General features: G+C 45.7%; 6 protein-coding genes across 10 annotated transcripts; 3 read left to right on the forward strand and 3 right to left on the reverse strand.

The window, feature by feature from the left end:
- Positions 1–14023: 14023 nt before the first annotated feature.
- Gckr (glucokinase regulator) lies at positions 14024–43644 on the reverse strand. The gene is made up of 19 exons (XM_032908614.1): positions 43585–43644; positions 42736–42891; positions 42283–42351; positions 41365–41433; positions 40916–40989; positions 40509–40575; positions 40284–40337; positions 38964–39058; positions 35752–35857; positions 34253–34371; positions 33599–33697; positions 33346–33443; positions 32954–33030; positions 32494–32590; positions 31870–31967; positions 31697–31780; positions 16706–16855; positions 14849–14983; positions 14024–14412 (listed from the first exon to the last, which is right to left on the reverse strand). The coding sequence occupies exons 1-19, from the start codon at positions 43642–43644 to the stop codon at positions 14236–14238; spliced, it is 1884 nt and encodes a 627-aa protein (XP_032764505.1). The 3' UTR covers positions 14024–14235.
- Positions 43645–45317: 1673 nt separating this feature from the next.
- Positions 45318–49006, forward strand: Fndc4 (fibronectin type III domain containing 4). The gene is made up of 7 exons (XM_032908978.1): positions 45318–45698; positions 45875–46020; positions 46110–46225; positions 46386–46590; positions 47017–47106; positions 47397–47521; positions 47741–49006. Exons 2-7 carry the CDS (start codon positions 45888–45890, stop codon positions 47774–47776), a joined length of 705 nt encoding a protein of 234 aa, XP_032764869.1. The 5' UTR covers positions 45318–45698; positions 45875–45887; the 3' UTR covers positions 47777–49006.
- A 1111-nt stretch (positions 49007–50117) lies between these two features.
- Ift172 (intraflagellar transport 172) lies at positions 50118–88275 on the forward strand. 3 transcript variants are annotated; one of them, XM_032908979.1, is made up of 48 exons: positions 50120–50260; positions 54228–54371; positions 54599–54711; positions 55121–55160; positions 55411–55476; positions 55710–55789; positions 55931–56018; positions 57060–57274; positions 58329–58452; positions 58851–58946; positions 59949–60110; positions 60455–60508; positions 60705–60808; positions 60974–61059; positions 64710–64822; positions 65623–65790; positions 69915–70051; positions 70286–70393; positions 73613–73697; positions 73954–74046; positions 74577–74654; positions 74841–75089; positions 75269–75347; positions 75510–75630; positions 75813–75957; positions 77404–77493; positions 77966–78063; positions 78192–78327; positions 78410–78526; positions 78818–78960; positions 80035–80128; positions 80403–80467; positions 80814–80994; positions 81226–81335; positions 81443–81572; positions 84110–84208; positions 84375–84484; positions 84611–84674; positions 84860–84946; positions 85176–85292; positions 85968–86078; positions 86234–86353; positions 86840–86935; positions 87127–87186; positions 87271–87369; positions 87607–87760; positions 87907–87998; positions 88130–88275. In XM_032908979.1, exons 1-48 carry the CDS (start codon positions 50222–50224, stop codon positions 88217–88219), a joined length of 5250 nt encoding a protein of 1749 aa, XP_032764870.1. In that variant the 5' UTR covers positions 50120–50221; the 3' UTR covers positions 88220–88275. The 3 variants fall into 3 exon arrangements, 2 of the variants coding, with proteins under 2 accessions (XP_032764870.1, XP_032764871.1); XM_032908980.1 differs by lacking the exons at positions 50120–50260; positions 54228–54371; positions 54599–54711; positions 55121–55160; positions 55411–55476 and having other exon boundaries at positions 58313–58452; XR_004388581.1 differs by lacking the exons at positions 86234–86353; positions 86840–86935; positions 87127–87186; ... (2 more) ...; positions 87907–87998; positions 88130–88275 and having other exon boundaries at positions 50118–50260; positions 84611–84660; positions 85968–86033.
- Positions 88276–88348: 73 nt separating this feature from the next.
- On the reverse strand, positions 88349–89915 carry Krtcap3 (keratinocyte associated protein 3). 2 transcript variants are annotated; one of them, XM_032908983.1, is made up of 6 exons: positions 89767–89915; positions 89478–89662; positions 89333–89392; positions 89005–89211; positions 88765–88899; positions 88349–88659 (listed from the first exon to the last, which is right to left on the reverse strand). In XM_032908983.1, the coding sequence occupies exons 1-6, from the start codon at positions 89792–89794 to the stop codon at positions 88552–88554; spliced, it is 723 nt and encodes a 240-aa protein (XP_032764874.1). In that variant the 5' UTR covers positions 89795–89915; the 3' UTR covers positions 88349–88551. The 2 variants fall into 2 exon arrangements, with proteins under 2 accessions (XP_032764874.1, XP_032764872.1); XM_032908981.1 differs by lacking the exon at positions 89333–89392 and having other exon boundaries at positions 89767–89869.
- Positions 89916–90050: 135 nt separating this feature from the next.
- On the reverse strand, positions 90051–100499 carry Nrbp1 (nuclear receptor binding protein 1). Of its 2 annotated transcripts, XM_032908984.1 has the most exons (19): positions 100396–100498; positions 97520–97748; positions 97218–97340; positions 96989–97090; positions 96578–96667; positions 96227–96267; positions 95786–95880; positions 95289–95312; positions 94226–94309; positions 93882–93940; positions 93656–93754; positions 91948–92080; positions 91627–91732; positions 91481–91531; positions 91252–91387; positions 91016–91069; positions 90869–90932; positions 90673–90728; positions 90051–90596 (listed from the first exon to the last, which is right to left on the reverse strand). In XM_032908984.1, the coding sequence occupies exons 2-19, from the start codon at positions 97727–97729 to the stop codon at positions 90492–90494; spliced, it is 1632 nt and encodes a 543-aa protein (XP_032764875.1). In that variant the 5' UTR covers positions 97730–97748; positions 100396–100498; the 3' UTR covers positions 90051–90491. The 2 variants fall into 2 exon arrangements, with proteins under 2 accessions (XP_032764875.1, XP_032764876.1); XM_032908985.1 differs by lacking the exon at positions 95289–95312 and having other exon boundaries at positions 100396–100499.
- A 9700-nt stretch (positions 100500–110199) lies between these two features.
- Positions 110200–113239, forward strand: LOC116905975 (ESF1 homolog). The gene is made up of 2 exons (XM_032908986.1): positions 110200–111341; positions 111459–113239. The coding sequence occupies exons 1-2, from the start codon at positions 110264–110266 to the stop codon at positions 112922–112924; spliced, it is 2544 nt and encodes an 847-aa protein (XP_032764877.1). The 5' UTR covers positions 110200–110263; the 3' UTR covers positions 112925–113239.
- Positions 113240–123854: the final 10615 nt, after the last annotated feature.

The following is a 123854-nucleotide window of genomic DNA, read 5'->3' on the forward strand; positions in this document are numbered from 1 at the left end:
CCAAGACCAGACACCATTACTGAGGCTATGGGGCGCTCACAAAAAGGGACCTATCATGACCGCCCCCCAAAAGACCCAGCAAGTGGGCTTTTGTGCACTCCTGACCCTCAAGAGACTGGAGACCCCAGGAAGTTCAGAGGTCTGGTGGGGTGCAGGGGTGGAGGTGGGGACATCCTCGTGGAGATGGGGGTTGGGGGGGGGGGCAGGTATGGGATGTGGAATAGTCAGAGGGTGGACTGGGAGGGGAATAAAATCTGGAGTGTAAAATTTAGAAAAAAAAGAATTCAAATGTGAGGGGGCTGGAGAGATGTTCAACAGTCAAGAACACTGACCCCGCTCTTGCAGAGGACCCAGGTTCGGTTCCGGGCACCCATATGGTGGCTTATAACCGTATCTCCAGCTTCACAGGATCTGATGCTCTTATGACCCCTGGAGTCACCAGACATCATGTGTCGCAATGCCCAAAGGCAGGCAAAAAGCTCATACACGTAAAGTAAAAATAAACCTTAATTTAAAAGGATTTAAATGAGGTCAGTTATGGCACACGCCTTTAATTCCAGCCCTCAGAAAGCAGAGGCATGCAGATCTCTGTGTTCGAGGCCACTCTGGTCTACAAAATGAGCTCCAGGACAGCCAGAGCTTGCACAGAGAAAACCTGCCTCAAAAAAACCAAATGAATAAAGAATTCGGATGTGAAAAATAATGTAAATTTTAAAGAATTCAAATGTGAAAAACTACCACAGACAAAAATATAAAAGAAAAAAATCTTTACCACCTTAGACAATGAACTACCTAAAGAAAACTTTTTTTTTTGAAAACCATAATTGCTAAAGGAATCGATCTTAAATTCCTCACCACAAACGTGAAAAATATCTGAAGTGAAAAACAAGTTAACTAGCTTGATTTAATTATTACACAATGCATAAAGCAAACTGTTATGTTTCATAAGTATGCTTGAGTATCTGTTAATAACATTTTTCCTGTGTGTGAGCATTTGCTTGTTTGTCTGCGTGCCACTCTCATGCTTGGTGCTCTCTGAGTCCAGAAGAGGGTGTTAGATCTCCTGGAACGAGATGTACAAATGGTTGTGAGCCACCATGAGTGCTGGGAATTGAACCTGGGTCCTCAAGGGCAGCAAGCACTCTTAACCACTGAGCCATAATGTTTTCGATCCAGCAGAAGATACTTGGACATTCTCACTTAGAAGCTCCAGATGACAAATTTACCATTTACTTCTAGCCCTTGGGAAATTTTAGGAAATTTGCCTTCACACTGAAAAGTGTAAAAACTAAAGGGGTGTCCCCAGAAACCGCTAACTGCAGGCTGATCGTGTGGTTCACAGCTTCTATTCCTTACTTCTAATGCTCCAAGTCCATGGAGCCATGCGCTCACGGTTAGGGTGGGACTTCCCACCTCAGTGAGCCCAGTCTAGAAGCTCCCCCACCGGCACGCCTGCAAGTTTATCTGGATGGCACTGTCTGGATTGATAGTGCCATCGTTAAAGATAAAGGAAATACTTTGGTAGAACTCTTAGGCTTCAAACCCACTACAAAGCCAGGTTGTGGCGGTGCATGTCTGTAAATGCTCCACTCTGGAAGCTGACATAAAAGGATTACGATGAGTTCAGAGTCAGCTTAGGATACCTAGTAAATTCCCAGCTAGCCTGGGCTGCTGAATGAAATGCACATTTTAAAAAAAAATCTCTCCTATTCAATTTAGAATTTCCATGGGTTGAATGATCTGAAGAACGGTGTGTAGAAAGGAGAGGTAAAACAGAGCCAAGAAACATAGGAGATACAGTAATGAGAACTCCGGGATGAAAGGGGAATGGGGAATGTGGCAAGACATGACTTGCAGATTAACAACATTGAAATATAATGGGAACCAAGCACTTTCTGCTTGATTTTCCATGAGTGTAAAACCTGCTCATTTTTACATTTGTGTGTGCACGTACATGTTAGGATATGTGCGTGTGCAAGGGTGTGCCTGCTTATGGGACATGTGTACACGAAGGTCCAAGTCAACCTCAGGTGTCATTCCTCAGGTGCTGCCCATATTTTTTTTTCTTTTTGAGACAAAGTCACTATTGGTCTGGGAGTTATCAGGGAGTCTAAATTGGCTGGGCAGGGAGCCCCGAGAATGCCTGTCTCTACCCTCTATCCCTGGTGCTGGGATTACAAGCATGTGCAAGCGAACACAGATCTCTTACATAATTTTAGGGAGCAAAGTCAGGTCCTTGTGCTTGCAAAGCAAGCAAGTACTTTACCAACTGACGTATCTCCTCATCCCTATAAACGGCTCTGAAGCAGTCTGTTCTTTGACTTAATAACTAGGAAGTTGTGAGAACTGAGAAACATTGATATGTCAGTGTTATGACAGCAGAAGCCCAGAAAAAAAAAATAGCTGAATTAAGTACATTCAAAACTGCCAAGTATGGAAGAGAGTTCTAAAACCTTCCCCGAATAAGAGAGTTATCATATCCAAATGAGCAGAAGGCAAAGAACTGGTGTGTTATTAGAAATACTGGGCACCAGAAAACAATAAAATCCTTTAACATGCTGAAAGAAAATGACTGCCTATCTAGATTTAGACAGGGAAACTACTCAAAAAATTAATGTCAAATGAAACTTTTCATCAAGCATAAACACAGTACCCCTAATTTGGTCTGGCTAGAACTTACAGAATGACGATGATTATAACTATTTTGGATTTATTCGGTGGATGTGTGGATGTCTGATATGTCAGACACTTGTACATCAGCATTTACTGCAGCTGTTCATAACTACGTTATGGAAGCAACCTAGGTCACAGCAGTGGAGGAACGGATTTTAAGTATGTGTGCATACGCAATGGATTCTTTCTGTCATGAAAAAGAACAACGTTACACAGTTTTCAGGGAAAGGGATGCAACTGGAGCTCATATTAAGCAAAATAAGCCGGCTCAGAAAGACCAACATCAAAGGATTTTTCTCATTTGTTATTCCTAGATTTTTTTTTCTTTTTTTAGGAGCTGAGGACCGAACCCAGGGCCTTGCACTACTGAGCTAAATCCCCAACCCCTGTAATTCCTAGATTTTATAGATCTGTGTAAAAATCACATATGTAAACATGCCATTAAAGTAGAAACGAAATTCCCTGGGAGAGTAAATGAAACCAAGGGGGAGGCAGAGGAGGAACAAAGTGGGGACGAATGGGGCAATGTGCTCAGTGAACAGCTATAGCATCTGAAAATGCTCTCCTGTAACACAGTACCATATACAGTAGATATACACAGTGCAGTTAGAATAACACGTGATTGTCTGAACATAACACAATGACCAACACATTAAACCACAATAACAACAAAGCAGAGAACTGCATGGTCTTATCAATGGTGTGGAAAAAAAAATCCAACATCTATTCATGTTCTTTTTTTTTTTTTTTTTTTAAGAGACTCAACAAATCAGAAATACCAGGCAACTTCCTTCAACATGCCCTGGGCCAATATTATCCCCCGACTTGATATGCTGTATTCCTAACCACAAGGTAACAGTTAGTAGGTGGGGTTACTGGGAGGTAGCTATGGCATGAGATGCAAAACTACAAGACGTTGTAGAAACTAAGTAGTAAATAAGACATCCCTTCTTCGTGAATGGAAGGTTTGATGCTAAAATGGCAACATTATCAGAGCAACTCTCTAGATTCTGTAGGGAGGCTGTATTGTCCCTATCCAAACCCCAGTGGCCTTTCTTGCAGAAATGAGACCCCTGTCCTAAAAGTTTAAAGGAATCACAAAGTTCTGTCAGGAGAAAAAAAATCTTGAAAAATAACATTTAAAAGACTCAGTTTCTGATTTTAAAACTGTACAAAGCTACAGTAATCAAAAACAGTTGTGGGACTGGCATAGGAACCGACCTCTAGGGTTAATGGAATCTAACACTGAAAATCAGCTGATTCTCTACACAGGCACCATGACCATTCAATGCAAAAAAAAAAAAAAAAAAAAACCTTTAAAATGGTTCTGGGACAACTGGAAGACCACATGTAAACCGATGAAGTTGGGCCTTAACCTCATATCATATTTAAAATTATGAAACTCTTTACGAATGGAGGAGGTGGGGAGGAGGAGGAAGAGGAAGAAGAGGAGGAGGAGGAGGAGAGGGATAAGAAGGAGGGGAGGAGAAGAGGGAGAGAAGGAGGAGAAAGGAGAAGAAAGAGGAGGAGAGGAAGAAGAGGAGGAGAAGGAGGAGAGGAGGAAGAGGAGGAGAAGGAGGAAGAGGAGGAGGAGAGGAGGAAAAGAAGAAAGGAGGAGGAGGAAGAGGAGGAGGAGAGGAGGAGGAGGAGAGGAGGAGGAAGAGGAGGAGGAAGAGGAGTCATGGGGAGATAGTTCAGCAGTTAACAGCACATACTGCTTTTGCATAGGACCTGAGTTCAGTTCCTGACATCTATGTCAGATGGCTCCCAATAGCCTGTAGTTCTAGCTCCAAGGAGATCCAAGCATTTCTGGCTTCTGCTGGCACCTGCGCTTGTATTTTTACGTATAGTTACACACATATCCAATTACACAAACACACAATTTTAAAATTAATAAAAATAAACCTTAACAAGAGGAAAGAGTTGTAATGGTTAATCTTATGTCGACTTGGCTAAGCTATGGAACCCAGTTGTTTGGTCATATATTAGCCTAGAACATTTCTCTGACTGTAATTCTTACATATGATTAACATTTAGATTCAGTGCACTTTAAAGCAGATTGCTTCCCATACTGTGAGTGGGCATCACCCAATCAGATGAAGGCTTCAAGAGCAGGGACCAGAACTCCCTGAAGAGAAGAGAATTCTTCCACAGGAGTGAAGCACAAAAGGTATACCCATTTTCCTAGCCCGACCTTTCCTGCAAGTTTTGGACCCAGGATGATGACACTGAGTTTGTCTATGAATTTCAGAGGAGCCGTGAGAGCCAATTTCTTAGCCTCAGTTTCTCTTCCTTTGTGTGTGTGTGTGTGTGTGTGTGTGTGTGTGTGTGTGTGAGAGAGAGAGAGAGAGAGAGAGAGAGAGAGAGAGAGAGAGAGAACAATCTGGTCTTTGTTCCAGATTCTTAGTACAGAACTTCAAAATCCCTTATAACTCCATTAATGTTGAGGGCATCTGTTTCACCAATGAGATGCAAATGTAGATTCACTTCTATTTTTAATTGAGGAAGCTGGAACAATCTTCTTTCTAGAATCTAATTAAGGCCTGACCAGTCAATATATTTCACATACATAGATGCAGAAATCCCAAACAAAATATCAGCAAACTGAATCTAATAAATCTAATAAAAGGATATTGGGAGTAACATTATACATGTGTTTATACATATCCTAGGAATTCACAGTTAACGTTTTATTTTACATTCCCGTGTAACTCAGTACACAGATCGAACAAACAAGAAAATAGCATATGACCATCTAAATAGAGACAGGAATAGACTTAATATTTAGCGCCCAGTATAAAGAGGTTAATTTTAAAAATTTAAAACAAATTTTTAAAAAAACTAACATCAATTCTTGCTAAAAACTCTCTTGATTTAGTAAAACATTTGAAAAACTACAAAAAGAAAAAAACACCCTGGCGAATTATGGAAAACTTTTCTTGACTTAATAAAATGATGACAGATGCCCACAGCTCCTGAATATCAATCATACCCAAAGTTGTAATCATGAAAGCAAGGAGAATAAAAACATAAGGATTGGGGGTTGGAGATTTAGCTCAGTGGTAGAGCGCTTGCCTAGCAAGCGCAAGGCCCTGGGTTCGGTCCCCAGCTCTGAAAAAAAAAATTAAAAAACTGTGTTTAAAAAAAAAAAAACAACATAAGGATTGGGAAAGAAGTAATAAAGAATAAAGGAAAAAAAGGTCAAAGTGACAAACTTAGCAGGGTCCTCTAAGCAGGTCAATATGAAAGGATCTGCTGTATTTTCAGATTTCAGCATCATTTAGCAAACAGCATTTATAATATCCTATCAGGCCTGGGAATGTAGTTCAGTGGTGGACCTGCTTGCCTAGCAAACATGAGAGCCTTGATTTCATCCATGGTGCTAAAGATAGATAGATAGATAGATAGATAGATAGATAGATAGATAGATAGATAGATAGATAGATAGATGATACATAGATAAGTAGATAGATGACAGATAGTAGGTAGAAAATAGATGATAGATAGTAGATAGATAACAGATAGATGATAGATAGTAAATAGATAGTAGGTATGTAGATAGTAGATAATAGATGATAGATATAGATAGATAAATAGCAGATAGATAGATGATAAACGATAGATAGTAGATAGATAGTAGATAATAGGTAGATATAGATATAGTAGGTAGACAGATAGTAGATAGTAAATAGATAGATGATAGAAAGATATAGATAGATAGAGTGAGTAGATAGATAGATAGATAGATAGATAGATAGATAATACATAGATAGTAGATAGATGGTAGATAGATAGAAGTTAGATAGTAGATAGATATAGACAGATAGTAGATAGTAGATAGATAGATGATAGATAGATAGATAGATAGATAGATAGATAAATGCTAGACAGTAGATAGATAGTAGATAGATAATAGGTAGATATAGTAGATAGTAGATAGATAGTAGGTAGTAGGTAGATAGTAGGTAGTAGGTAGATAGTAGGTAGTTGATTATAGATAGATAGTAGATTGATAGATAGCAGATAGTAGTTAGATAGTAGTTAGATAGGTAGATAGATAAAAGTAAAATGCCACACTGAGCCAGGCATTATGTGCCTCCTGGTGATTATCACCATCTATGAAATATGGCCTCCCTCCCCACCAGAAAACAAATTCTGATAAATCTTAGATTCAACTTCCTCCTGATTCATGTTCATGTACTTGTGATTGGCTCATTTATGAAGGAAAGAGGTTTATTTGACCTCGTGGTTCTGGAAGTCTAAGCCTAGTGCTAGCATGTCCTTAGCTTTGGATGGGGTCTCTGCATAGCTTCAGCTCACAGAAGAAGCAGAACAACAAGTGGATGGTGTGTAAGAGAAAGGGATTCCAACTCCTATGGCAACTGACCTAGTCCTCAGAGAGTGAGGAGCCATGCCGCCAAGACTTACCCAGTCTAGAAAGAGCAGAGTTAATCTCTCTTGAAGGTTACACTTCCCTGACAAATGTGTTTCTACCAGAGTTTCAGATAAATCCCAACTCACAGGAAATACAAGAGGCATCAGAATATGTCAAATCATGTGAAGGGGTATTATAATTTTTCCTAATTAAAATTGTGTACATGTATAAAATAAAATATAATCATACTCTCCTCTCCTTCCAGTTTTTTCCACACCCCCCCACAAATGTCCACCCTCCAACTTCATGTTTTATTTGTGTTTAGATAATCCACTAAGTCCAACTAATACTGCCCCAGCACGGGTATTTGATCAACAAAATGTTGGCTGTGAAATCTAGAGAAATGACCCTTTTCTCCAGTACATAAATGGGACAAAAAGGAGAAAAAAAAGAGAGAATCTGTAGACTAGAGGAGAGTCAAAAATCATGGAGTACAATCCCAACATGTGATATCGAGTCTGGATAAGTAGTAATTCATGTCACTGCATTTGGAATTTAAACACTGATGTGTATTTGAGTTATTAAGGAACTGTTCAAATTTTATTGTTAAGTTTTAGGTGTGATGATGATATTATGATTAATCCATTTTTCTTTTCCTTTTTTTCCCTTTGCAGAACGGAGGCAGGATCTTGAACTATATGTACTAAAATATTTATCATGAAATTATCTGTGGTTTGCTTCAAAATAATGTAGCAAGGGTTGAAACAGAATGACAGGTCAGTGACGAGTCATCAGACCATCTTTTCTTCCCTTATATGGGAAGAGGATTCTGGGGGGTGGAGGATGCAATGCACAAACAGATACACACACACACACACACACACACACACACACACACACATACACACGCACACACAAATAAGATTAATATATTCTGAGAGAAATAAATAAATGAAACAAAGATATCTATGAATTGACTCATTTCTTGGTATGTCAATAATCTTTCATCTGAACTGTAAATCCCATGTGAATCTCAATCAAAGCCTTGAAGGAACAATTAGCCTGGCACTTCAGGATGGATGCCATGTACAATGGCAACTAGAATCGGTGAAGCAGCTAGCTGACCCAGAATGGTCACGAATTTGAGGCCGACCCGGGATACATAGTGACTTCAAAGCCAGCTTGTGATGGACCCTGAGACTCCGTCTCTTTATTTTAATTTTTTAAGGGTTTATTTTATGGGTATGAGTATTTTCCCTGCATGTGTGCATGAGTGTGTGTGTGTGTGTGATGTGTGTGTTAAATTTGTATCTAAGTGGTTCACTCATCTTACCCCTCTGCTCTACTAGAGAGACTAAATAGATATCTAGAATTGGAGGAGACTTCAATTCCTACCTCACATCATCCACAGGAAGTAATTTGATTTGAATCTTAGATGTGAATATGAAAGGAAGGATTTCTACGTGCTATGTAATATCTATGCCTAGCAGAGAACTCCTGACTGTAATACTCAATGAAGTCTTTCAAATCACTACATAAAGCAGTAACAACCCAACCATTAGAAATATACTAAGAGAGCCCAAGGAAGGTGGCTCAGCAGGTCAGCACCTTGCCGTGCAAGCCTGGTGACATGAGTTCAGAACCCACATAGAGATAAAGGAAGAGAAGCAAATCCAAAAAAAATTGTCCTCTGACCTCTCTACATGTGAACAGTGCCAAATGCATCCACACATTCACGCATGCATGCAGATACACACATGCGCACATGCACACACACAAATTGAAAAGTGCACAGGTGACTTGAATAGTCAGTTTTTACGAGAATTTCCAAATGGATAGTAAGTGTGAGAAATGGGGAGGGGGGTGCACACAAACCACAACGCGATAACATGCACTCACTAGAATGACTAAAGTAAAAAGGGTGGGTGTGTCAAGTCTGGCAAGATGGCAGGACTATGGGGGAGGCAGACACTCGTGCTCTACTCAGAGGAAACTCAGAGAAGAGGCATGACCTACTAACGTTAACCACGTACACCATGTATGCAAACAATTCCTCTTCTGTTGGAAGTAAAAATTCCCACCCACAAAGCTGTCTCTTGCGATTAATGTCCCAAGACATTCTTTGTCTTGTCATATAAGCATAAATCTTTCTTCACAAAATGAACTCACTCAGCCTTCTGCCTCCCATGTGATGGACAATATCTCTCTCAACTCTTATCACAGTCTTTCCCCCAAATGTTATATGTCTGTCAGTCTGAATGTCTCACTTCAGCTTAGCTCCTAGGCATCATCTCTTGAATATCTCTTCATATGTTCTCCCTCACTATCTTCTTGATAGTATGGTCCTAAAGCTACTACTACTAGTACCACCACCTCCTCTTCCTGTTCTCCCCTTCCTTCCTTCCTTTTTCCTTCTTTCCTCTTCTTTCTTCTTCCTCTTCTTTCTCTTCTTCCCTCTTCCTCTTCTCTTCTTGGCTTTTTTTTTTTCTATTTTTCGGAGCTGTGGACCGAACCCAGGGCCTAGTGCTCTACCGCTGAGCTAAATCCCCAACCCTCTTCTTGGCTTTTTTGAGACAGTAATCCTTGCTGTCCTGGAACTCACTAGGTGGACCAGGATGACTTTGAACCCAAAGAGATCTGCCTCTGCCTCCCAATTGCTGACATCAAAGGTGTGCACCACCATGCCTGGCCTAAAACTTCTGGAAGGGAATTAAGACATCTATGGTCATTGTCTTATTTCCCCCTACCCTCTGCTCATTCCCTCAGATGGCCCAGAGGCTGAGCATTTATACAAACCTATGGGGGTTCAGCAGAGAGAGAAGAGGGTCTTCAGAGAGAGTGGCTTTCACATACCTCTGACTTGGCTACCACCTGTGTCCGGCTCCGATACCTAGAAAACAACACCCAGGTGCCACAAACCAAGAAACTAAGTAGAATAAGACTGAGATGGTCTGGCAGTGGGATATCCAGCCCCCAAATTGGCTCCATTACTCAAGCCCATGCCCCTCTCAACTAAAGAGTCTCTGTCTCTAGAATTCCTCTATATGACATCACAATAGGTACTTCAAAGTAAGGCCAGTCACTGTGCATTCCAGCCACTGCCCTTCCCTGAGGCTGCCCCTGGCTCTGAGAACCCTGATATCCCAGATCTCAGGGAAGAATCCACCTATGAACTTTCTGGGGTCCGGCTTGACAAAGTGTCGTTGAGGAAGAAGTGACAAGGAAACGTTTTGAAGTCTTCCAAAATGGCCTGTTCTGATTCACATCATCTTTGGAGCTGGCCACTGTGCCAAGTTTGAATTAGGTCCCCTGCCATACATTTCAAACTGCAGGTTAGAAAGGAGAGTCAAATGGGATCAAGGAGAGGATAGTCGGAGTGGGAACCCTCACAGACTTTCCTAATCCACAGGTCTCCATATTTCCTAGTTGCTGTGGACCTAAGATGCATGAAATGGAGTAGTAGCCTTAGAGGAACACCTTATCCTAGGACTGCCAAGTTAACTTGTACTTTTTATTTTGGAGTAACCACCAAAGCTGCAAGAAGAGTACAGTAAATCCCATTTACCCTTTCTAACCTTTTTAATATCCTTTTAAAAAACTTATTTGTGTGCAAGTATATTTCACCTGCGTGTACATTTGTGTACCTCATGCATGCCCAAGAGAGTCAGAGGACAGCATCACATCCCCCGGAACTGGACACAGTTGTGAGAGGACATGTGGGTGCTGGGACTCAGCTCGAGTCCTCTGCCAGAGCAGCCGGTGCTCTAACCATTGGGCTGTCTCCCCAGTCCCACCCTTAACATCTCCTATAACTTCATTACACTTGTCAGGACCGTGAGGTCAATTAGGAGGTGTAGGGTCCAGAATCACAGGGCATCCTTGGCTACATTGCAAATTCAAAGCCAGCTTGAGCTACGCAAACACTTTCGCAATAAAATGAAAACATTGGTACATTCACTCTTAACTCCAGCCTTCATTTGCAGCTCGTATTTCCCCACCAGTGTTCAGGATCCAATCTAGAGCGCCATCTTGCTGGAGACCAAACCCAGAGTCCTCTGAGTCCTAAGCAAGTGTTTCATCGCTACACCAAAAAAAAAAAAAAAAAAAAAAAAAAAAAAAAAAGAAAGAAAAAAAAGAAAAGAAAAGAAAAGAAAAGAACCCCTAAATTTGAGTCCGTCATGTTCTCTTTACGTTTAGATTGAGGCTCTGTTTGGGGCGGCGTAGGAATGGAGAACACCCATCAGCGACCCGCCCTACTTATTCCAGCACAGCAAGAGGGGCACACTATCAACTTGTAACACTAGTGTCAGGCCATTTGTAGAGAGTGCATGCCACATCTCTCTACCTGAGGTTACCATTTTCCTGTGTTCATACTTCACTTCCTATAAATCAAGTCCAATCAGAGGTACGGGGCTAGCATGATTAAGTCCCATCTCCTGGAGTAATAACAAAACACACGCTACTTCAAATTCTTGAGTAAGAAAGATTTGCCACCCCCCTCACCACACTTGATTTATTCACATATTTATTGGTATAGATGCGTGTGTATTTATTGTACTTCTTGTTACGGCTCAATACGATCATTCGCTTTCTTGCTCGGTTTTCCCAGCCTAATCAGTGGGGAGCTCTTGTCTGCTTGCTTTTGATAGACCTCATTATTTAAGTATACATTTTTTTGCAGCTTATTTTAATAAGCATTCAACTCCTCCTCTTGCTGACCACACACCAGAGGTAGTGGAAGAGCAAAGTTATTAGGATATGGGGGTGGGGGTGGGCCTGTTTAGCAATAGTTCTTTGGGGGCGAGCTCAGTCTCGTCAGAAGTTCAGTCCCATAGCAAACACCAAATATGAACCAGCAGCTGTAGTTCAATCCTGAAGAAACTGCAAGGCTCACCACTGGCCCAAGGGGAGGCTGCAGAAGCATCGAGAAGCCGCAGGAGCTTCATGAGTTCTTTGGCGAGTTTCTCTCAATGGTCGGTGGGCATTACCACAGCTGAGCTCAATGGTGCTATGTGAGGTGAGTCAATACAAGTGTACTGTTAGCAAACAAGAATAACGAGGCAGAGCAAAACACACCAATGCTCAGCGCTCCTCTCCAACTGTCTGTGAGGACATATTTACACTCCATCGCCGGTCCTTCCACATGTCTGCCTCAAGAAAACATTCATCCACCTGTCTACTTTAGCAAGACATCCTTGCACCTGTGTGCCCCAGGAAAACATCATTTGACATAACTGACTTTCCAAATAAACCAGAGGTTTCCACTTCACATCACTGTGGTCGGGGCACCCTATAAAACAGAGCTCATTTTCTGTGTCTCTCACTCTGTAGCCTTCGGTCACCAGCTAAATGGAGACCCCATTCTTCCCTCTCCCACGAAGGGAGTGTTTTATAATAGATTCTATACGCAAAGTTTGTTCTTGAAATACTGAGATTTAATCCATGTGTACAAATCCTGCCTTGAATTTAGATGGGATACTGTGCTTTTTGCTGTGTTTGTTGAGTCCATGTACGGAGCCAGGTTGGTATTTTCATCCCCTAACTGGTTTAAACGCCCTTCCTTGCCCTTACAGACTTTTAAACATATATATTCGAAACCCATGCTAGCTGGCCTAAGTATGAAAAATAGTTGCTGATTGATCTGGGAGCACGGTCGTTCCATTTTGAACACATTAGACTTCAAATGTGCTCAATATCCAACTGTCTCCTATCCTAAGTCCCCTCTGTTTTGGTCCAGCCACTGGGTACCCCAGAGATCATTTCCTTTTAACTTCTTCGGTCCTACAGTCTTCTGGGTCAGCCGCAAACCCACTGCTCTTGTGTCAGCACCACTGCGGTCTATTCTCCAGTCGTTTTCATCCCCTTGGATGTTTGCTTTCTCCAAATAGTGCTGGAGGCAAACTGTAGCCCATTTGTCTCTGAATAATCCTTTGAGAGGGAGAGCAATCTTGCGATGTAGCCTCCAATGCACGTCCTGCCCCCTAGACTCCGCCTGCGGCATCCTCCCACGTGAAGAGATTGAAGACATGCGCTCCACCCCTTACTCGGGTCTAGCACGATTGTTTCTGAACTTCTTTTTTTTTTTTTTTTTTTGGTTTTTTTTTTTTTTTTCGGAGCTGGGGACCCGAACCTCAGGGCCTTGCGCTGCTTCCTAGGTAAGCCGCTCTACCACTGAGCTAAATCCCCAGCCCCTGTTTCTGAACTTCTTTAGCTCTTCCTAGAGCCCAGAATCCCCGGGCAAAGACCTGATTCTCACTCCGCACAACCACTGTAAGCCAGAAGACATTTCTCGGATTTTATCTGTCGCACTTTAACTTCCTTTGTTCCACAACTCTCCTTGATTCTTGACCTCTCCTTGTCATATCCCAAAATAACTCTAGCCAAACATCCCCCTAATCCCTCCCCCTCCCCTTCTTTATGGGTGTTCCCCAGGGCCTCTTTTTTTTTTTTTTTTTTTTTTGGTTCATTTTTTCAGAGCTGGGGACTGAACCCAGGGCCTTGCCTTCCTAGGCAAGCGCTCTGCCCACTGAGCTAAATACCTAACCCCCCCACCCCAGGGCCTCTTTTAATTGGTTATTTCTGACGCAAGGGGGAGCCAGATCTCAACAGTGAGTGCCTTAGCTGCAAGCACCTGAAGACTGAACCTGGGATGAATCAGGGCCCCTTTGATTTACCAAAACCAGTGACAGCTTCCGGCTAAAGCAGTGCAGACACCTTTCTAGTGTTTGTTGGGTTCTACCACCAAAGGGTGCCCCGCACTCCCAGAGTTCCTTATACTCTTTCTTGCAGACACAGAGAGAGGATGTCTAGTCTCTCTAGTCTCTGAGTAGATGTGGTCCCCAAAGATCTTATCTAATTGACATTGTCTTTCTCTCCTGAAGTACCTGCTTCCCTTGTCTGTGTGTAGTGAGTCTGATTACTGGTTTTTTTTTGTTTTGTTTTGTTTTGTTGTTGTTTTTGTTTTTGTTTGCATGGTTATGTTCCAAAACAAGACATTTCGTTTTATTTCTGAGTTCAGAAGACACCAGTAAAAATGGAAATAATCCGGTTGAGAACAGGGCTCTTCCCCAATTCTGGGCAGTTAGGCCCCACCCACCCGAAACTGAGTTCTTCCCACAGCGTGTACTGCTGGCACATGTCCCCTTGGAAGTGGACGGAGACTCTGCCCCTCCATGGTTCTAGAAATATCAATTCAGGGTCCCACAGGCGGGAGGGTCTTCAAGGGCTTGCGTGCTGCGCTTCTGACCCGGCCCAGAGAGGGCGCTCCTAACAACCTCACAGACTGAAGAAGCTGCAGACAGGCGTGCCTTAGCCTTAGAGATGGAGCACCGGAGTAGGAGGCTCAGCAAGGCTGTGGGGATCACCTGTGGGGAGGAGCAGGGAGAGCTGAAGAAAAGGTACGGCCATTTGAGGAAGAACCCTGGAGGAGCTAGAGAATTGGGCATAGGGGTTAGATTGGAAACAAGTATATAAGGTTGTTATCTGGGCTACAAAGAAGTACGGTCGAGAGCAGAGAAAAACCACCACCAACGCTGGAAAACTCCCATGCAAAGAGTCCTTCTCTTCCTCTTTCTTGATGCCCCTCCAAGGCGAAACAGAAGACCCCTTGTTGGTATCTTTTTTTGCCTCTGTAGCTTCTGTCACAGTCGTACCTCCTCACCCCACCCCTACTCCATCCACCCATCCCTCCAAATGGGATCTCCACGTGGCAGCTTTGTAAACGCAGTTGTCACACAAAGTTCCAAAGACGCTTAAGATCCTCAGAAAGCATTTGTTGAACAGCCAGCCAGGGAAGGGTACCTTTTCCTTCTCGTGGGCAACCTGGACGTGGCAGGAGATGGGAGCGGCGCGGACATCATCCGACAGCGGTTGAGGAAAGTGGATTGCTTGAAGGAGGCTCTCGATGCAGCGAGCCTTGGACTGTCCGGAGAACCTCTGTGGAAGAAGCAATGAAGTCAGTGTCGGGGTGGATGCCAAGGAGAACTGAGAATAGTGTCACGGGAGAAGGAAGTGACATGAGAAAGTGGGGGCTGTAATCCTGAAGACTGGCTGTAGACACCAACAGAGAATGTCCCTTCTGACAGTCCTGTAATCACGATGTATAAAGAAAAATTGGGTTAAAGGAGTTGGTGGTAAACCATCACTTGCCCATAATGAGTAGGAAATTGGTGAGAGTTACAACTGGTGGCCAACAACCCCACAGGTCAATGATCAAGGATAGCAACTCTCAAGACCATCCACCATGCTCTCTGGTCAGCAGCCGTTTTCTCCCTTCTCTGGCATTAGCGTCCCCTTCCCCCCTGAATAACTGTTAGTCTCCATTCTGGGGACTGTAAGAAATAATCAAACCCATCTCCCATCCCACCCCAAAGTCGGCTGGACGACCCACAAAGGAGGCTGGCAGAGTATCCTTTCCCCTGGAGGGCAGTGATTGGTTCAAGGTTGTGCACATGACCCAAGACAAGCCAATAAGAGCCCTCTGCCAGGTACTCCTCAAGTCACCCGGGACAGAGAGACTCCTTTCCACTGAGGTTGCTAATGGCCAGGATGTTAGACTAGCATTTGGCTTAGAGGAATGCACATTGGGTTTCTTTTTGCTTTGTCTTGGTTTGGTTTGGTTTGGTTTGGTTTGGTTTGGTTTGGTTTGAGACATGTTTTCTCCGTGTAGCCCTGGCTGTCCTAGAACTTAAAGATCCACCTGCCTCTGCGTCTCTGCGTCTCTGCATCTCTGCGTCTCTGTGTCTCTGCCTCTCTGCCTCTCTGCCTCTGCCTCTGCCTCTGCCTCTGCCTCTGCCTCTGCCTCTGCCTCTGGAGTTGAGATTAAAGGCGTACACCACCTGTTGCATTCTTGAAACTTAAAGAATGTCACCTGGAGGTTATAGTTTCACACTCAAGAACTGGTCCGGGACACAGAGGTCATGTACTCACCCAAAGCACTAAGAGAAGCAGGAATGTTAATTGACCATATTTATCTCCTCAACGGAGGAGCTAAAGATCAAATACCTGCATCCCATCCAGCAAGCTGAGAGTGGATTTTGTTAACAACCTGGTGACCTTTTGCTGTCTGTGGAGACCGACCTCCCTCACCTTTTGCTATAGAAACAGACCTCACCCAAATCTCCCAGAATGTTTATCCCAGAGTCTTCCCTTCCTAGATCAATACCATCTTTAGGGAAGATGTCATATGTACTTTATGGCCTGCTGATCTCTGTGCTCAGAGACCACACTAGATTCTAGGCCTTTAAGCTATAGAACCCACCCTCATGGTCACATGTACTTTGTAAAAGATTTTCTATGTAGTCACACCTTAAGCTTTATTATGCACCTGGAATTGGACTGATTGTTGCCTGGGAACCTTTTTCCGAAACTGCACTGTGTTCTAAATATGCCCACAATGAACCACTGAAGTCTGATCCAGGGTGACAGTGCCAAGCTACACTGGGTTTTCATTCATAGCTATTCACGTGGCTCGCTTCCCCATATGACACCTGCAGGGACCCCATCAATATAGCTGTGTGTGAACACATGCAGACCAGAGGTTATGACCAAGATATGCCTGTGGAAAAAAAACAGCCCCTGACCCTACACCGCTCCCCAACTTTGCAAAAATACTTTCTGTGGCCATCTAGATTTGGGGTCCTCCCATCACGCTCTGACCTGCAACATGGCCAGCGCCCTCCAGAAGAGCTTGGAGTTGGCGATGCGGAGGTCCAGCATGTGGTTCTGTAGGATCTTCCCCAGCAGTACATGGGCCCCAGTACTCACTGTATTCAACACCCACTTGGTGCTTAACTCACGCTGGAATTTCTAAAATGCAAACACACCGGAACCGGAAGTTAGAGGCTGGGAAAGAAACAGAACCGGAGAGCTGCCTGTGGTAGCGAATCAGACACCAGAACGCAGATCGTTTGTTTGATGAGACCAGACTTTAACAATGTTTTTGACTCTTTGTTCTGTTCTTGTGAGGGCTAAACTTAACCCGTAAGCCCAGTTGCCCAAGGTCAGATAACTTCCTGAAACACTGGGACTGTTTTTGTAAGCTAATAACCGACCAATTTTCTCTTCAGTAAACAGGTGCTTCCAACTGCGTAGGAAGTGCCTGGACTCGAGTAGGTGGCAGGTACATAGGCAGGAAGTACATCAGAATGTGTGCTTGTCCCTGATTGGATGAAGGCAGCATGTACACGGCCGTGTGGGTTTTGCCTTTTTAAGCACCTGATTAACATAACTCGACGTCATCTCTGGGAACCCTAGGAATGGATGGAGCAGGTATCCATCTTCCTGGACAGTATTTAATAAAGCTTGTTTTAATTTGACAAATGTGGGCTTGGTCTTTCTCCTAGAAATTTTCAGGTTTAACATTCTACTTTACTTTTAAAAACAAGGTATTGTGTTTTTAACGTGCCTGTGTGTCTGGATACCACATGAATGTTGTGAACTTGGAGGCCAGAAGAGGGTATCCGATTATTTGGAACTGGGGTTACTGACTGTTGTTATCTGCTTGTGGGTGCTGCCGGTTGAACCTGGGTCTTCTGGAACAGCAAGAAGTACTCTTAACTGCTAGGGCATCTCTCCAGCCCCTAAGTTTTTATTTGACCCTTGGGGGATGCACAGATTATATGATGTGGGAGGAGGAAATTACTGGGCACTTATCTGCTAGTCTCCCTGAAGGCAGAGGTGAGGCTTTATTCTATTTGAGAGTCTCAGTCCTTCTGATGGTATGAAACTGCCATTAAAAACCCTTGGAAGAGTGAATGCTAGAAACTGTTTTGTTCATTTTTTAAAGATTTATTTATTTATTTATTTTATGTATGTGAGTACGTTGTCACTGTCTTCAGACACACCAGAAAGGGGCATTGGATCCCATTATTGGTGGTTGTGAATGCTGGGAATTGAACTCAGGACCTCTGGAAGAACAGTCAGTGCTCTTAACCACTGAGCCATCTCTCCAGCCTTATTTTGTTCATTTGCAAAAGATTTTCTTAGGGCTGGAGAAATGGCTCAGAAGTTAAGAGCACTGATCGCTCTTCCAGAGGTCCTGAATTCAATTCCCAGTAACCACATGTGGTGGCTCACAACCATCTGTAATGGGATCTGATGCCCTCTTCTGGTGTGTCTGAAGACAGTGACAGCGTACTCAACATATATACTAACTTAAATAAATCTTTAAAAGATCTTCTTTTTATTGTGTTTATCTCTGTGCATGCCTGTGTGACACAGAGTACACGTGGAAGTCAGACGACAACCATTGGGAGTTCAGTCTGTCCTTCCACCACTTAGGTCTTAGGGATTGAACTCAGATGATCAGATTTGGTGGCAAGCACCTTTACTCACTGAGCCATTTTACCTCCCCACCCTTTTGTTGTTTTTTGAGACAGAGGCTCACTATGTGGTCCAGTCTGGTCTCAGCCTCCCAAGTGCTAGGATTATAAGTATGCAGCAGCATACCTAGATATAGTAAGTTTCATCATCATCGTCTTCATCGTCATCATCGTCATCATCACCATCACCACCACCACCACCACCACCACCACTACCACCACCACCACACCACCACCATCACCACCACCATCATCATCATCATATGGATAATAGGGATTGAACTCGGATTTCCAGGCTTATGCAGAAAGTGTTTTTTACCCACTGAGCCATCTCATTGGCTCACTGAAACATTTAATAAGTACATGACACAGACGCTGAGTAAGTAAATATCAGATTGGTTGGTTCTTTGTCAACTCGACACAGTGTCATCTAGGAAAAGGGAGTGCGAGTCGAGTAATTGTTCTCATCAGACTGGGCTGTAGGCATGTCTGTGGGGTATTTTCTAGATTAATGATTGACATAAAAGATACCTCCTGTGTCAAGTGCCATCCTTGGGCAAGTAGTTCTTAGGCAAAGCAAACAGCACTCCATGGAGAGCAAGCCAGTGACCTGCCTTCTCTATGGCTTCTGCTTCAGTTTCTACCCTGGCGTCCCTCACCAACGGAGTTTGACCTGTGACTTGTGAGATTCGATAAACACTTCTCTCTGATGCTGCTATGGTTATGGTGTTTTATCACAACACTAGAAACCCTAACTGAGACAGATGCTATATGCCATGTATCACACCGCCTGTAGGAAAGAAGCCAGTTAAATCTGAGTTATATTATTAGCCATTGATCCCATAAGTATCACTAACGAAGTCATTTTAAATTTTGCATGATTGACTTTAAAGTTCAAATAGAAAAATAAATTTGCAGTTATAGCTAGGAAAGTCTTAATATTTAATGGAGGACTGGACCTTCCAAATATTAAACATGCAAAACTCTCTGTAATTAAGCTCATGGCATTAGCGTATCAAAGACCAGTGAAACAAAATAGGAAATCCAGAAAGTGCCGGGTGGCAGTGGCAGATGTCTGCCAGCATTTGGGAGGCAGACGTTGGCAGATCTCTGAGCTCAAGTCCAGCCTGGCTTACAGAGCAAGTTCCAAGACAGCCAAAGCTACAAAGAGAAACCATGTCTTGAAAAGAGAGAGAGAGAGAGAGAGAGAGAGAGAGAGAGAGAGAGAGAGAGAGAGAGAGAGACCAGAATGATGCTTCTCACATTACAAAAATACATGCAAACTCACTGTATTGTTGTGGACCAGTGCACACAGAACTTGAGTATATGGCACATGTAACATCCTAAATCACTCAAGCTAGACTTAAAAATGAAACTAAGACAACTGTTGTAGTTGATCGGAGAGAATGACCCCCATAGGCTCATACACTTGAATGTGGATCTGTTTGGGAAGGATTAAGAGGTGTGGCTTTGTTGGAGATGTGTCACTAGGAGTGGGTTTTGAGGTTTCAAAAGCCCACACCATTCCCAGTTAACTCTCTCTGTTTCTTGGTTGTTTCAACATGTAATCTCTCAACTACTGGTCCAACCACCATCCCAGCCTGTCTGTTGCCACACGCTGTACTATGATGGTCACAGACTCACCCTCTGAAACTGTAAACAGTCCTCCAATTGAATGCTGTCTTTTATGTTACCTTAGTCATAGCAATAGAAAATTAAATAAGGAAATTAAATAGTTGCTTGGGAAAATATAAATGGGTTCATGCCTTACTGCATACACAAAAGAAAACAAAATTCCTAAGAATTTCAAAAGAAACACACAGGTGCCATACCAGCACTGGTGTGGGTGCTTTCTGTGCTTCAAGACCCAAATAGTAACAGAGACTGACAACTTCAACATCAGACAAATTAAATCAGACTTTTTTTTTGCAGATTAATGTCAGAATATATTTACAACATATATGAGATATAGAACACTAACAGCTTTATAAAGAACTCAAAGTCAAGGGTCAGAAAAGACTTAAAGGTCTGTTAGAAAAGGGTGCAAAGGCTGGGAATGGACTTCCGGTTTCTGCCTGCTCCTGGAGCTGAACCACTCCCACAGCTCTCTGTACCTAAATCCTGTGGGGCAGAGAGCTGGACACTCAGAAGTGTGGACAATCCTGATTGCTGAGGGGAGACCTCCACTTCTGCTCACATTCCTGGCCCAAGAGGAACCTGCCTAGTGCCCTCTGGATATGGAAACCTAGTAGCAGTCAGAGGCAGGACCCTTCCTGTGCCTAAGCTAAAAGCCAGTCTCCAGGAACGCTGACACACCTGAGAGCAGAGGTAAGATCAACCCTTCTGTCCTTCTGGAGGCCTTAGGACACACAAACCCAGGAGCAGCTCTTTGTTCCCAGATCCGGCTGAAAGAAAACAGGTCTACAGGAGTGCTGACACACAGGCTTACAGGAAGGTCAAGCCACTGTCAGAGACAGCAAGACAAGCTAACACCAGAGACAACCTGATGGTGAGAGGCAAGTGAAGGAAACTAAGCAACAGAAACCAAGACTACTTGGCATCATCAGAGCCTAGTTCTTCCCCCAAAGCAAATACTGGATATCCAAACACACCAGAAAAATGAGATTTGGATTTAAAATCACATCTCATGATGTTAGAGGACTTTAAGAAGGACATAAATAATTCCCTTAAAGAAATACATGAGGGAACACAAAAATTCCTTAAAGAATTACAGGAAAACACAACCAAACAGGTGAAGGAATTGAACAAAACCATCCAGGATTTTAAAATGGAAATAGAAACAATAAAGAAAGCACAAAGGGAGACAACCCTGGAAATAGAAAACCTAGGGAAGAGATCAGGAATCATAGATGCAAGCATCACCAAGAGAATATAAGAGATTGAAGAGAGAATCTCAGGGGCAGAAGATACCATAGAAAACATCGACACAATCATCAAAGATAATGTAAAATGCAAAAAGCTCCTAACCCAAAACATCCAGGAAACCCAGGATACAAAGAGAAGATCAAACCTAAGGATAATAGGTATAGAAGAGAATGAAGACTCCCAACTTAAAGGGCCAGTAAATATCTTCAACAAAATTATAGAAGAAAACTTCCCTAACCTAAAGAAAGAGATACCCATAAACATACAAGAAGCATACAGAACCCCAAATAGATTGGAACAGGAAAGAAATTCCTCCTGTCACATAACAGTTAAAAAACGAAACACACAAAAACAAAGAAAAAATTAAAAGCAGTAAGGGAAAGAGGTCAAATAACATATAAGAATTACACCAGACTTATCACCAGAGACTATGAAAGCCAAAAGATCCTGGCCAGATGTTACAGACCCTAAGAGAACACAAATGCCAGCTCAGGCTACTATAGCCAGCAAAACTCTCAATTAACATAGATGGAGAAATCAAGATAATCCATGATGAAACCAAATTTACACAATATCTTTCTAAAAATCCAGCCTTACAAAGGATAATAGATGGAAAACTCCAACACAAGGAGGGAAACTACACCCTAGAAAAAGCAAGAACGTAATCTCCTTGCAACATAACCAAATGAAGAGAGACACACAGCATAATTCCACCTCTAACAACAAAAATTACAGGAAACAACAATCACTATTTCTTAATATCTCTTAACATCAATGGACTCAATTCCCCAATAAAAAGACATAGACTAACAGACTGGATATGTAAAGAGGATATGTATGCATTTTGCTGCATACAGGAAACATGTCATAGACAAAGACAGACACTACCTCAGAGTAAAAGGCTGAAAAACAATTTTCCAAGCAAATGATCCCAAGAAACAAGCTGGAGTAGCCATTCTAATATTGAATAAAATCGACTTTCAACCAAAAGTTATCAAAAAAGAGATATTCATCAAAGGAAAAATCCACCAAGATTCTCAATCCTGAATATCTATGCTCCAAATGCAAGAGCACTTACATTCATAAAAGAAACCTTACTAACACTCAAAGGATACATTGTACCTCACACAATAATAGTAGGAGATTTCAACACCCCATTCTCATCAATGGACAGATCAATGGACAGAAACTAAACAGAGACATAGAGAAACTAACAGAAGTTATGAACCAAATGGATTTAACAGACGTTTATAGAACATTTTATCCTAAAACAAAAGATTATACCTTCTTCTCAGCACCTCATGGTACCTTCTCTAAAACTGACCATATAATCAGTCACAAAACAGGCTTAAACAGATATAAGAAAATTGAAATAATCCCATAAATCCTATCAGACCACCACGGACTAAGGCTGGTCTTCAATAACAACAATAACAACAGAAAGTCCACATATACATGTAAGTTGAGCAATATTCTACTCAGTGATAACTTGGTCAAGGAAGAAATAAAGAAAGAAATTAAAGACCTTTTAGAATTTAATGAAAATGAAGGTACAACATACCCAAACTTATAGGACACAATGAAAGCACTGCTAAGAGGAAAACTCATAGCTCTGAGTGCCTGCAGAAAGAAACAAGAGAGAGCATACATCAGCAGCTTGACAACATGCCTAAAAGCTATAGAACAAAAAGAAGCAAATGAGCTCAAGAGGAGTAGAAGGCAGGAAATAATCAAACTCAGGGCTGAAATCAACCAAGTAGAAACAAAAAGAACTATGCAAAGAATCAAGAAAAACAGGGGCTGGTTCTTTGAGAAAATCAACAAGATAGATCAACCCTTAACCAGACTAACCAGAGGGTACAGAGACAGTATCCAAATTAACAAAATCAGAAATGAAAAGGGAGACATAACAACAGAATCTAAGAAAATTCAAAAAATCATCAGATCCTGCCTCAAAAGCCTATATTCAACAAAACTGGAAAATCTGTATGAAATGGACAATTTTCTAGACAGATATCAGAAACCAAAGTTAAATCAGGATCAGATAAACCATCTAAATAGTCCCATAACTCCTAAAGAATAGACGCAGTCATTAAAAGTCTCCCAACCAAAAAAAGCCCAGGTCCAGATGGGTTTAGTGCAGAATTCTATCAGACCTTCATAGAAGACCTCATACCAACACTGTCCAAACTATTCCACAAAAGAGAAACAGACGGAGTGCTACCTAACTCCTTCTATGAAGCCACAATTACGCTTATACCTAAACCACACAAAGACCCAACAAAGAAAGAGAACTTCAGGCCAATTTCCCTAATGAATATTGATGCAAAAGTACCCAATAAATTTCTCACAAACTGAATTCAAGAACACATCAAAACAGTCATCCACCATGATCAAGTAGGCTTCATCCCAGGGATGCAGGGATGGTTCAATATACAGAAATCCATCAACACAATCCACTAGGTAAACAAACTCAAAGGAAAAAAAAAAAACATGATCATCTCATTAGATGCTGAGAAAGCATTTGACAAAAGTTAACACCCCTTCATGTTAAAAGTCTTGAAAAGATCAGGAATTCAAGGCCCAAAACTAAACAATATAAAAAGCAATATACAGCAAACCAGTAGCCAACATCAGACTAAATGGAGACAACCTTGAAGCAATCCCACTAAAATCAGGGACTAGACAAAGCTGCCCATTCTCTCCCTACTTATTCAATATAGTACTCAAAGTTCTAGCCAGAACAATCGGACAACAAAAAGAGGTAAAAGGGATACAAATTGGAAAGCAAAAAATAAAAATATCACTATTTGCAGATGCTATGATAGTGTACTTAAGTGACCCCAAAAGTTCCACCAGAGAACTACTAAGCCTGATAAACAACTTCAGCAAAGTGGCTGGGTATAAAATTAACTCAAATAAATCAGTACCCTTCCTCTCCTCAAAGAATAAACAGGCTGAGAAGGAAATTAGGGAAATGACACCCTTCACAATAGTCCCAAATAATATAAAACACTTCAATATGACTCTCACCAAGCAAGTGAAAGATCTGTATGACAAGAACTTCAAGTCTCTGAAGAAAGAAATTGAAGAAGATCTCAGAAGATAGAAAGATCTCCCATGCTCATGGATTGGCAGGATTAATATAGTAAAATGGTTATTGTGCCAATAACAATCTACAAATTCAATGCAATACCCACCAAAATTCCAACTCAGTTCTTCATAGAGTTAGAAAGAGCAATTTGCGAGTTCATTTGGAATAACAGAAAACCCAGGATAGCAAAAACTATCCTCAACAATAAAGAACTTCTGGAAGAATCACCATCCCTGACCTCAAGCAGTATTACAGAGCAATAGTGATAAAAACTATATTGTATTAGTACAGAGACAGGCAGGTAGATCAATGGAAGAGAATTGAAGACCCATAAATGAACCCACACACCTATGGTCACTTGATCTTTGACAAAAGAGCTAAAACCATCCAAAGGAAGAAAGATAGCATTTTCAACAAATGGTGCTGGTTCAACTGGAAGTCAGCATGTAGAAGAATGCAAATCGACCCATTCTTATTGCCCTGTACAAAGCTCAAGTCCAAGGGGATCAAGGACCTCCACATAAAACCAGATACACTCAACTAATAGAAGAAAAAGTGGGGAAGAGCCTTGAACACATGGGCACTGGGGAAATTTTTCTGAACAAAACACCAATGGCTTATGCTCTAAGATCAAGAATCGACAAATAGGACCTCATAAAACCGCAAAACTTCTGTAAGGCAAAGGACACTGTCATTAGGACAAAATGGCAACCAACAGATTGGGAAAAGATCTTTATCAATTCTACATCTGATAGAGGGCTAATATCCAATATATACAAGGAGCTCAAGAAGTTAGACTCCAGAGAGCCAAATAATCCTACTAAAAATGGGATACAGAGCTAAACAAAGAATTCTCAATTGAGGAATAGTGAATGTCTGAGAAGCACCTAAAGAATTGTTCAACATCCTTAGTCATCAGGGAAATGCAAATCAAAACATCCCTGAGATTGCACCTCACACCAGTCAGAATGGCTAAGATCAAAAACTCAGGTGACAAAAGATGCTGGCAAGGGTGTGGAGAAAGAGCAACACTCTTCCATGCTTGGTGCTTGGTGGGATTGCAGACTGGTACAACCACTCTGGAGGTTCCTTAGAAAATTGGACATTGAACTACCTGAGGACCCAGCTATACCTCTCCTTTTCATACCCAAACAATGCTCCAACAAACAACAAAGACACATGCTCCACTATGTTCATAGCAGTCTTACTTATAATAGCCAGAAGCTGGAAAGAACCCAGATGCCCTTCTATAGAGGAATGGATACAGAAAATGTGGTACATCTACACAATGGAGAACTACTCAGCTATCAAAACAATGACTTCATGAAATTCATAGGCAAATGGATGGAACTGGAAAATATCATCCTGAGTGAGGTAACTCAGTCACAAAAAAAAATACATAGTATGCACTCACTGATAAGTGGATATTAGCACAAAAGCTCAAATTACCCAAGATATAATCCACAGACCACATGAAGCTCAAGATGAAGGATGACCAAAGTGTGGATGCTTCAGTTCTTCTTAAAAGGGGGAACAAAAATATTCATAGGAGGAAATAAGGAGACAAAGTTTGAAGCAGAGACTGAAGGAACAGCCATTGAGAGCCTGCCCCACCTGGGGCATATATATATATATATATATATATATATATACACACACACACACACAGCCCATATATATACAGCCACCAAACCTAGACAATATTGATGAAGCCAAGAAGTGCACACTGACAGGAGCCTGATATAGCTGTCTCCTGAGAGACTCAGCCAGACCATGTCAAATACAGAGGCGAATGCTAGCAGCAAACCATTGACTGAGAATGGAGTCCCCATTGGAGGAGTTAGAGAAAGGATTGAAGGAGCTAAAGGGGTTGCAACTCCATAAGAACAACAATGCCAACCAACCAGAGCTCCCAGGGACTAAATCACCACCCAAAGACTACACATAGACAGACCCATGGCTCCAGCTGCATATGTAACAGAGGATGACCATGTTGGGTACCAATGGGAGGAGAAGCTGTTGGTTCTGCCAAGATTGGATCCCCAGTGAATAGGAATGTCAGGGTGAGGAGGTAGGAAGGGGGGTTGGTTGGGAGCGGGAACACCCTTATAGAGGAGGGAAATGGGATAGGGGGTTTATGGACGGGAAACCGGGAAAGGGAATAACATTTGAAATGTAAATAAGAACTATCCAATAAAAAATACAATAAGTACATAAATAAAAAGCTGGGTATGGTGGCTGACATCCGTAATCCCCACACAGAAATGATCGTTATGGATTTGACACTTGTGGATTTACACAGGGAGTTCCAGGGCAACTGAGAGGAGGGGTAAAGGGGGAGGCAGAAGCAAAAGAGAGCAGGGAGGGAGGTGGAGGAGAACAGAGAGGGGACAGAGAGGAACACAGGGCTCTGCTTCTCACATAATAGAGATGCAGGCTGGGGTGTGGCTCAGTAGCAGAGCTCTTGCGTAGTGTGTGTGGAGGCCTGGGTGCTGTTCCACTGCTTCAAAATGTCAATAAATACTGTAGCACACATGAAAATTACACCGGAATTGAATTTCTCACTGATCAAGGTGACAAAAATCCAGAAGCTAATCAAAAGTCTGTAGGAGGCCACCTGATCAGAGGAGAAGGGGAGAGGGGAGGATTGTAGGAGGGGGTGACTGGGAAGAGAGTAGTGAGGAGATGTAAAGTGAATAAGGTAAAAAAAATTAAATTTTAATAAAAGGAAAAACACTTTACTTTCCTGACATAGTTACAGAGACACACCTTAGAGAAAAATCAATAGATACAGCCTTACATTCTTATCAATATGTCATTCCTTTAGACCTCTGGGACATGTTTAATATAAAGAAACTTTAGGACTTTAGAGTTATTACAAAAATGTGAGAATCATCAATTTTCAGGCAATCTTAATGGCTTTAACAGACATCTTTGTCTGCTAGAGGAGTATTTGTCATTAGGCCCTTAATGTTTACTAAATGCTTGGTCTAAGTAAGTCTTGTTTGCATTGGACTGGCTATGTACAATGTTGCAATTTTTCTACCCTTGAAAGTGAATTAGCACCTGCCAAAAAAAAAAACAGAAGGATAAAGAATGGCTTTGAATTTACAGTGAGAAATAAGTCTTGGACTGGAGAGATGGCTCAGTGGTTAAGAGCACTGACTGCTCTTCCAGAGGTCCTGAGTTCAAATCTCAGCAACCACATGGTGGCTCATGACCATCTGTAATGAGATCTGACACCCTCTTCTGGTGTGTCTGAAGACAGCTACAATGTTCTTACATATAACAAATAAATCCTTAAAAAAAAGAAAAGTAGGGGTTGGGGATTTAGCTCAGTGGTAGAGTGCTTGCCTAGCAAGCGCAAGGCCCTGGTTCGGTCCCCAGCTCCAAAAAAAAAAAAAAAAAAAAAAAAAGAAAAGAAAAGAAAGAAAGAAAAAGAAAAAGTAAGTCTCTGAGTGGCAGCTATGGAAAAGGAAGGTAGTACAGAGTTTACAGAAGAAAACCATACAGCATCTAACATAGGGACACTGGCATTTCCCTTTGACAGGGAACCAACATTTCTAAGTGTTTATTTCAAATTAACACTTGGGCGCGTGCACTCGCATTGATTGCATTGTTATGGGCAATGGAGAAATGTTGAAATAAGCAGATGCCCCAAATAAGAGATAGGCCAGGTAAACTATCTCATAGGTACGTCCACAGTGAGAAAGAGATCCAGGCCCTGTAGTGGAGTGACACTCAGAAGACGGTAAGCAAAGCACAGAGATGAAAAGTGTCTGCCACCCCTGCCCAGAAATAAGAAGCAGTTTTTCTTTGTCCGTTTTTTTTCCCCAAAAAGAAACACTGAAAGTATGTTTAAGTATGGATATGACCAGGCCCAAGGGAGCCAATTTGAACAAGCTCTGATCCTGAGGCTTACAATGAAAATTAAGTATTAAGAGAATGTATTCTACTCTATCCAGTGGGGGTGGGACTATCTCTGACTCCTGCCTGCTCTGGGGGCTTTTTCTCCTACTGAGCTGCCTTGTCCGACTCTAATATGAGGGGATGTGCCTCGTCTTGTTGTAACTTGATGGGCTATGTTCGGTTGATATCCCTGGGAGGCCTGCTTTTTTCTGAAGGGAAACAAAGGAGGAATAGATCTGGGGGAGGGGGAGAGGGACTGGGAGGAGAAAGGGGAGGGGAAACTGAGGTTGCGATGTAATATATGAGAGAAGAATTGTTTTTAAAATGTTAGATGAGAGAGAGAGAGAGAGAGAGAGAGAGAGAGAGAGAGAGAGAGAGAGAGAGAGAGAATATATTAGGGGAAGCTGGGCATGTTGGAACATGCCTTTGGTTCCAGCCTTCGGGAGGCTGTGGCGGGCAGATCTCTGTGAGTTTGAAGCCAGCCTGGTCTACAGTCTACAAAGTGAGCTCCAGGACAGCCAGGATGACACGCGGAAATCCTGTCTCAAAAAAAGTTGTTGTCAGGGGGCGTGGAATAAAGGGTGAGTATTGAGGGGCTGAGGGTGAAGAGTTCTTGCTACTCTGAAGTTCACGATCACCTGTAACTTCAGGAGATCCAATGCCCTCCTGTGGCCCGGAGTACTGCACACGCATGGCGTACACTCAGACAAGCAGGCACACACATGCATACATATAAACATAAAATAAAATGAAATAAAATTTTAAAATATATTAAAATACACCTAAGTCATGCACAGTGATGGATGTCTGAAATCCCAGTATTCTGGAGGCTGAGGTAGGAGAGTTATGAGTTCAAGGCCAGTCTGGGCTTTATAATAGTTCCAGTTCAGCCTTGGCTACAAAAAAAAAAAAAAAAAAAAAAAAAAAAAAAGGAAAGGAAAAAAATCTAAACATTTAACAACAAAAGAAAATTCATGAGTCCATAATGACATTAAACAAATACAGTTGGGGTAGGGAGTGAATCAGAAGCTCCTTAGACAAGAACACTAGTTAATGAATGTATGAGAGGAAGAGAGCTAGAAATAGAAAAATCACCAGTTGCGAGTCACCTGGGGGAAAAACTGAGTCAAGCGGAAATCAGCAGCACATTCGGAAACAGTGGATAAGGACTGCTGGGGGACAGGACGCAGAGAGACAGCACCTATCACCACTACTTAATGCCAACGTAGCCTCGCCAAGAAAGAGACACACGTGCATTCTTTGACTTTCATTTTGATGATTCTCGCTATGCATTATGGGAGTTTCCTTATGCATCTTTCCCAAAGGAAATTCTGTCTGGGCTTTGGGAAAGGATTTAAATGATAAAATAGCAGCCTTGCTAAACAAAGTAAATCTTTGGAAACTAATCTCCGCCACTGTGGAACCGTACAACATGATAACTCTGCCTACTTCTGCCCAAGAATCCCCTTTGTGCTCCTCGGTTTGTACCAAGAACAGAGAAGCTGCAGATTCGCTAACTGAAAGACGGTGCCGGAAACTCTTACGTACACCTGGTCCTATGGATGAAACCATCATACGGTCGGGAGAAACAATGGGCCCAGGCTCACAGGATGAATGGCAAGACCTGGTATGCCCCACAAGAAGCAGATTCTGTCAAGAAGCTAGACTGCCTTGATCCCCGTCTGCCACACACAGGAGCATACATTGAAGGAATCAATCAGGATGCGGTGGCACAATGGAAACAGAGTAAAATGCCAGAACCTTCCCTTTGGGGGTCTTATGAGGAGAACAGGCTCATGTTGTAAGACCAAGGCACACAGGGACACAATTAGGAAATGGCTCGATGCTTCCTGGTACAAGCTCTGCCTCATGCCCCTGGAGGAAGGAAACGTGATCTTATGGGTTTGTTTCGCAGGACTCGATGTCTGGCACCTCCTGACCACAAAGCCTGAGACCTTGCAGGAAGGGATGCAAAAGGACACGTGGTCTCTAAGGTTACTGTTCTTAGAGAACAATGAGGGTTTAGATGCTTGCTGAACTTGTTTTTGCCTCAAAGAAAAACGCTGTAATAAAATTGATGACCTCATTCATTCTGGATGTTCAAAAAAAAAAAATAGGGCTGAAACAGGTTAAAAACGATCTGCGATCAGGTTTAAAATGATCTTGTTATCATTAAGTCTGCTTGCTTTCAAGATTGCTAGTGGCTAAGCTACTTATTGTGCAATAATGAGGTAAAAAAGGTGTTTTTTCCCCCCATAACCACCAAGCTATCGTGAGTCACCTTCAGATAATGTCAGTCTCGTTCCCTCACGGACTCCACACCTCGTCTTTGGGACCTGAACCCCTCTGGAGCCAGACTCCAGCAGAAACCTTCTTTCAGACAATTCCATGTGGAGAGATGTAACCAGTACCAAGTGAAAGCTTAAAAACCACCAAGGGGGAAAAAAAACCTAATAGATTGGAATATAGACCAAAATCTAAATAAAATGTCACTACATTAAAAGCAGAAATAAGGGGCCAAGGAGACAGTGAAACTGAACACACATGCTTTGGAGGTTGCTACGAGAACTGAGATAAAAGATATGGGATATTCCCCAGGGTATATATACTTGTATTAGGGCTCAGTAAGTGTGGAGAAGAATGTAATATGGAGAGCCAAAACAATGAAAACCTAATCAGAGAAGATTTCTCCAAAAACAGGCGATGTCGGCCGGGACTGTGGATGTGGGAAGCATGCCAAGAAGTAGGGACAGAACACCGAAACACTATTTAGAACAAAAGACAAAGGACTGTGGACCTCCCACTGAGGAGAGACATTTCCATAAGAGCTCTAGGTTCCTTGAGGCCCTGTGCTGGCTCCATCTGGTCAAATCTGGAAGCTTCCAGAAGGAAGCAGTTTGAATAATGTTAGAAGAACCCTCCCTGAGACCCCTCCTTCTGGGCCCTGCCTCTGCCCTGTGGAGAGTAGGCAGGTCATGTGTGAGAACAGTAAAGCGCCAAACCAAACCGCAAAGAGCATACAAACTGCTTGGTATTTCTATGATTCCTCTCAATTATAATTTCTCTGTGGAGGGAGAACTCCATCAGGGTAACATCTGGATTATGCTCAGCATAGTGAACTATGCAAAAGAAAGTGCCTTGAAAGCTTTTGGGTAGTGATAATTGACTTCAGTGTCAACAATGAACCTATCCCCCCAAAAAAAAACAAAAACAAAAACAAAACAATCGGTGGCCTGTCTTGCCCTTTCTGTATATTCCTAGAAATCACCGAACCCTGTTGCCTTGGCAACTCTCTTTGGAGATATGAGAAATCAAGTATTTACCCAGCTTGGGGAGGGGCGAAGACTAAACAAATATTCAGGCTTTTCTCCATCCATCTAGCTTTGGGGTTTTTGGACTCCTCTCCTTAGGAAACATTATCTTCTCATCTCCACCTACCTGAACATAGGTCCCTTCGTAATCGAAGAAAAGAAGTGGCCACGTGATACTGATGAGTGAGGGAAAGAGTTTCTTTAGAGGGGCCTGAGGAGAAAGAGATGAACAGGGTGGTTTGTTCCAGAAAGCCTTGGCCGCGCCATGCCTAGGTCTTCTCCCCAGTGCCGGACACTCACCGGCAAGGACTGCCCCACAGTGCTGTGCACCAGGGCCTGGATGTTCCGGCACTTCTCTCTCACTCTTTCTGCCAGGGCCTGTACTTCTGTGAGGTTATCTGGATGGGATAGGAGGCATGGGAGTGAAAAGGCTGGGCTATGAAACAGGTCTTCCTACCACCCCAGGGTCCACCCAGCTCACTCATCCGGTCCCTCTGTGCTGAGTAGTTTTATGTGAACTTGACACAAGCCAGAATCATTTGGCAAAAGGGAACTTCTAGTGTGGGCAAGCCTGTGGTGCATTTTTCTTGATTGATTGATGGGCCTAGCTCACAGGGGGCAGTGCCACCCCTGGGCTATCAGTCTTGAGTGCCTTAAGAAAGCAGACTAGAGAGCCATGGGGAACGACAGTAAGTCGCACTTGCCCATGGCTTCTGCTCAAGTTCCTGCCCTAACTTCCCTCAGTGATAGACTTACACATTATAAGATAAAATAAACCCTTCCTTCCCCAGATTGCTTTTGGTCATGGTGTCTTATCATGACAATAGGATACCCTTCATGCATCCTCCCTCTGACAAGGCACCCTGAGACTCAGAAAAACAGCTCCTGTAAACCAACCCCCACTGTTCCCATCCTCCTGCTCACCATCCAGGGTAAAAATGAAGACCACGGTGTCAATTTCCGTGAGGGATGGCAGGACGGAAGTCAGGAAGTCATCCTGGGAGAAGGTGAACTGGGGACCCTGGGACAGAAGAAGATGGGAGAATTCCTTCCAAAAGGACACTCAAGAGCAGAGACTTGAAGACTGAAGGGGACCCTAGGGGACATCTAATACAGCCCTTTTGGTTTCAGTTGAAAGGAATCAGGGTTCAAAATGGTAGCATTTTGCAAAGGTGATGGAGCAGGTGAGTGGACTAAAGCCAGGCAAACCCAGAGCCTTCTGAACCCCATTGATTCAGAGTTCCATGTCCTCTGACCTTGGAGGACCATGTCCTTCCTGGGACTGATTATCCCCTCATATTCCCCCACCTCCAAGCTCTACTTCCCTACTGCCCTCTGCACACCAGGGAATTCCACAACTTCCCAAGTCCTATCCTTTTCCAACCTGGTTGGTGAGTTCATCCTTCTGGTTAAACATGTCATTGTGGTCACCAATAAGAAAGCCACGGATATCTCGGAAATCTGGGAAATGTAAGATCAGAGAGGAAAAAAATGGTGGGCTTTAGAAAAAAGGAAGGCTCTAAACGTCAAGGGCTATGAAGATGTCAGAAAGTGGGATGCGGATGAGTGATAGTCTATGAGAGGGACTATTAGAAGCACTGGAATGGGAACTAAGAGAATTTGATGCTTCAAATGAAAGAAGTATTCGATGGAAGCGTCTCCTCGTGTAGGATGGACGGACACTGGGGAACCTCAGGGGTCTGCAGGAAAGTTTTAATACTGGACTAATAGGCGGGGGTACTTGGAATCAGGAGCACATCAGGACTCGGGACTCACCAGCACCAAAAGTGTGGATGCACTCTACTCCGTCCATAATGGCAATGATGCCAAGAGTCTGCCAGCCAACCAAGTGCACTCGGCCTTTCTTCTCCAGGCTAAGAATGAGCCAGAGGCCAGGCGCATGTTCACCATGAAGAGAGACGGCAGAGAACACAAGAGTAAGCAACTAAGACCTTCCAACATGTGGCGCCATCACTCCTGCCATGTTAACACACCTCTTGAGGTCCCCTACAACTGCCCAGCCACATACCTGATGCCGACTTGTTTCATCAGCGTGGCAATTTTGGAACTTTGACTGTAGGTCACCTGATGAGCCCGCTCAAATGTCCTCAGGATTTCCAGAAGGCATCTAGAAGAAAATTCGTTAGCTCCCAGAGAGGGCCTGGTGTTTCCCCCAAAAAGACCTAGACACTCCTACCCACACGTAAGGCAAGTCACAATTCCCATTTTAAAATAAAAAAAGTTTTGCTAGTCCCTGCTAGACGGATGTAGGATAAGAAAGAGGGAGAAGGATACTCAGACTGCTTTTCATAAGAGCAGATAGGGTTCTAATCTCAGTGGGAAGAATAAAAGTCAAAAAGAGAGTGGGTCTGAGCATTCTGGAGGCTAGACTAGAAGCCCTGGTAAGGGAAGGAAGTCACAGCAGGGTGGGTTCTGGCCTGCATGGCCTGAGCCATCCTCAAGTCAAAGGTCTCTTTTTTTTTTTTAGTTCTTTTTTTTTCGGAGTTGGGGACCGAACCCAGGGCCTTGCGCTTCCTAGGCAAGTGCTCTACCACTGAGCTAAATCCCCAGCCCCAAGTCAAAGGTCTCTTAAACGCTTGCCTCTGGAATCAGAGCCTGCTATCTCCTCCTCCCTGTCACCTCTGCTTGGATCTGAACCCCAATTTGTCTGTTTCCTCCTTACCTTTGAGAGGACACAATGCCCTGGTCCACAGTCTTATGGGCTGCTAGCAGCAGGGTTTCCAGTAGAATCTTGGTGGCACTTCCACCTTTCATTCGGGAAGAGCCGCTGAGCCCCTCGGGCTAAGGAGGCAACGACACTAGGAGGAATTGGTAGAAAGAGGACAACCCAGGACTCTACCAGTTCGCCAGTTCATGACCCCCTGAGCATGGCGTGGTGTTGGTGATCCTTGGGTGTGGAATATGATCGGTGACTCCTATGCATGAGTGTGTTTGGTGGCCCCTACTAGATGTTTACCGTGGTTAGTGATCCCTGAGCACGTCTTTTTACTGGTGGCCTTGACTGTGTTACTAAAGTGTCCTTAACTGGAAGGAGAAGGGAAAGAAAGGGCCACCCCTGGCCATCTCCATGGCACACTCAAGCCTCTCTAGAAGGAAGAACCTTCTCCACCATGTTCTATGGTATTTTATCATTCCTAAATGCCAGGTCCCAAGCTTTATACGGACACACAAAGCAGACCCAAATGGTACAGATTTATAACACAGCACATCAAAGATTGCAGCAAAGAGAATGTATGACCAGTGATTAAAAACAGAAGACTGAGGGCTGGAGAGATGGCTCAGTGGTTAGCAGAGCTCTACTGCTCTAGCAGAGGCCCTGAGTTCAGTTCCCAGCCCCCACATGTGGAAGCCCACAACTGCCTGTAACTTAGCTCCAGGGAAACTGACCCCCCCTTCCGGTCTCTGTGGACACCTAAATTCACATGCACACATACACACACAGACATGCACATACGTACACACACTCACCTAAAAATTAACTTTAAAATGAACCTTTAAAGAAAACAAACAAACCTGAAAGCCATCCAGTAGAGTAAGGAGGAGAGAGACAGGGAACAAAAACAAGTTCTATATACTATGAAATTTCCCTCCCTCTCTCATATGAAGATCAAGAGGAAGGGCTCAGATATGTCCACCACTGACAAAGGAAGGCAGGAGGCAAACGTTTTGGTTGGGGAAAATGTAGGGATAGATGGTTCTAGTGAGATGTGCGCAGATTACCCAGAGGAGAATAAAGAACGGGAATTCTCAGGCTAAGAAGGCCTGCAGGGGTGTGGAGAGGATGTCATAAAACATAGGAGTAAGACTCTTATCAGTGTTCGTAAAACCCTCGTTGACTGAATGGGACCTAGCAGTGGTTAGTCAAAGCTGTCTGTGCATAGACAGCAAAGGAGTCCTCTAAACAAGACTGTTCTAAATCACAGAGGTGCTTCCTAGTTACTGATCTGAGAAACAGGGTTAAAATAAAGATTAAAGAAAAACATCCCGAGGTGAGAAAGTAAAAGAGAAAGCAGGACATTATTGAAAACACTCAGAGTTGATACAAAAGCCTTGGGGATTTAAGCAAGATAGGCAGAGGCTTGAAGATCAAAGGTTCCCAGTATGTGACAAGCAGTTCCCTTGAAGAGGTAGGTGTGTAGAGAAAATAGAGTCTGGCCCTACCCCGACGGCAGGATTGAGCACAAAAGCTTCCTGTTTCTCCTGCATCTTTTGCATCCGCTCTGCCACTTGCCGGAATGTTGATCTCCAGTCTTCAATGGGGTCATTTCTGAGAGCCAGAGAAAGACAGAGGAAAAAGAGCTGTCTGTGAGAATCTGAAGAAAAGGCCTCAGCCAGTAGTTAGGATCAGTGAGAGAGTGGAGTCAGAGGTCAACTCTATCACAGAGAAATATGCTTTGGGGCACATGGGTTGGTGTCCCTGAACTCCAAGGATTGGGCTTATTATCTTCAGCAAAGCCCACATCAAAGTCAGCATCCAAGCTTAATGTTCTAGCTGGAAGCCAAACGTCAAAACTACTATGGTGGCACCTTTGATCCCAGCACTTGGGAGACAGAGGCAGGGAGATCACTGTGTTTGAGGCCAACCTGGTCTACAGAATGAGTTCTAGGATAGCCAGTGCTACACAGAAAAACTCTGTCTCAAAAAGTAAAACAAAACCTTGCCATCTTAGAGTCCTTCGAGACCCCCTTCCATTCTTGGAAATTCATCTGAAACTCTCTCCAGTGAGTGACCCCCTCACTATCCGAGGGAAGCACGTTGGTCCTTAATGAGGTATAAACTTTATACTGTTAACTGTATTGTCTGTTGGTGAGTAATCTACAGCAAATTCATCATAATAAAACGGTATGTTAATGAGACAAGAGAGTCAGCACGGGCTGACACACGTAGCTACAAATTGTGGAATCTCAAAAAATGAGGATCTTCTGAAGTGGGTGGATTTGTGAATTGCTCAGTGTGGCAAGACTTCGAAGACTCATCTAGCCTGAGCTAGCCATTCACACATTATCCTCAGCTGTCCTTGACCATTCCAGTCCTGACAGGATTTCATTCCTTGTTGAACTACTTATTTTATTATTTTATTTGAGTGTGTGTGTGTACGTGTTAATGTATGTGTGTGCACATGTATGCAGCTCCCCATGCACACGTGTGCAGAAGTCAGAGGTCAACCCCAGTTATATTCTCCAGTTGCTCTCCACCTTATTTTTTGAGACAAGGCCACTCTGTAAACCAAGACCAGCAAGCCCAGGAATCCTCCTGCCCCTGCTTCCCCAGTTGTGAGACTATGGGCACATGCCACCCCCTTCTTGAGTAGTTTTATAGAATATTGTATAAAGTAAGTATTTTAAAATATATAAGTATTTTTATATGGATTCTGAAGCAGGTAACTTTTACCTATTCCATACCTGTTGTGTAAAGTGCCTCCCGTGGCTGCTGTCCTGATAATTTCTAACACTTCCTAGAGGCCCGGGAGGGAGGGAAAACATTGTGCAGTAAAATCCGGGGTTGGGGATTTAGCTCAGTGATAGAGCGCTTGCCTAGCAAGCGCAAAGCCCTGGGTTCGGTCCCCAGCTCCGAAAAAAAGAAAAAAAGAAAAAAAAAATCAGGATTCCCAGACTTGACTTCGCTGAACACCAAAACCTCCCGGGGAGTTCTGTTTTGCAACAACCATCCACTTCTGGATACACACACACTCACACACACACACACACACACACCACACATACACACACACACCCACACACCCCACACACACACACACCACCACCCACACACACACACCCACACACACCACACACACACACACACACACACACACCACACCACACACACACACACACACACACACACCACACACACACACACACTCACACACACCACACACACACCCACACATACACACACACACACCACACACACACACACCCCACACACACACACACCCCCCACATACACACACACACACACACTTTCTCACACACACACACACACACACACACTCACACACACCCTGAGGTTCAGCCTCTGCAGGTGTGCGTCAGAACCCCAAACTGCATCTCTACAAAGCTTCCGAGACAGTTTTGAAGATGAGTCAAGGCAGGGAGGCACCCCTTTAGGAACAACTGGAAGATCTCCACACCCACATTGTTTGAAATTCTTCATTTCACTTAGTCACAGGGCCTGAAATTAGCATGTGCTGCTGCAGATATATTTTGGGTGAAGAAGAATCCTCCATGAAAAGGATACAGGGTTAAGAGTATCACAGACTCATTTACACCTTAGTATGAGTTACGCTACGAGCCTGGAATCTGGGCGTTGGAAGAGCATCTCCTAAAGACCTAGGCTCCTTTGCTTCAATTCCCCCACAGACACGGTGCCATTAGGTGATCCAATCCAAGGGCTTATTTAGCAGAGTTCCTCAAACCTGGCTGTGCCTCAGAATCACCAGGGTCGCTTTAACGAAATAGACATCTCATGGCCTTACCCCAAATGGAACTACATCGACAAAGCACTGGTCAGCTATGTGGAGTATTAAGATCAGACCGAGTGGCCATTTGGATAGAGAATAAGAAGGAGGTTGGGGCATGGTGATTCGGGCCTAAAATCTCAGCAAAGGCAGAAACAAGAGGGTTTCAAGTTTGAGGCCAGCCTGGGCTACGTAGCAAGACTGTCCCTCTCCCCACAAAAGAAGGAAGGTGTCTAGCACAGGGAGGGCTTCAGGCTGGGACAAGGGGCAGAGGTGAGGAGGCAGAGGAACCAAAGGGAGCCTGGAGCGATGGAGGAGAGTGGGAAATAGGAAGCTGGGAAGAGGAGTGGGTGGTCGCGTGGGACCCGCCACTACTCTGAAAAGACGCTCAGCGCTCACCCCAGATGAAACACACTTTCCTGACCCTGGTTTGTTCATGTGTTTGCTTGTGGTTTCTGCTCTCTTTTCATTTTCTTCTCGTTCTTGTCTCTCTATCTCTCCAATCCCGGTTTGAATCTGTGCAAGCTTGTGTTTTATGTAACTTTGGGGCTTTGTTTTTCTATTTTTAGGGGGGATTATTAGGTTTTTTTTTTCAAGACAGGGTTTCTTTAGGTAGCCCTTGCTGTCCTGGAACTTGCTCTGTAAACAAGGCTGGCCTCAAACTCAGAGATCCTGCCCCATTAACGTGGCTTTTGTAAGCTGCCTTCCACCATCTCTGAAACAAGGAGAGAACATTTAAGACGAAGAAACTTCATGCGCTGAGAGACCACCCCATATTTACTTTTCTATTCTGAGACTTGGCAAGGACGACTATACCTATCTGTCTCCTCCTTGGCGATTGCAGTGTGGACTTTGACATGTCCCTCTCCCAGGCTTCCCAAGGCCTGGTCAGTCTTATCGAAGCCTCACCTGGCCATGCTCACCGGATTGAAGCCAACCAGAACCGGCAAGAAGATGGCTGTGTTATCCATGCAGTAGTCCATCTGACCTGCCACAAAGGGCGCCTGGTAGTACCAAGAAAGGAAGGTAAAATAAAGGAAGCTCCTCGGAGTGTTCCCAAGACCCACAGGGAATCCGCCTCAGCATGCTGGCTAGAACTAGATTTCTCAACCAAGACTTAGTGAATCCACCACTGGGTGGTGGCCCACACCTCTAATCCCATCATCTAGGAGGCAGAGACAGGTGGATCTCTGTGAGTTCAAGACCGGTCTGGTCTACAGAGTAAGTTCCAGGAAAGGCAGGGTTACACAAAGAAGTCCTATCTCAAAAAGAAAACAGACAAACAAAACAAAAAAATCTTATTGAATGCAAATTTGAAAAGCAGAGCATACTACTATTAACAAGTTCCCCAAGAAAACCATTTTTTCTTTGAGCTACGACTTCCTTATATATGGTCCAAGTTGCCCTTGAACACACAGCCATCCTCCTGCCTCCCTTCCTGAGTGCTGATATTATAAGCAAAGCTAGGGCTACATATTTCTTCTGTTCTTCCACAGAAATCTTCCAAATGGTAAGGTCTGAGAACTACTAACTCAATTGTAAGCTCCTTGTGATCATCTCCTGTTTTTTCTCATGGTACAACTGCTGGGATCTAACTCTCTATGCCCTGAACTCCATCAAAACCATTGTAGGGGATAGGAAAACTAGCCAAGTGGTTCTCATACAAATATGCTGAGAATCTTGTCAAAATGCAGATTGACCCACTGGCCCCTGAGATCCTGTATGCCTAAGCAGGCAGAGTTGATGGGGATGAAGCCAGGGGCCGGACTCTTCTGTGAAGAGTCAGAGAAGTAAATACTTCAGGCTTTGTGGGCCCTATGATCTCTGTCCAACTACTTAAACCCAGCACAAAAGAGGCCATGAATTCTGAGTAAATACAAAGGCTGCATGCCAGTAACCTATCCACAAATTCAGGCAGCTAGCTACACTGGCTGCCAGAGAGCTTGCTGACCCCTGGACTGATCTGTCCATCTTGGTTGTTGATAAATCAATACACAGCTATTCTGAGATAAAATACCCTCCCCCTTTTTTTGTACCTATAAAAATATACCACAATTTTTTTTTTTTTACCAAACTTACCTATTTGGTTAAAAATTAAAATAAAACCCCGTGGTGGTTTTCTACTTCCTAGCACCCACCTCATCACCTAGCATCCACCTTCCATGCTGACCTAGTCCCATCCGCTTCACCCTAGTAAAACCAACCCACTCCTCCTGTCCAAACACTTACAGAGAGCCCCACAGAAATGCCTATGACGACCACTCTCTTCTTCCCAGCAGCCACCTAGGAACAGATGAAGTGGGTGTGTGTTAGGGTCTCCATGGTGTAAATCTAGTGTGAGAAAATCAGAGCCAGAGCAGGGGCCAAGCCTTAGCTGAAGGTTGGGGTTTTTTCTAGCCCTATGAAAAGCAACATATGGGCATCTCCAGGTGAGTAGTAACAGGAAACACAGACCTTCTTCAGCTCCTCGATCCCGTGTAGGGCGCTATCTTCTGTCTGTTCCCGAGAGGCCACAACAGACCTAAGGGTGCAAACTCAATAGAGGTCAGTGGCATTAGCTAAGAGGCAGATGCCTATAGTTGGTTAGGGAAGGGTACACTGAAAGAAAGGGATGGAGGAACGCTGTCATTGAATAGGCACCTACCGTTTGTCGGGCACCGTGATAGCCATGCCACAGAATTTAAAAACCTAACTAACTAACTAGCGGCAGGTAGGCAATAAACATCTGTGACAGGGTCAGATACAAGGTGACAAGGGATGGTGGAGACTGAGGCAGGTTCAATATAATCGTTGACTAAACTCATTCAAATTCAGGCTCTAAAAGGACATTCGGGCCACATGGACAGGCCGGGGTAACTTACCTGTCACCTCCTGCAATGAGGTAGGTGTAAAGAGGCTTTTGCCCCAGGCCTTTCATCAGCTGGTTGAAAGACACCTGTCCAGGGAGAGAGAGAGAGTATGAGGAAGGAGTGACAAAGAGGGTATAACACGCATTCTCAGTTTCTACAGGATCTATAATGGTCTCCTTAGGCCAATGCTCAGCCCTAACTTATATCTGGAGTCTGCCACTTAAAGATGCAACTTGGAGATGATTACTTAGTGGTCCATGAGATGTGGGGAGGTTAACAAGAGAGTGCTGGGGGCTCTCGTGGGACCAGAGAAGTCAGATTTCATCCTGGGCTCTAGGTTTTGGAGAGGAAGTGGGGATAGAATATATCTATAGAGAGAACTTATCTCAGATGAGCCTTTTGGTTCTGGGGGTCATCCCCAGGAGGAGGAGGAGGGAGAAACAGGGAATTAAGGTACTCACAGACATGAGAAATGCCATACGACCAGAGGTCCCCCCTCCACTCAGCACTACCAGACCCCCATCTGGCTCCTGAGGAAGAAAAGAAGCCCAGGTCACCAGGGCCCAGCTCGGGAGAAAAGCACCTTTTTCTTCCTTTGTCAGCAACAGAGGAAGACTTGGAACTTATTCTTCTCCTCATCATAAAACGGAGAAGAACATAGGCCATGTGAGGTAACAAAAAGAACAATAATCTGGAGAAAGAAGTTCTCCTGGTTCTCCTCTCTGACTAAGCTATTCATTAAAATCCTCACTTATTCCAGAAGGGACTTGAGAGCAGCTTTGTCAATTAAATAAAAGTAAACAATCAAAGCAGCGATGGAAGCCAGCAGTTATTAGCCGGGCACATCCAAGCAAACGACTACAACCAGCCTTTCTTAGTTTTCTTTTCTGGAAAGAGAATTTTTTTAAAAAAGATAATGATACTAACTTCACAGGTTTTTGTGGATATACTGAGTGTGGAAGTGCATTGCTGGGGATGAAGAGATGGGTCGGCCATTAAGACGCTGGCTGCCCTTCCAGAGGACCCAGGTTTGATTCCCAGAACCCACATGGCAGCTCACAACCATCTGTAACTCCAGTGGGTGTAGCACCCTCTTCTGCCTCCCATGGGCACCTGATACATGTGGTACACAGACAAACATGCAGCCAAAACAGCTTTTAAACAATAATTACATTTCAAATAAAATGCACCTCTGCTGATAAAGTATTATCCATCCGGTAGCTGTCACGATTATTATCAATGACTAAGACAACAATAAATATCCAAAGGGAAGACCAAGAGGATAAAGAATTGAGATTTATAAAAACGAGAAGTGGAAACCCAGGAAAGAGGAAGTGAGAGAGAACAGAAGTGTTTGGGTGAATGAGAAGCATTCGTACCTTCAGAACTTCCTGGACTTTTCCAGCCACTTGCAACATGGTGGTCAGAACTGACTCGCTGTATAGTCGCTGTAGAGAGTGGACAGGAGTCAGGATGGAGAAAAGGGGTGGGGTAGAGGTGGGAGGAAGACCATGAGATGGCTCGATGAGTTAAGAGGATTGTGGCCAAGTTTTATGATCTGAGTTCAATCACTGGGACCCACATGGTGAAAGGACAGACTGATCCCCAAAAGTTGTCCTCTGACCTCCACACATTTCCCCATGGAACAAATTCTTCCCCATCACAAAATAGATAAATAAATTTTAAAAATGGGAATGAGTGGGGGGCAATGGAGGATGATGGGTTGGGATGGAGGAGAGGGCTCGGGATTTCCCATATCAGGAGGGTAGGGGTTGAGATGTGGCTGGCTTGGCACCTCTGTTTGCAGTGTCTGAGATCTGACTCTGAGTCACCTGGTAGGTGGGCACAATCTGCCCCTCCTCCTGGAATATCTCAGCATCACACTGCCCCAGCAGTTTGACAATTTTCTCTGCATCTGCTTTGTCCAGGTTTCGGGTCAGTGGGTTGGATTTCTCTGTGATCGGCACAGCCGCTTCGTACCCTGACAACTAGAGAGAAGGGACACAAAGATGGGGGAGGGAAGGCAGAAAGCCAAAGTGCTTTATGCCTGCTGGACTGGAGGTGGGAGTGGCATAGGCTCGGGCTCACTGTTTGGCTTAGATTTACATACTTCTCTCTCTCTCTCTCTCTCTCTCTCTCTCTCTCTCTCTTCCCTGTCTCTCTCTCTCTCTCTCTCTCTCTCTCTCTCTCTCTCTCTCTCCCTGTCTCTCTCTCTCCCTCTCTCTCTCTCTCTCTGTCTCTCTCTCTCTCTGTCTCTCTCTCTCTCTCTCTCTCTCTCTCTCTCTCTGTCTCTCTCTCTGTCTCTCTCTCTCTCTCCCTGTCTCTCTCTCTCTCTCTCTCTCTCTCTCTCTCTCTCTCTACTTAGTCTTCGTGTGATGTCCTCAGCCTATTAGGGAAGGAAGATCATAAGGGAAGATAAAGAAAATGGTGCCTATCCTGGGATGTGTGCCTGTAATTCAGGCATTAGGAAAGTGAAAGCTGCCTCAAAGGTATCAGGAGTTCAAGGCTATCCTCAGATACATAGCAAGTTTGAGGCCAGCCTGGGCTAGACCCTGTATCAAAAGCCAAAAAGAAGAAAAACAGAAGGAAGAGGGAGGGAGAAGTCCAGAGCTGAGGCCAGTCCAAATTTAAAAGTATTTTAGGAATCAGAACAGAAGACTGAAATTGAGAAAGGACCTCACCTCCCATTCACCAGGCTCAGGGGTCTCGATCACATGCTGATATCGTTTGGTGCCTGGCATGGTCCCACACTGTGGACCCTCCGACCTGCCTGCCTCTGCAGTCACACAAACTGTTCTGCTCCCAATAACTTTGCTTCCAGTTGGCAGGGTCTTATCTGAGCTATGGAGATGATTAACCTAAGAACCCTGCCTCTCAGAGCACCACCCCTTATGCCCCTCTCTTCAATGCCCTTTCCTGTCCCTGGCTTCTACCCCTCACAGGAGCTCCTGAGGGTCCTCTTTGCACATGCTCTGTCTCGTCAGCTTCTCTCTGCTTTGCCTAGGAGAAGAGGACCAGAAGTTCTTTGCTTTTGCCCTTCAGGCACAGTGCCCTCAGGAAGGCTGAGAGCCTGGATGTACAGAACACCCAGGTCAGAAAGAATCCCTGAGCAAAAGAGCTCTGTGGCCCAAATGCCTCCGAAGTCCAGAGATCAGGGTCAACAGAAGCCAGAGGACTCAGGTCATGGCTTGATCACATGTCAGCATGCAGTCCTTCCCTGTCCCACTGGCCCACTTTATCGGCTCTTCTCAGAAAGAAAAGCAACAGAAGCTTCCGGGCCCCGGGTGTGCAAACACTGAACTGGATATCACAGAGGAAATTTCACAGAAATAGAAATACTGTAAGAACAACGAGGGCCGAAGAAACTGCCCTAAATACAGGCAGTCTCTATTTCTCCGGACCCAAACACTCTCTCCCAAATTGCAGACATCACTGGATACATGGACACTTAGAAGTCATGGTTGGCATTGTTTTTACATAAGAAAACGGCCTCACAAAAGTGGTTGATCATTTAGGATCACACAGATTTCACACCCAGCTAACATATGAAAGAATTTAAGGACCTAACATGTTTACTGAATGACTACAGCAACTAACAAGTTGGTCCAAATGAATGATACTCATTCACACAGTGGCAGAAGGTTTTTAAAGACCCTTGTCCAGTGTTTGACATTCCAAGTGTTTCCATATTTGATATTCTAAACAGTTCCATGTTTCTATGCTTTAAGGGTGGGAAACCTGAGGTGCAGGTTAACAGATTTCTCTCAAAGGAAAGAGTTATACATGCATGCGTGCTCACACACACACACACACACACACACACACACACACACACACACACGAGAGAGAGAGAGAGAGAGAGAGAGAGAGAGAGAGAGAGAGAGAGAGAGATCTGCTTTTAAATTGTTCTTATGTGCCCAGCACTCTTTTTAAGTCCTCTCCAGTTTTCATAGTGCTGCCAGGCACATAGAAAATGATCAGTAAATATTTGCTGAATAAATGAAAGAATGAATGAGAAAGCGAACGGAATCAAATCAGATCATGAATGGGAAAGAGACTTAAAAGCTGACGCAGTCTCCAAGAGATTGTTAAAACAATTATTATCTCCATCATCCTCTGCTCTTGGCCCCCTCCTGCATTCAGAGATGGAATGCCTCCTCCCAACTTGGCTAATTTCATGCATGGAAGGAGGGGCTCTCTCGGGTGCCCAAGACCCTCGCACTGGCCCTCGGGTGCCCTAGTCAGTTCATCTGCTAGAGCAGGGAGGGTGAAGGGATAGGGGCCCGGCAGGCCGCCATAGGGAGGGTCGTGGGAGGAGCCCGGGGAGAACTGGGCTGGGGCGGAGATTGGGGGGAGGGATGACGGCGGCGAGAACCCCAGCGGGGCGGGGCGGGCCCGCGCGTCCCAGCCCGGCTGCAGCGGAGCGCGCGGGGCCAGCTCTGCAGAAGGCGGCGGCTGGCTGGCCGGGACGGTCACATCCCGCTGCAGGGGACCAGCTTCGGCCGCCGCACTGTCCTCCGCACCGGGGACGCAGGCCAGCTGCCAGGCCTCGCCGGCAACGCCCCCCACCGCTCAGAGCCAGACCAAGCGGGGCCCTTGGGAAGGCTGGGGGCCCCGCAGACCCGCCGCCCGCGGCCACTCCGCCTCTGCCCTCTCTGCCCGCAGCTCGGCCGTCGCTGCCCGTCTTGGCGGGCCCGTGTCGGGATGGGGTAGGGCCAGCACCAGTCTGGCGATGGGCCGCCCTCTGGGCACCGAGCAGCCCCCCGAGGCCTGACCGACCACGAGGACCCGGGAGGTGGGTGTGGGCTGATCAGACCGCGCGGGTGGGGGTTGGGGTGGGCACCGGGGTTATGCGGAGGCGGGAAAGGCGCGGGGAAAATGGGCTCTGGGCCCTGAGAAGCCTGGAAGAGCTGCTGCATCCCACTTGCGTTATGGGCAGCTCCTGACCCCCTCAACTCCTGCCTCCTCCAGGATCCTCGCCTGGATGTCAAGCGGATGCCTCTGGGCCCCTCCAGCGAACTCGGTGGAAACCATGGCTTCTTTGATGCCTCTTTCCCCATATCTGAGTCCCACGGTCCTCCTGCTGGTCAGCTGTGACCTGGGTTTTGTGCGAGCAGGTGAGTGAAGAGGATGCCCGCAGTGGGGGTCCGTCAGAGCTAGTGTGGAGGTGACACCTTTTAACCTGTTAACACTCGGGCACCCCCAGACCGACCTCCCTCTCCTGTGAATGTGACGGTCACTCATCTCAGAGCCAACTCGGCCACTGTGTCCTGGGACGTCCCAGAAGGCAACATCGTCATTGGCTACTCTATTTCCCAGCAAGTATGAATCACCCCGTTCCCCCAACCTGTGCCCTTGGATCTCCGAACATCCCTCCAGTTTCCTCCACACTATTTCTTTTGAGTGCTTGGATGTTACAGAGTCCTGAGTTAGGCAAAGGACTGGGGCTAGGCTGCCCTCCTTTCTCTCCATCTCCTTGCAGCGACAGAATGGCCCGGGGCAGCGTGTAATCAGAGAGGTGAACACCACCACCAGGGCCTGTGCTCTTTGGGGCCTGGCCGAAGACAGCGACTATACAGTGCAGGTCAGGAGCATTGGCCTTCGAGGAGAGAGCCCCCCAGGGCCCCGGGTGCACTTCCGCACTCTCAAGGGTTCTGACAGGCTGCCCTCCAACAGCTCCAGCCCAGGTAAGAGCCTGTGTTAGCGGGTTTTTTTTTACCTGGCTTTTAGCCTCTCGTTTACTTGCTTTAAGGCTAACACCTGTCTAGCTCAGATGAATAGGATGATTTAATTCCTTTTACTGCCAGGGAAGGAAAGAAAAACAAGTGGGCAGGGGACCAGCTCTAGAAGATGCTGCTAATGAATCCTTTGGGGGAAGGGCTTTTAAGCATCCTTTTACCCAAAGTCACATCATACCCGCCACAGCCTGATCTGAGCAAGTTCTATACCACCCTTTGATCTCAAAGGCTTCTCCCTGAGCAGGACCACCCCATAACTTCAGGCTCAGTACAACGATGGACTGAGCCTGACTCTAACCTCCAGCATCTCCCTTCTGTATGTGACAGAGCTCTCCAGTGGGTCCTTTGTAACCCAGAGAATGGCTCTCTTCCTAGGTGACATTACAGTGGAGGGGCTGGATGGAGAACGGCCATTGCAGACAGGGGAAGTCGTCATCATTGTGGTGGTATTGCTCATGTGGGCTGGTAAGTACTGGATAGGGAAGCAGGGACTTGGGTCTGAGATAGTGGGAAGTGACGATCTGCCCAATACTGGAGAAAGGGGAGAAAAAAGCAGTGGGGGTGGGGTGGGGGCGGAGGGAGGTAATCGGGACAATTTCGAGGTGGGAGAGAGGCTACTGCAAGCCCAGAGATGAGGGTTGCATGGGCACCAGGAAGTCAAGGATTCTCTAGTTGCATGGATATCTCAGTGCCCTGCAAGGCTTCAAGAACCTTGAGTCAAGATGGAGGATCGGATGGCATTGTTGTGTTTTCAGCTGTGATCGGGCTATTCTGCCGTCAGTATGACATCATCAAGGACAACGACTCTAACAACAACCCCAAGGAGAAGGGGAAGGGGCCTGAACAGAGTCCTCAGGGAAGGCCAGTGGGGACCAGACAGGTGATGTGGGACCAGTGAGTGTGAGAGGGGGGGATTTGGATGCTGAGGGATAATCAGTGAGAGGCAGAAGAATAGGGTGGGTAGGTGAGTGTACACGTGTTAGTGTGCATGTGTGTGTGTGTGCGTGTGCATGGATTGTCTGGGATGAACAAGTCCAGAAGGCAAGGGTGGCACATTGACCTTTCTGGAATTCAGGATGGGTAATTTTTCTCTTTACAGAAAAAGTCCCCATCCATCAACACCATTGACGTTTGAGTGAATGAAGAACCGGAACCAGAAGAGAGGATGCTCTCACTCACTGTATGACTCTGCGGGGGTGGGGCGGGGCCAGGGAAAGCCTATGATGGTGATTTGCTTGAGACTCCCACAAGGCAGTATACTCCCAGAATCTCAGGCTGGTACCCATCCTCTTTCCACTGTGAGCAGGGCCAGAATGTAGGTCTGATAGACTCTGTACCCTTGGGCCTGGAAGTGGATATCAAATAGAGCATCTCCTCCCATCCCCCAGGTCCAGGGGAGAATCACTTATTCAACCCTATTCCACTAGGTCCTGAATAGGGGCCCCATGTCACCTGTATCAGGACTATTGGCACCCACTAGCTGCCCCTACAGCTTGCCTCTGGGCCCCGGAGAGGGGTGTTTCTATCAGTGTTGCCCTCCTCCAGTAAGAACGATCTGGGCCTAGAGGCAGCCGGTGTACTGCACTATTCCAGTGTCTTCCACGGAGCCCCCGGTGCTCCTCCCTCACCTGGCAGTCCCTCCAGCTGCAGGTGATCTCACCCCTGGGACGTTTTTCCAATAAAGGTTCTTGGACAAACTGGAACTGACTGGTATACGGTACGGTACGCTGAAGACATCTCTACACCTTGTCAGTCCTCCTCGCGCCTCCACCGACCTGAAAGGACAGAGTCATTCTAAGATGTTTGCATCACTGAATCCATGTTTTCATCTAGGATGGGCAGAGAAAGACAAAAGGGAATGGGGGATGGAAAACCAGCGGCCTCCCTTCTTTGTCTTTGCTGAATGAGAAGAGAGAAAAATGGGAAGTCACAGATGTTTTCATACCAATGGAAACCAGGCCATGTCACATAAAAGGGCCAGTAGTTTTTGTTTTTGTTTTTTTTTTTAGTTTTTGTTCAGGACCTTGTGTGTACTAAGCAAATGTTCTACCCTTGCATTATATAACCAATTCCTTCCCCACTCTTTTGACTCCACCACTCACTTTGAGGAAATGGTTCGAAGGGCTGAGTTGTCTTGGGAACTGACGGGAGAGCAGCCACCATTAATGTGCCCTTGGTGCCATGTGTCCTCACCCCGGGCACACCATTGCCTCTTCTTCGTTTTCTTCTCCATCTATGTCTCTGTTCACTCAAAGTTAATAATAATTGTAATCCATAAATGAGTTTATATTTATATTCTAACATGTCCAGAGGATTCTAGAAATAAAGCTGAGGGGTTTGGATGCCCCTGTCCAAAAAATTATAATTTGACTTCTGGGACCTATTTGTTACCTGTGGAAAAAAATGGGACCTGTACTCTACTGGTTCTTAATTTTCAAGAGGGATGAGGTGGCAGGAAGAGAAATACTCGTTGCCACTGGCAACTGCTATGCGCTTAATAAGGCTTTGGACCCAGCATTTGCCTGGAGAGCATATGCTATGCCAACCTTGGACCATTTAGAGAAGGCCTACTGATGACGTTTCTGCATTTCATTCGATCTCTCTGATCTGTTTCAAGAAATGAGACCAAAAATTGTTGAAAGGATCCCAACCAAACTAAGAAGACGGTATCTTTTCTGCTTAACCAATCCCTAACCTCAGGTGTCATGCAGCTCTAAGCAGGGAGGGGAACCAAGCTCTGGTCTTCCTCCCGCACTGACCCATAGAGACATATGAATTTCAGCAATCAGGCTTGAACTCGTCGTTTACTCAATGACCAAACAGGGTGCCTTTTCTTTCCCTAGCCATGTTTCCAATATATCCACCAAATCCTGGATAACTTCCTGAGAAAGTCGGGCAGGAAGGCAGTGAGTTAAGGAGAGTTGAGTCTTCTTGCGGGAATTAAAAGGTTATTAGCTGTGGGTTGGATCCCGGTTCCACCCTTTACTAGCTGTTTTAACTTCGGTGGCGAGTAACCCCTTTAATCTGCCCCCTGGTGTGTAAACTGTGCGAGTATCACTGCTCAATTCAAACACAGTACCAGGTACATCCTTGAGCTTTCACTGTTACCTATCAATATTGAGTGGCCTCCCGCAAGTCAAGTAAGTTTGGGGAGGACGTGAAGGTTTCAGTTCTGCGAATTGTCTTTCGCCTCTCGTAGCATCTGCCTTGCTTTCCTCCAGAGTTTAAGCAACTAAAGCGCACCTGCCCAGGTAGGGCAATAAGAAAAAGTAAGGATTGGGTGAAGTAGAAGCCCCACCGGGATGAAGACTTGTGGGCGGAGCTTTGCGTTAACTTTGCATGCAGCTACGGGATTGGTCGTGGAGAGAATTCGACAACCCCTCTTGTGGTCCCGCCCTAGGACTCACTGCGCTTGCGCACGTCCCGTTTGCACCGTCGCGAACCCACTACGTGACCTTATGACGTGTGTCGTACTCACGTCGCCTGTACGTCAGCCGCTAGAGCCGCCGATGCTTGGCGGGTTGTCCAGGTAACCGTGGGAGTTGTCTCGGTCAGCGAGCATCCGAGACCGGTGTGCGTCATGCAGTTGAAGCACCTGAGGACCCTGCTGAGCCCTCAGGTGAGGAATCCCATGCCTCTCCCATTCCCCCGGCCTCCAGGCGTTCCAAAAAAAAAAAAAAAAAAAAAAGGGAACAGAAGTTCATACTTTTGAGCGTCTACTTTGTGCAGAAGATTGTGAAAGATCTTTCAGCAGGCGATATGCATCGCTAACGACTATAAGCTTTCATTGCATCACCTACATCAGTTAAGTGTCAGGCCCCAAGCTTAGGCTCTACCGGATCAAATCCACCCGCATTACTACATCAAGGCTCTTTCTGGAGGGAGAAGCGCATATATAGACAGCGATCCTAACTCTGCACAGGATGAAATAAGCGCTTTAGATATAAGCCCTAAAAAAGGTAGAGCAGAAGCTTAACCCTTTTTTGGATTGTGAAAGTGTGTCTTCTCAGATGCAGAAGAGGCTGGGCACTGGGAGAGAAGCCCAGAAACAAACGAAGATTGGGTTTGGGAGTAAAGAGGACGGGATTCATGTCTTAGTTTAGCTCCAGCACTGACTTGACCAAATGGTATCTCTGGCTTTAACCCTTCTCCTAAGCAGTCTTTCCATCGCTAGCTTCTCCATCTGGTAAAGAATAGGCACAGTGAGGAAAACTGTAAGCGACTTAGGAGAATGTTAAGTGAAGTTCTACACAGAACAGAACCTTATAAGCCTTGGTGGCACAGGCTAATAATCTCAGCAGTTGTGGACGTGGGAGGGGTCAGGAGTGCAAGACCGTTCTTGGCTACATGGAGAGTTCAAGGCCAGCCTGGGTTACATGGGGCTCTTACAAAAAAAGAAAGAAAGAAAAGGCCAGTGAGGTGATTTGGTGGATAAGAAGGTACTTGCCACTAAGCCTGACCACTTGAGTTTGAGCCTTGTGACCCATGCAGTAGAAGGAAAGATCCAGCTCGTGCAAGTTGTCCTCTGACTGCCACACATGTCCCACCCCACCGTAAATGTAAGGGAAAAAGATTATAGAGCATTATAAACTGAAAAGCCATGAGAAGGATGACTGACAAGAGAGAAGGACACTCCCAATTGAAAGGACAGGCTAACAAACACTGAAGAAGATTGGCTATGGGGGAAATGACTCATCACCGGCGTGAGAAACTGAGTTCAGATCTCCAGCACCCTCTTCAAAGCCAAGCACCCCTGTAATCTCAGGGATGCAAAGGCAGACAGATGGGTCCCTAGAGTTCTAGTCCTAGTCTTCCAGCCTAGCCAAATTTATGAGCTTTCAGTTCAATGAGAGACTCTGCCTTTAAAAAAGCAAGGTGGAGAATAATTGTGAAAATACTTGATGTTGACCTCAGGCCTCTACACGCACACACAGACAGGCACATATAACCCCTGCGCCCTGACACACACAAACTTACAGACAGACAGACCTACATTCAAAACAAGTATGCAGTTTGCAGGAGATGTTGCCATTGGTAGAGCATACACTTAGCATGTGTGAGCCCTTGCATTCTTCCGTAGCACTACAAAAACAAGTCCCTTACCTGACTGTGCTGTCCCATGCCTGTGATCTTAGAACTTGGGAGACTGAGGCAGGAGGATTGCTGTGAGTTCGATGCCAGTCTGAATACATAGCAAGACCTTTAAAAAAAAAATAGAATATCCAGGCACGATGGCTCATGCCTTTAGTCCAAACACTCAGGAGCAGCAGCAAGTAGATTTCTGTAAGTTCGATGCCAGTCTGGTTTACAAAGCAAGTTCTAGGGCTATATAGAGAGAACCTGTCATGAAAAATAATTCTAAAAGTCATGTATGGCAGAATTAAGTCATTGATACATATGCCACAACAGCATAATTAAAGACATTAGGATCACAGCTTATGTATTCAAACGTATACAGGCTCAAATATTGCCTCGCATCTGCCATCTAAAAACTGTATATATAAATAAACCCTTGCAAGTTTCTTAATTTTCAATGCCTCGATTTCTCCATCTGTAAAATGGGAATAATAATAGCTTCTACTTGAGAGTTATGAGAGGTGGTACTTAATGGGTGTCAAGCATTTGTGAAAAATGCCTGCCTGGCTCCGTTTCACTTAACCCACAAGACAGCCCAGTCAGGGCACTTATTGTAGAGAAAGGAGAAGTCGCTGATCCCTGAGCTCAGGAATGTTTGCAGAGTGCGCTGACAGTAGCGGATGGAGCCCTAGCTCAGTGGTAGAACAATTAAAAGTTGTGCTCCTTGCTGAGTAAACTGGTACTGTAATCTGTAATTTCAAAATACCCTAATGGAAATATTGGCAGTAGAACCCTTTGGTCTCTTTTTTTAAAAAAAGAAAAAAAAAATGCTGTCGCCGTGCAGCTGGGCCAGATGCCCAGGATGGACTCAGCCCAGGAAGGAGGGTGATCAGCCAAAGCTGAGGAAGCACCTGGCCCCCCTCTAACCTCCTGTGTGAATGCTCAGGTCATGGCAGCCATGCTGGCGTGGCTGTTTTCTGGCTCTGGTTTGGGGATTTGGGAGCAGTGATCCTCTTCCCTTCTGGCTCCGGAGGTATTTGGGTTAGGTGTGGGACGTAAAAGTTCGTCAAGCCAGACCTCCTGTAGCCCAACTGGCCAATCAGACATTTGGACTAGGAGCTAAGTTTTATTTCAAGAACAGAAACCTTTAGTGGCAAAGCCTGAGGGGACCCCAGCTGGCGCATCGAGGGACAAACAGGAAGAGTGACGTCACCGGGTGCTGGTCACTTATTTTCTCCGTTGATTTATTTACTTTTTTTAAGACGGGGTCTCATACAGCCCAGGCCGGTTTCAAGCTTGCTGTGTAGCTGAAGAAGACCTTAAACATGTGATCCTCCTGCCATCAACTCCCTGGTGCTGGGCTTACAGCCACACTGCCACATTCTCTTTGCCTATTTACTTACTTAGCTTTTTGAGGTGCCGGGGATCGATCCCGGGGACCAATAAATGCAAAACGAGCACTCCTCCGACTGGGCTATACGTCAGCCTTGGTGAAGGTCACTTTTAACTCCAGACTTTCAAAACGTGGGGAATTAAGCAGGGAAAGAGGCCTTGTTTCCATTCTCCAGTAAACAAGTCTCAAGTGTAGTTATGTTACTAGTGATGTCTCTCCCATTCCCCCCTTCAAAGACTCTTCCTGAGGTAGCCCCTCTACGCTTCCTGCCCTTCCTCCACTCTTTTGTACAAACTCTCAGGTTCCTTAAACTGCAGATCCTTGACTTCCTCGTGCTATCCACTACATCTGAAGTAATTCACCATTCAACGGTATCTGTCCTTCAGAATTTAATTTTGATCATTTAAGCATAAAATTGTCTTGGGCATCTCTAAATCATTACTGCACTCAGTACATTTTCTTCTTGTGGGACCTTTCCAATTTTGTAGCACCTTATTAGGTCCCAGGGTAGGTTCTATGATTTGCTCTTTGTCTCTCTGTCAGCCCTTGGCCAAGTGCCTTTCTTGATGAAATGCTTGAAAACATTAATTGAATGAGTAGCTATAAAGACAAACATTTATCAGATGAATTGATTTTCTTTTTCAGTAGCAGACTTGAGAGATGAGGGAGCAAAGAGGCTATTGCTTTTGGAACAGTTGATGCCTTTGTATCATGAGTCTCAGACAGCACATTAGGGGCCCGGGAGTTGGGCTGGTAGGTACAGTGTTTGGTTAGCCTGAGGTGAAGCCCTGGGTTCCTTCCCCGGACGTGAGGGTGCAATGCCTTGAATCCTAGCACTCGGGAGGTCCTGGGAATGGGAAATTCAAATCACCCTTGGCTACAGAGTGAACCTGAGGCTAATCTGGATTACACAGAGCTCATACGTTTCATTGTTCATCCATTCCTGTACATTCCACACATACAAAGGATTTCTTCTATTTTGTTTCGTTTTGAGAGAAACACTGACAAGAAGAACGTAAAGCAAAGCCGCGCCAGGGGCTGATGAGACTGGAGATGCTTTGTGCATGGTAGACCGTAGACCAGCACCGTGGTTACATTACTTCTTTCCCCTCTGCAGGATGGAGCTGCGAAGGTGACGTGCATGGCCTGGTCCCAGAACAATGCTAAATTTGCTGTCTGCACAGTGGACCGAGTGGTACTGCTATACGATGAACACGGGGAGCGGAGAGACAAGTTCTCCACCAAACCAGCTGACATGAAGGTGGAGAGGACCCCTGCGTGTGCCCCGTGCCCTGTGCCCTGTGCCCTGCCCCCTGTGCCCTGTGTCCTAACCTGTTACCCTAGGAAACGTTGTAATCTGCCTTCTAGCCCTGGGCCTGGGAAGTGGTCCACCCCTTTTCTCAGCACGAATCTTGTGGGTCTGTCAGGATATGTGTGTGTCTTCTTTTCTCTTTCATTCATACTTATTAATTTTGTTTGGATTCCCAGTATGGCAGGAAGAGCTACATGGTCAAAGGCATGGCTTTCTCTCCTGATTCCACAAAAATTGCCATAGGACAGACTGACAACATCATCTATGTCTACAAGATAGGAGAAGACTGGTGAGGACAGATGTGGGAATTGGGGGCGTGGCCTGCAAAAGAAGAGGTAGGCATGAGAAATGCCTCGCTGGGGTAGCGATAGGTGGGGGGGGGGGTGATTGGTGCCAGGATCAGGTGTGGGAGGCAGAGACTTTAAGTCTACTGTGTCCATGCCTTTGCCTCCTCTGCGCGTCCGTCAGTCCCATGCCTGGCAGAATGAGTGCAAGGCCAGCGAAGGTCCTGCAAGCCAGTGTGTTGCCATCTTTGATGTAGCTCCAGGGCGTCTTGGGCACCTGCTCACATCAGACCTCCCACAGAAGGATAGGAGATACCAGTGGGCCAGGAAAGGTTTCCTGTCTTGTCCCCTCCCCCACCACCACCATTTTGGGGCAGTGACTCTAAGCGTGCTTCCTTTCCTTTCGTTTGGCAGGGGTGACAAGAAGGTCATCTGCAACAAGTTCATCCAGACGGTAAAGTTCAGAGTCTGTCTGCTTGTGACTGTAACCAGGAGTCACCTTTGCTAATGTCTAGAGCTGGTTTGACCTGCGAAAGGATGGCACTGCCTGGCTGCTCCTTGTCCCTTACTAAAGAGAGCCCAGCTGTGTTCCCTCCTTGTAGACCTCCCCTGTAGAAGACTAGGGTGCTGGCTGTGGTGGGTGCCGGGTGTCATAGAGGTGCTGATCCACACAGGCTGGTTGTCCCTTTACCTTCTGCATACAGAGTGCCGTCACTTGTCTGCAGTGGCCTGCGGAGTACATCATTGTCTTTGGACTGGCTGAAGGCAAGGTAAAGGAGGGCAGGGAAACCGGGGTCAGTGTTAGGTGGGGAGAATGGTCCTGGGTGAGGGTGGGGGCAGCAGGGTTCATCCTTTCCCCTGGAGACCGAGTGTGCATGGCAGAAGAATGCACGAGGACCAGTTTTGTACATTCTAGAGTTTTGTCTTGGTTTCTCAGGCCTGGGTGAGGTTGAAAGTGGTCTAGACAGACCTGCGTGTATTCTTTGATTTTTTTTTTTTTCAGGTTCGCTTAGCAAACACTAAAACTAACAAGTCATCTACTATCTATGGGACAGATTCCTACGTGGTAGCGCTGACAACCAAGTGAGTTCCAAAAGTAACACTGGGAACCGTCAGGCACGAGTGCGGGACAGAGAGGAGCCTTTGTCAGCGCTGACGGCCTGTCCCTCTGTCTGTCAGCGCTGACGGCCTGTCCCTCTGTCTGCCTTTCCCTCCGCTCTTCAGCTGCTCTGGGAAAGGGATTCTCTCGGGTCACGCAGACGGCACCATCGTTAGGTATTTCTTCGATGATGAAGGCTCGGGAGAGTCACAGGTATGCTTACAGCATACTGCGGGGCAGCGTGGACATTCCCGGAGCCCTCCCGGAGGGCAGCTGCATGTCTAAGCACCGTGATGGAGCTGTCGGGGGAGGAGGCTGGGAGAGTGTGATCTTAGAAGCATTTGGATGCCGCCACAGAGATTTGTGGTTAGGAAGCTAGAGCTTACTATTTATAGGGAGGAGTGGGTGGCAGGGACCTTGAGAGAGGGGGAAATAAAGCCTCTAAGGGGGATACAAAGTGAAAATTATTTCCATTTATGTAAATATATACATATACACAATATACATATTTATGTAACATATATACATACAAATGCATAAGGGGAAAAACCAGGCCAGCAAGATAACTCAGCAGGTAAAGGTGCCTGGTGCCAAACCTGACAGGACCTACGTGGTGCAAGAAGAGAAGGGACTTATGCGAGTTTCCACTGTCCTTCACCCATGTGTTTACACACACAGTGCACACATGAGATGCTCACACGCAATGCACACAGGCATGAACAGGTACACATACAGACTCATACAAATAAAACGTTAAAGAGTTAATTCTCTTCTTTAAGAAAGAAAAGATAGGTGTAAAGGGAAACTTTCATGTTTTACTCTGTATAATTCAGGACCGTCTAAATCATTTACATTGTGAGTTACCTGTATAATTAATTAGACATAGCCTTCCTTGAAAAAGAAACCATATGCTCTCTTGGGCATAGACAGTGTTGGCTACTGTGTGCTGTCTCTTTTTGGGTGGCCTCACTAGAACATACCCAAGATCTCTAACAGACCAACCACTATGTTGCCATTTCTTTAGAGTACAATGTCAACAAGTGAGTATAAATGGTATGTGTATGTTCATGATACAGAGCGTAATTTGCTGACCCTTTAGGATTAAGGTGTGTTTGTGTGGGAAAATGCCGGCAGGAAGCTTTTTTTTTGTTTCCTGGACTGCTATGGTCAGTCAGGAATGTGTGGATCTACCACTAGGACTGAGGGATTTCTAGGGTGGCATCCTCAAAGTAAAACTGAAATGTTGTGCCTCAGGGGAAGTTGGTTAACCATCCATGCCCACCCTATGCCTTGGCCTGGGCCACCAACAGCATTGTGGCTGCTGGCTGTGATCGGAGGATTGTGGCCTATGGAAAGGAAGGCCATGTGCTACAGACTTTCGACTATAGCCGTGACCCTCAGGAGCGGGAGTTCACCACAGCTGCTGCGAGTCCTGGAGGCCAGTCTGTCGTTCTTGGAAGTTATGACAGGTAGGCCCCCTGTCCAGTTGCATCTCCTACCCTCCTTCTCTGTAAACTGTGCTGGACATGTCGTTGTGAACCTCAGTGGAGCCTGGACAGAGGCCATGTCTGTTGAAAAGGATGCTCAGATTGCCATCCGTTGGCACGTTGGCAGTTTCAGCGTGCAGGGTGCTGCCTCCGCCTGAGATTCCATGGCAGGCTCCATCACCGTCTTCATTCCCTCTGCCTCCTTCAGACTTTGAGTTTACCCACAGGACCGTAGTTGTTGCTTCTATGTTGAGGGTCCTTGAGAAGAAGGCTGAGCAGTCATCCTTTTGCCCCAGTGCCTACGCTGGCATCTGGTGTGTGGTTATAGCCACCGTTTGGTGAGTGGATAAAGAATGAATGGTCAGATGAGCAGCTAGGGTCTGGTCCCCTCTCCCTGACAGTCCTTTGTGTCCTTCAGTCCCGTGTGTTTCTGTTTGTTCCTCTCTGCTTTGAATCCCACATGCTCTCTTCCTCTGCCTGCATTCCTGGCAGCTCATCTTTTTTGTTTGTCCTGATTTCTCCACTTCCATCGTTTTGTGTCGTTTTTTAGTTGTTTTTTTTTGTTTTGTTTTGTTTTTTCTTTTTTCTTTTTTTCAGGGCTGGGGACCGAACCCAGGACCTTGCGCTTCCTAGGCAAGCGCTCTACCACTGAGCCAAATCCCCAACCCCCGTTTTTTAGTTTTAAGAAAGGGTCTCACTCTGTAACCCTGAATAGCCTGGAACTCACTAGGTAGACCAGGCTGGCCTCAAACTTGTGGTGACATTCCTGCCTCTGCTCCCAAGTGTTTGCATTACGGGTGTGCACCGTTTTCTTTCGCCTTGACTTTGCAAACTCCTTTGAACCATTTTTGCCCTCCCCTGCCAGGCTGCCTCTCCGGCCTGCCTTGCCGGGCTGACTGCCTCTCCGGCCTGCCTTGCTGGGCTGTTGTTTGACCTTTGCTTCCTTTTCTGGTAGAATGAGACTGCTTTCTTTTGGTTACTTATCTTCACTCTTTTGCTCCGCCCCATCTCGTCTAAAAGCCACAAACCTTTCTAGACTTCGGGTGTTCAACTGGAGTCCTCGAAGAAGCATCTGGGAAGAGGCAAAGCCCAAGGAGATTGCCAACTTATACACAGTCACCGCCTTGGCCTGGAAGCGGGATGGCTCTCGGCTCTGTGCGGTGTGTTATTAGTAACCCCTTTCTGTATTGGGGATGGTCTCCAAACTAGAATAAAAACTCCTTATGCCAGGGCACTCCACTGTGGCGCTAGGGAAGCCCAGTTGCCTTGTGACTTCAACCTAAAAATCTGCTGTTAAAGGCAAAAAGGGGAATGTACACCATTGGAGGTCCCAAGGAACAGAGTTTTCCAGGCCAGCCTGTTTTCTCCTTTATCCAATCCACACGTAATGCCTGTAAGGCCTAGGGTCACCACCTTTTTTACTGAGAGGTCCCAAACCTGCCTGCCCTTTGCTGACCACTCGTCTCTAGACTGTTACAGCAAGGTTTGAGGTCTCCAGGGTATCTGACACCTTCCCGGTGCACCGTGAGCTTCCTCTCATGCTGTCTCTCTCCCCCAGGGAACACTCTGTGGTGGGGTGGAACAGTTTGACTGCTGCCTCCGAAGGAGCATTTACAAGAACAAGTTCGAGCTGACGTATGTGGGCCCTAGCCAGGTGAGCAGCCAGTGGGCTACCGTGCTGAGACCTGGGGCTCCTACATCTGTGTAACACTTCCCCACCTGCTGGCTGCAGGCAGAGTCTCAGCTTTAACCTTCATCCCCGTGGCAGAGCTGTGGTGGGGAACAGAATGTGTCAGGGTAACTTCCTGGCAACTCCAGAGGGACTGTGCCTTTATCTTCCTGGTGTAAAGCTCTCTGCGCCAGTGCTGCCCATGAGAAGTGTTGATGAGCAGGATTACAAATGAACCTTAAAGCTGGGGGACCATGTTGTCTTAGAGGTGCCCTTCTCATGCTCCTGTTGCCCTTCCCTTTCTTTATTGTTTATTTGTTCCTTTTTCTTTGTATTCTCCCACCTTTGTATAGACCCCCACACATAATTTACAATCTTAAACAAACAAACAAAAAAGACAATGTGGTCCATGATTCTGAGGCCAGCCTGGTCTACATAGAAGGAGTTCCAAGCTAATCAGTGCTACACAGTGAGACCCTGTCTCGAAAACATGCCCTAGAAATTACAGCAGCAGTTGAAGAAAAAGAAAATCTTAGCACTCAGGAGGCTGAGGCAGGAGCATAGCCAGTTGGAGGTCATCTTTGGCACATAAGTAGACCCTTAAGACCCAAAATAATAATAAATAATAATAATATATATTTATTATCATTTACTATGTTTAATTATCAACGGTTAATATTTATTTTACAGCAATCTGACTGAATAGGTACTGTACTCAGAGCTGTAGGAACAAAGTGAGAAATTGGTGTGATTCAGTGGAACTCTCAGAATCCAGTGTGTCATGAACAGCGGGAGAGGGACTGTGGAAGTATTTCCTAAGTAGCAAATCCCCGTGAGTGTAAGGTATCGCCATCAGCCGCATCCCAGGCCAAGTGCGGATGCAGGCCATGGCTGTGTTCAGCATCATGGCGGTGTGTGAGGGGCAAGCACCTTTGCTCCTCTTCTGTGCCGGGAAAGCCCGAAGGGCTCCGACTTGTCCCTTACCAGGTGATTGTGAAGAACCTGTCTTCGGGGACCAGGGTGGTGCTCAAGTCACACTATGGCTACGAAGTGGAAGAGGTGAAAATCCTGGGAAAGGAGCGTTACCTGGTGGCTCACACTTCAGACACGCTGCTGCTGGGAGACCTCAACACAAACCGCCTCAGTGAGGTGGGGACCGGGGACGCAGGCTAGGTAACGGGGGCCTCGGACAGATCCTGGGGGCCAGCACCCCAAGAAGTAAGATCCCCAAGAGAGGCCCTGACACCCTGATGGTGGCGACCTTGTTTCAAGGAGTGAGAGGTAGAGAAGCCTGGAGCAGGAATTCCCACAGTCGGGCTGTTTTCACGCCCGACTCTTGGACGTGCAGGAGTGAGGGCAAGGATCGGATACAGGGCATGTTTGGAGTGTATGAAGCCAGCCCAGTCTCACTTCCTCCCCAATGGCATCCTTCCTCCCGGCCTTGTCTTGGGTGGTGTCAACATTGTCTCTGGTGTCTTCTCCTCACTTTGCAGATACCCTGGCAGGGATCGGGTGGCAATGAGAAATATTTCTTTGAAAATGAGAATGTAAGTAGAACTCAGCCCCGCCAGGCCAGCATTTCCGTAAACCCCATTCCAGCTCCTAGTCAGAGGCTGAGTGGGCGGGGTAGAAGGCAGCAGGTAGAGGGCGGGATCACACAGGAAAGCATAAGGAAAGAAGTCACCCTAAGCTACACTACCCCCTCCACTGCTTTTCTCCGCGCCTCCCTCCCTTTCCTCCCAGGTCTGCATGATCTTCAATGCTGGAGAGCTGACCCTGGTGGAATATGGGAGTAACGACTCCTTGGGTTCTGTGCGCACTGAATTCATGAACCCTCACCTCATCAGGTAACCTTACAAGGCTCTCTGAACCCTTGAAAGCCAGAAGAATTCCTTGTGAACTTCTAAACTGTGTTTAGACTGCCCCCAGATCAGTCTGAAACTTCATCCATATGGTCCCCGAACCCTCACTGAGACCCCAGCCTATACCTCACCATGTCCTTCTTGTTTCAGCGTCCGTATCAATGAGAGGTGCCAGCGAGGAATGGAAGATAATAAGAAATTGGCTTATCTTGTTGATATTAAGACGATTGCTATAGGTAAGATGTGCATGTAACCGTAATACCAAAACCAGATACCTGTGCTGCCTTGTGTATCACAGGATTGTGTCAGTGAATAAGCTAAGAAAGGCACCAGGTAAATGTGTTTTTACAGTGGTCAGACGCAATGGTTAAGTCCATGTGGGCATGCCTCTGTGTAAGTACCTAGATACAGATATACAGGCCTGTCCATGTTCACAATCACACGTTCTCTGGTCCAGCAAGCTGTGAACAGTAGCGAACTATCAGCAACTGCAGGAATTTTCCTGCTTAGACATCATCAAATCATAGACTTTTTAGAACTAGAAGGGCCATCATTTTTAATCCCTTATTAGTAACTAGTGACAATAGAAACTTAATTTGCATTCCACAAGTATTCCATTTATAAATCTTAATCATTTTTGCCACCAGATGTTACAGACATCAGGAGTAGCATGGTACCCTCCAGAAAGTACAGACATAGACTACACATGCAGCATGGCTGTAAGAGCAGGACTCTGGTCAGCCAGCCACCCTGCCTGCACTTGCTGCAGTGTGAGTTTACCAAAGTTCCTTAGTCTTCCTCACACAGTGGGAACAAAGTCAGTACCTACCTCGGACGGAAGCACTTAGATCCTAGCCTGACGTAAAATCGTTTAGCAAATTCTGGCTGTTGATAGTCATGACATATTATTAAAACTTGCTTACCCACGTCTAGTTCTGCCGAATCATAACATTTTGTTGTATTTACAATGAGTCTTTTGCTTCATATCTTACTCATGGCATTAAAGTGTTATGTTTTAGAAGATTCGTTTTTACTTTATATGTATGGCTGTTTTGCCCGCACATGAGAGTGTGTGAACCACGTGCATGTCTGGTGCCCCTGGAGGTAATGCCGCTCTCTGAGTCTGTGCTTAGAGTGGACCTGCTGGACCGTAGAAGAGCTGCGTTCCCAGCCTCTCTCAGTGTTCCCGGCCTGCTCTCCGTGGAGGTTGACCAGCTTCCCTCTGTTCCTCTCACACCCTCCCGAGTCGCGATTGCTGGGGTGTGCAAGATGCTCCTGCATTGCATATCGTCGTTACTCAGGTGTCTTCTGTGAATTGCAGTTCTCATTCCCTGCACATTGTGAAAGTCAGTCACCTCTGTTAGAGAAGCGAAAGTCTTTTTTTTTTTCTTTTTTCTTTTTTTTTTGGAGCTGGGGACCGAACCCAGGGCCTTGTGCTTCCTAGGCAAGCGCTCTACCACTGAGCTAAATCCCCAACCCCGAAAGTCTTTACATATATACGTGTACATACGTCTGTGTGTGCACGTGTAGCCTCTGATGGTTACTTACATTGCAGATGTTTTTTCTCAATCTTTGGCTTGACTTTCTCTTTAGCGTCTTTAGTATTCAGACATTTAAACATGGTGTTAAACTTATTTGCACATTGGGCTTGGGGAAAGCTTGTATGCATGGCATTCCAGTGGAGGTCAAAGGGTAACCTGAGGCAGCGGGTTCTTTCCTTCCTCCATGTGGGTCTAAGGGATCAAATCCCAGCCTTGCATCAATGTGGGGGCCATCGAGTTGACGCACATCTCCAGGTGCTCGGCATCACGCCTGAGGCCTTGAGAGGGAGAGAACTGACTCCCGCAAGCTGTCTCCTGATTTCCCATGTGTTCTTTGCAAATTAAAAATAAGTAAATAACAGTAATTAAATGTTGTTCTTGTTTTTTGAGACAGGGTTTCTCTGTAACTTTGGCTGTCCTAGAACTCACTCTGTTGACCTGGCTGGAAAAACCTTTAATTAAAAATCAACTGAGGGGGTTGGGGATTTAGCTCAGCGGTAGAGCGCTTGCCTAGGAAGCGCAAGGCCCTGGGTTCGGTCCCCAGCTCCGAAGGGAAAAAAAAAAAAAAAAAAATCAACTGAGGTTGGGATGTAGCTTGGTGGCAGAGGACGGCAGGCCCTGGGTTCAGGCACCAGCACTGCCCGCATGGCAGTAACAGTGCTGCTGATTTTGAGGTCTTGTTTAAGGACTTTTCCCTTATGCCCTCCTATACTGTTACATTCTTAACTGCTGCTTTCCACCTGGACTTTATTTTTGTATTTGATGTGGGTAGGGTGTTTATTTCTCCCATCTGTTTAACCATTTACCCACTGACTTGTTATGCCATTCCTGTCACAAATGAAGCTTTCACACACATATGGGCCTCCTCTTAAGATAGATTCCTATTTCATGAATATTACATTTCACATCTGAGCTCAGAAATGCAGGTATCTGCAGTGAAAATGATATGTAGGCCAAGAGGCCTCAGACTCTAGTGGCAATGACAAACTATGAGATTGCAGACAAATCCATTCACTCCAAAGGGTTGATTTTCTACACACACACACACTCGTAGAATTGTAATACATGTAATATATAATATAATATGATTTTCTACATATATATTTACATAATGTATATAATTACACAATATATATAATATTGTATAATAATGTATATAATTCACACAATATATATAATTTACACACATACACACATTTACATATGTAATATATATGTGTAAATATATATAAATAAGAAGACAGAGTTTGACAGTTGTCTGAGTCACTAGTCCCTTTAAATATAATGAAAATCATTGACATTTTCCCAGAAAAGGTACATATACATAAAATTTTGCATGTAGTTTCAGGGTTCACAGGGCCCTTGCTGCTCTAACATGGCTGGGTTTGGCTTTGTTTTGGTTACTGTTTTGTTTTATAGTTTGGTGTTTTAAGACAGTGTCTCATGTAGCTCAGATTTGCTTTGAATTGCTGATCCTCCTGCCTCAGACCCTTGAGTACTGGGATTACAGATAGGAGTCACAATGCCTCCTCATAATCTCTGTGTGTGAGCCACTGAACTTACTGAGCCTGGCTGACGCAGAGGCTCCTTCTCCTGCCCTGTCCCTGTGCTCCTGCACTCTTCCGTGCTGTCTCACCTTGAGCACCGTGAGCTTAGGTGGTTCCTTGGAGTGTGATGTCCCCAAGGCCACTTCAGTCATCAGTTATCTCTGAACTCAGTAACACTCACCCCATTTTTTTTTTTTTTTTTTTTTTTTTTTTTTTTTTTTTTGGAGCTGGGGACCCGAACCCAGGGCCTTGTGGTTTGCTAGGCAAGCGCTCTACCACTGAGCCAAATCCCCAACCCCCACTCACCCATTTTCAACCTGTTGTTTCCAAACAGGGTCAGACTTGGTAGCTGGAGCTGGCCTACAAAGAAGGGGCTAGCCTCAAACTCCCGATAGCCATGCACCACCATTTCTCTATAAGACCTTTTGTTAGCTCCAAAGTCAAGTAAAACCATCTGTAATTCTAGACAAGTCCCTTAACTTTCTTGTCTGTGTCTGTGGCTATGGCTGCATCTAGCCTGGGTTGGACTCAAACTTGCACTGTGACTGGCTTTGAACTGATTTTCCAGCCTTCACCTCCTAAGTTCTGGGACCAGACATGGAATACCACGTGGCAATACCCAGTTTTTGAAGCATTCTAGAAAATTTGCTCTGTATTAGTTTTTGCAGACCCCACTGATAGTCCTGGACTGATAAAGTGTTCTTAAAGCCCAGCATGATTATAAGACCAGAGTTCTTCAGACAAACTGCAGCCTTAGACATGGCTGCAATCACCCTTCTTATCCTGTCTTCTTTGCAGTGGATCTGATTGGTGGCTACAACATTGGCACTATCAGTCACGAAAGCCGTGTGGATTGGCTGGAACTTAACGAAACTGGGCACAAGCTTCTCTTCAGGGACCGGAAACTTCGTGTGAGAAGGGTTATTCGTTTGGGCTTAGGCATAGGTTGGTCCCAAGGGTGTGAGATAAGCTATTACCAGGGACTGTGGTGGGCAATGCAGAACTAAGTTCTTGGTTCTGTAAGCCATTAACATAGCAGAAGGAACAAAGGACAGTCTGTATTCTGTCACTACCTGTCCTACGTACCCTGAAGGAGATGGTCTTATGATGGGGACAAAGTCAGGAAGGGTGGGTTTTTTTTTTTTTTTTGGTTCTTTTTTTCGGAGCTGGGGACCGAACCCAGGGCCTTGCGCTTCCTAGGCAAGCGCTCTACCACTGAGCTAAATCCCCAACCCCAGGAAGGGTGTTTAAGAGTTGGTTTCTCTCTTACTGTTCACAAGTCTGTGTTCTCATGAAGCTATGTCCCCCTCCCCAGGTCTGGCTGTCTTTGCCACACTTAGCTCAAGGCATGGAGGCTGGGTGTGTAGTCCCTCCTAACCCTTTTCTCGATGTGGCATCACCAAAGGGTTAGCCTCTCTTGTGGTTGTCCATTTCAGTGAATGAACCACTGTGAATTGTCTGCTCATTCAGTTTTGTATGGTAGCCTCTTTAGTCTGGTCTAGGCTTACTCTGAAAGTCTGACCTTCACCTAACCACACCTTGGCTGTAGGTCTTAGCTCGTTTGCTCATCTCATTCTTGACCAGAGTTAGGATATACCAACTTAGAGTAAACTCCAGGGACTGGAGACTCATTTTACCACTGCGGAAATGGGCAAAATCAGATGGTGTCACGGCACCCCACACTAACTGTGCTGTCTCCCCCCTCCTCCAGTTGCATCTGTACGATATTGAAAGCTGCTCTAAGACAATGATCCTGAACTTCTGCTCCTACGTGCAGTGGGTTCCCGGGAGTGATGTGCTGGTGGCTCAGAACCGGAACAGCTTATGTGTCTGGTACAATATCGAGGCACCTGAGAGAGTCACCATGTCCTCTATCAGGGTATGTGGATACCAGGAGACCCCAGACATGTGTCAGCGTAATTCATTAGAACCCCGAGGAGAAGACTGTGCAGGCTGCTTGGTTTTCTCCGTGTACCACCCACAGTCTCTGATGAAACTGGCAAGCGCAGCCTGCACCCCCTCCCTGCTAGTGGCTTGGCCTCCACCATCCTCCTTGTGGTAGATTCCTAGAGATGAGCTCACATTGCAGGGACCTGAGACTGTATGACGTCACTGTGTGCGGTTCTATCTAGTCTAGAAGTTAGACCCAGTGGGAAGGATGGTCCCATGGTCAGCCTTGTACCTGTTCACTGTTATGGGCCATTGAAAATTCCTCCCTCCTCAAATGACACATAAAACACTCCACTTTTCCATCCCAACATCACACACACACACACACACACACACACACACACACACACACATCCTCCTGTTAGAGATATCCTCGAAAGCTTAAGGAGTGCTTAAAGGCTCAAGTTAGCCGACCTGTAACCTTCTCTCTCCTACGAGGACCTTAGAAGTCTTTAATTTTGATTACCTCCCTTTTTCATTTATAGTCCAGTATTTTAATTCTAATGCTTACATTTTTAAGTTATATTTATATTGTGTATATGCGTACATACACACATTCATAGACACCATGGCATGCATTTGGAGGTCAGAGGACAGATGATGGGAGTCGGCCCTCTCCTTCCACCATGTGGTACTGGCGTTGAATACAGGCCATCCGTGCCTTTGCCTGATGAGCCATATCTTCAGCTCTTAATTCTACTTCACTGTTGCTGCTGTAGCTACTGCTGCCGTGCTGGTATCAATCACAGGGCTGTAGGTACGGTGCACAAGTGTTTTCCACTGTGCCTTAAATTACATGCAGTGGGTTTCCAGAAGTAAGCCTTAATTTATTTTTTTTAAGAGAAGATTTATGTATTCTTTATGTGTAATGTTTGTTTTACCTACTTGTATGTCTGTGTACCACATGCATGCCTGGTGTCTGTGGAAACCAGAAAAAGGTGTTGGGTCTCCTGGAACTAGCGTTACAGAGGTTATGAGCTCCCACGTGAGGGTAAGAGCTAACCACTGAGCTATCTCTCCAGCTTCAACTTTGGGCTTTCAGTCTGGCTGCAAGCCCATGCTAGTCTTAAACTTCCTACACTCCTGCCTTTACTCCTCAGGGCCTCCATGCTGGAATTACAGCCACCATGCCTGGCTCATAAGCTTTTTTTTTTAAACTCCCAAAATAAGCATCATTCATATTTTCTTGCTTTCTCCCCGTCCTTCCACCCAGTGGCCTAGGACTGGGACTTCCTCGGGCTGGCCTCCTGCCTCTCCCTCCCCAAGTGCTGGTATCACAAGCATGGCCACCACACACGGCTCACTGCATCAGTAGTTTTTATGGACAGAACTTGGATTCACCACCAGCAAATTTGTTTCCTACCTTTCTTCCTGCAATGTTGGTCTTCCCTCAGGAATGATTTTTCTTCTTAGAGAATCACTTAGAAATCCCTTAGGTGAGAATCTCATTACTGGAAAATTATAACCTCTCCATTTTTGACGATCTGAACAAGTTTTTGTTTAGCTTTTGTTCTAAAAACACTTTTAGACTCAGTACCTAAGTTTAGACCAACAGCTAACTTTTCATAGTGTTTTGTAGCATGTTATCCCAATAATTCACTTGCATGTTCTGAGAAATTTATTAGCAGCTCTTTTCTCTTTGGTGGCTTTGAAGATTTTTTTTTCACTTCTAATTGTGTTTGCACGCGCGTGCAAGTGTGTGTGTGTGTGTGTGTGTGTGTGTGTGTGTGTGCACATGCACACAAATGAGGGCAGGTACTTGCTGAGGCCAGAGGAGGGCACAGATCCCCTAAGCTGGAATTACAGGCTGCCCTGAGCTGCCCAACTTAGTCTCTGGGGACCAAACTCACATCCTCTGCCAGCATGGTGCACACTCCGAGCCTTCTACTCAAGCCCTCTTTGCTTTTAAAACTACTTTTCTTAGTTGTTTTGACAGTATACTATAATTTTTCTACATGGTATTTATTTTTCTTTGTCATGACTTCTTGCTATCTAGGACAGACTGGCCTCAAATTCCTGGGCCCAGGCAATCCCTGCCCTAGCCCTGAGAGTGGGCACTGTAGGCACAGGCCACTTATCAGGTTAGAGGTTTGGGGGTTATCTAGTGACTGGCTAGCCACTGACCCTATGCATTGGACATAAACTCTCTCGTACTGAGCTGTGCCTCTAGCCTTTATATATACATTAAATGTCATTCCATTCAGCATCTGTTGTGTTTCCTGTAGTTGTGAACACAGATGCCTCCCCGGTCTTGGGAACTTGTCAGCCTTCCTCTCCAGGATTCTAACCAGGCGTAGGCTGCACTCCTCCTTGTGTCTTGTTTGCCTTTTCAACCTCTCTGTGTTTCTTTCTTCTTGCCCGTGAACATTCTGGAGATATCTTTAGCTCCATCCTTCAATCCAACCGTTCAGTCTTCATGCTTGCCTGCTATCCAAGTCGCCATTGAGGTTTTACTCCAGAAGTTAAATCTGGGCTGGGAACGTGCCCATGCTCAACATCACAGATAAAATTCCATTTGACTCTCTTTTTCCAGAATCCCGACCACTCCATAACTTTTCCTTACTTAATTTTCCATGTCATCCCTGTATCTCTAAACACGTCCTATGTAATCTTAGAGCAACACATGGCTTATTCTTTTTAAAAAAGATTTACTTATGCATGTATTTTATATATATATGATGGATGCTCTGTCTTTATGCACACCAGAAGAATTGGATCCCATTACAGATGGTTGTGAGCCACCATGTGGTTGCTGGGAATTGAACTCAGGACCTCTGGAAAAGCAGTCAAGTGCTCTTAACCACTGAGACACCTCTCCAAACCCCATAACTGCTATTCTTAATACCTAAAATTCTTAAAGCTCTAAAGTTGCTTATAGTTACAATTTATCCCTTCATACTGGTTGTCCCACTCCTGTTACTCTCACTGCAACCTTCAGATCTGGTTTTGGAGCCTAAGGTGGACTTGTTTTCTGCCGTAGATGGTTTGCTTGCTTCTGTAGCAGTCGGTCCGTGCCTCAGCCTCTCCATCCTGCTAAAGGGCTCCAGGCTCACCTTCCTGATCCTGTGGTTGCCTTCGGGGCAGCTCTGCATCTCCTACTCAATCACTTTCCCTCTTCCGTGCTTCTTGGCTTTTTTTCTTCCGTCTCCTTTTTATTTTTATTTTTGAAGAGGGACGGGTAGCATAGACATTTTTAGTGATGTCTTCCTGTGAACTTAGTATCCATGAAAAGAAAAGGTATGTTCTGAGTTCGGGTTCAAGTTGTAATTTAAAAGGAGGACCCTCACGAATAGTCTGGGGCCAGTGAGATGGCTCAGTGGATGCCGGTGCTTGCTGCCAAGTCTGACAGCCTGGGAGCAGTCTCCAAGGCCCACATGCACAGACGCACATGCACTAAACAAATAAACGTAAGGAAAAGAATATATTTTAAAAGGAATACTTAGTCCGGGAGTTGAAGATAACTCGTTCGGAAATTGCTTGTTTTGCAAGTAGAGGGACCTGAGTGTGAGTCCAGAGCATACACCAAAAAAGTGAGGCATTGTTCACACTTACAACCCTAGCCCTGGAGAGGCAGGGCTAGGCAGGTTCCTGGGGCTCAGCCCAGCTTACTTGGGAAATGCCAAGGCCAGAGAGAGAGACACTGGCTCAGGAAAGAAAAGGTGGGAAGCCTGAGGAATGACACTCAAGCTTGTCTTCTGGCCTTCTCACATGGACACATGCAGTCTACACAGTGACATGAGTACACACACACAGACACACACACACACACACACACACACACACACACGTCTTAGTTATGTAACACTGCTGAAGAACTAGATGCCACTCTATTAGTGTCCCTCCAGGCACTGGAGCTGACGTCCGTTAACTTTAACCCAGGGATACTACTTCAGCTCAGGCATTTTTATCAGCCTGAGAGAAGTACAGTGATAAGAAGCAAGGCCATTGTCGTTCCCTCTGTGTGGACTCTGGGTTAGGTGAGGGAGGGCCTGCTCAGCAGCTGGGGGCATGGAAGCACTAACCTGGAGTTGGGTGGTGGGTGGACTGTTTCAGGGTGATGTTGTCGGTCTGGAGCGAGGTGGTGGGAAGACAGAGGTCATGGTGACAGAAGGTGTGACTACTGTGGCCTACACCCTGGACGAGGGCCTGATTGAGTTTGGAACAGCCATCGATGACGGCAACTACACCCGGTGAGAAGCTGCTGACAGCCAGTGTGGTGGTGAGCAAGTGTGGGTCTAGGGGACACCTGCAGGGACCCCTTAAACTGCCATAGCAAACGAGGTCCTGTGCTCCTAGGAAGAACCTAGACAAGAAGGGCAAATACTCGGGGCCTTTGTTCCTCCCCTCTTCCTGCCCAGCACCAGTGTTCCCATGCCTCTCCAGATCCCACCTCACTCCCGCACTTTGCTCTTCTTCCTCTCCAGGGCAACAGCCTTCTTGGAGACCCTGGAGATGACCCCGGAAACAGAGGCAATGTGGAAAACCTTGAGCAAACTGGCCCTGGAAGCAAGGCAGCTTCACACGGCTGAGAGGTAAGAGCGGTGTGGATCTGAGGTGCCGAGCTAGGAGGCCTCTGAGCGCTCATCTGTGGGCTGCTCCTGTCTCAGGTGCAGGCACTGCCCCACCACCCCCACTGCAACACTGTGAGCCCTCCCTGGTGCATTTACAAACACCCGCCCACCCTAGATTTGAAGACTACAGCTCCTAAAAAATAGTTTTACATTTCGTGTATAAGAATGTCAGTGCACGGGTCTATGCACATGACAGCAGGTGCCCACCAGGGTCAGAAGAAAGCGTTATAAAAGAAAGATTATAAAAGAAAGAATAGGGGTTGGGGATTTAGCTCAGTGGTAGAGCATTTGCCTAGGAAGCGCAAGGCCCTGGGTTCGGTCCCCAGCTCCGAAAAAAAGAACCAAAAAAAAAAAAAAAGAAAGAATAAAATAGGTTTATAGTTCCAGGGTGTTAGACTTCATGATGGTAGAGTGAAATCATGGTGGCCTAGACAGCTGAGAGCTCACATCTTGTAACCAGCAAGCAGAGAGCACTGAAGTTGGCAGAAAGCTTTGAAACCTCAAAGCCCCACCCCAGTGACACACCTCCTCCCACAAGGCCACACCTCTTAATCCTTCCCAAACAGTTCCACCAACTGGGGACTAAGTCTTCAAGCATCTGAGTCTGTGGGAGGCATTCTTATCCAAACCACCACAGTGTGTATGTGTGAAGGTCTGTGTACATGAGGGTCTGTGTGTAGGTCTGTCCACCTGAGTGCTGGTTCCTGCTGAGGCCTGAAGTACAGGAGTTAACAGGCAGTTGTGAGCCTCCTGATGTAGGTATTTGGAATTGAACTCAGGTCATCTGTAAGAGCAGTATATACTCCTAACCACTAAGCCAACTCTCCAGCCTGCCCAAGAGTTTCTATCATGCCTTCCATGTCTGTCCTGGTCATGGTACACAGGTAATAGACAGGTTTGTGACTTCAGAGTCCTTCAGACCTTGGCTCCACTTCCCAGCAGTGATGATGTCATTACCACATAGCATATAAAGAAGTGTGGCTGTGGTGATGGTGATGAAGAACAATAAGAGAATTAATCCAAAAGGCTTGTGGGCTATAAGTTCCCCCCTCTCCCCCTCAGACACACACAGACTATCAGCAAGTCCTAAGGACTCCATCTTACCTGTTTACTTTTTACTTTTTTTTTTTCTTTTTTTCTTTTTTTCGGAGCTGGGGACCGAACCCAGGGCCTTGCGCTTCCTAGGCAAGCACTCTACCACTGAGCTAAATCCCCAACCCCTACTTTTTACTTTTTAAGGTGTGTTTATTTTTATGTGTATGTCTGGTGTTCTTGCATATGTATTTCATGTGTCTGGTACACACGGAGACCAGAAGGCAGAATTGGATTTACAGATAGCTGTGAACCACCTTGTGGGTGCTGGGAACCAAACCCTAGTCCTACACAAAAGCTGCAGGTGCTTAACTACTAAGCTATTGATTTTGTTTTCATAGTCCAGGCTGGCCTAAATTTCATATGTAGCCATGGTTAACCTTGGAATTCTGATCCTCCTGCCCCTACCCCTTGGTACTAAGATTACCGGCTTGTACCATCACACCCTGTTTATGCCACAACACCTGGCAAAATCTTTCTTAAAACCACCAATTAGAAGGCTAGAGATGTAACGCAGTCAGTAGAGTACTGGCCTAGCATGCATGAAGCCCTGGGTTTGCTCTCCAGCACCACATATACCAACCATTATAGCACATGCTTAGAATTTCAGCACTTGGAACGTGGAGGCAGGAGGATCAGCAGTTCAAAGTCATCTTTGACTATATAATGAGTTCAAGACCAGCCTAGGTTATGTAAGACCCTGTTTCTAAAACAACAACAAAGCCCATTATATAACGTTTTTGCCCAGAATTTTCCAATAGTTTACTGTTATATTCAATTAAAAATCTAGACTGCTTGCCGTGGCCGATGGGCCTGCAAGTATTCGCCTCTGCTTCTTTCTTATTCCTGTTATCTACTTGCCCATTAGTCTCTAGCCACACTGTATTCTTTGATTCTGAGCTTGCCCTACTCATCCTTGCTGGAAGTGTTGCATGGCCATTCCCTCTGTCCCATCTTGCCAAGACTATCTTAAAAATGTTTCTACTCACATATTTTAACCATACATACTAATGGGTTTCCTCATAGAACTGTAATGTGCTTTTTCGTATTCACCCCATCTCCCAGTCTTGTCTCTCCCTCTCACTCTCTCTGGCCCGCTTCTTCCCCACCAGTTTCCCTCCTACCTTAATCTCTCTTTTTAATGATTCAGGAGTCTCTCTAGAGCTGCTTACAGGAGCACAGGTCCCTTACCAGTGACTACCACTGAGGGAAGTGTCTCTTCTCCCACCCCAGCACCAACCATTAACTGCCATGGATCTGAGGGAGGGGTGGGACCTTGTGAGTGTCTCTGTCTCCATAATGGGAATATTGATGGTCTCCACATGCCACAGCCATTCAGGAAGACAACATTCCACAACATACATTCTTTTCAGTCCCTCCTCAGAGATGTTCCCTGGACCTTAGTGGGGTGCACATGTGTCCCACTTACGGCCAGGCACCCAGCAGTCACTTACCCTCAGTGCTCTGACCAGTTCTGGCTCTGCAGTTACGTCTGCCCACTGCACGAAGCAGCTTCCTGACTAATGCTGACTGCAGCACTGCTTGGTGGGCAAAGCAACAATTACTAGGTGGTCAGCTGATAAATCATGTCCATTTAGCAAAAATAGCAGCAATGGCCTCCCCACCAGGTCCCGTGACTTCCCTGATACAGACCCTTGGCCAGGTTCACAGCCCCAGATGTGGATTCCCTGTTGTGGAGCAGGCCTGAAAGGTCCTGGTTACCCCCTAACAGAGTCGCGCTTTGTAGCAGTGAGTGCAAGTTTGCGTGGCCAGGGAGGAACTGCTCTTTGTTGCCAGGTGCCAGCCAATGTCAGTGGCCTCCTCAGCCACTGGGGACAGCGTCACCGTGGCTTGTTTCACTTTCATTCTCTCCTTATCTTGGTCCATTTACAGTTATCTGTCTCCACTGGAGTGGAAAATCGAGAAAACAAGGCTTTCCTCCTCCTTGTCCTCTCGGGGCTCTCTGTGATCATATCAGTGCAGAGTGGACGGGGACACACGAGATGCTTGGTACATGTTTGTGGAACCCAGGACGTAATAACAGTTCTGTGATGAGGTGACGGTTGTATTATTGCCCCTCTGCTGTAGGTGCTTCTCTGCTTTGGGTCACGTGGCCAAAGCTCGGTTCCTGCATGAGACCAATGAGATAGCGGATCAGGTGTCCAGGGAATATGTAAGAATCCTCCTCTTAAGTTTCCCATGCTCTAACTTCTGGTAGTTTTAATTCCATGATCCCTAGGTTGGTAGCCTCCCTACCTTCTTCTCCCCTGTCTACCCTCATGTCTAAAGTTGGACCACTTTGGAATTGTTGAAACCTCAGGCTGCAAAGTCCCTTAAAGAGCTTTAGCGTCCCAAGTCTCTTAGCCTCCATGTCCCCTGGCCTTCCTGTGTCTGCCCGTGCTGAGTGACCAAACCTCCTTTCCCTGCAGGGTGGAGAAGGAACGGACTTCTATCAGGTCCGAGCTCGCCTAGCCATGCTGGAGAAGAACTACAAACTGGCCGAAATGATCTTCTTGGAACAGGTAATGGGAGAAAGGCGGAAGAGGGGCTCCTGGGCGGGAAAAAGAATGAAAGACTGCTAGTCAGGGAGTCTTCCCAGAGTTTGGGGAGAACATTTAGCTTAGTTTATTCCGTGCCTTCCTTAGGTTCCTCCTCTGTGTTAGTCTTTATCTAGGCAAGCATCCTCCTTTGGACTTTCATTTCTTCTTTTCAGAATGATGTCTTAGCTTCTCTCTGCTCTAGAACCTGTCTTTGTAATTCTTGTGTATACGGTAGATCCAAGTTTTTGTGGAGCCCCAAACTTCTACAGTCTGAGCAGCCTTTACGCTTCCTGTAGTTTATAGTAAATCCATTACTGGAGCCAGGAGCGTAGCTCAGTGGTTGAGCATGGGCTTAACATGGGCAAGGCAGTCAGTTAAATCTCAGTGCAAGCATGAGTTCACACACACACACACACACACACACACACACACCCCTTAGCCAGGCTGAGCAGGGCTCACGAGTATTTGCCCCTCTGCCTTCCTGATATCCTTTCTTCCGTGTGGTACCCTAGAATGCTGTTGAAGAAGCCATGGACATGTACCAGGAGCTGCACCGCTGGGATGAATGCATTGCTGTGGCTGAGGCCAAGGTATTGTTTCTGTCCTCTCTTCACAGTTGTTCAGAGTTAGGCCTCACTGACTCCAGGGCAGTCTGATAGGATGCAGAATTAACATACCATGCCGTGGGAGGAGCCACACTCTCACAGAGGAACGAGAGATGGAAAGTAGGGGAGTGAGGCAGGATGGGATTCCTAGTTCCCTCTGTGCATGTCCAGGGACACCCAGCCCTGGAGAAGCTACGCAGAGATTACTATCAGTGGTTAATGGACACACAGCAAGAGGAACGAGCAGGTGAACTGCAGGAGAGTCAAGGGGATGGGCTGGCAGCCATCAGCCTCTACCTCAAAGCTGGGCTCCCTGCCAAAGCCGCACGGCTGGTGCTGACCCGAGAGGAGCTGCTGGCCAACACGGAGCTGGTAGAACATATCACCACAGCCCTCATCAAGGGAGAGCTCTATGAAAGGGTATGCTGACTGCCTTTTCCTGGCCCTATCTCCAGGACCTGAACCCCTCTCCCACCCAAAGAAAGCTTGGGGAGGGACACATAACTGACTGACTGCATGTATTCCTTCCTTGGGGAACTCATTCTTGATTGTTTGTGTTCCGAGGGTTTCATTCACTGTGACCATATGTGTATTGACAGGCAGGTGATCTCTTTGAGAAGATTCGAAATCCACAGCGGGCCCTTGAGTGCTACTGTAAAGGCAACGCATTCATGAAAGGTACTAGCCACTCGTGAGCATTCCTTGACCCTGTGCACTGTGACCCGTCCAGAGCCCCAGCATCTCCGGGGACCTCCTGCTTCCCTTCTACTCCTCACCCATTGACCACGCTTCACCCTTGCCCTGTTTTCCTGAGCCAAGTGCCTCTTCTCTCTCTGGTAGCTGTTGAGCTGGCTCGACTGGCCTTCCCAGTGGAGGTGGTGAGGCTGGAGGAGGCCTGGGGGGACCACTTGGTACAGCAAAAGCAGCTGGACGCGGCCATCAACCACTATATTGAAGCCAGGTGTGGTGGCACAGGGATAGAATGGAGATTTGGGCATGAAGTGAGATTCTGAGCAAAGGAGGATACTACAGCCTGGAAGGAATCTCAGAATGTGGGCTAGAATGTGCTTGGGGGGGTCTGTTTACTCCCTTTCCCCCTCCTCTTTCCTCATACATATTCAATGTCCTTCCTGACTATGCCAGGTGCTCCATTAAAGCAATTGAGGCTGCCCTGGGTGCCCGCCAGTGGAAGAAGGCAATTTATATATTAGATCTGCAGGATAGAAACACTGCATCTAAATACTATCCTCGTGTGGCCCAACACTATGCATCTCTGCAGGAGTATGAGGTGAGGAAAAGTCCCTTTCTGCAGCATTGAGCAGTGCAAGTGCAGGTTAGTAAGGAGGTCCCCTAGAACAAGATGTGGGGGCAGCTTACCCAGCCCTTCTTGCTGGAGCTCAAACAATATCACTGTGAATGAGGAGGTTCCCTTCCAGCCGCCCTCCCAGCCAGCTCAAGTGGTTCTTTATGAATAGCTTCAGCATAGCTAGTATAGACCATCCTCCATGGCAGAAATGTGAGGCCCTTTTAAGTTCTACCGGATTAGAAAGATGCCCCAGCAGTTAAGAGAACCAGCTGTGCAACTAGGAGAACTTAGTTCAGATCCCAGCATCCACATGGTCTTGCACATACCTGTAGCCACAGAGCCATGGGGTAAAGGCAAGAGGATTCCCTTCCTCAGGCTTCGTGGGTGCCAGCTCAGCTAAACATTACAAGAGCTAAACATTCCCAAGAGAGACCCTGCCTCAAAGAAATAAGGCAGAGGGTGATAGAAGAATAGCACCCTCCTTCCTTCTGTGTCTATGTGTGTACCTAATACACTCAAACAGACACACATGAACACAGACACAGCACTCACACATACCACCCACATACCACACACACACCACATACATACACCACACACCCACACACACCATGTACACCATATATACCACAAACACACACCATATATACACCATATACATCACACACACACACACACACATATACAACACACACACATCATACACACCATATACCACATACACACCATATACACCACACACCCACACACACCATGTACACCATATATACCACAAACACACACCATATATATCACACACACACATCATACACACCATATACCACACAGTTGGATATGGTACATACACCCCATATACACCACACACACATCCCATATACACCATACACACATCCCATATACATCACATATGTGGTGTATATACCATATACACCACACACACACCCTCATACACACACCATATACAGCACACACATACCATATACGTCACATACACACCATATATACCACACACACCATAATATCCTGAGCTCTTTTTCTTTTTCTTTTTTTTTTTTTTTTTTTCCAGAGCTGAGGACCGAACCCAGGGCCTTGCGCTTGCTAGGCAAGCGCTCTACCACTGAGCTAAATCCCCAACCCCTCACACACCATAATATATATCACACACATACACCATACACACACCATATACATCATGCACATATACCCCATATACACCACACACATCCCATATACATGACATACACATCCCATATACACCACTCACACACATGCACGCACACACGCACGCACACACTGCTGTCTTCACCCTCCTTTGGTCTAGCTCTTTCCTGGAGATGCATTTCATGTATACACACCTTCCTGTCAGCATCAACTACAGAGTGGTGTGTCAGTATCTGCACCATCTCAGTTGGATGTTTTCAATTTCAGATCGCTGAGGAGCTCTACACCAAAGGAGACCGGACCAAAGATGCTATAGACATGTACACCCAGGCTGGTCGCTGGGAGCAAGCCCACAAGGTAGAGGATGGGCAGTGTCTCCAAGGGGAGAACTCTGCGTTAGTGCCCATGTTGCTGCACTCCTTGATCTCTGATACCTCTCCTTTCCTGGTTCCTTGAGAGCTAAGAAAGACAACTAAAATATACCCAAGGCAACATGGATGCCTGGCAATGGGAAAAATGAAGAAAGGCCCCTATTCCTTAGCCTGCAGCTCTGAAGAGAGCCGAGGGACTTGGGAACTACTGCTCCAAAGCCCCTGGTCACTTGATAGCTCTGTCCTCTCCCCTGCATTGAAGAGCTCAGGGAGTACGTAGAAGTGTGGTACTACAGCATGTGCCCTGCATTCAGGGCCTCCAGTCTCCATCACACCGTAGCAGCATAGTTCTTTGTCAGCTCCTGGTGGGCCGGCTGAGTAGAAGGGCAGTACCGAAGTACCAGTGTGTGTTAGAGAATTCAGGAGTCCATGAGCTGACCTGGGTTCCGTGTTCACAGCTGGCCATGAAGTGCATGCGACCGGAAGACGTGTCAGTGCTCTACATCACACAGGCCCAGGAAATGGAGAAGCAGGGCAAGTACCGAGAGGCCGAGAGGTAAGTGTGAGGAGCTGAGGCACCAGAGCTTGGAGAAGGGGTGGGCCTGAGGATGTGTGTCCTCCACCGTGAAGCAGCAGCAGCAGGGTCTAGGTGCAGGAGGCTCCAGGTGCCTTCCCTGTCCTCAGGCTGTACGTGACAGTGGAGGAGCCTGATCTTGCCATCACCATGTTCAAAAAGCACAAGTTGTATGACGACATGATTCGCCTGGTGGGGAAGCACCATCCAGATCTCCTCAGCGACACACACCTTCACCTGGGCAAGGTGAGCCCTTCTGTCCTGCCCACCACTCCCCCCTCCCAGCCCGAGTTCGTCACTCCTTCCATCCTGATGCACTGTCCTGCAGGAGCTAGAGACAGAAGGCCGACTGCAAGAGGCTGAGTACCACTACCTCGAGGCCCAGGAATGGAAGGCAACTGTGAACATGTACCGGTCCAGCGGGCTTTGGGAGGAGGCCTACCGGGTAAGAAGTTCCTGCATCCCACGTGACTAATCTTAACTGAAGAGTCTTGTCAGAAGCATGGCAACACCTAATAGACAAAATTGTACTTAAAATTGTAAGGGCTTATGGATTTTCTGAAACCCATCCTCTGTCCTTAAACACTGACCTAAGTCAAGGGCCTGACACTTGGCCCTCTCCAGGGCTGACTTGGAGCAGGGTCCTGACCACCCCTCATCATGGCTGGGGCAGGAGGGCAGAGTTGACAAGGGGCAGCTCTGCAGCGGGCGATGCTCGAGCAGCTTTGCTTTTCAGGTGGCCAAAGCCCACGGAGGAGCCAACGCCCACAAACACGTGGCCTATCTGTGGGCGAAGAGCCTGGGAGGAGAGGCTGCAGTCAGACTGCTCAACAAGCTGGGGCTTCTAGAGGCTGCCATTGACCATGCTGCTGACAACTGGTAGGTCCTGGCTAAAGGCTCCTCTCCGTTCCGTCCCTCCCAGAGCATCCTACACACGGAGAAAGAAAACTGAGCTGCAAATGAGAAGTAATTCCAAAAGCTGAGGCAGAAGTGGAGACGTGTGAACCAGGCATGGTGGGCCAGCATACAGTCCTGGCACTTAGGGGTGGAGGCAGAAGAGGCAGAGTTCAAGGCCAGCTGTACCTACAGAGTGAATCTGAGCCCAGCCTAGACTACATCACATCATGCTCCAACTAAAACAGACAAAGGAAGAGTGAGAAACCAACCAGGTGTCACAACGCACACTTTAATTGGGAGACAGAGGCAGGCAGAGCTCTGTAATTCAAGGCAGCATGGTCTACACAACAGGTCCCAGGCGAGCCACCCACGGTTAAATAGCATTCAGAAAGGAAGAAAGAGAGAGAGGGAGAAAGGAAGGAAGGAAAGATACAGACAGAAAGAAACAAAGAAAGAACAAAAGACATGGACAGACAGACGGATGAACTGTAGTAGAGGTCTTCGGAAGAAGGTGCTTTTCCCTTCAGATGGTTGTTCTGAAGAGAAGGACTGAGCAGGAACAGCTTGAAAAGACAGGACTATGCCGAGTCAGTAACACTGCTGGGTCATCAAAAGCATACTTTGACGATTTCATTTCCGCATGCAGTGGGCTGTGATCGTGTAGCCCCAGCACCCTGTTTTATCCTCCACTTCTGCTGGCCCCCTTCTTATTCACAGCTAGTCCCCCCCTGCCCCACTGAGATAGGGACCCACTGTGTTTAATTAGGACGGCCTGTGTGAATGTGGGGAGGGCATTATTTACTGTGCACAGGCAACCCATCAGCATTGTCTGTATTTCTTGAGCAAACATCATAAAGACCAGGAGCTGAGTCTGGCTGGGACCCAGTAGTGCTTGGGGAGCAGGGATGGAGCTGCAGAGCCCTCTGCTAGCCTCAGGAAAGCACAGGATTGCCCTGCCCCTTCCATCTGGTATCTGTAAATCTGCCCTGTTCTTCCCCTGTTTCCATTGCCTTCTGTAAGTATTAGGTACAAACTATTCCAAATTGTCCATTTCAGCTCCTTTGAGTTTGCCTTTGAACTCTCTCGGCTAGCCCTCAAGCACAAAACCCCGGAGATTCATCTCAGATACGCCATGTACCTGGAAGATGAGGTATGGATGTGATTTTGTCCAGCTATACCCCTAAACATGGTTCTCAACCTCTGGGTCATGCCCCCTTTGGCGTGGTATTAGATATCTGTGTCTCAGTTATTTACATTAGGAACCATATCAGTAGCAAAATTACAATTAGGAAGTAGCTGGGGGTCACCAGATCATAAAGAACTGTATTAAAGGGCTGCGGACCACAGTGACCAGTTCAAGTCTCTGTCTCCTAATTGCTTGTAACATCAGGCTCCTCACCACATGTGGCTGTCCTTCTGTCTAGGGTAAATTTGAAGAGGCTGAAGCTGAATTCATCCGGGCTGGTAAACCCAAGGAGGCAGTCCTCATGTGAGTGTCCCCATATCCTTTTTTCTTTATTTATCAATGGGTATAGAAATGCATGCACATGTATGGAAGTCAGATGACAACTTTCAGGAGTTGGTTCTCTCTGACTGTGTGGTTCTAGGATTTGAATCAGGTCGTCAGTTTTTGTGGCAAGAGCCTTTACCCACTGAGCCATGTCTCCAGCCCTGCCCTGGGCTAGGATACACATAGTGCCCAGGATCTTTCTTGGTCCTTTACTCGCAAACCTAGTGTAGTGGACCTGGTAACCCCTCAGTCGTGCCACTGCCTGCTCCCACTACTGAGGCTTCAGTCCTGGACTCAACATCTCCTGTGTCCCCGTCTTGGGCAGGTTTGTCCACAACCAGGATTGGGAGGCAGCTCAGCGTGTGGCTGAGGCCCACGATCCTGACAGTGTTGCTGAGGTACTTGTAGGCCAGGCCCGTGGGGCCTTGGAGGAGAAGGACTTTCAGAAGGCAGAAGGGTTGCTGCTTCGGGCCCAGAGACCAGGCCTGGCTCTCAATTATTATAAGGTGAGTCACTGTGATTGGGCCACAAAGGATGGATGGATTGGTATGAGAGGCCACAGAGCTCCACGCTGATTCCTGGCGATGTAAAAAGCAGGGAGGGAAGGACAGGCAAAAGGAGGGGAGGGAAGGTCTAAAAGGTCAGCAGTTAGGCCAGAGGAGCCTGTGTAGTGAGTGAGTGGTAGGAAGCGTTTGAGTCCCCACCTCTGCCCTTCTGATACCTGAAAATCCGAGCAGGAGGCTGGACTCTGGAGTGATGCTCTGAGGATCTGCAAGGACTATGTGCCTGGCCAGCTGGAGGCCCTGCAGGAAGAGTATGAGCGAGAAGCTACCAAGAAGGGGGGCAGGTGAGAAGCCTATGTCCTGGCAGTGTTATCAGGACTCGGCGGGATGGGACACAATGGACCGCACTCCCCCTCCCAGTCCTGATCATGAAATATTCTCATCCCCACAGAGGCGTGGAGGGACTTGTAGAACAGGCACGGCAATGGGAACAGGCTGGAGAGTATAGCCGTGCAGTGGACTGCTACCTCAAAGTTCGAGACTCAGGAAGCAGTGGCCTGATGGAGAAGTGCTGGATGAAGGTGAGGCCCCAGACTGCCCCTGCCCCCATTCCCTTAAGTCCTTCCCAAGTGGCTGCCTCTCCAAATACTCATCTTGATCCTCCAGTGACTCGATTTCAAGTCTAAGTACCTGCTGCGTGTCCTAGAGCCAAGACATCTGAAGACGATGAGATATGACACACACCCTGGTCGGCCAGGCTAGGGCTTAATCACCACCAATCTGAGTAAAGATGGGTTTGTGAGGTAGAGTGCAGAAAGACACCTGAGCTCGTGGGCTGGAGTGACAGTCCACAAGGTTCTCTGAGGAAGGAAGGAGAGCTTGAGCAGGATCTAGAAGGGCAACTGCAAACCCAGGGCTCAGGTGAAGACCATGACAAACATGGCTGCCCTTCACACCTCCACACAACGGCTAGCTCCTGCACAGACGCTTCCCCTGCAGCAGACTCAGCAAACCCAATACTCACCAGTCCTAACACAGATCAGTCAGGGACTCAAAACTGATAGTGTGTGTGCCTGAGAGAGAAATTGGCTCAGTTACCTCAGTAGGCAAGTCCCAAGGCCTGCATGGAGCCTGGAAAGCAGGAAGCCAAGGGAGAAAGTGATGTACTTCCTGTTTGAAGGCTGGAGACCCAAGAAGAGCTAGCATTTCAGTTCCAGAGTGAGGGCAGAAAAAAGCCAGTGTCCAGTTTAGACAACATCTGGGCAGGCAGAGTTTTCCTTGACTCAGGGTGAAGGGAGCCTTATGTTCAGTTCAGACTGTGGGGTGACTGGATGGATCCGCATCAGGAAGGTCCATCCACTTTACAATTGAAACACTAACCTCATCCAAGTGCATCCTCACAGAGACACCCAAGCTGTGTGGGCATCACTTATATCCTGTGTATTTCGGTCGCCACAAAGAACTAAGCAATATGTCAACCCATCTATTATCTTTGCAGTTGGGCATCCATGTGTGGCTTAAATGATGAACCTTGGGTACCGGGAAATGTGCTGCTGGGAACCTGAGGGGCTGAGGGGTAACTGGCTCTCTAAATTAAAGACTGTTGTGTCGATGCCTTTACGTTCCTGGGGTCAGTGAGTAGGTCCCACGAGGTGGAGCAAAGGAAGTAAAGGGGCTGATGGTTGGGTGTGAGGTGTGAGACTTCAATCAGCAGCACTAAGCAACCGAGACCTTCTGTGCTGTTCACTAAAGTCTGGGCAGTGCTGTACTTTCAGATCGATCACAGGATGGCTCCCAGGATGGGGACAAAGCATGCTTTAAGCCTTGCAGAGTTTGGCAGGCCAGGAAAGGAAAGGGCAGGGAAATTAATCTAGACTGTAGCTAAACTGAGTCACATGGAATTAAAATCGGTGAGGGTGTGGACATCCCAGTGGAAACTGAGTCAGGCAAAGTTGTTGAAACCATCCAGATCAGCCCTGCCTGCTGGAAACATAACGCAAGGTACAAATGTGTTATTTCAGCTTTTGTTTTTAAGATTTATGTATTTATTTTTTGCGAGTACACTGTTGCTGTCTTGAGACACACCAGAAGAGGGCATCAGATCCCATTACAGATGGTTGTGAGCCACCATGTGGTTGCTGGGAATTGAACTCAGGACCTCTGGATGAGCAGTCAGTGCTCTTAACCACTGAGCCATCTCTCCAGCCCATTATTTCGGTTTTTTAATACCAGTTTTTGATAAGGTTAAAAGAAGATAAAGTTGGGCTGGAGGTCCTAAGTTCAATTCCTAGCAACCACATGGTGGCTTATAACCATCTAAAATGAGATCTGGTGCCCTCTGCTGGTGTGCAGGCATGCATGCAGGCAGAGCACTGTACACAATAAATAAATAAATAAACAAACAAATCTTTTAAAAAGAGTTAAAAATAATTGTAGTACACTTAACTGAACATTTATAAATCAACATCTTGTACTGGAGAGATGGCTAAGTGGTTACGAGCACTTGCTGTTCTTCCAGAGAACCCAGATTACGTTCCCAGCACCCACATGCAGCTCACAACCATACGGAATCACAGTCCTAGGGGATCCATTGCCCACTTCTAGCCTCCATGGGCGCCAGACACAGACAAAAGCACAGTCAAAACACCCATACACATAACATAAAAATAAGTAAAATCTTTAATATTGACATTTCACATAGCACTCATTGAACTTAATATTATTGGTATCTGCCATTCTTTTTTGTACTGTTTTCGAAATCCAGTGTACATGGATAGTCTGAGGCTCACACAGAGCTGCAGGGCTCTGCCATGTGCATTTCAGTTTTCTCTATACTTTGCTCCAAAGACTCTATCTTTGACAAAGAAAGAGCAGTGACCTCAGACAGTAAAGAACGCGTCTGAAGAGCTCCTGTGAGCCCGATGGAGAGGAGCATTGTCTAGTTTCGTGGTACTCAGCCAAAAGATGCTCAGACCAGGCCTAGCTGGGGGCAGGAGATGGGGGTGAAGTTGAGGAAGGATCCTGAAAACACTGGACGCTGGAGAACAACATGAAGGCCACGAAGCCTTGGTACCCTTTGTTTCCTCTGCCCATTCCCAATCTCTGTCCACCCACCCAGGCGGCTGAACTGTCCATCAAGTTCCTGCCTCCCCAGCGCAGTCTGGAAGTGGTTCGGGTTGTAGGTCCCCAGCTGATTGGAATTGGAAAGCACAGTGCTGTAAGTGGGGCTGACTGGATCCCACAGGCATGGCTGGGACGGGATGGGGTCCCATGGCAGGTGTGGCAGTGTTCTGGGAAGAGGGAGGGCAGGAGTTCACCAAGTTGGGGGGAAACCATTGCATCGGATGGCGAGATAGTTTTCACTCTGATATCCCACTGTGCAGGCTGCAGAACTCTATCTGAACCTGGACCTTGTCAAAGAAGCAATTGATGCCTTCATTGAGGGTGAAGAGTGGAACAAGGCCAAGCGCGTGGCCAAAGAGCTAGATCCCCGGTAACCACCAGGAGCTTCGGCTTTTCAGTTCCTTTTGTAAACACCAGGGTTGTGGGGAGGGGCTCTTATGGGGAGGGTGCGGTGTCCCAGGACTGTGAAGTTAGCAATTTCTGTGTATCTGCCCAGGTATGAAGACTATGTGGATCAGCATTATAAGGAGTTCCTCAAGAACCAGGGTAAAGTGGATTCGGTAAGGCTCTCAAATTAGGAGGCAGAATGCAGGAAGTCTCATGAGGAGGCTGAGCTCCTGCCTAGCATATGTAAGGCACTGGGTTCGGTCCCCAGCAACACAGAAACAAGAAGAGTAAGGCCAAATTCCTGAAGAGGTTCCAGAGATCTCCCTGACCCTCAGTCCACTGTTTGATTGCTCCACAGCTGGTGGGTGTGGACGTAGTAGCCGCCTTGGACCTGTATGTGGAGCAGGGCCAGTGGGATAAGTGCATTGAAACGGCTACCAAACAGGTACTGCGTCCCCCTCCATCCCCTCTTGATTCCCTCCCTGCTTCTGAGCATCCCATCTCTTAACTCCACCGTGGCCAGTCTGCAAAGGCCCCCAGTGAACATCAGTCTTCGGTACTCTGAGCCTGTTCAGAATTGTACATGCCCTTTACTCCCTAAGCAAAACCCAGCTCGCTTGTCACTGCCAGTTCTTACTGGTCTGAGCCTTGTCCATGCTCCCCACCCCAAACAGAACTACAAGATTCTACACAAGTATGTGGCTCTGTATGCGACTCATCTGATCCGAGAAGGTGGCTATGCCCAGGCCCTGGCCCTCTACGTGCAACATGGAGCCCCTGCTAACCCACAGGTACAGCCTCCTTGGGATGTTTCCACTAAGGAGTGCAGTCCGCAGCCCCTAAAAGCAGCTACCCTTTCAGTCATCTCTAAGGATCCTGTCCTTAGGGAGCACCAAGCCCAGAATCCTATCCTGAGACACACAGACTCCTTGGAGGATTTACCCTTTGAAGAAGTAATCACACAGCCATCCGTGCTCTTATTAAAAGCACACAGACTTGTCTGTCCAAGAGGAAATGAGGACTCTTACAGAGAATCAGGGTTCTCTAGGCTGTCAGCCTGTTAACATGGTGGCTGTTCTCCCATTTACATATCCGCTCACACTGACTTTGGTTTTTGTTGTAAGTTTTGTCTGTATGTTTTCTAAGTCAGATCTCATGTAGGCCAGGCTAGCCTGAAACTCACTGTGGGGCCTAGGATAACCTTAAATCCTGGTCTTCCTGCCAAAATACTTTTTTTTTCTTCAGACACACCAGAAAAGGGCATCAGATCCCATTATAGATGGTTGTGAGCCACCATGTGGTTGCTGGGAATTGAACTCAGGACCTCTGGAAGAGCAGTCAGTGCTTTTAACCGCTGAGCCATCCCTCCAGCCCTAAAATACTTAACACCTCTGCCTTCTCCATCAGTCTAAGCTTAGCTCTTAGACAGACAGCTCACTCAGGTCCCCTTCCCCCTCAACCTCTAGAATTTCAACATCTACAAAAGGATCTTCACTGACATGGTTAGCTCTCCTGGGACCAACAATGCTGAGGCCTACCATAGCTGGGCTGACCTTCGGGATGTCCTCTTCAACCTGGTAAGGAGGGAGGGTCAGTGATGAAATAGCAGGTTCCTTCTGTTCCTGTCCTGGTCTCGGTCCAGATGGCCAGCAGTGACCCCTGTACTACCCACCAGGCTTTCCTCCCACCCCAGAGCCGAGCTCTGTTCTCTCACCCTCGCTCCCTTTTCTAGTGTGAAAACCTGGTGAAGTCCAGCGAGGCAAACTCGGCAGCTCATGAGGAGTTTGAGATGATGCTGCTGATCGCTCATTACTATGCAACACGATCCGCAGCACAGAGCATCAAACAGCTGGTGAGATGCAGCCCTGTCACGAGGACACACTCAAAGCTACAAAACCAAACAAGTCCCAGTCCTGGATCTTCCAGCTTAGGCCCTTAGACTGCCATATTTCCCTCTGTGCTTCTCAGTCTAATCAGTCTGTAACACTCGCCCAGTTTCTTCACATACTGCTCTGACGTGGGGCTCTGTGCCCACAGCCCTACCACCCTCAATACACTGACTCATTCAGATATCATGATAGTTCTGTACCTCCTATAAGTACACAGACTTTTGACTTATCTGATTGTAACTGTGTCTACATTTCCTGTACTTGGTCAAATTCTCCAAGTAGAAGGAACATAATCTGGGTCCAGTCACATTATGCTGATGAAAGGAACTAAGACTGGAATAGCCCGATGTCTAGAGTGGTTCAGAACCAGTTTTCTAGCACCATGCTACCCTAGTTACAGGCTCAGTCCCCATCGGACCAGGATCATAAACTTGGCCTTTAATCCACAGGAAACCGTAGCTGCTAGACTTTCCGTTTCACTCTTGCGCCACACCCAGTTACTACCTGCGGACAAGGCCTTTTATGAAGCAGGCACTGCTGCCAAGGTGAGCTGGGACAAGGGGAGGGCGGGGCTGAAGAAACAAGGAAATCTAAAGTGGGAAGATGGAGAGACTCCCTTGAGCAAAGCTGAGTCTGGAGCTGATGTCAAGGTGGACAGTCTCTGTCTCTTCCTGGAGTGTCCTAACACCCAGAGTGGTACTCAGGCTCACAGCCATTTGCAACTTTTCTGTTACAGGAAGTTGGCTGGGAGAACATGGCCTTCATTTTCCTCAACCGATTTTTGGATCTGACTGATGTAAGCAGGGAAACTGTCCAGGGATCGGGAGGCTTTGCTTGTCACAGGCTGTACCTATCTCATGGTTGATTGCTCTGCCCACAGGCCATCGAAGAAGGGACCCTGGATGCCCTGGACCACTCTGATTTTCAGGACACAGACATTCCCTTTGAGGTGCCACTCCCTGCCAAGCAGCATGTCCCGGTAAGGGAGCAGGACTGGAGAAGGGAAAGGTGTCACCCAGGGGGTTGGCACTGAGAAGGGAGGATGGCTCTGGGTTGCTGTCCTTAGTGACATCAGCCCTCACTACTACTCAGGGAAAGCAGAGGCAGTGACTGTGTCCCTCAGACCCCAGAGGAACTGTTTATAGCAGATGTGGGGCCAAGGGCTTAGGGAGGCTCTGTGCTCACCCCATATGAAGCTAGTGTACCTCTTCCCCAGGAGGCCCAGAGAGAAGAGGTTCGAGACTGGGTGCTCACAGTCTCAATGGACCAGAGGCTGGAGCAGGTTCTGCCCCGAGATGAGCGTGGTGTCTACGAGGCTTCCCTAGTGGCAGCGAGCACTGGAGTCCGGGCCCTGCCCTGCCTCATTACAGGTACAGAGCCCCACATCGCCCCATAATGCCACAGGGAAAAGCAGCAGCATCAAAACTTCATTCCAGTGTCAGAGCCACCCTCCCCACCCCAGGTGCCCGGTGCCTTCCCATTGTTTGCCAATGCCGTCTTTCACCTTCTACCACAGGTTACCCCATTCTGAGGAACAAAATTGAATTTAAGCGGCCTGGGAAGGCTGCTAACAAAGACAACTGGAACAAGTTTCTTATGGCCATCAAGGTTAGAGAAGGAGTCTTAAAGGCCAAGGAAATGGGGGGTGGGGGTCACAAATAGGATTCTCAAAAACCTGCTCCTCGTGACAGCCAGGAGCTAATGGTTCCTCTCCTGTTCTCTCTCCACTTTGCTCACAGACCTCCCACAGTCCAGTGTGCCAGGATGTGCTCAAATTCATCAGCCAGTGGTGTGGTGGGCTCCCCAGCACCAGCTTTTCCTTTCAGTGACTGGTGCAACTGAGAAGTTTAGATCTGTTGCTCATTAAAGTTCTGTGAGTAGTGGAGACTGCTGCATTCTGCTCAACATCTCGTCACTCGTACCTTGCCCTTTACTCTAGAATTAACTGAAATCAGGCCGAAGACAAAAACCAAGTTCTTTTATTACAATTATTTATAGCGCCCTAGGGTTGGGGCCCCGTGGCGTGCGTAGTAGAAAACACCTGTGGTCTGCGCCTCAGACGAGCACCTGCCTGACAGAAAAAAAAGCCAACCTGAGTCAGAGAGCAAAAAAGGCTAGCCCCAGTCCCCAGGAATGCATCCCACCCCAGGCCCTCACCGTCCTAAACCCAGGTTTTCTGTAAGGCCTGGAAATCCGGGTGGTGGTGGAGCAGCTGTATATTCTCCTGCCTTTTACACTCAAGAGGTTCAAGCTCTGTCAGTTTCTCCAGCTGCGGGAGAGGAGGGAGTTCAGTAATTGGGCCTTAAATGACACACCACCTCCTTTACAACACAACCAGAGTATGGAATGAGCCCTTCCTGTTCCTCTTCCTTACCTGTCCCTGCAACCCTTCCTTCCTGAAGGGCCCAATTCCCCGTAGCGTGAGTGCAGCCACACAACAGTAACCAGAGAGAGCAGCCTCAGCTGCAGACATGAACAGAGAAGGGATCCAGAGAGCCAAGGCTGTGTCCTGAAACCCAAAGTAACAAGAGGACTAGACCTTGGACGGAGGCAGGAGCAGCACACAGGGCAGAGGTGAGGACCAGAGTTTCTCAAACAGCAAGAATAAGCTCACATAAATTCTTGTGGGATCAAAGGAGCAGTCAGTGTGTCCAGGCCCCTGGTCCAGTGGTATGGAATGATCCATCAGTCCTGGATGGCAGTCAGCAATAAGACGGCGGCCACCATTGGCAATAGTGAGCGACACAGCCAGGAGGAGGCCCATGGAGCAGGCAGCAGACAAGAGCAGGTTCACCAAGGCCAGCGTCAGCAGGGCCCAGTGCTAGTGGGGTAGAAGACCTGGGTAAACAGTCTGTTTAAGTTTCCCCGTGATACTTCAGTTTCTCTATTTGAGGCTCCTGCCCATTGGGAGTTTGCTGAGACACCTCCTCTACCCCTCTCACCAGTCGTGGGAGAAGAAGGTTCCTGGATGCCAAAAGGGCCACAAGTCCCACGGTAACGCTCTGCGGAAGCAACAAGCCTATGACTTACTGGCTCTCAGCGCCCAGCCCAACCCGCCATGCCTCTCCACCCTCCTGCGACGCTCACCAGTAGTCCCGAACCCACAGAAATGACATTGGCTGTGGTGTACTCAGGAGTGACCGCGCCACGGGGGTTAGCCACGTGCCGCAGGACAGTACCATGCAGCACAGCTCCCACTAGGAGATTCACGTGGCCCACCAGGATCAGCGCGAGTCCCACGCGCATCAGCCGCCGGGGCCCTCGGGCGGCATCTGCAAAGTAGGGGGAGGGGCAGATATTAGCCGTGTAGGGCGGGGCCACAGGCCCAGCTTCGGCCCGTGGGACCACAGGTGCGGATGAAAGCCATACAACTTACCGAAGGCGCAGACGCGGCAGCACCTCATCGTGGCCGCTCTGCCCCTCCGCCAGGCTGCTCTACCGGGAACTGGCTTCGCTCCGACCCGACCGGATCCGATCCGATCCGATCCGACCCGACCCGACCCGAAGGCCGGCTTCCGCGCTGCCGTAGGCAGCTCTACCTGGGCCCGCCCCACCCCCGCCCTAAGGCCGGGCCTCCAAAGGGCCGCCCTACCTGGGCCCGCCCCGCCCCGACCGAGGCGGCTGCGCCACCCACTGAGCCGCAAGCACAACACAAGATGCTTTAGCAAAAAGTAGACTTTATTACAGCAGCAACTGAGGCGATTCGAATGGCCCCCCGGGGCCACCCCTGCAGCACCACCTTTCTCTCCCGCCCATGCGCCCCAGCGGGATTGTAGAACTCTGCTCCCCCAGTGCCCGTGGGCCTCCTGTCCACACAGGCAGGGCAGGAGCCAGCAGGTCAGCTACTAGCCCCCAGCTAGAAGGTGGCTGCTGAGAAGGCCCAGGCCCACGTCTGTGCAAAACAAGTAAACAAAGTGCAGAGGGGAGGAAGAGAGGGGAAGGGGCAGGATGATACTCAACCAGGGAGCCCCTAAAGCCCTCCTGAATAATACGGGGAGAAGGGGCTTCTCAGGGTAATACTGACTGGGGAGAGGGGGCAGGAGGACTGCAGCATGCCCAGGGACAGCCACAGCTTGGCTAGGGGCCTGGCTCAAGTGAGCTCTATGAGGAGACGGTGACGGCGGCTGAGTTGAGTGTGCTGTTCCTGGCAAAGTTGAACTTGTTGAGCGTCTCCTCCAGCAGAGAAGTCAGGCGGCTCTGATCAGCCTGGGGAAGAAACTCGGTGAGGCAGGGCTGAGAGAAGGCAGGAAGGCACCCAGGAAACACAAGGCAGGAACCTCACCTCACTAATGAAGCCCAGCTGCACCAGCTCAGCTGCCAAGTCGGGGATGTTCTCATCTGACAGAAAAACAGGGGAGGTGCTTGAGTAGAGTCTGGGAGGATCAGAAGCCCTGTGAATCCCAATCCCTGTCCCTGTCCTGTCCCCTCAGGATAAGGCTCACAGATCCTCCCTCCTCCAAAAGAAAGGAGACCCTCACTTGGCATCAGGTCACAGCTCAGGTGCCGATTCAGTTTGTCCTCCAGCTTCAGCAGAAGTGTTAGCTAGAAAAAGGACAATGAGAATGAGGCTGCTCCTCCCCAGCAGGCCGAGCCCCCTCCCCATGCAGCCCCGGGCCTGAGCTTACATGGTGTTTGACTCCCTCCTCCACCGACTCGATGTTGCACTGCATGAGCACCACCTGGGCCAGGACAGACATGGAGGATGTCCTTAGAGAGTACTCAGTAACACAGAGACTTTCCACAGCCCAGCCCACAGAAGCACGCAGTGGCCAGTAGGCAGAGATGCATTCCATACAGACAGTGCCTTAGCTAAGATGTCTCTATCCCATAGCCAAAATTACAATCACACCAGAGTCCCCACCTTGCGTGTCTCCACTTCAGCTGGCTCAGGAGTTGGAGTCTTGACCGAGGGGGGCACAACGGGTGATGTCACTTCCTCCTGCTGTGGCTGCTGGGGACGAGGCAGCCCAAAGGCTGTCAGAGGGTAGATCCCATTCCTGGTGGGAGATGACATAAGTCACACGGATTCTGTGAAAGTCTCAAAACACCTGCCCCTACTTCCTCCCAGAAGCCCACCCTCTCTCTCTCACCTGACATCTTCAAGGAATTTGTCTAATTCCAGGGCTGGTGACTGAGAGTACCTGGAAGAAAAAGGAAACAGCATGAAAATCACTCTACAGAGGCTAGGGTGGTAGTGACCAACCATCCCTTTCAGACCCTCTCAGTGGTTACTCACAGAGTCTGAACTGGCTCCCGGCCTGGCCCTGCAGGGATTTCAGCTAGTACAGCACTGGTATCCATGTTCTTGGTGATCTCCTCTAGAGCATTCTCTGGGATCATATCTGGTGGGTATAATGGGGTGGAATACTGTGTGAAGACAGTCTTGTTTCATACTAGGCAGAGAGGATAGGGGTAAAGAATCCCTCTGGTAACAGAAAACTAAGGACGCCATGCCAGTGATGGATGGAAGCCCCGAGTTGGATGAAGACTCTTAGTAATCTTTGTATAGCATGGATTCAGCCCAGGACCAATTCCTAATAGGGTCTAGGGGACTCACGTTGGTGTCCCACAATACAGTGAGCAGCAAGAAGTTTGAGTGAGGGCACTTCAAACAGTGCTGGGTGGAACAGAAGTTCTCTGGCTGTGGGTCTCCGAGCAGGCTCAGACTGCAGGCACTTTTGAATAAACTCCTGTAAGAGAACAAGAAACTAAACAGGCATCTGGCAAGACTCTCACATCCATGTAACTTTCATTAGACTTAGCAAAATGTTTCCTACGAGCTTGGAATTCAAAACTTATTGGGAAAATATTGATATATTTCCTGAAAGGGCTTTATACCTATATGGTAATATATAAACTTATCTAAGTCTTTCTGGTTTTTCTTTCTAGACATTTTGTTTTTCCACAACATGGTCTCATTACATGACTTAAGCTGGCCTGGAATTCACTGTATAGCCCAGGGTGTCTCTAACTCACAATTCTCCTGCCTCAGCCTCAGAAGTGTTAAGATTATAGGCATGGGCCACGGTGCCTGGCTTTGGTCTTACTTTTTGTTTGTTTTTGGAGACAAGGTCTGTCTATATATCCCTGGTTGCCCTGGCCCTCACTCTGTAGATGAGGCTGGCCTTGAACTCACAGAAATTTGCCTTCCAAGTGCCGGGGTTTAAGAGGTACACCATTACTGCCCAGCATTTTTTTTTTTTTTTTTTTCTATTTTTCGGAGCTGGGGACCGAACCCAGGACCTTGTGCTTGCTAAGCAAGCGCTCTACCACTGAGCTAAATCCCCAACCCCTCTGCCCAGCATTTTTATCTTTAATGTTGAAACAGTATTTCTTTTTATTGTTTTTGTTTTTATTAGCTCATTCATGGCCAACTTTTCTTGGATCTTTTCCATATTTGGTTTTTCCCTTCCCTGACTTAGCAAACCATTATGGTCAGTGATATTCACCATCTTCTTTTGTCTCCCAAGCCTATTATAACAACTTCCTTTGTCTACAACTCCTGATTGCCCACTTTCTCTCTAACCATTCATTCTGCCTCTGGTCAAATCCCATGCCAACATGCTTTCTTATTTCAGTTTTAAAGTCGACAAAGTCTTTCACCTAATAATTCCACCCTAAAGTGAACTAGAACCTGAATTCGATCTTAACTCTTCCATTAGTCCTCTATTTCTTGCTCATCACTAGTCTCTGATTAACATTAACTGTTCCCTTCCTTGTTTTCTTTTTGAGGCAGGGTCTAATGTAGCCCAGGCTAGCCTCGAATCGTCTATGTAGGAGAGGATGACCTTGAACTCCTGATCCTTCCATCTCTACCTCCCAAGTGCAGGGATTACAGATGTACTGCCTCCATGCCTGACCTGAGTTATTGTTCTTGTTCAGACTGTCCTGTCTCACCACAGTTAAGTTTCATACTGATTCATAATTCTTTCACCCTTTAAATCTTAACTCATTAAATATAAAATCCCAAATGACTAATTTGATATTTAATGCCAAGATATTATATAAGAGCAACTGCCTAAGGTAACCACCCAATCAGCTCAGCTCTATGTAGAGACACTAACCTAGCAAACAACTTTTAACCTCTATACACCTATCTGAACCCTTAGCCCCCCTGCCTAGAATCAAAAATTTCTCACAGGTAGTAGGTTAGTCCTTTCTACTTTGATTCTCTTCTTTTGCTCTTAGAACATCCGGGGCCCCTTGGGAGGTACAATAAACCTGAAAGTCAGTTAATGAGGGAAGCTGGTCCTGCTGAGTCTCACCCTCTGTAACGAGTCTTCTAGTAGCTGGATGGCACTGCTGATGGCTTCCTGTGGCACATATGAGGACTCGCCATTGCCCTGAATCTCCAGCACTGCCATCTGTGGTGAGGAAAGACCCAAAGGGACAACTGAGATCTAAGACACAAACCCACACACCCAGTGATCCCACAATCCCTCCCTAAGACAAGCATTTCCCTTTCTATGTTCTGATGCATGTTCTCCTCACCTCCAGTGCACACATGCCAAAAGAGTAGATGTCCACTGCTGTTGTAACGTTTGTGACTTCTAGAGAAAACAGATGCTTATTAGGGGAGAGAATGGATTGGGGGTAACAAGTGGCAGGCATACTTAAAAAAATAATACAATGTATGCAAGTACAGAAAGCTGACCTTTTTGTTGTATTATCCCTGTATCTCACTCAGGTTATAAAGTATAAAACAAAGATTTGGGGTAGCTATGTCAGGGGCTGACCTTTCAGGAAGGGAGTAGGTGGAGGGGCACAATCTGTCTGAGGGACTTTTTTTTTAAAGCTGAGTCTAAGAATGGGGCAGAGAGACAAGGCTACCTCACCTCCGTACTCTGGTGCAAAAAAGTGTAGGTTCTTCTGTTCTTCCCGGCAAGTCTTCACATGATTGTTGATAGTGTCAGGAGCCACTAGGAGTAGGGAGACACCCACAATCTGACCACCACCACCACCAAAGCATGATCTTACTCTAGAGAGTCTCCAATAGTCATTTTTCTCCTGAAGCCTTTCTAATACTCAACAGACACGAACTATCACTTTCCCAATCCTGAGCTATAGACTACATATAAACACCATCTAGATCCCTTTCTATTTCTCATCTAAGATCCCTTAACTCAGAACAACAAAGTCAATGCACTTTACAGACACTGTGGGCTTTTGGCTCATCAGGTAACACAGTCAAAGGAAAACCTTTCATCTGTGACTTGATCGTCTTTTCAAAGTCCCAGATCTATGAAATCCACAGCCCCACAAAAATGCTAGTTTTAATTCATTCATCCACCCTGCAATTAACATAAAAATACAGGCAGCCCTTCCTACTATGAGACCTCATGAACCTGGATAAGAAAGGCAAAGCAGCAGTAACATAGATTCAAGGAGCTAGCCTCTTCCTTACCCATCTGTGATGACTGAAACTTAAAACAAAAAAACTAAACCCAAAACCTCAAAAGTGAACCAATACCGTAAAATCAGTTTACTTTTTAATCTACCAAAATGTTTTAGACCCTCTTCTGAAACCTTATTCCTCAACACCACCTACCGCACGACTGAACGAGGAACCAGGGCCAGGCCCAAGCTGGACTCACTCTGATATAACAATGACTACAGATCACAGAGAATCTGGGAGCACAGTATGATTTAGGAGCCAGCCTGATGATGAAGGGGTATGACTCTTAAGAGGAAGTGTCCAGCCAGGCAGATCCACAGGAAACAAGCAGGTTACAAAGGGGCAAGCAGGTGGAGGGCTGGCAGGGCAAAAGCTAAGCAGGCATAATTAGGCACGGGAAGCAGGGAACAGGCCTTTCTCCCACGACTGCATGCACTGGGCAGCCGCAGAGGGAGCAAAGGGAGCACAAACAGAGCCCCAAATGGGGCAGAGGGAGCTCTCACCATTAGCAAAAATCCTATGAAAGACTGTTGGGAACAGAGCAGCCCGTAAGCGGGAGGGAGGAAAACAGAGAAAAGTTGTGAGCGATGGAGCAGCCAAGCCCCAGACAAATGGTAACCACACACAGACACGGCACACAGAAATGTCACTGCACACAAATACACAGCAAATGAAAACACTCACAGCAGGTATAGTCTGGAACCTCCTTGGTAGGGTTTGGCCCCAAGGGCTAGAGTCAGAACTCATATCCATCTCTTGCCCCTTCCCAGCCTCCTATCATCTGCTCTGCATCATTGCAAGGCTCTCGCCAAGAAGTTCAAGACTGTAGACCTAACCCATCCTCTAATTGGTCTCTCCCTAGGAATCACCTCTACTAAAAGTCTATCTATTTTCACCAGATCATACCTCAAAATTTTCTGTTCTCCCATGCCTTTTACCTTACCCCCATGGTTCCCAAATTCCCGAGGCTCCCCTGCCCAGAATCTCTCCCTCCCCTCACCAGAGCCAATCTTGATGAGTCCGTTGTGCTGGATGAAGATGGTGTCACAGGTCAGGTTCCCATGGATGATGGGAGGGTCACAGGAGTGCAGGTAGCTGTGGGGGCACTGGGCTGTTAGAGGGGCCACTAGGAAATTAAGGGCAGGGGGAACCCAAGGGTTAAGAGGAGTAAGGGTCAGCTGTCCTCCTCATCATGATAATCCCTATACTCTGAATCTCTATTACGCCAGATATGTTACATAGGATAAGCACTAGGAAAAAAGGTTGGGACACTGATGGTTTAGGTCATCAGGAGGACCCCACAAGGGGGCCTAATCTTGTCAGCACATGACTCAAAGAAATTGGGGAGAGGCAGAATAGAAAAGCAAAGCAGTGCCTTGTAATGTGTGTAAGGAACTAAATCAGGAGAGATTGGGGAAAGAACTAACCAGATATTACCTACCTTAGGGCAGAGAGGATCTGTGTACACCAGCGTTTCCAAGCCTGGAAAAGTTTTGTCCCAGAATCAGAAGTAATATTTTCTCCCCCCCCCTCTCTTTCCTCTTTTTTCTCCCCTCCCTCCCCATCCTTCTTCTCCATGGTTTCACTATATATATTCACTTAGGTGTCCTGAAACTGTGTAGGCCACACTGGCTTCAAACTCTCTGCCTCCTGGAACAAAGGCATGCAACAAACACACCACAACGAGTGTGTTTCCTCTCAGCCTCCCACTAGTCCTTGCCAGCCCTCCCTATTTATTAGCTTCACAATCTCCACCACCTTTTTAAACCCTATGTCTAGCTTCTCTTCATACCTTTTCATTCATAGTCTTGTGGTTCTTTTTGGTCTTCTTCAGAAACTGCTTAAGACTCCCAGAGGACATGTATTCTGTGATGAAAATCACCTAGGGAAGCAAAGCACTTACTATTAAGGCTTAATACTAGAAAATATCTCTAACCTGGTAACGTTTACACAAGATACATACTAAATTGTGGGGATTTTTTTCCAGCTTTCCTTTCCTTTAGTATCACTCTCTTAGGCTTAACAGCACAATGAGAAGAATGCCCTCTTCCTTCTCCCCATCTTTAACTGGGAAACCCTACTCTCCTGCCACAGCAGCAGATTTTAGTTCTGGTCTCAAAATTACCTAGTTTCAACCTGTGAATGTAGTGAAATGGACAATAAAGGCACCTGCTCTCTGGCAAGTTCAGGAAATACTTCTTACCCTGGCCTTGTTTTCTTTAACATCAGCCCAATACTTGTGAAACTTCACAATGTTAAGATGTTCCAGCTGAATCAGATTATCAAACACTGCACGGACCTTTTCCTGGAACAAGGGAGACAGAGGGACAACAGAGCTCACCAATCACTGTAATTTGAAAATCCATTCCCTATCCATCCCCACAGACAATCTAACCATGAAACCTTTCCTCAGTCACAGGCCCATCACCTACCTCCTGCAGTTTGTAGTTCTTGCGTTCAGAGAACTGTACCTCATTCCATACAACCTCCACACCTTCCTCTGTGTCCATGGCCAGGTATGCACTGTCAATTCCTGGCACATTACGCTGATTCACCTGAGAAGCAATCCAAGTGGAATTAAGGCACTTCAAGAAGCTGCCGTTTTAGGGTTCCATATGACCATCTTCAAGCCCTGCCCTACTGACATCCATCCGCTCTGCTCTTCTGGACAGCTACTCTAGTTCTCACTGTTTACAATGTACTCTCCCAGGGGACTCCAGCACCGCCATCTCACCTCTTCTCGCCTCTTCTGCCAGCGCCCACAGGGTGACTCCTCCAAGATCTCAGACTCATCTTCACTTTCTTCTTCTTCCTCCGGAGAAGCAGCTGAAGTTGTAGAGGTCACAGGAGGTGATACAGAAGTCAGGCCAGGAGCTGAAGATGAGGATTCTACCTTTGGGTCTGAGCCACTGCTGACTACTGTTTGGGACTCCCCTTCCGACATGCTGGAATGAACACTCAGCCTGCATTTGTTGGGCAGAGTCAGAAGACAAAGGTCAAAAACAGATGTATAAAACTTTAATAGTCTTAACTTCATCTTCAGCCTCAAAAAATACATCTCCCTTGTTTCCTTTAAATCTAAAATCAGATCTCCTCCTACCTAAATACTGAAATATGAATGACTCTCTGGCTTCTAGAAGGAGTTAACTGAAGATCACCCGAAGTGCTGCACATGAGATGAATGACAATATAGTCCACTTTAGTCAAACCCAAATATACAGTAAAATCTGGTACCCCACTCCTGCTCAGCAAATAGTGTTGCAATTAATATATTTCCCATTGGCTCTCCATGGGCCTCGATCTTCACTGTGCTTAAGAACTAGGGTGTACAGGCATTACTCAAGAGCATATAACTCTATAGACTCTAGAATGTTCCACTGAGACAGACAACCCTATGGGCCTACATCTTCCTTAACCAACAGGCCAAAACTCCCAAGGGTGACTTATTCTACTAGAACCAACGGTGGCATTACCCACTTTTCCTATACATAGGTAGAAATTGCCTTTGGGCCAGACGACTGGCAGGTATGACTTCCTTCTCTAATGACCTCACCTTCCTCATGATGTGTGAATGTGGCAAGTGGGTACTGTTTAACAGCATTTCTTTTCATTTACTCACTTAAATGTTTAGTAACACTTGCAGGTTACTGTAGGTCACAGAATGGGAGGGTGCTGGAGAGATCAGTGAATTAAAATAAACGAAATGCCTGCACTTAATTAAGCACAAATTCAGAAAGAAAATCAAAGGCCTTATGTTTCCTGCTTTCCTTTCATTTACATTGCTCAAAGGCTCTGACTTCCCCAATCTCTGAGGCACTAGATCTGATACCAGCTACTTCTTTCCAGAACAAATAATTCAAGCTATAGCTTTTATAAGCAAAGTGTTAAACAATAACATTTCTACAGGGGCAGAGTTGCTTTAAGAAAAACCTAAGTTTCTAATTAACCCATATGATGATGATAATAATAATAATAATAATAGTAATAATAGGACAATCAAATGAATACAGACTATTAAAAAAAACCTGAAACCTATGTGTGATTAGCTCAAGGAAGAGCTGCCTAATACAAAATCAATCCCCTGGAAAGTAAACTTGCACTCCAAAGTCAATTCAGACAGAATACTTGAAACCTGCAATCAACACCAACATGGCCATACAACTCTCTGATGCCCCTTTCTACACATTTCTCTCCAGCCTATACTGTTTTACCTGAATCGGGAGATTTGTATTAACGTTCTAGTAAACTCAAAGAACACAGCACTACAGGAGGAAAAAAATCTAGTAGGCTACTTCCCCACTTTAAATTTCTAAGGAAAGTCCTTGCCTACCCTAGAAAGTCTCCTCTGTATGCCAAAACAGCTATTATTTTCGTGCATGTCTTAATAAGCCAATAAAAAAAGATGAGTTAAGGATCACTTTTTCCTCCTTCCCCTATCAAGGAGCTAAGAAAATAAAGTCTGTTTCAGCTACATTCACACGATGTGCCTCCAATCTGAACTGATAAGTGAAATTCTAGCAAGATACAACAGAAGATACTCTAGAATGTCAAAGCTGTAGCCTATGGAATCTAAAACTACTGGACCAAGGACACAGACAGCCCCTTCACACTGCACTTGGGAGAGAGGATGAACTGTCATCAGCGACAAATGCCCAGAAGGTACATTTCCCTCCCCAATCATGTCCCAGGAGGTAAAATAAGAGCAGTGCCTAAAGATCTCCAAGCACTCCCGCAACAGATGCAGAAACTTGTGCAACACAGGGGGTTCTGCCTCAGAGCTGCTGGTAGTTTTAACAGGGATCACACATGGAAAAGCTCATTTACACTGGTGAGGGCAGTCTCCTCGAAGCCTCTAGCTACCCTGAGGGCGCATAGTACATTCACTCCAGGGCATTGTCTGTCATCTCGCAAAGTTGTTCTCTCGGCTTCCATTATTAGTTGAAAGCCCTCTGCACGTCACCCCGCATAGCTCGCAGCCACAGGCCGCTCTGAGGAAACCCAGAGAGCCTCTGAGGTCAGCAGAACTGCTCGGTCGGAGAGAAAGCAAGCTCGGAGGCAGGAGGCCCTCAGCATGTCAACACTCCAACAGGTCGCCCGGCCAGTATTTGGAAGGAAGCGGTAGCGAGCAGACAGTGGCCGGCCAGGAGATTGAGCACCACAGCCACCTCATCAAAGGCCAGCCTAGCCGCGCCGTCAGGCCGCAGACCACGCCCCCGCGCTCGGCGCGCCGCCCCGCGAGCAGGCCGGGCCCGGACGCCGCGCTTCCTTCCGCAGGTCCTCGGGCGGGGCCCCCCGCCCGCCCCCCCGCCCGCGCCGCCTGCCCCGCCTCTCGCGGCCAGAGTTCCAAGAGAACGCCGGGGCCCCCCGACCCGCGCCCGCAGAATTCCGGGCCGCCGCGGCCACGCCGGAGACACCAGGAGGGCGGGCGGCGCCCTGGGGCCAAGGTGGCCCCTCAGCTGCGACGGGCCGGGCTAGGTCGGGCCTGACTCCCGAGAGAGCAGGGCCGCCGGACAGCACCCGCCGGCCGCGGCCCGCCGGCCCGCGGCACCCGGTGATCCTGCCGCCCTTCCGCGAGCCCCTCCCTCCAGGGCCTCTTTCTCCGGAGCTCACCTCCCGACTCCGCGCCCGCAGCCTGCGCTTCAGCTCCAGCTCGGGTTCCGGGGCCTCGGATCGCAGCGACTCCCTCACAGCTGCGCTCCGCAGCGCAACCGAACTGCGGGCCCCGCCCTCGCGGCGTCCGGACCAACAGTGGGCGGTGCCGCACCGCCGCCAGGTTTCCATTGGACAGGGCAGCGGGGGGCGGTTCCCACAGACAGGCGCTCTCAGGGCAGTCTCCTGCCGCGTCTCCTCCCTTGCAGGGCTCTGGCGGACAGCTTGCCAGCGTTGTCTTCATGTCTCCCTGTCCATCCTCCGCCCAGTCGAGGTGCTCCCAAGTAATTCTGCCGGACGAAAGGAAGGCCTCTCTCTCCTTGAAAGCGCCATGACAGTCCTAATCCTCCGAAAAGACAAAAGGAACGGAAGACGCAGCCTCAATCCGAGGGATGAACCCACCCACATTCCCCATTTGGGAAAGAGACAGTGCATGGGTCATCAAATTTTCAGAAAGCTTTTCTTTTTTTAATCGCTTAACATGAAACCTAATAGTTGCTGATTTGCAGAACATTATTTACCTAAACATATAACCAGATTCGACCCTCATAAGGGAGAACTCATTGAAATTAACCAATGATAGTTGGCAAATGCGATAATGAGACAAAACAAAAAAAAGTTACTCAAATTTAAGTTGGCATGAGCCCAAAATAGAATCCGAAGTAAGAAGATCCATCAAAACTGTCCTTGAAAAAGTATTTGGAAAGAATTTACATTGGCTGTGAGTTATAATTACAATAGATTCTGGGTTAAGCCATTGATCTTGGAAAGTTAAAGGCAGAATCTAAGGGATGAAAATTCATGCTGCCATATCCATGTATTATCAAGGAAGAAGGATGAATCATCTGAATCTGAGTGTCACAATCAACAACTTTACTGTCCTGAAAGGGGACTAATTAGTCCTAGTTCACCGGTTCAGATGGAAATCCTGTAGAGACTCATTTTTTTTCTACACTTTTAAAATGCTTGCTTTAAAAACCAAAATTTCAACAAGCATGCCAGGTAGATCTCTGTGAATTCGAGGCCAACCAGGGAGGGCTACATAGTGGGACCCTGTCTCAAAAACAAAAGCCAACCTTTTTTGTTCACCCAGCATAGTGTCGAATACGGTAATCCTATCACTCCGAAGGCTAATGCCATGAGTTCATGATCCGCACAAGCAATAGCGCAACACTGTACAAAGACAAAATAGAATTCTGCTGTTGGATTAAGAGATGCACTTACCTATAATGTATAGCACGACACTTCAAAGTTTGTTCTAGTCTTAAAGAAAAGGATGCTCTTCCTCTCCAGATTAATCTTTCGGCCTCCTGGGCACCAAAGCAATGAAAACTCCTGAACCACAGCAAGCATTCAGTACATATCTGTTCATGCTACTTTAGTTCCCATTAGTTTCTGTCAGCACTACCAACCTTTGCATTTCAGCTAGCAGTTTCAAATGTGCATAGAGGATCCTTAGGCAACCTCATTTTCAGTCATTCTCTTGTGTACCTAAAATGGTCAACTGCTGCCTACATTTTTACCACTTCGCTTACATTTCCTGCTTACAAAGGAATAAATACAAGCCTTTAATCCTAGCACTGTAGGCAAGAGACAAGTTAATATTTGTGCACTTGCAGCCAGCCTGGTCTATAGAGCAAGTTCCAGGACAGCCAGGGCTACACTGAGAAACCCTGTCTTGGAAAAACCAAAACCAAAAATAGTAATAAATGCTCCCGGCGATGGCCCATGCCTTTAATCCCAGCACTGAGAAGGCAGAGGCAGGAGGATCTCTGAGTTCAAGGCCAGTCTGGTCAATAGAGCAAATTCTAGGACAGCCAGGTCTACACAGAAAAACCATGTCTGGGAAAAACAAAACAAAGCACAAAAACCAAAAAAGAAATTGATGTGGAGACAGGGCCTAGCAATCAAGAGCACTCTCTGCTCTCGCAGATAACCCTGGTTTGGTTGTCAGCACCTACATGACAACTCACAATTATCTGTAGCTCCAGTCTAAGAAAATCTGGCACCCTCTTTTGGCCTCCATGGAACCTAGGCATGCATGTGGTGCGCACACCTACGTGTAAGCAAATAGTCATAAGCATCATAAGCATTAAAATAAATCTTTTGACCTGGGTGTGGTGGCTCTGGCTGATAATCTAAGCACTCAGGAGCCAGAGACAGGAGGATCTCTGAGATAGAGGCCAGCCCAGTTTGCAGAGCTAGCTCCAGAACTGTCCGGGTGTCCAGGGAAACACCGTCTCAATAATATAATAACCAAGGGGTTGGGGATTTAGCTCAGTGGTAGAGCACTTGCCTAGCAAGCACAAGGCCCTGGGTTCGGTCTCCAGCTCCGAAAAAAAAAAAATAATATAATAACCAAATAAATCTTTGTTTAAAGCCACTAAAAAACAGGAATCTCAAAAATATTTCAGTATAATATGTATTATATATAATATATATTATATATGTATACACATAGTAACTTCTATGAACCAGGCACTGTTTTCTTTTTTAAGTTTTAGTGTGCGTGTGTGTCCCAGTAAGCATATTGCTGGTCCCCAGACAGTGTTAATGGGCTTGTGTTAATTTAATACCCATAGCAATTACTTATTAACACTTATTTTAGAGGCCCCTTAAGATTCTACTACCTTTTTCTTTTTGATCCAGACATGGTAACACGTGTCTTTAATGCCAGCACTTGGTAAGCAGAGGCAGATAGGTCTCTGTGATCTCAGTACAGCCAGAGCTGTTACACAGAGAAACTCTGTCTCCAGAGACAGGACTCTCCATGTAGCCCTGGCTGTCCTAGAACTCATTGTTTAGACAAGGCTGGTCTCAGAGATCCACCTGCTTCTGCCTCCAGAGAACTGGGGGATTAAAGATTTACACCATCGCAGCTGGCTGCACAATGAAGTCTTGATCACTAAATCATCTCTCCAATCCCTATACCATACCTCCTATAAAACATTTATTTTACCTTATCAATAAAGTGTTACACTTCCCAAATGTATTCCTATTTAATTGATAACCACCATTGGACCACGGAATGAATTCTATTATTCACTATTGTAATACTAGTTAATATTCTGTTGTATCTTGCCTATTTGTAGAACGATTAATTGGAGGTATTGCATTGATATGCTAGATTTTATAGAGAAGCTTTATTGGGACTTGAGATTCTGCTGACTAGACACAGAAACTAGATGGCTGGGCGATAAAGTAGAAGAAAATGGACTACATATCCACTTATGCCTGTTTGAACTTTATGTCACTTATATATCCGTGTTTTATGAAATGGAATAGGATTGGCTCACTAGTAAAACGCTTGCCTAACATGTGTAAGACTGTGTGTTTGATTCCTATCATGGAAAAAAAGAGGGAGGGAAGGAGGGAGGGAGGAGAGAAAAGGACTAGTTAACAAAGGAGCTCTTCACTGAATGATTTGAGGTTGCATGGCAGATCAGAGATAGAGTGTTTTGCCTAGCATGCTCAACACCATGGGTTCAACTTCCAGTGCAAAAAGAAAAGCTTGATGTGTGCAACACATTTGTTGTAAAAATATAAAAAATACAAAAAATTAAAAATAAGGTGTGTTTTATCCCACTAGGTCTGCACCGAGGTGCCACAAGATATCTCCTAGATATCTTGGCGGAAACACATCCCAACTGCGTGGCGGCCCAGTGTCTCTTGCCGCCACACACTTTCCTACACTCAAACCATCCCATAAAAGAACACACAACAAAATAACCTTTGACCCAATTGATAAGATATAATTAAACATACAAAGCCCGGTACCAACCATCCCTTAGGAACATTTACGTCAGCCTACATTGTCCCGCCACGGCTTCTCTCTCTCCCTCTCTCTCTGGTCCAGTCTCCTCCTCTTCCTTCTAACTTCTCTCCCGCCCATCCTTCCCTCTCCTCCAATGACAGGCCTCCTTCTATCCTGTACCTGCCCCTCACCTGTACTTTACAAATTCAATGGGGAGAAGGTTCTGGTGAAGTCACATGATTCCTGAGTAGGGACTAGGCTGCAGTCCTTGGGGCAATGGAATTAGCATCAAAATACAGATAACTTCAGAGCAAACCACAACACTACACATTTGTTTTTGTTTGTTAGACAGAGGCTCACCACATCCACCAGGCTGGCCTGGAACGCGCAGAGTCTAATCCTCTCAAGAGCTAGGGTGAAAGGTGTCTGGGTTTAAATGCACTATTATCACACCTCAGCCTCCCAAGTGCTGGGGTAATAGCCCACTCCAGCCCCCACTGGATGTTCTGCTGCATGTGCTTATTAATGTTATCTGCAGTAATGTTATCTGGATCATCCATTGCCTTACATAGTTCCTGGGTGTGTGTGTGTGTGTGTGTGTGTGTGTGTGTGTGTGTGTGTGTGTAGGACCACTTAAAATCTACTCTTATTAGGTGGATAGGAAGGTAGAGAGGATATAGGAGGAGTTGGTGGAAGGAGAAGAATATGATCAAAATATATAAAAAAAATTTTAACCAAATGTGATAAATATAATGAGATGAAGTAAAAACTATCACATTGAAGTTAGACACAGCAACTCAACAGAAAAAGGATCCCAAGAGCAGGCACAAGAGTCATAAACCACTGGTTCTCTCAGTCGGGAGTCATAGAAACACTAATAGCTATAATATATATACAGGACCTGGGGCAGAACCATGTAGACCCAGTGCTTGCTGCCTCAGTAACTGTGAGCTCATGTGTGCCTTGCTAGTTGATTTCGATGACTTACTTTCCTGGTGCCCTCCATCCCCTCTGGCTCTTAAAATCTCTAAAGGGAAAGATTTTGTGGAGACCTCTCATAGCAGAGACTCTATGCTATATGCTACTGGAGGAAGCCTTTCTGGTGACTTGATAAGGCACTGAACTATGAGCATAGAAGAATATCATTAGGAGTACGATAATCTTTTTTTTTGAAACAGTATTTCTCTGTTTAACAGCCTTGGCTGTCCTGGAACTTGCTTTGCTGACCAGCTGGCCTAAAAACTCCCATGAGATTAAAGGTTTACACTACCATGCCTGGCATGTCTCTGGTTCTTTTTTTTTTTTTTTTTTAGATTTATTTATTTTATTTATATGAGTACACTGTTGCTGTCTTCAGACACACCAGAAGAGGGCATCATATCCCATTACAGATGGTTGTGAGTCACCATGTGGTTGCTGGGATTTGAACTCAGGACCTCTGGGAGAGCAACCAGTGGTCTTAACCGCTGAGCCATCTCTCCAGCGCCATGTCTCTGGTTCTTGATTACCCAAGTGATGTTGGGTGTGGATTCCTTCTTGTGAAAGGGGACTTAGGTCGAATAAGATATTGGTTGGCTACTCACACAACTTCTATGCCACCATTGCCCTAGCATGGTTTGCAGGCAGGACAGATTGTAGGTAAAGGTTTTGCAGTTTGGTTGGTGTCTACATGTCTCTTACAGTAGCCTGTAAAGTACCTTCTGCAGTAGTTCTGCAGTATACCAAAGTCACTTCACTAGGGTGAAGGCTCCATGTAGGTACCAGCTTGACTTCTCTGTGTTCAATGAGTTCAATGGGGCCCCACTAGGGTAGAGAGCCCCACTAGGGTAGAGAGCCCCACTAGGGTAGAGAGCCCCACTAGGGTAGAGAGTTCAATGGGGCCCCACTAGGGTGAGAAACAACCCTTTGTCTTTTTTTTTTTTAAGAATCTTTTTTTTTAAGATTTATTCATTTATTATATATAAGTTATATAAGTACACTGTAGCTGTCTTCAGATACACCAGAAGAGGGCATCAGATCTCTTTACAGATGGTTGTGAGCCACCATGTGGTTGCTGGGAATTGAACTCATGACCTCTGGAAGAGCAGTCGGGTGCTCTTAACCGCTGAGCCACCTCTCCAGCCCGCAACCCTTTGTCTTAGCAACAGTCTGGGCTGTCTGGGAATTTTCATGGGACCTCCTCCCCCCTTGGCCAATTACTCAGTGGAATGCAAATCAGTCCTTCCACAGTAAGCCCTTCCTGGCAACAAGAGTTGGCCAGTTGAGAATCCATATCCCCCATCACTAGGGGTCCTCACTGGGATCACCTACATAGATTCCAGGCAGTTTCCCACGCACTAGGTTTCCACACCACCCCAACAGCCTGCCAGTTCCAACCTTCTTTGCCTGCACTCATCTCCCTTCATCCTGATCCCTGTATCTTTTCCCACTCCAATCCACACCCGCTCCCAGTCTGCCCATAAAATCTACTTCTTCCTCTCTGGGAGCCCAGGTGTTTTACCTGGGCTGCCAACTTTTACCTAACTTCTCTGGGTGTACAAATTGTTTATCTGTAGCTCAAGGTAATGGCTTGGTTGTCTTTTACTCAAGGGCTAATATTTAAATGACATATTTATCTTTCTGTATTGGGTACCTCACTCAGGGTTTTTCTTTCTAGTTCCATACAATCAGATGCCTGCTAGTTTCAGGATGTCATTTTTTTTAACAGCTGAGTCATACTCCATTGTATAAATGTACCACATTTTCTCTATCCATTCTTCTACTGAGGGATGTCTAGATTGCTTCCAGTTTTTGGCTATTATGTATAGAGTCACAATGAAGATGGTTGAGCACGTGTCCTTGTGGTAGGATGGAGTGTCCTTTGGGTATATGCCAAAGAGAGATATAACTGGATCCTAAGGTAGATGGATTCTCAACCTTCTGAGGAACCTCCATATTGACTTCCAAAGTGGCTGTACAAGTTTGCACTCCCACCAGCAATGAAAGAGTGTTCCCCTTACTCCACATCCTGGCCAGCATGAGCTGTTACTTCTTAGCCATTCTGAGAGGTGAAAGATGGATTCTCAAAGTAGTTTTGATTTGCATTTCCCTGATGACTAAGGATATTGAACACTAAATGTTCCTTAGGCATTTGAGTTTTCTCTGTTGAGAATTCTCTGTTTAGATTTGTACCTCATTTTTAAATCAGATTATTTGTTTTTTGTTTTTTTTTTTTTTTGATATCTAGCTTCTTGAGTTCGGTATATATTTTGGTTATCAGTCCTCTTGGATGTGGAGTTGGTAAAAATCTTTTCCCATTTTGAAAGCTGCCTCTTTGTCTGATTGACATGTCCTTTGCCTTACAGAGCTTTTTAGTTCCATGAGGTCCCATGTAGTAATTGTTCATCTCGGTGGCAGCATTAACGGTGTTATTTCTGTTCGAAAACTTGTCTCCTGTGCCAATGTATCCAAGACTATTCCCCACTTTCTCTTCCACCAGGTTCAATGTGTCTGGTTTTATGTTGAAGTCTTGGACTTGAGTTTTGTGCAGGTGATATGTATAGACCTATTTGCATTCTTCAACGTTCAGACATCCAGTTTGACCAGCACCATTTGCTAAAGATGTCTTTTTTTCCAGTGTGTATTTTGATTTCTTCATCAAATATCAGGAGTCCTGATATGTGTGTGAATTTATGTCTGGGTCTTCAATTCTATTCTATTAGTCAATGTGTTTGTTTGGTTTTTTTTTTTTTTCTTTTTCTTTTTTTTTTTTTTGAGCTGGGGACCCGAACCTTGGGGCCTTAAAGCTTGCTAGGCAAGCGCTCTACCACTGAGCTAAATCCCCAACCCCAATGTGTTTGTTTTTATGCCAATACCATGACTTTTTTTAATACTAAAGCCCTGTAGTACAACTTGAAATTGAGAATGGTGAGTTCTTTTATTGTTCAGGACTCTGTTAGATATTCTGGATTTTTTTGCTTTTCCATACGAAGTTGAGAATTATCCTTTCAAGGTCTGTAAAGAATTGTGTTGGAATTTGGTGGTGATTGAATTGAACCTGTAGAGTGCTTTGGTAGGATAGCCATCTTTTAAAAATATATTTATTTTATGTATATGAGTGATTTGTCTTCAAATAGACCCAGAAGAAGGCATCAGATCCCATTACAGACAGTTGTGAACCACCATATTGTTGCCGGAAATTGCACTCAGTACCTCTGGATTAGGTAAGCCAGCCCTCCACCCCAGGATGGCCATCTTTACTATGTAGATGCTACTGATCCATGAACATGGAAGATCTTTCCATCTTCTGGTATCTTCAATTTCTTTCTTCATAGAATTGAAGTTTTATCATACAAGTCTTTCATCTGCTTGATGTGTTACCCCAAAGTATTTTATATTATTTGGGGGCTATTGTGAAAGGTGTTTCCCTGATCTCATTCTCAGTCCATTTGTCATTAATATATAGGAGGGTTAATGATCTTTTTTTTTTAAGATTTATTCATTTATTATATATAAGTACACTGTAGCTGTTTTCACATACACCAGAAGAGGGCATCGGATCTCTTTACAGATGGTTATGAGCCACCATGTGGTTGCTGGGAATTGAACTCAGGACCTCTGGAAGAGTAGTCAGGTGCTCTTAACCGCTGAGCCATCTCTCCAGCCCCTTTTTTTAAAGTTAATCTTCCATCCAGCTACTTTGCTGAAAGTATCAGCTGTAGGAGTTCCCTGGTGGAATTTTTAGAGTCACTTTTATATATACTATGATATCATGTGCAAATAACAATACTTCAACTTCTTCATTTCCAGTTTGTATCTCCTTGATCTCCTTCAGTTGCCTTATTGCTCTAGTTAAAATTGCAAGTACTGCTATATTGAATAGATATGAATAGCCTTGTCTTCTTTCTGCTTTTAGTGGAATTGCATTGAGTTGCGCTCCATTTAATTTAATGTCTATAGGCATGCTGTAAATTGCTTTTACCGTGATGAGGTATGTCCCTTGTAACCTTAGTCTCTGCAGAATTTTTACCTTGAAGGCATGTTAGATCTTGTCAAAGGCCTTTTCTGCATCTAATGAGATGATCATGTGCTTTTTATCTTTCAGTTTGTTCATTCAGTGTACTACTTTTACTGATTTCATATATTAAACCATCCCTACATCTCTAGGATGAAGCCTGCTAGATCATAGTGGATGATCTTTTTGAAGTGATCCTAGATTTGGTTTGCAAATATTTTATTGAGTATTTTTGCATCTATCTTCATAAAGGAAATTGGTCTATAATTCTCTTTCTTTGATGAATCTTTATGCAGCTTAGGTATCAGGGTAACTATAACATCATAAATGAACTGGGCAAGGTTCCTTCTATTTTGTTGTTTCTATTTTGTGGAATAATTTGAGGAGTATTGGTGTTAATTCCTCTTGGAAATTCTGTTGGAATTCTTCACTAAACCATCTAGCCCCAGGGCTTTTTGTTGTAGTTGGGAGTCTTTTAATGACTACTTCTATTTCACTGGGTGTTATATGTCTATTTAAATTGTTTATCTGATCTCAATTTAAGTTTGGTAAGTGGTACCTATTGAGAAAATTATCCATTTCTTTTAGATTTTTCCAATTCCGTGTGGAATACAGGTTTTTTGGTTTTGTTGTTGTTGTTGTTGTTTTTTTTTTTTTTTTTTTTTTTTGGTTCTTTTTTTTCGGAGCTGGGGACTGAACCCAGGGCCTTGCACTTCCTAGGCAAGCGCTCTACCACTGAGCTAAATCCCCAACCCCAGAATACAGATTTTTAAAGTATGTCTTTATGATTCTCTGGGTTTCCTTGGTGTCTGCTGTTATGTCTTCTTTTTCATTTCTGATTTTCTTTTTTTTTTTTTTTAAGATTTATTTATTATTTATAAGTACACTGTAGCTGCCTTCAGACACACCAGAAGAGGGCATCAGATCTCATTCAGACAGTTGTAACCCACCATGTGGTTGCTGTGATTTGAAATCAGGATCTCGGCAAAGGATTGTGGGAATGTGCTCCACGTGAACTCAGACTGGGATCGGAAAAGAGTATACTTTGTTTCTCTGGATATTTCTTCATTAAGACTGTAAAAATGTCCTCCAAACAAGAAATAATGGATGACCAGCGGTTCAGGCGGGTTTCAAAGGATCCCAGATTTTGGGAAATGCCAGAAAAGGACCGAAAAGTCAAAATTGACAAGAGGTTTCGAGCCATGTTTCATGACAAAAAATTTAAATTGAACTATGCCGTTGATAAAAGAGGACGTCCTATTAGCCACAGCACTACAGAGGACTTGAAGCGTTTCTATGACCTTTCAGATTCCAATTCTGATCTCTCTGATGAAGAAAGTAAAGTACTGGATGAAAAGAGAGTGAAGGAGAAAACAAAACAGACCAAAAAGGAAACAAAGTCAAAAACACAGATTGAGGAGAAAAAGAAAGAAACCAAGAAAACTGACCAAAAGGATTCTATAAATAAAAATGACTTAAATAATTCTGAAAGAATTCAGAAAATGAAAAACTCACATAAATCTCCAAAGATAGATTCAGAAGTAAGTCCCAAAGATAGTGAAGAATTCCTACAAAGTAGAAAAAAGAAAAGGGACACCACTGACCTTAGTGTTGAAGCTTTGCCCAAAGGAAAACTGAGGACCAAAGATTCCAGTACCTCTGCAATGGTGAAATCTTCAACAGTCAGTGGTTCTAAGGCAAAAAGAGAAAAGCAAGCAGTCATAATGGCAAAAGACAGTGCTGGTAGAATGCTTCACGAAGAGGCCCCGGAGGAAGATTCAGACAGCGCCAGTGAACTAGGAAGAGATGAGGAATCCGAAGGTGAAATCACAAGTGATGATAGAGCCTCAGCGGATGATGATGAAAATGAAGATGAAGAAGAAGAGGAGGATAGTGAGGAGGAGGAGGAAGAGGAAGAAGAGGAAGATGAGGAGGATGAAGAAAGTGATGATGAAAGTGATAGTGGTCCTGATCTTGCGAGGGGAAAAGGAAATGTAGAAACTAGTTCTGAAGATGAAGACGATTTGGCAGATTTATTTCCAGAAGAACCTGGTTTTGAACATGCTTGGAGAGAATTAGATAAAGATGCTCCTCGGGCTGATGAGATTACACGCCGACTAGCAGTTTGCAACATGGACTGGGATAGATTAAAGGCAAAAGATTTGCTGGCTCTAGGGTTGGGGATTTGGCTCAGTGGCAGAGCGCTTGCCTAGGGAAGCTTAAGGCCCCTGGGTTCGTCCCAGCTCCGAAAAAAAAAAAAAAAAAAAAAAAAAAAAGATTTGCTGGCTCTGTTCAACTCATTTAAGCCCAAAGGAGGAGTTGTATTTTCTGTGAAGATATATCCTTCGGAGTTTGGAAAGCAGAGGATGAAGGAAGAGCAAGTTCAAGGACCCGTGGAGTTACTGAGTATTCCTGAGGATGCCCCTGAAAAGGACTGGGCCTCTAGAGAGAAGCTAAGAGACTACCAGTTCAAACGATTGAAGTACTACTATGCAGTAGTGGAGTGTGATTCTCCAGAAACAGCGAGTAAGATTTACGAAGATTGCGATGGCCTGGAATTTGAAAGCAGTTGTTCCTTCATAGACCTAAGATTTATACCAGATGATATTACCTTTGATGATGAGCCCAAGGATGCGGCCTCAGAAGTTGATCTAACAGCATATAAACCAAAGTATTTCACATCTGCTGCAATGGGAACATCAACGGTGGAGATCACTTGGGATGAGACTGATCACGAAAGAATCACGACACTGAACAGAAAGTTTAAAAAGGATGAACTTTTGGACATGGACTTTGAAGCCTACTTGGCTTCCTCCAGTGAGGATGAAGAAGAGGTGGAGGAAGCACCAGAAGGTGAAGATGGAGTCAACATAGGAGAAGATGGGAAAACAAAGAAAAGTCAGAAGGATGATGAAGAACAAATTGCAAAATATAGACAGCTCTTGCAGGTTATTCAAGAAAAAGAAAAGAAAGGAAAAGAAAATGATATGGAAATGGAAATCAAGTGGATTCCAGGACTTAAGGAGAGTGCAGAAGAGATGGTCAAAAACAAATTGGAGGGAAAGGATAAACTGACCCCTTGGGAACAATTTTTAGAGAAGAAGAAAGAGAAGAAAAGACTGAAAAAGAAACAGAAGGCTCTTGCTGAAGAAGCCAGTGAAGATGAGATTCCTTCTGATGTTGATCTAAATGATCCCTACTTTGCTGAAGAAGTTAAAAAAATAGGTATAAAGAAAAAATCAATGAAATCTGCAAAAGACGGCGCAACTTCAGAGGAAGAAACTGAACTAGAAAAACAAAAGGCCGAGATGGCTTTACTTGTAATGGATGAGGAAGAGGACAGCAAGAAACACTTCAATTATGACAAGATCGTAGAGCACCAGAATCTGAGCAAAAAGAAGAAGAAACAGCTTATGAAAAAGAAGGAGTTACTTGAAGATGACTTTGAGGTAAATGTCAGTGATGCACGGTTTCAGGCAATGTACACTTCCCACTTGTTCAATTTGGATCCCTCTGATCCTAATTTCAAGAAAACAAAAGCTATGGAAAAAATTCTGGAGGAGAAAGCACGACATCGAGAACAGAAAGAAGAACTACTCATTCAAGCAGTGGAGAGAGCACAGCAGGACACGGGAAAGCCAGCACAGAAGCAACGCATGGATCCCGCCTTGTCTATGCTGATTAAATCTGTGAAAAACAAAACAGAGCAGTTCCAAGCCAGAAAGAAACAGAGGATCAAATAACTGAGATAGCCTCTGCTATCTCAAGTGTACAGAATTAGCTAGCGTAAAGGATAGTGGGAAAAAAGCCACCTTTCTGGAATATGAAAAATACCCTTTTCTGACCATCGTGAAGTTGCTCTTCATTGGGGCTGGAGAGATGGCTCAGCACAGGAATAATGTTGTTCTTGCAGAGAATCCCAGCACCCACATGCAGTTCACAACCATATGTAATTCCATATGTAATTCTTGGGCCCTCTCCTGGCCTCTGTGGGCCACGGTCTCCTTGCCCATAGTGTGTGCATAAACATAATTCCAGGCAAAATATTCACACACAGAAAATTTTAAACTTAGAAAATGTTCCCCTTTATGTAATTGTTTACCTAACTGTAAATACTTCATGTTTTATACTATGTATTGTCACAGACTTGCCATAATATAATTATATAAACTATAGAATTCTTAAGACTTTTATATTGTATGAAGTTCATTTCCTACAAGCACGTTACTCTAATTGCTCTCCCTAAGATACTATTTACAGTCTGTGTAAATAGTGTCAGTTTTGTGTATAAAGAGTGAAAAAAATTGAAAATCTGTATATGTAGTACCTTAGTCTCTGAAGGCAGGAGGCAAATTTGAGAAGCTGGTAAAATAATATATTTTTCTAGTGTAAAGGATGGAAGCTGTGAACCTTTTCTGTGCTTAGTAATTTGCTTGTAGAACTAACTTATAAATAAAAGTGTGAGATGGATTTAAAAAAAAAAAAAAAAAAGAAATCAGGATCTCTGGAAGAGCAGTCAGTGCTCTTAACCACTGAGCCATCTCTCCAGCCCATTTCTGATTTTCTTAATTTGGATATTCCTTCTCTGTCTTTTTGTTACTTTGGTTTATAACATATTTTAGCTCCAGGATTTCTCTATTTAATTTTTGTCAGGTATGACCTGTTCAATTGTGAGATTGGAGTACTGAAGTCTTATCAGTATATGTGCAACAATGTGTGTGGTAGCATTGGTGCCCTTGTGTTTGGGTCATAATGTTAAGAACTGAAATGTTATCTTGGTAGATTTTTCCTTTGATGAATATGTAGTGTCCTTCCCCATCTTTTTTGATTAGTTTTGATTTGAAGTTTATTTTGTTAGATATTAAAATGGCTACACCAGCTTGCTTCTTAGGTCTGTTTGCTTGGAATATCTTTTTCCAACCCTTTACCCTAAGTTAATGTTTATCCTTGATGTTAAGTGTGTTTCTAGGATTCAGCAGAAGGATGGATCCTTTCTTTCTTTCTTTCTTTCTTTCTTTCTTTCTTTCTTCCTTTCTTTTTCCCATTGTTAGCCTGTGTCTTTTTATTGGGGCATTGAGACCACTGATGTTGAGAGAGATCAATTAATGGTGCTTATTGATTCCTGTTGTTTTGGTGGTGGTGGTCTGTGTGTGTATATGTATCTTTACCTTCTTTTAATTTTGCTAGTGTAAGATTAGATTGGAGTTTTCCTTCTAGCACCTTCTGTTCGGCTGGATTTGTAGATAAATATTGCTTAAATTTGATTTGATCATGGACTATTTAATTTTCTCTATGATGATTGAAAGTTTTGCTGGGTATAATAGTCTGGGCTGGCATCTGTGGTTTTTCCTAGAGTCTGCAGCACCTGTGTCCAGGCTCTTCTGGCTGTTAGAGTCTCCATCGAGAGGTCAGGTGTAATTCAAATAGGTCTGCCTTTATATGTTACTTGGTCTTTTTCCCTTGAAACTTTTAATATTCTTTTTTTTTTTTTTTTTTTTTTTTTTTTTTTTTTTTGAGCTGGGGACCAACCCAGGGCCTTGCGCTTGCTAGGCAAGCGCTCTACCACTGAGCTAAATCCCCAACCCTTAATATTCTTTTTTGTTCTGTATGTTGAGTGTTTATTATGTGCTAAGGAACTTTCTTTTCTGGTCCAATCTATTTGATGTTCTGTAAGCTTCTTGTACCTTTATAGGCATCTCCTTCTTTAGGTTAGGAAAATTTTCTTCTCTGATTTTATTGAAAGTTTTTTCTGGGCCTTTGAGCTGGGACTCTTCTCCTTCCTCTATTCCTATTATTCTTAGCTTTGGTCTTTTCATAGTGTCTCAGATTTCCTAGATTTTTTGTCTCAGGAACTTTTTAGGTTTAATATTTTTTGACCAGTTCTTCTGTAGTATCTTCAACACCTGAGACTCTCACTTCCATCCCTTGTATTCTGTCAATGAAACTTCCCTCTGTAGTTCCTATTCATATTCCTACATTTTTCATTTCCAGATTTCTCTCTGCTTTTATTTTCTTAATTGTTTCTATTTCAGGTCTTGAACAGTTTTGTTTTCTTCAACTGTTTGTGGTTTTGGTTTGTTTGTTTGTTTAATGCATTTATTCACTTCCTCTTCAAGGGCCTCTATCATCTTCATATAGTTGTTTTTAAAGTCTTTTTCCTGTGCTTCATCTATTTTGGTATATTCAGGGTCTGCTGTGGCAGGACAGCTAGACTCTGATGGAGACATATTTCTGGATGTTACTGTGTTTTTATGCTGTCATCTAAGCACCTGGATTTGGGATGATTATAGTTCTAGATGCAGATTTCTTGATTTTTCTTTGTTGTGTGGGTGTTTTGTTCCTTGGTTTCTGATTCCTCCCTGGATTTCTGGAGTCCAGTGGCTGTATGTTGCCTGTTTTCCTGGCAATGTAGCTGGTGTGTTCACAGGGAATGCCTGCTGGTGTTGAAAAATGATACTGGGATGAGTTGACAGAAGGAAGGTTGGAGAAGGTCTTTGTGATTCCTTGGGGATGGTGTCAGAGAGGAAAGGGAGACAAATTCCCTGCTACAGCATTTGGGATAAATCTGGGGCACTAGATCTCAGGAGCAAGAGCAGTGGTATTGATTTGCCTTTAACCTACTTGGTGTCCAGAGAGGAGCAGCCCTTGGATTAGCAGGGGGTGCCTGCTGGGGTTTGGGTCTTAGATAAAGCAACAAGTGAGAGGAGAAAGATTAGAAGAGTGAAGACCTGAGAGATACACAGGAGATGGAGGGATACCAGGGGTGTTCTTCAGTTGAAGTGGGGATGAGACTGGGTGGCTGGAGGAACAAAGAAGTGGTGGTGCCTTCGGAAGGTGAGGGCTGGGAAAGGGTGAGCGCTGGGGAGAGGGAGGAAGGTTAGAAGGGAAAGATCTGTGGGATCCACAGGACATGGGATCAGAGAGACCAGAGCATATTGCCAAGGGTGTTCATAAAACTGAGGCATGAGACTGAGGGATTGGATCTAGGGAACAAGTAGAAAGTCTGCTGGCGGCCTACCTGATTTTATGGCAGGCATGGCTTGTGGTTAGCTTGTGTCTGCTGGAGTTGAGGATTATTTCTGTGTTCTGCTAGGCTGGTGTGTGCCCATTTTACACACACACTCACACTCACACACTCACACTCACACACACTCACACACACCAGAGGAGGGAGAGAGAGAAACATGCATATACACACAGGAAAGTAGTGGTGCTACAAGCTGGAGATTAAGTAATCAAAACACAAGCCTGTGGGAAAGACTTCATATTCAAACTATGAAATTTAAGATTTGAACTGTGATATTTCCCAGATAAGAGGTATGTTGTATGATGCTCAGGATGCTAAGTGGCATTAGTGAGCCATCTCTCCTACTGAGATAGAACAGGCAACTGGTACTCTACCACATACTGTGCTGCTCAGCTTGGTATGTTAAGTGCATTTCAGACCAGCAAGACAGCTCAGTGGGTAAAGCACTTTCCACAAAGCCTGATAATCCCCAGGCTCCAAATAGTAGAAAGAGATAGCACAGCCTACAAGTTGTCCCCTCACTTCCACAAACTTACAGGGGCATATATGTGAGTGTATGCATGGGACACACACACACACACACACACACACACACACACACACACAAAATCAATCAATCAATCAACCAATCAATGAAATGAAAAAAAGGTAGGACCAAGAGGGGACATTTAAGAGGTGACTAGAGGGCTGGGGATGTAACTCAACAGAATGCTTTCCCAGCATACACAAAACTCAAGGATCAAACACTAGCACCACATAAATCAGGCATGAGGGTGCTCTTGTGTAATCCCAGCATGTGAGAAATGGGAGCAGAAGGATTAGTAGCTCAAGTCATCCTTGTTTACATAGTAAGTTCTAGGCTAGCTTGGAATACAGGAGACCCTGGCTCAAGATACCAACTTGTCACGCCCATGCCAATGAAAGAAATCTACTAGAAGGTGTGAATGCAGATGTAAAATTTAAAGCAACTGTGATGTGGGGGGGGCTTGATGTAGAGAGTTGGCTTGGCAGGTGAGAGTACTTTATTGCTCTTGCTACAACAGATGACTCACAGCTACCTGTAACTTTGGCTCCAGAGGAATCAGATGCCTCTGGCCTCCATGGGTACCTCACACACACATACACATGCATACATGTAATTTAAAATAATAGATTTTTTTTTCAGAGCTGGGGACCGAACCCAGGGCCTTGCGCTTGCTAGGCAAGCGCTCTACCACTGAGCTAAATCCCCAACCCCTAAAATAATAGATTTTTTTTAAAAATGAACTTTCATTTTTAAATTAAGATATGAAGACTGATAACATATATTAACAAATATAGATAGTAAACATGGGTAAGCAAATTCTTGTTTTGAGACATTATGTAGCCTGACTGGCCTTGAACTCACAGAGATCTGCCTGCCTCAGCCGCCTGAGTGCTGTGATTAAAGGTGTGCACCACTGCGCCTAGCTTGAAAGCAAGTTCTTCATAGAAAAGGGGGAGGGGGGATGCGATAGGGGGTTTATGAATGGGAAACGGGATAACATTTGAAATGTAAATAAAAAATCCAATTAAAAAAAAAGAAAGCAGGGTTGGGGATTTAGCTCAGTGGTAGAGCACTTGCCTAGCAAGCACAAGGCCCTGGGTTCGGTCCCCAGCTCCGGAAGAAAAAAAAAAAAAAAGAAAGAAAGAAAGCAAAGTGGTTAAAAGCAGTGGCTGCGGGGTTGGGGATTTGGCTCAGCGGTAGAGCACTTGCCTAGGCAGCGCAAGACCCTGGGTTCGGTCCCCAGCTCCGAAAAAAAAGAACCCCCAAAAAAAAAAAAGCAGTGGCTGCTCTTCCAGAGGTCCTGAGTTCAATTCCCAGCAACCACAGGGTGGCTCACAACCATCTGTAATGGGATCCGAAGCACTCTTCTGGTGTGTGTCTGAAGACAGCTACAATGTACTCATATACACAAAATACATAAAATAAATAAATAATATATTTAAAAAAGAAAGAAGAAAGCTAAAGTCAGAGATCATGAGTTGAGAACCAGTATGGGCTACATTGCAAGACCTTGCCTCAAAACAAACAAACAAAACCATAGTAATAATGATGTGGTCCAGTTGAGTTGAAAAAAATGCAAGCAGTGGCAAGACGACCACCAGGAGACCTCCTGAGTGAAGCATGAGGATGAGGGTCATACCTTCCCGGTGCGACCCCAATTTTGTTATTTCCTGTGAGCAAAGGCTTGAAAAAAAATATAAATAGAGCACCTAGGAACAGATTAGGATTTTACAAGATACTTCCATGCATATTCTGACTTGGTAGGGAGAAAATTATCTTTTCTCCCTTCAAGGGTATAATCTGGCTACAGGCATCTTTCATACTACTAATAAACAGAAAAAAAAAGAAAGAAAGAAAGCAAAGTGGTTAAAAGCAGTACCTCAAGGTAACACATTTAGATTTTGATAAACGGTCATTTCGTGACTTTATTTAGGACAAATGGATGTCTAGTATGAGTGTGTAGGGGACCCATTCTACTAGTGATTGCCTTGAGTGAAACCAGACTACATCAAGATTGGTGTCTCACCTTCTAGAAACAAAAATGCAATGTAAATATGAAACCTCTCTGGCTTAAAAGATCCGTGTTGGGAAGCCGAGTTTAGAGGGACAAGCTTGTAATTCCTGTATTTGCGAGGCTGAGGCAAGAGGACTAAGAATTTGAAGTTTGTATGATAAGATGATGTCTCAAAAACCAGAACAGGCCAGATTGGTAGCACTCAGGAAATAGAAGCAGATGTATCTCTGAGGTGGAGGCTAACTTGGTCTGCAGAATGAATTCTAGGTCAGCCAGGGCTACACAGAGAAACCCTGTCTGTCTGTCTGTCTCCTCCTCCTCCTCCTCTTCCCCTCTCTCTCTCTCTCTCTCTCTCTCTCTCTCTCTCTCTCTCTCTCACACACACACACACACACACACACACACACACACATACACACACATTTTTTTTGAGTACACCTAGCCCACAGGCTCAAACACAGACTCTTCCTCCTAGTTCTTCTAGTAACTTCAAAATTCTGTATTCCTTCTTAGTTCTAAATCTATAATCTATCTCTGGTCTTTGGCTTTCAATGTCTAACTCTCTGTGTCTGTCTGTCTGTCTGTGCAGGTAGGCCAGGCTAGGTAGTCAGCAAACCTCCATGGACCCATCTATCTCCTCCTCCCATCCACCATGGTTGGCATTAGACACTCCCACCACTGTGTCTGGTTTTTTTTTTTTTTTATTTATGTAGATTCTGCATATCTGTACTTAGGTCCTAATGCTTGTGGGGCAGGGACTTTAGTGCTCAGGCCCGAGTCCTTTTCTCAGATAGATTGCATGCATGTCAGACTAGACTTGTTATGGGTAGCCAAGGAGGACTTGAACTTCTGACCATCCTACTTCCACCTTCCTAGTGCCCAGCACGCCCAGGTTTGTGTTTGCCAAGGTTTTGTGTGCCTTATGGAAGTACTCTACCAATGTCTTGTCGCTGAGGTGTTCCTCCCTGAAGCAGTCTTTTGCCTTTGTTCACTCCAGGAAGGAACGTACTAATAAAAGTGCTATTCCCTTGAGAAACAAGTATTAATTTTTTTTAACCAATCATGTGTTAACACCCAACAGACTGCATGTTTTGCATGTACAGCCATCAGTTCAGCCCCCAACACTGGAAACAGCGCTGCTAGGTTTCTGTTCTAACATTGTATGAGTGATGTTATGTCTTCAGGGTGAATACACAAAAAAGGGTCAAAGCTGGATTCCGGACCCTGAGACAAGCCTGAAAGAGGAAAGCTTGGTTGGATGTCTGTCTGCCTGCTGCTCTTCTCCCTTTCCCACAGCGCACTCCCTTAGCATCTTTCCATTCAAATCGTTTTCTCAGTCTGCAGTGTGCTGCCTTTTGATGATCTTGTGTTTCCAAGGCACCTTCAGAAAATGTATTTTTTTAAAAAAATGAATATATATTTTGCATTGTATGGACTAACATTTTTTTTTGAGTGGTCTTGGGTTTACATTTACAACTGAACTGGTCTCATAAAATAGAGTTAGAGCATTTGGCTTTTGAAGCAATATTGTCCGCACTGAGGTCCTTTGAATTCCAAAGATCTGCAAGTGTACGTAAGGCGCTCACAAGTTTTCCCTCCCCACATGCTTCCTTTTTTCTTTCAGTGCTTTGCATCAAACCTGGCCCTCTTGTTCCATAGGTAAGCACTCTCCCTCTTAGCTGCACTCCTAGTCCCTATTTCTTGTATTTGAAAAACCATGACCTAAGGCACCTTTGTCGTTTCAAGCACTTTCTTCTCTTAGGAGAGCCAAATGGAAATAAACTGTTTTAAAATGACATTTGGCAGCTTTCTTTAGTGTTCCACCAATCTGAAATAAATGGCCACAAGAAAATCTTGAGCAACCTAGCGATCCTTGGATAGATCTGTTGTAGGGGCTGTCGAGTACAAGTTCCATTCACAACCATCAAATCCTATGTCTTTACTCTTTATTGTTTCTGCTTCTTAACCCTTTGCTTTTAAACAAATACGCTGTATAATGTTGAGATGACTTTATTATTCAGGCTAGCCCCTCAAGAGCACATGTAGGAACTGGTTCTATCACTATGATAAGCCAAGGTTTTGCAGTTTATACTTTTTTTTTTTTTTTTTTTAGAGCTGGGGACCAACCTAGACCTTATGCGCTTGCTAGGTAAGCGCCTACCACTGAGCTAAATCCCCAACCCCTGCAGTTTATACTTTTAGAAAGTGAAAGTCCAGGGGCTGGAGAGATGGCTCAGAGGTTATGAACACTGCTCTTCCAGAGGTCTTGAGTTCAATTTCCAGCAACCACATAGTGGCACACAACCATCTGTAATGGAATCTGACACCCTCTTCTGGTGTGTCTGAAGACAGAGCAGTCAGACATTTAAAAAAAGAGTGAAAGTCAGGTTGATGATGCAAGGTAGTGAAGCCAGGGCTTGGGAGACAGAGAGAAGGAACAGGGATTCAAAGCCTCTGTTGCACAGAATTCAATGCCTGCCCAGGATACACGAGATGCTCAAACACAAAAGTCAAAACCAAGAGTCAAAAGAAGTGTATTATGGTTAGAAAGGAATGAAAATGAATGATGGATTACATATTTATATAGGGATCTGATAATATCCTTATTTTCCTCAACTTGCATGACCTCCTTTAGTGTCTCTATTTTGTCTTCAAGACTTTGTTCCCGGTGCCTCATTTTTTTCCTCCCATCTTTATTACTTTTGTCTTTCTCCTGTTATCTTTCAGGCCATCCAACAATATGGAATTTTATTCCATACTTTGCATTTATATGGTAATAGACACAGGAGTTTTTGGTTTGTTTTAGTATTTGTGTAGAGAAGCTGGCACTTCTAGAGTTTTGTTTTTTAAGGCAGTCTCTCCATGTAGCTCAGGCTTGGTCTGGAACTCTGGAAGTCCTATATAAGTAACCCAGGCTGGCCTTGCAGCCCTCTACTTCCATCTCTGGAGTACCTGGGATATATTTAGCATTTATTTATTTATTTATTTATTTATTTATTTATTTATTTATTTAGAGCTAAGGACCCAACCCAGGGCCTTGCGCTTTCTAGGCAAACGCTCTACCACTGAGCTAAATCCCCAACCCCTAGCTTTTATTTTAAAATCAATCTTGAGCTGGGTGGTGGTGGCACACACCTTTAACCTCAGGGGAGAGAGGCAGGTAGATTTGAGTTCCAGGACACTAAAGGCTATAAAGAGAAATTCTGTCTTAAAAACAATCTTCAAGATTAAAATTCTTGTTTCTTACAGATGAAATCAACCCGAATAACTTGAAAGAAAAAAAAAAAAAGATAATACACAGCAAAATCCATGTTCTTTTCACAACGTCTTTTCGTCTTGTGCTTATTTTCACAGAGTCTATCTAGTACAGCCCAGGCAAGACTAGAACTTGCTATGTTGCCAAGGATGACCTGGAGCTCCTGACTCTATCTGCACCTTCCAAGTGCTAGGATTATGTCATACCACTCTCATGTTTTGGGGAACAAAACCAAACCTAAAGAATAAACAGCAACAGTAGCAGCAGAGTAATTCCATGCTTCCCCAGTACCACTTTTTCAGAGATCTCATTGAGGTTCACGACAGCTTGCAAGCCTCATTCAAATCTACCCTCATGCCCTAACTCCAACCCAGAACTTTCACTCTTAATAGGGAACTCTCAGCTTAAATGGGTGTTTCTCCCCACCTGGTGCACATACCAAATTTAAGATTTAGGGCACACAGTATGTAGTGACAATGGGGACACAGGAACGATTGATTAATGGGGATCCAAACTACTGCAAGGGATAGAACCTGGAGAACTTCCAGCCAAGGTAGGTGGAGAGCTGTATTTTGTGGGTTAAAATGTGGCTTTGATGGCACAAGATGCTGGATGCTGAACTTTGAGTTATTAGGGAAATGAAGAGAAGTTTGAGAACCCACAGGAGGAGAGTGTTGAGAGGACCAACTCTAGTAATTTCTGATAATTAAGAAATTTGGACTGAAGAACCATAACTAATTCTGGGATTTGCTTATGAGTTGAGAGAGGGTCTAATTCTATAGCCCAGGTTAACTTGAAACCTGGGATTTGTGATCTTCTTGCCTCAGACTCTTTAGTGCTGGAATTACTGGACTGAGCTATAGTTCTGGGCTTAGTTTTTTTGTTTTTAAAATTTATGTATATGTGTCTTGCCAGCGTGTAGGTCTGTGTGACACTTGTACGCCTGGTGCCAGAAGAGGGCGTCTGGCTCCCTGGAACCCGAAAGACAGCCATGTGGGTGCTGGAATTGAACCCGGTTAAAGTGGAAGAGCAACCAGTGCTCTTAACCTCTGAGGCAGCTCTCTAGTCCCTAGTTCTGTTTCCAATCAGTTGATTTTCTTTTACTTTCGGAGAATTATTCCCTTCCGTCATATACAATCTATACTGAAGAGAATCTGCCGTATTGTCCCTCCATCTTTACTTACTACCCGTAACCAGGACCCTAGTCTTAGTTCATCACGTTCAGATTAAGAGCATTCTAACCAGTTACAGTACCCACCACTCTTCCTTCTATTGTACAGTGCACACAAAATCAGACTAACAACACAAAAAGGCTGCACCAGCGAAATGACGTCCACATTACCCATCTTGATATTTAAGGCCATCGCTAGATCTGTTCCTACTTAATCTTTCTCCACAAGGAACCCAGCCTTCCTCAGTAAGCCTCCCCCAATGTAGTTTACACTTCCCTCAGTCCTACAGCCTTGTAACCGCATTCCCTTCTCCCGCGGCTTAACGCCACCCTCTGGCACCTTCTCCGAGGGTTAAATCTACAGTTGGCGAGAAGCATCTCATTCCCGCCTTTGCTCTCGTCTCACCCAGCACTGCAGCAAGCAGTTTCTACCCTGTATTAATTCGAATTTTCTTCACAGACCTAGGTCTCCGCTTTCCTTTGTCAGTACAGGCCTCACAGAGCCTGGCCAAATACCGCGGAAGCGCAGAACAAACGCTCGTCAACTTTAATTGAAACGAATCCGGCGGGGTTTGTCGGAATCTGAGGGTGTGTGGAGGGAAAGAGGGAGGGACAGGGCTGACAAAAACCGCAGGAAGCGACTGGAAGCCCCAGATACCACACAAAAGAGACTTGAGGC

The sequence above is a fragment of the Rattus rattus genome, chromosome 7 (genome assembly GCF_011064425.1).
Source record: "Rattus rattus isolate New Zealand chromosome 7, Rrattus_CSIRO_v1, whole genome shotgun sequence".
NCBI lineage: Eukaryota > Metazoa > Chordata > Mammalia > Rodentia > Muridae > Rattus > Rattus rattus.

What these genes read in the sequence shown, in the direction of transcription:
- LOC116905975 (XM_032908986.1), top strand. Translation starts at nt 110,264, where the DNA reads ATGTCCTCCAAACAAGAAATAATGGATGACCAGCGGTTCAGGCGGGTT. An exon ending in GGATAGATTAAAGGCAAAAG is followed by an intron (nt 111,342 to 111,458) that starts ATTTGCTGGCTC and finishes AAAAAAAAAAAG; the next exon opens with ATTTGCTGGCTCTGTTCAAC.
- Nrbp1 (XM_032908984.1), bottom strand. Translation starts at nt 97,729, where the DNA reads ATGTCGGAAGGGGAGTCCCAAACAGTAGTCAGCAGTGGCTCAGACCCA. An exon ending in TTAAAGAAAACAAGGCCAGG is followed by an intron (nt 96,668 to 96,988) that starts GTAAGAAGTATT and finishes TTGCTTCCCTAG; the next exon opens with GTGATTTTCATCACAGAATA. An exon ending in GAGCTGTGACCTGATGCCAA is followed by an intron (nt 90,729 to 90,868) that starts GTGAGGGTCTCC and finishes TTTTTCTGTCAG; the next exon opens with ATGAGAACATCCCCGACTTG.
- Ift172 (XM_032908979.1), top strand. Translation starts at nt 50,222, where the DNA reads ATGCAGTTGAAGCACCTGAGGACCCTGCTGAGCCCTCAG. An exon ending in CCAAACCAGCTGACATGAAG is followed by an intron (nt 54,372 to 54,598) that starts GTGGAGAGGACC and finishes TTGGATTCCCAG; the next exon opens with TATGGCAGGAAGAGCTACAT. An exon ending in TTGCTGTGGCTGAGGCCAAG is followed by an intron (nt 74,655 to 74,840) that starts GTATTGTTTCTG and finishes GTGCATGTCCAG; the next exon opens with GGACACCCAGCCCTGGAGAA.
- Gckr (XM_032908614.1), bottom strand. Translation starts at nt 43,644, where the DNA reads ATGCCAGGCACCAAACGATATCAGCATGTGATCGAGACCCCTGAGCCT. An exon ending in AAGTCCAGGAAGTTCTGAAG is followed by an intron (nt 41,434 to 42,282) that starts GTACGAATGCTT and finishes TTTCTTCCTCAG; the next exon opens with GAGCCAGATGGGGGTCTGGT. An exon ending in TTGCCCACGAGAAGGAAAAG is followed by an intron (nt 14,413 to 14,848) that starts GTACCCTTCCCT and finishes TCCTCCCCACAG; the next exon opens with GTGATCCCCACAGCCTTGCT.
- Fndc4 (XM_032908978.1), top strand. Translation starts at nt 45,888, where the DNA reads ATGTCAAGCGGATGCCTCTGGGCCCCTCCAGCGAACTCGGTGGAAACC. An exon ending in GCTACTCTATTTCCCAGCAA is followed by an intron (nt 46,226 to 46,385) that starts GTATGAATCACC and finishes ATCTCCTTGCAG; the next exon opens with CGACAGAATGGCCCGGGGCA. An exon ending in CTCCAACAGCTCCAGCCCAG is followed by an intron (nt 46,591 to 47,016) that starts GTAAGAGCCTGT and finishes CTCTCTTCCTAG; the next exon opens with GTGACATTACAGTGGAGGGG.
- Krtcap3 (XM_032908983.1), bottom strand. Translation starts at nt 89,794, where the DNA reads ATGAGGTGCTGCCGCGTCTGCGCCTTCG. An exon ending in TTGATCCCACAAGAATTTAT is followed by an intron (nt 88,900 to 89,004) that starts GTGAGCTTATTC and finishes TTTGGGTTTCAG; the next exon opens with GACACAGCCTTGGCTCTCTG. An exon ending in AGGAAGGGTTGCAGGGACAG is followed by an intron (nt 88,660 to 88,764) that starts GTAAGGAAGAGG and finishes CCTCTCCCGCAG; the next exon opens with CTGGAGAAACTGACAGAGCT.